At 44.0% G+C, this 144,179-nt stretch overlaps 1 protein-coding gene across 1 annotated transcript; it reads left to right on the top strand.

The window, feature by feature from the left end:
* Positions 1 to 38,983: 38,983 nt before the first annotated feature.
* HS3ST3A1 (heparan sulfate-glucosamine 3-sulfotransferase 3A1) lies at positions 38,984 to 122,861 on the top strand. Its single transcript, NM_001192548.1, has 2 exons — positions 38,984 to 39,579; positions 122,240 to 122,861. The coding sequence occupies exons 1-2, from the start codon at positions 38,984 to 38,986 to the stop codon at positions 122,859 to 122,861; spliced, it is 1,218 nt and encodes a 405-aa protein (NP_001179477.1).
* Positions 122,862 to 144,179: the final 21,318 nt, after the last annotated feature.

Below are 144,179 nucleotides of genomic sequence, written 5' to 3'. Positions count from 1 at the left end.
CTGCCAATGCAGGAGACACAGGTTCGATCCCAGAGCCGGGAAGATCCCCTGGAGGAGGGCATGGAAACTCAGTCCAGTATTCTTGCCTGAAAAATTCCATGGAGAGAAGCCTGGGTGGGCTACAGTCCATGGGGTCATAAAGAGCTGGACACAACTGAGCTACTGAACACAACGCACACATAAATACCAGGGAAGTTGCCACTTCCTTCAAGAAGTCTCCACTGACTTCTCCAATCTGGGTGACACACCTCTCTGCTGGATTCAGCAAATGGAGTGTTTACTCCCACTTTGCTGCTGCTGCTGCTAAGTCGCTTCAGTCGTGTCCGACTCTGTGCGACCCCATAGACGGCAGCCCACCAGGCTCCCCCGTCCCTGGGATTCTCCAGGCAAGAACACTGGAGTGGGTTGCCATTTCCTTCTCCAATGCATGAAAGTGGAAAGTGAAAGTGAAGTCGCTCAGTCATGCCCAACTCTTAGCGACCCCATGGACTGCAGCCCACCAGGCCCCTCCATCCATGGGATTTTCCAGGCAAGAGTACTGGAGTGGGGTGCCATTGCCTTCTCCCACTCTAGCCCTTGTCATTTTGATTGTAATTCAAAGTTTCCCCGTGGAGACTTTCTCTGTAAAAGGCCACATAGTAAATATCTTACTTTGTGGGCCACAGATGGCTTGGCATGCTCTTTTTCATTTTAACTCTTGTATTTTATTTTCCTTAGGTTTTTTTTTTTTTTTTTTCCAACCTTTTAAAATAGTAAAGCCCAGTTCTAGTTCACTCTGTGTGTGTGTGTGTGTGTGTGTGTGTGTGTGTGTGTTAAATGCTCAGTTATGTCCCACTCTTTGTGAACCCATGGACTGTAACCTGCAAGGCTCCTCTCTCCATGGAATTCTTCAGGCAAGAATACAGGAGTGTTGCCATTTCCTCCTCCAGGGGCTCTTCCCACCCAGGGACTGAACCCAGATCTCCTGCATTGAGGGAAGATCCTTCACCTTCTGAAGAGGCTGTTTGTTCCCGCTGGCCATAGTTTGCTGATGTTTGCTCTGGAGGTAAACTTCTTAAGGATAGGGGATCATATCTTCTTTTGCTTTGCATCTCCAGTGTAGGCACCACCCCTGCAGAGTGCTCAGAATGTAGACCTGAGTTCAGCTGCGAGCTGTATGTTAAGGCTGACTTTTCCTAAACTATTCTGCTTCCTTGAGTCTTTCTCATCTCCAACCACCCTACAACTTTTTGCCACTTTGTGTGTTTCAGTTTATTAAACTAAGTCCTTCAAGTTCAGCTGCTCCTCTGTCAACATGATGCCTTCAGTACAAGGCTCTGCCATGAAGTCTGTGAGGTTTTTTCGTTTTTTTTTTTTTTTTTTTTTCAAGAGAGATTATAGAAGCGTGTACATGGCTGCCTGTTTTCAACATGGAAAAGGTTATTTTGGCATGGCCAGTCCCTGAGAACTAATGAGTGCTGAGAAGGTTTTCTTTGTGGGAGCTCTCCCAACCCCAAGTTATAAAACCCAGTTTCAGCCAGGAATCTGGTTCTTAAACGGATTATGCATTTCACTTCCTTCTCTGTTTTAAAAGCATATTTCAGTAGATTTTTTTAAAATGGAGATATGCTGAGTTTGCCTCAGGAATACAATCCCTCTAGGACCCAAACAGGACTATGATCTGGGGAGTTAAAGGCAATCTCTCCTATTATCATTGCATCACCTGACATCTCTGGACATGTTCCCAACACCTGAGAAGTAGCCACCTGTCACCTTGACATGGTGAGAAGAGATAAACAGGAGCACAGTCACGGAACTGTGGTCTCATAAAATATATATATAGGACTCCTAATACAATATGGCCATACAATCCATAAAAATCCCTCATATCCATTTTTACAAACAGTCTACATCAGTGACTAAAACAAAGCAAGAAGCAACGACAAAATGTACACCTATAAAAGCAGGCTCCGGGTGATGAGAGATTCATCATAGGTAAACCCTCAGCACAAAACCCTCAGCCAAAAACACTTGCTGCCTTTCTCTGTAGCCGGTTGGAGACTCTTTCTTTCCGGCCCATCTGTACTGCTTTTACAGCAGCCTTGCATACTTACAGAGTGACAGCATGCCGCTTTGTTGCTACAAACAGCTCCCATAAATGTTGGAGCCAAGCGTGTCTAAACATTACAGCATATTAAACACCTTTAAGCATGATCCATAACCTTGTAATTGGTACCAAAATAACAAGACTTGTGTTTTCAATGGGAATTTGACTCTGTGATTGCTGCTGTCGATCTGTTCCCGGAGCACGCAGCTGGGAAAGTGGGTCACGGGAAAAGAATGGCTGTGATTGAGGCAAGGCACCTTGAACTCTTAGACTCTAAAAGTCATCTGGGCCGATGCCCATCTTTGATTGATGAGGAAACCGAGGCCAAGTGGGTTCTCTGACTGAGTCAAGGATTCCTGACTGTCTTTCAGCTTTCTTTCTCTTTCTTTTAATATTTATTTACTCATTTGGGGGGCTGTGCTGAGTCTTCACTGCTGCATGGGCTTTTCTCTAGTTTCAACGAGTGGGGGTTACTCTCCAGTTGTGGGGCACGGGCTTCTCATTGCAGTGGCTTCTCTTGTTGCAAACACAGACTCTAGGGTGTATGGGCTTCAGTAGTTGCAAGCATGGGCTCAGTTGCCCCAAGGCATATGGGATCTTCCTGGACCAGGGGTCAAACTGTGTCAGATGAATTGGCACCTGACAATCCATCCATTGGCAGATGATCCTGAACCACTGGACCACCAGGGAAGTCCCGTGCTCTTTTCATTTAACAAAATGCTTTTCTAGAAAAAGAAAAAAAACTTTTCTTGGTGTAAATAATAATTGCATCAGGTTGGAAATGACACAAGTTCAGTTTGAAATTCATCTCTGTTGGTCTAAGAATACGATGAATGGGATTTGGCTTTTGTTTTTGATCGGCAGTCTCCCAAAACATTTGTCTTTCTAAAAACATCTTTCTGAATCTGCTCCAGGTCCCCAAATCGTAATCTTTTCTTTAATTGTGATCTCCACAAGCCTTGACTAAGAGGAAATATGTTACTAAGAGGAATTGTGAGGTGTTACAAAGGATGCAGGTGGACATACAAATTTGAGCAAGCTCCTAAAGCCCACTTACCCACATTCATCCACACATTTATGTACAATCCACTTTGTACCAGTCTCCTCATCTGGAAATGAGAACGAACCCTAGCTATCAGGGTCATGAGAATCACATGAAATTACATTTAGAGATATCACCTGATTGTTTTCCACATAGCAGGCAGTTAATTCTTATGGTAAATATCAAGAGATGTAAAAACAGATGTGTTATAATGTATATAATTATTGTACATTTAATTTAAATGTGTTGCTGGTGGGAATGACAACCCTTTTTTTTTAGACTAAATTCAACAAACATATAAGTAGGCCTCAATGAACAGGTTTTGAGAGATCAAAAAATAAATTCAAAAATTACAATATAGTCCTAATTCATGACACTCTGGAGCATGGAGACTGGTACATAATTGGTTCTCAGCCAGTATTAGGGAAATTATAACACAAGATGTTACCACCACACTAACTGGAGTATATTCTTAATTAAAGATAGGTTGACAGCTCCCAGTGAATCTTTAAACATAGTTACTGAATATGCTTGTTAATTGACATCACATCCTATTAAAACCATTTTCACTGTATGTTGTAAGTTCTTTTGAGGACAGTGCTTCTGTTGAGTTGCTCAAAATAAGTGATCACTTTTCTGAAACTTATAAATCTTCCCCACATACTTTCTCCATCCTTCATCCCCTATTCCTGTATCACTTCGTTAAAAAATGTTAAAAAATTTTTTTGTTTTACACAGAAAATTGGCAGCCCAGTTTCTGAATTCACCACCAGGATAAAGCCCAAGATCCTTGGCTTGGATCTCCTTGTGATGGATGGAAGGCAGAATGCATGATGTCCTAACACTGATATTAATTTGGGGGAGTCAGGTTCTGATTTACCAGGGTCTTGTGAACGAGAATTGGTCATTGAAAGCCTTAATGTTTTTGTTTTATTTTGTCTTTTAATCTCCATCCAGGCTTGTGATTGAAAAATGCTTTCAGGACCCTTGCTTTTCTGGCCAGCAAAAAACTTACAAAAACGATTCTCATGTGGGGAACACTCAAGGAAAAAATGGATGTGTTTTCTTCAACACCTGTTTTCATTAAGTAAGGGGAAGGAAACGAAAGAACTTTTTAATGCTTATCAAGTAAGTGCCAGAAGCTTACATATGTTATCCCACTTTATCTTTCAACTCAGAGAGGTGTCGATACTGTGGTCCTTGTTTGGGACACCCTCTCTAAGATTTTAATGAAATAAGATTTATCTTTTAGAATTAAACTGTTAATGAATTTTACAGGACTCAAGTAGAAATTAAAAGTTACAAGAAAAAGAGAGAATAGTGTTTAGATCAGCACAACATGCAATCATGTTCATGTTAATTGATGTTCTGACTAAATAACAGTGTCCTGGGATAAAGGTACAGATCAGCCACAGAAGTTCAGACAAAAGAGGGACCCAGAGATAAACAAGAGCTGTCAGGGGAAAAGGAGAAACTCGACCAATGAATCGGGAGGAATCTTGGTTCGTTGCCAGGTTCTCCATTTTGTGGAAATGTACACCTGAGGCTATATTAACTCGATTCCATCAAACACCCAACCAGCTTCCCTTTTTCTGATTTCATGCTCAACAAACAAACCCCTGGTTGTAATTTGACTTCCACGTGGGTTTACCTACAGGAAAAGAAAGTTGCTGACCAAGCAGCTGCGAGGATTCTGGTCCAAGTCTTATTTATCTTGGGAGATTAATAAAATGGCTTTCTGATTTTATATGTTAGTCTTGTGATTGGTTACTATAAATAGATCCTCCTGGCATAATCAGGTTTCTGAATCTACCAAAGAGAGACCCACATCGTGGATGGGAGAGTATTTGTCAGGCAGTTCATGCCAAGTTGTAAGATCTCACTGGAATTAACCACTCTACCTGACACATATTACTTCAGCCAGGTGATAAGACTTGGTGTCAATATTGATACTATGTAGGCTTTTGACAGTGTGATGGAATTGCACTTTATCTCTGTGGTCTTCCTTCCAAATAGCTAAAATCTCTGCCTAATCATGAGGAAAAGATCAAACATTCTACAGAATACCTAACCCAAACTCACTGAACTCTCAGGGTTGTCAAAAACAATTAATATCCTGAGAAGCTATCACAGCCAAGAGGACCTAAGACAACACACAACTGAATGCAATGTGATATTTTGGGTGCCTACATGAGATTGTGGAACAGAAAAAGAATGTTAACTAAAAACCAAAGAAATCTGCATAAAATATGTGTTTTAACATCAAAGTATTGACATTGGTTCACTAACTGTAACAAATGTACCACATCTTTATGGTGGCCCAAGAAATCTGTTTAGATTATGCTGCATTTAGGAAAAAAGTACTTCTTATAGACCATATGTCCTATTAAAAAAATTGTGTTGGAAGTTGTGTGTAAATCTTCAGCCTTATTATAGTTAAGAAAACCATATGAAGAATGAAGAAGGCTTACCTAGACCTCACAAGAGAGGAGAGGCTTTGAACAGAAAAGAACTTGAAAGGTCAAAGCTCACCCTGAATTTGTCTGATATGTTTTGGAGACTTGTAACTGAATTGCTTGGATGAAACAATCTGTGATGTGATTCTCTGCTTAGTAACTCAGGCGTTTGGGAAAGACATCGCTGTGGGTTAGTGTGACATGCTGTTTGCCTGGAGGAGGAAGGTGATGAAATCTAAGCTAAGATCAATGCTTGTGGACTACAGATGTGGTTTTCTGAAAGGCAAGTAGAGACTATTTAAAATAAGAATAAAAGAATATACTTCTCTCAGAGAGAAGGAAAGGAGGCTCTCAAGATAGAGAACAAGATTGTGAACTGAAAGATACTTCCTAAAGGATACGGCAAAGACCTCCTCTTCATCACCCATCCACCCATCCATCCCTCTAACCCATACATCCATCCACTCATCCATCCACCCATCCACCCGCCCATCCATCCACCCATACACCCATCCATCCATCCACCCATTCAACTGTCTTCTCTTCATTCATTGTCTTATCTGGGGCTCTGGGCACAATCCTATTTCATATTCCACTCTAAGTTATTGTTTCCTCTGTTGGATAAGAATAGTTATTCCCAATGCTGTCATCATATCTGCTATAAGATTTGTATGGTTGGGCTGGAGGAATTAAGAAACACAAGAGGAAAGGGAAGTAGCACTCCACATTTTCCAATCCCCTGATGCCAGCATAGCAGCAGCAGAACCACCTGAAGGAGGGTGACAGTCTCAGAGTTTCTGGTACCAGCTGGAAGTGCAGTGAGAGTTGTCCAAGAGGCAGCAGAAAGCAGCGGAGAGGAATATGCAACCCAGAGAAGCAGCTGCCCGTTGGAGCAAGAAACCGTTTTAAGACAAATCCCCCTCTCCCAAAATATGGAGGAAGGTAAGCCCAGTACTTGGGTTACACATGGATTATGTCAGATAATATATATTCTGCACATAGTAAGCACTGGATATATGGTAGCTATTAAAATAATAATAATAAATCTAAACGAATTCCACCTGTGGGACTATTTATCTGCGGAGGAATCTGGAGAGAGGTATAGCAGATCTGGGGGCCTCTGGGAATGGAGTAACATTATTTAAAACATCAACAAATACTGGAAACATAGAAACATTGAATGCCAGAGCTGGGAAACCTGAAGAAGCATTTTAGGTCAACACTCTCATTTTACAAATGTATAGACTGAGTCCCTGAGAAGTCAAGTGACTGGCTTGAAACCATCCAACATCTGTAGCAACTGAGCTGGACACGCTGACTTCCAATTGACTGGGACTTTTTAAAAATTGTTTTCAAAAAAATCATCCAAATCTAAGGTCCATAAATAAATTCAAGAAAATTCTGGATAATGGCTTTCTTAGATTTAGCTTAATGGGAAGTTATTGGCAGATATCGTCCCAGAAAAGTGGAACCATTCAGTGGGAAAGAAAGTGTATTAGGGTTTCAGTGATAGACATGAATTCTTAAAGGAATGAAAATTCTTCCCCAGAAAATGCTGTAAAGATGCCCATTTTGTGGGTGTCTTGAAAACTTGATTTTCTGTTTTCCATCTTCATACAGTCAGGAAATCTTGCTGAGATGCTAACAAGGGTCTGTAGACCTTCTCCACCCTACAGACATGGGAGCATGCGCAAGGAAAATGGACAGAAGCCCAGTGTCATCAGGCTCGTGGTCCATGGGATAAGGAGGGAGCCCCAGGCCAGCAGGTCCTGAGATCAGCTCCAGGGAGAGAGGCTGGTCTTGTGTGTCCATCAAAATCCTCTATCTTCACTTGGAACCTTTCAACTAGGACCATCTTTTGTCAATAAACATTCATCCTGGGAAGCAACCTTACAAATAGAGTAACACCATCACTGTCAGGAAGTCCTTGACCTCAAGTTTCAGAACCAAGACTAGCACATAATTTTTTTATTTCTAGATCTTCTTGGAAGGTCATGATGTTATAGCATCATTGTCAATCCCAAATGAAGGGATTGTTGTTGTCAATCCCAATTGAAGGGACCAAATTGAAGATCAAGATATTACAGCATCACTGTCAATCCCAATCCCATCACACAAAGGTCATTGTTATGTCTGGTCCACTGGTGTATTTGCCCTTTAGGTCTGGCTCACGAAATCAACTCTCTCTGAAGTAGTGGAACTGAGTAGTTTAATATGTTCTCTCATTACTCTAAATCCTGGTCAACCTCTTAATGACCCAAACTAGCCTATCTCCTGAAGTTTATTATCCTAACCTACAGGTTCCCTTGGAAATCATGTAGGTCGGAGCTCATACAGCCTACCTGAGCTTCTAAGTATGCAAGCCTTGTCTTCCCTTGTCTCCTAATTTCCGCGCCCCCCCCTCCCCTCGCTTTGGTTGTACCACACGAGTGTTAGTTCCCTGACCAGGGATCAAACCTGGGCCCTTTGCATTGGAAGTGTGGAGTCTTAACCACTAGACTGCCAGTGAAGTCCTTAGGTTTTCTTTGTACTAAATGTCTTGCCAGGTCAGGGCCCCTCGACAGAGATCCTTACTTCAAGTGCTGCCTGGAAACTACTAATTGATACCAAAGGTTTTTATTATTGCCGTTGTTGGTTTTGTTTTGTTTTGTTTTGTTTTTAAGGAAAACTTCCCCCTACAACAGGTGTTGGACAGGTTATACAACCTTGGGAGGGATGTGTGTGGTATCCTCGGGCATTTTTACAACTATAACAGCTATTCATGACATCCCTTGATTGACATCTAAGTTTGGTATGAGATCTGGTGCTAGCCAGAAATTCCCAACTTGGCAGATTTTAATGCTGCTTTAAGTTGCCAAGGATTTTGAGGCTGCTGAGTGTGGAGGGGAGTCTAAGTGATGCATGTCTTCTCATCCCATCTCTGTTATTTATTCAAAAAATACATACCGAGCTTATAGCATGTGTACAAGGCCATGAAAATGCAACATGGGGTCAGATAGTCTGGAATCCCCCCACAATGACACTCATGAGAGTCTACAAGAGCATTTGAGGCAGGCCACAGAGCCTTAGAAAAAATAAAGTGATTCCTCATCAAAGAACATGTGGAATTTCAAATGCAACTCACTCAGCCATTAGGCATGCTGACATATTTACTGAGGGAGTCAAAATTTTAGCTGTAAATAACATGACTCTCGCCATCTTGGAAAGTCTTATGAAACCCATCAAATGAATGTTTGGTGAGTATCTGGATCAAAGGAAGCCATCTTAGGACATAAGAAGAACCTTATAGGGGACCCAGACAGGAAAGAGGCTATGCATGTGAAGGCCAGGTTCAGAGGGCTGCCCCGTGGGAACTGTTTAGGCTCAGGGAAGCTGTCCTGAAAGACTTATCTGGGATGGCCTTTGGAATCAAGTGAGATATGAGGTGGGAATGAGCTAGTGATGAGACAGTTCTGAGCAGAGACATCAATGAAGAGCAATGGAGACCAGTTTTGGTCATGGAGTGAAGAAACCCTGAGCATATTTGCTTTGTACAAAAGGAGACCATACAGTCTAAAGTTCTGCTTCGAACACCGTAATGGGCTTTTCTATATCTAATATCAGTTTTGGCTACAGTATTGCAAGCTAGTCCTCTCAGGTGGCACGGTGGTAAAGAATCTGCCTGCCAACGCAGGAGACGCAGCTTCGATCCTTGAGTTGGGAAGATCCCCTGGAGAAAGAAATGGCAACCGACTCTAGTATTCTTGCCTGGGAAATCCCATGGACAGAGTAGCTTATAGTCCATGGGGTTGCAAAGAGTTGGACACAACTGAATGTGCACTCTGTTTAAAAACAGTTCAGTTTTATTACATTTCTCTAGGGACTGGCAGAAGCATTGATTACATGAATGACTATCTTGTGCTTTGTTCTGAACAAAGTATAACTTACAAAATCTTTAAAGTTTATTTACCATCAATTTGGAACAACACCCTGAATAGCCATTCCCTTAATATGCAAAAACTTACACAGTTCAGTTCAGTTCAGTCACTCAATCGTGTTCGACTTTTTGAGACCCCATTGACTGCAGCACGCCAGGCTTCCCTATCCATCACCAACTCCTGGAGTTTACACAAACTCATATCCATTGAGTTGGTGATGCCATCCTACCATCTCGTCCTCTATCATCCCCTTCTCCTCCCACCTTCAATCTTTCCCAACATCAGGGTCTTTTCGAATGAGTCAGTTCTCCACATCCGGTGGCCAAAGTATTGGAGTTTCAGCTTCAGCATCAGTCCTTCCAATGAATATTCAGGACTGATTTCCTTTAGGACTGACTAGTTTGATCTTCTTGCAGTCCAAGGGACTCTCAAGAATCTTCTCCAACATCACAGTTGAAAGCATCAATTCTTCAGCACTCTGCTTTCTTTATAGTCCAACTGTCACACCCATACGTGACTACTGGAAAAACCATAGCTTTGACTAGATGGACCTTTGTTGGCAAAGTAATGTCTCTGCTTTTTAATATGCTGTCTAGGTTGGTCATAACTTATCTTCCAAGGAACAAGCTTCTTTTAATTTCATAGCTGCAGTCACCATCTGCAGTAATTTTGGAGGCCCCCCCCCAAAATGTCTCACTGTTTCCACTGTTTTCCCATCTATTTGCCATGAAATCATGTGTAAAGTTTACACATGAAAACACAATTTAAGTAACTTGAAATGTATTGCTTTCCATATATCTTAGTGTATTTTTTTGGTCATATTCGATTTGACTTGTGTTGTTGTTCAGTTGTTAAGTCCTGTCTGACTCTTTTCAACCCCATGGACTGCAGCATGGCAGGCTTCCCTGTCCTTCACTGTCTCCTAGAGATTTGGCTTTAGAATGACGTTTTTCATTTGATGAGAGTAGTGTGGGAATTGCTTTATTTATGCAATACATATTTAAGGGGAAAAAATATCTTTGTTTGTATTTTTTACTGCAGAATCATACAAACATCCATCATGGAAAAGAGGTTTCCATAGATAGCCTACAAATCAGTACTTTGCCAACAAAGATCCATCTAGTCAAAGCTATGGTTTTTTCCAGTAGTCATGTATAGATGTGAGAGTTGGACTATAAAGAAAGCTGACTGCTGAAGAATTGATGCTTTTGAATTGCTGGAGAAGACTTGAGAGTCCCTTGGAAAGCAAGGAGATCCAACCAGTCCATCCTAAAGGAAATCAGTCCTGAATCTCCATTGGAAGGACTGATGCTGGAGCTGAAACTCCAATACTTTAGCCACCTGACTCGAAGAACTGGCTCATTTGAAAAGACCCTGATGCTGGGAAAGACTGAGGGCATGAGGAGAAGGGGGATGACAGAGGATGAGATGGTTGGATGGCATCACCGACTTGACGGACATGAGTTTGAGTAAGCTCTGGGAGTTGGTGACGGACAGGGTGGTGGCATGCTTCAGTCCATGGAGTCCCAAAGAGTCAGACACGACTGAGTGACTGAACTGAACTGATACCCAGACCTTGTGTCATCAGAAGGTGCTATGGACTCAACTGTGTCCTCCCACCAAATTCATATGCTGCTGCTGCTAAGTCGCTTCAGTCATGTCCAACTCTGTGTGACCCCACAGACAGCAGCCCACCAGGCTCCCTTGTCCTTGAGATTCTCCGGGTAGAACACTGGGGTAGGGTGCCATTTCCTTCTCCAATGCATGAAAGTGAAAAGTGAAAGTGAAGTCGCTCAGTCATGTCTGACTCTTAGCGACCCCATGGACTGCAGCCCACCAGGCTCCTCCATCCATAGGATTTTCCAGGCAAGAGTACTGGAGTAGGGTGCCATTGCCTTCTCCACCAAATTCATATACTAAAGCCTTAACTCCCAAGGTGACCATATTTGGAGTCAGGGCCATTTTGAAATTAATTAAGGGTAAATAAGCCTCTTGAGAAACCTTTATGCAGGTCAGGAAGCAACAGTTAGAACTGGACATGGAACAACAGACTGGTTCCAAATAGGAAAAGGAGTACGTCAAGGCTGTATATTGTCACCCTGCTTATTTAACTTATATGCAGAGTACATCATGAGAAACGCTGGGCTGGAAGAAGCACAAGCTGGAATCAAGATTGCCAGGAGAAATATCAATAACCTTAGATATGCAGATGACACCACCCTTATGGCAGAAAGTGAAAGGAACTAGAAAGCCTCTTGATGAAAGTGAAAGAGGAGAGTGAAAAAGCTGACTTAAAGCTCAACATTCAGAAAACTAAGGTCATGGCACCTGGTCCCATCACTTCATAGCAAATAGATAGGCAAACAGTGGAAACAGTGTCAGACTTTATTTTTTGGGGCTCCAACATCACTGCAGATGGTGATTGCAGCCATGAAATTAAAAGACGCTTATTCCTTGGAAGGAAAGTTATGACCAACCTAGATAGCGTATTGAAAAGCAGAGATATTACTTTGCCAACAAAGGTCCATCTAGTCATGGCTATGGTTTTTCCAGTGGTCATGTATGGATGTGAGAGTTGGACTGTAAAGAAAGCTGAGTGCCAAAGAATTGATGCTTTTGAACTGTGGTGTTGGAGAAGACTCTTGAGAGTCCCTTGAACTACAAGGAGATCCAACCAGTCCATCCTAAAGGAGACCAGTCCTGGGTGTTCATTGGAAGGACTGATGCTGAGGCTGAAACTCCAATACTTTGGCCACCTCATGCAAAGAGTTGACTCATTGGAAAAGACCCTGATGTTGGGAGCGATTGGGGGCAGGAGGAGAAGGGGATGACAGAGGATGAGATGGCTGGATGGCATCTTCGACTCGATGGACGTGAGTTTGAGTGAACTCCAGGAGTTGGTGATGAACAGGGAGGCCTGGTGTGCTGCGATTCATGGGGTCGCAAATAGTCGGGCACGACTGAGAGACTGAACTGAATTGAAGGTCATAATTATAGGACACTGTCCTGATAGGGTTAATCTTTATAAGAAGAGGAAGCCAAGACTAGAGCTCTCTCACTCTCCACACACAGGTGAAGGAAGGACCATTTGAAGACACAGCATGAAGGTGGTTATCTTCAAGCCAAAAAGAGAAATTTCATCAGAAACTGAATTGTGACGGCACCTTGATCCCAGACTTCTCGCCTGCAGAACTCTAAACAATTAATTCTGTTACTTAAGCCACCCAGGAGAAGGTGTTTTGTTATGGCAGCCCAAGCTAAGACAGAAGGCATTTCAATAGATAAAAATTTCCAATTTAAGGACAGTCAATAACTGATAACAGTGATTCAGAAACCTGTGCCTGTTCATAAGGGCTATAAGTGCAAATATACCATGTGATGTTGCTAATATATTTATTTGTAACACATAGTAATATTAATGTATATTCCTATTTACATCTTTATAAACATAAAATAGGAAATAGCCTTTCACACATAGAATATATGGAATCTTTTTGTAAAAAGAAGGAATCATTTGTGTAACCGAATGATGAGGTTCCAGTGGTTGATCTTGGAAGCATGGTTCTTTGGGGAAAATTCTTTCATTTTGTGATTTCTGCATCACTTATCTAGACCAGATCTCTTGAGTGTCATCTTAAGAGCTCTCCATAACATAAATCATGCCAAATGGGTAGTAAAACGTGGTAGAAGGTAATAGGCTGATTTGAACCATTCTTCTTTCTGACAGTTCATGATGATACCTGCTCTGTGATGGTTGTAAGTCACAGAGCTCCGGTCTGCTCATCAAAGTCCTCTGCACACACTCCCATGTAAACCAAAGGGCTCATCAAGACTCATACAGAGCTGCAGAGCTGTAGCCAAAATTCAGCCTCTATACACGCGTACCCAGAGGAATCTTGGAGACAGAGTTTTGGGTGAAGTAGAAAAGAATAGTTTTATCCATAGTGGCTTAATGTCCTCAAAATTGCGAGTCCCAACCTGGAGAGGGTACTGAGGAGATTTACATCAATAGAAATGGCTCAAAGAGGAGCGCGTGATCAGCTCGTGGACATTCTTCTGATTGGTTGATGTGAGGTCAGCATCATCAACCTTCTTGTTCCAGCCAGTCTGATGTCTACGTGTTTGTGGGCTGCACACAGTTAACTTCTCCCTTCTGGAGAGGGTTTATCTGCAAAGGGGCTCTGTGCATATCTTGAGGTGGAACCAGGACCTGCCTCAAGGCTTCACTACTGTTTCTTGACCACTCCTCCCTTGTCTCCACTTCCCCTCCCTTCCCTGATTTGCTAAACAGTTGCTAGTGTTTGGACCTGCCCTTTGGAAATCAGGGGAGATATGGAGGCTGTGATCAAGTTGAGACTCACCTGGGTCACACATCTAGTTAGTGGCAGGGCCAGAATTGGACCCCAGGACTCCTTCTTGTTGTTGTTTGGTTGCTCAGTGGTGTCTGACTCTTTGCAACCCCATGGACTGCACCATGCCAGGCCTCCCATCCTTCATTATTTCCCAGAGTTTGCTCAAACTCATGTCCATTGAGTTGGTGATGCCATCCAATCATCTCGTCCTCTGTCATCCCCTTCTCCTGCCCTCAGTCTTTCCCAGCATCAGGGTCTTTTCCAATGAGTTGGCTCTTTGCATCAGGTAGCTGAAGGATTGGAGCTTCAGCTTCAGCATCAGTCATTCCAATGAAACTTGACTGGTTTGATCTCCTTGTTGTCCAAGGGACTCTCAGGACTCCTACCCTCCTGTTTACAGATGCTTCCCACATCTCACAGCCTCCTGGAAAATGCAGAGGAGGGTTTTAAAGAATCCACCTGAGTTTCAGCCATGAGACTCTTTTACTGTTGGACTCAATATGTAAGCAGAAAAGTTATGTGGTTCTTATTTTCCTCTGTTGAATTATTAATACCAAGAGCTGACCAGCATGACATTGAAACAACGCAAACTTAGTGTCAGAGTGGGTGGGGCAGGTGCAGAGAACAGAGAGGAAGAGAAAAATCACTGACTTTAGGCAACACTGCCTTGGCTTCAGGGCTTGCGGGCCTAGGACCAATTTTGGAAAGGGCTTTTGATTCCTTCCATGTTAGCTCTTGAGAGTCTTGGAGAAGATGCTGAAGCTGAAGCTCCAATACTTTGGCCACCTGATGCAAAGAGCCGACTCATTAGAAAAGACCCTGATGCTGGGCAAGACTGAAGGCAGGAGGAGAAGCGGATGACAGAGGATGAGATGGTTGCATGGCATCACTGACTCGATGGACGTGAGTTTGAACAAGCTCCAGGAGGTGGTGAAGGACAGGGAACCCTGGCATGTTGTAGTCCATGGGGTCGCAAAGAGTCAGACACGACTAAGTGACTGAAAACAACAACAACGTTAGCTCATCCGTGTGCCCACTGCTCCCTTTGCCTCCAGGCATAAGTAAGAAGACTCCATGAATATCAGCAAAACCCTTGCTTTATCACTTCTTCAAGCAGAAGCATTGTTTCAGATGAGAGGTCAAATTGTAAATGAGATGAGGGCTTCCCTGGTGGCTCAGAGGGTAAAGTGTCTGCCTGCAATACAGGAGATCTGGGTTCGATCCTCGGGTCGAGAAGATCCCCTGGAGAAGGAAATGGCCACCCACTCTAGTACTCTTGCCTGGAAAATGCCATGGATGGAGGAGCCTGGCAGGCTACAGTTAAGTGTATGTACTGGGATTGCAAAGAGTCGTACATGACTGAGCAACTTCACTTTGAGGCCTATAGATGGGATGGTAGGTATATGTGTTTAACAGTTTAACCAATTAAAGAAAAGAGGTTTCACATTGGAGAAAGAAAAGAGCATCCAGGTTTTTCTGAGAAATGAATACACACAGCGATATAGGCTTTGCATTGTGACTTGATGACAGCTGAATTAACTCAGTTTCTCTCCTCCATTGCTTCACGCACTCACATTACTTGTCTCCTCAGTGGACAATTGACCTGGTGGCCCTTGCTTTAAAAAATGACATGAATTACATAATATTATTTTCTGCTTACAAGTACAGCATGCTCTGAAATTTAAAAAAAAAAAAAAACACTTTAAAATTAGATTTCTTTTTTGCCAGTTGATGCTAGTATTTGCTCCACTGGACCTGGTCATAGTAGAACTCATATATATATACATACACACATACACACACCTGCACACATACACACACCCTCACACAGGCACTAGTGGTTAGATCTTTTAAGCCCTTCTTTTCTGCACTTGAGCATCACTGATTCTATAGTATTTCAGCTTTTAGTCCATTGCCAGTTGGAATATAGGTGTTAAATACCTCACTGACATCTTCCTGCTACTCATTCTGAACACTAAATACCTTCATGGGGATTTAAAATTCTGTGGGCATCACCCTTTCCCTAACAGAGCCAGTGGCTTCATGAGTGTAACTCTCAGCTTCTACTGGACCCAGCTTTCAGCTCTGACATCAACACCAATTTCCAAAAACGACTGAAAAGACTCTTGAAGCACAATGTTGACCTCAGTTGTCTCCAGTTCTCTCTCTCTGTTCAGTGAGGGTCACCAAGAATGAGATGCACCTTGGGTCAAAGCAAACTGCCACAGAAATACAGATCAGACTCTCTTCCTATGATCTGAAACTAAAACATTCCTCTACCGTAAAATCTGAAGGGTCCCGAAGTTTCATCATTTGAAAACAGACAAACATGTTTTTCTTTTAAGAGAAGGCAGCGGTGACCCAAGTGTTTTATATTCATTCTCACCCTGGGGAAAAATATATTCTTGGAAAGTTTTTACTTTTTTGAGCTCATTCCAAGGATGCGATGAACACGGCTCGATTCTGCGGCTGTATTTCATGAAGTGTCATTATCCTTCTGTCAGAGCAACTAATGGATGGCTGGGAGGAAAGACACAATTTGGAGGCAATTAATTCTGCTTCAAGTCCCAATTCACTGATGCTAAATAGCATTTGAAACGCAATTCAAGATTTAGAGGCCAGTGGAAGTCTGCCTGAGCTGCTGCTCTTCTGGGCTCGTTCTGCAAGGAGCCTGCCTTTTGTTTCACTTCCTCTTGGTCCTGTGCTTGGGGCAATTAGATGGGTGATGGGGCCCCGGGCTTGTTTCTGCCCTGGTTTGCAGTGGGGAGGGAGCCCCAGGTGAGCTGGTGCCAAAGATCACTCCACAGGACCCATCCACGTCAGGACACATGCTGCCATCTGCTTGCAACACTGCAACAAAAACACATTTTGTTTCCTTCAGTGAGGCTGCTGGGTCCACTCTGCCCTGGAGATGCACCCAGCAAGCCAGAGAGGCTTCACACCAGCTGGCCAGCATTATCTTGAACCCAGGCAGAGCCAGAGGCCAACCCGAAGATATCACTACTGGGAATACAAAGGCATCAACTTCCGTTCGTGATTTATGAACAAGCGGAAATAGTCATAAAGCAACCTCTGCTGAGAGAGCAGCCATTAGCCCACCTCTTTCCTTCTTCCTCTTCCAGGACAAAGTTGCTGCTAGCAGCCCTGGGGAGCAGGGAGTCTGCTAGGAAACCAGCTCAAGTCAAGTGGCCTCCCCTCCCATCCATGCCTTCCAGAAAAGCCACTGGGTAACCCCTCACTTGCCCTGCCTCTAGGGTCTCACGTCAGACTCGGCCACTCCTTGTCACCACGGACTCCTCACTCAGCATCCTGTGCCTCTGTTTCCTCGTCTTTCTGCCGTACCTGTTGTGGTTGTTGTGCCCAGAACGATGGACTGCATTAAACGGTGCACACACAGCAGAAGCAGGAGATGTTAGTTATCATCCCCAGGTGGGGTTCCACTCTGACCACAGTGAGCGAGCCAGATTGGAACAGGGGGGTCAAGCAAATCCAGGGCACAAAGTCCCAGGGATGGGTTAAAGCCAGTGCTTGTGTTCCAGCGCCTACTGAAATCAGTGCGAGGTGGACCCATGCCCTGACAAGGGGGCCCCGGCTAACACATGGTGGTCCTCAGTGCCTGGCTCGGCTCCATGTAACTCACATATATTAACTGCTTGCCAATTTCACCACAGCCCTGGGAGGTTGTAACTGTTTGTATCATTTTCCTCATTTCTCTAATGAGGAGGTTGATGTCTTGTGGACATTAAGGAAACTCCTCGGGTCATCTCGGATCCTATGGCTGCCCGACTGGCTTGTAGCACGTGATCTCAACCACACCACCCTCCACCTCTCAGAGTCATGGAGGTGGACAGTCCTGGGGCCAGACGGTCTGAGCTGGGCTCAACCTTCTACAGCCTAGTTGCATTGAACTCCTTCGTTTTGCAGAGGCAGGAACTGGGGGTGAAGAGTCGGTTTTGGACGATGCCATGTAGTAGGGCAGCCTGAATCAGAGAGGTTGCTGAGAGTTCTAATTGTGCTGCAAAACAGCCCCTGACTTCAGAGGGCTCACTAATCACTAAATCACCCCTGGGTTTAGATTCCCACACTTAGGGTCCTGCCTCCTGCCTGCCTCACAAGGTGCAGGGAAGACCCCCTGGGTGACGTGCTGGGCATGGTGAGTGCTACCTGGGCGGAGGTGGGGCAGCTGTTCTTACCCAGTTTCATGCAGTTGAAGCGGTGGAGTTCAGAAGTCTGACCTGAAGACTGACTCCAACTCCAGGAGGCCTTCCCCTGCTGTCTACTGTCTGGAGAACAGAAATGAAAAACAAAGCCAGAGGTCTAGTGAAGCCCCCTGCCTGGACTTCACCCAACATGGTTTCCAGACCCTCAGAGCCAGGGTGGGTCACAGCAATGGGGGCAACAAGAAAAGGGGCTGCCAGCGTAACTTGCGGCTGCCACTATGGTAAACAGCATGAAAGTTTCTAAAAATAGAACTATCATATGACCCAGCAATCCCACTTCTGTGTATGTATCCAGACGAAACTGTAATTCAAAAAGATCCATGAACCCCAATGTTCATAGCAATACTATTCACAATAGCCAAGGCCTGGAAGCAACCTAAATGTCTGTTGACAGAGGAATGGACAAAGATGTGGTACATGTATACAACTGAATACTATTCAGCCATAAAAAAGAACAAATTAATGCCATTTTCAGCAACATGGATGCAACTAAAGATTATAATGCTAAGTGAAGTAAGTCAGATAGAGAAAGAGAAATACCGTATAATATCACTTTTCTGTGGCTAGGTGGACCTGAGGAAATGGCAACCCCTTCCAGTATTCTTGCCTGGGAAATCTCACAGACAGAGGACCTAGGTAGTCCATGGGGTCACACAGAGTTGGACATGACTGAGACAACTTAGCGTATGTACGCATGGAACAGAAATGGACTCACAGACATAGAGATCAGGCTTGCGGTTGCCAAGGGGAAGGGGGTGGAGAAGGGTGGACAGGGAGTTTGGGATTAGCAGATGCTAGCTAGTATATATAGGATGGGTAAACAATAAGGTCATACTGTATAGCACAAGGAACATTGAAAACATTCAATGTCATGTGATAAATCAGAAAGAAAAGGAATATGGAATGAATACACACGCACACACACACATATACACATATATACGGATAAGTGAATCACTTTGAAATTATCACAGCATTATAAATCAACTATACTTCAATTCAAAAAAGAAACAAGAGGGCCTGCCTATAGGAGGAGCATTGACAGGGCGAGGAGCCCTGAGTCCAAGGCCCGCCCCTCACCCATTGGCCTGGCTCTGTGCCAGAGGAGCCAGTGACCCTCTAGGCATGGCCTGACCTCCCCTTCCCAGATCCAGGGCTCAGGTTAAATTGGTCCTCTTCCTAGTTACTAGACGTCCATTCTCTAAGGCTCAGTTCATTTCAGAGTTCATTGCCAGGTGCTCTGCCGGAGATACACAGAAAGAAGTACACGGGGAACTTAGAAATGGGAAACCTGGAAAGTACCTGGCTACCATGCATGGCTGGGGGTGCACACAACATGGGAATTCTAAGAAGGATGTGGTTAATGCGGTTTGGGAAAGTGAAATGTTGAGCGCTTTGTGTATGTAAATGTGTTTCATCCTGAAAACATTCTCAGAGATGAACTTAGTTAATTTTGCAGATGGAGCTTCAATGACAAAAATCATGTACTCAAAAGGTCAGAGTTAGATGTTGGGATCTAACTATTGAAGCAAAAATCCAAGTCCTTGCTACTATCTCATTATTTCTCAGTGTTTATGGACTATCTACTGTGTACCAAGTACTCTGCAAAACATGTTGCACATATTAGCTTATTTAATCCTCACAGAACCCTTGGGAGACAGATAATATTAGTCCCAATTTCTAGCAAAAGGAAGCTTTAGTAGCTTGCCCACGGTCACATCAGCAAGACAAAGAGCAAGATTTGAACAAGATTTGTGGAGCTCGAAAACTATGCTCCTTCAACTACACCCTCATTTTCCCCTTTCTCTCTCTCTCTCTCTTTTTCCTATAAGTTTTAAACAAAACATTCCCAAATTCCATCAGGAGTTTGACAATAGGCTGCCATTGCTGCAAGTGAGCATAATCCTCACCATCCCTACCAGACCTTCTCTCGTTATTTCAGGGACCAAATATTACTTCTCGAGCCCTACATACCTTCCAGGTCCAATCACTTCTTATGATGGAAGACTTCTAGGTCAAGCAGCAGATTGGTGTTGTGACCTTTTCGTACTTAACCCCTAAGCATGCTGCCCACTGCCCCCAATCCAAAGTGACCACCTGTAACCCTTCCTTCTACCTGTGTCCCGCATCCCATCAGTTGTCAGATCCCTGATGTTCAAAGCCAGGCTCCACATTTCCACAGACTTCCTCAAATTCAGGGAACCCCTCCAACTACATCTCTCTTTCAAATCTCTCCATTGACCTCGGGTGCCAGATACATAACTTCCTAAAGAGCAGCAGAGGAGATATCAGGACAAACTACAGCATCGTAACTGAAATAGATAGTATGTAGAATGGGGAATATAGAGAACCAACTGGTTTAATGATTTTCTCCAGAGATTATGGAAAGGTGACAAAAATATCCCTTCTCATTCTGAGTCCAGGAAGAAACTTCTGAGCCTTTCCTCTGTAAAGGCAGCAAAACCTTATTTGTCAAAGAAGACTTATTTTTTTTTTTTTTTGATACAAAATCCACAGCCTCTGCATCATTATTGTGTTCGTGTGTGTGTGTGTGTGTATAATTTTATTTATACATTTATTTTTGGCTATGCGGAATCTTCACTGCTGTGTGTAGGCTTTTCTCGAGTTGTGGCCCTCTGTTGTATTTGCATTATTAAAACTCTCTCCTTTGATGGTTCTCATTTTAGTATCTTTCTTATCCAACCCAAAAGGTGATGGAACAGCAGTGCAGCAGCAGGCAGGTGGAAAGGAAGGCAGGTCAGTCCAGGAATCGTCAGCCAGACTCTGCTCCTCAGGTGGGGAGACAAACTGTTCCAGTTTGCCTGGGGACTTTCTCAGCCTTAGAACTGAAAGTCCTACATAATGAGAAACCCCACAGACGATCTGATGGACAAATCAGGAGGGTCAGTCACTCTGTCTTTCTAAGGTGAGAATAGAGAGGGGTAAAGATGTAAAATTAGTGTGAAAAAGCTACACTTTTCCTAGAGTTTCTTTTCTTTGGAACTAAGGAGACTTTCTAGAGATGGCAATCCCCTGGAAGATGTGCTAAAAACACAGATTGATGCTTTCAAATTGTGGTGTTGGAGAAGACTCTTGAGAGTCCACTGGACTGCAAGGAGATCAAACCAGTCAATCCTAAGGGAAATCAACCCTGAATATTCTTTGGAAGGACTTACGCTAAAACCAAGGCTTTGGCCCCCTGATGCGAACAGCTAATTCACTGAATGCTGGGAAAGACTGAGGGCAGGAGGAGAAGGGGATGACAGAGGATAAGATGGTTGGATGGCATCACTGACTCCATGGACATGAGTTTGAGCAAGCTTGGAGAGATGTTGAAGGACAGGGAAGCCTGGCATGCTGCAGTCCATGGGGTTGCAAAGGGTGGGACAGGAGTTAGTGACTGAACAACAACCACGTCCACCCCAGTTTCTGCTGCGGATGTCAGGGTAGAGTAGAGAATCTGCATTCCTGGCAAGGTCCCATGTGATGCTCTGCTCCTGGTCCCGGGACCACACTTTGAGAACCACCGCTCTCCAGTTTACAGATCTCCCCTCCAGAAAGTACAGGGTTCCTCCGACTGTGATTACACCAGAACCATCTTGCCACTAGGTCTGACCTTGTACGTGCCCACTGAGCCATTTTATTCTTGCTAAAGTCTTTATTGTTCAGAGAGAGCGAGTGAGTGCCAGGCCAGTGACGTGGCCACCACTGATTAATGAGCCTCCTGCAGCCCTTGCATCTTCAGGAGACCCTGGCATGCGGCTTTTGCCCTCAGAGCCCTGCGTTCGAGGGGGAACGAAATGAGAGGTCTCTTTAGAAAGGCCAGAGGGTGAAGGCTGGAGGGGCCGGGCGAGGCTGCAGATCACTGGAGAAAGACCAACCTGACCCTCTCCAAACCCACAACAAAACCTTTTCTTGAGTGATTAGCCCCAGAGAAAGGTGATTTGTTAAAGCCCGGGGTTCACCGCCTTTGTGTCCCGGGCCTTGGACATCTGGCAGGAGCCAGCGAGTCCTCTGATAGCGGGCTTGAGCCCCCATTCTCAGCCAGTGGACTGTGCATCATTGAAACACTGGCTACTTATTCTCATGCTAATCCGTGAACTCAGAGCAGATGCGAGGCGTTTGGTTCTGTTCTTGCGCGCTTGTAAAGAACTAATGCAACTATTTGAAAAGGGAAGGGCAGGGTTGGGCTGAGAGAAGGGTGAAGGTGAAGGGGGAGAGGGAAAAGGAGGGGACCGGGGTGAATTCCAGAAAGAAGAGTTTACTTAAATGACTTTCTCTCTTGGTGGGCAAGGCACTGCGTGCAGTTCATGCAAACTCCAGCCAAAGAAGTATAAGACAGGAAATGTGAATTAATATTAAAGCTGTGGGACACCTCCAACTGGCAAAGTGGACAATATTCATAGAATGCAAAGGAAGAAAGGCATAGAAATTTCTCTCCCAATAAGCTTTCATGAGTCTTTTTCTCTCTGTCTCATGCAAAAACTTTATCTTCTGGGGCATAGAAACTTTATTCCAGCCACTAAAGATTACAGGTGGCGCAGTGGTAAAGAATCCACCAGCCAATGCCTGCCGCCAACACAGGAAAATCCCTTGGAGGAGGGCATGGCAACACTCCGGTATTCTTGCCTGGGAAATACCATGGACAGAGAAGCCCGGTGGGCTACAGTCCATAGGGTCACAAAAGAGTCAGACATGACTGAGCGCGTGCACACACACCACACACACACACACACACACACACACAGACACACACAGATTGCTTGACAGACTTATGGCACCCTTCGTTTTATAGTTAGAATGCCATTTGAAAATTGAGATAAGTTAAAGGGGAAGCTGGTAGTTGTTCAAAGGACTATGTCTCTATTTTTATATGCATTTCCTTTTTCTATCGATAAAAAGATATGTATAGATTTATAGAGAGAAGGACAGATAAATAACTTTCAAAGCTGTCAGGCATTTAATACTGTTATTCCTGTGTGGTTCATTTGACTAAAGTGCCTATATTATTGATTACATTGTAAATCTGTTAATGACAACATCGATTCTGTGGAATATCTAGATTTGTTTCCTACACTGTCATTAGGAAAATTCTTAAGGAGAAAGACTTATGATGCATTTGCTGATGGTGGACTGTCCCTCTTGCCCAGAATTTGTGACCTATTTAATGCACGCCATGGACACAGGCTGACGTCTGCAAAGCATGCCAACTCAAAATTGTTTACAACTCTCACCCAGATGTCCTCTCCAGGCCACCAGCTAGCATCACTCACTTTAACGGCTCTGCCATGTCAATAGCCTCTTCGTGCTCAGTGACCAGACCGCCACCTTCCACTCTTGAATCTTTCAAGAAGTCTCTGAAGTCAGAGTTGTCTAGACTTCCCTAGGGGTGAGAAGAACCTGGAATGCTTGTTACACAAAGACCTCTCTAGATGCCCCTCCACTACACACCCTTATTCAGTAGATGAGAGCAGGCAGGGGTCCTAGCACACCTGCCAAGAGTCCCAGGTGACTCTGATCAGCAGAAATCTCTGGATCACATTGTCCAAAAGAGCATGCTTGTGACAGTCGTGGGGTGAGCAGGGGTCTCGCATGTAACCTGAGCTGCATGCCCTCTGCCCCTTCTCTGCGAATGCTGTCCTCTTTTGTTGGGCAGGTGTTTGGGTGTATAGTATTTAGTTGTAATTTTTAAAATAACACACCTGTTTCTTTCGTGATCTAATTCTTCTTTAGTACACTTGTGTTTAGCCACCTGTGACTTCTGATACCTGGCACACCTGTTTTCACTGTACTGCCATTACCTGGAGCTTTTGTCTCCTGGTACCTGGTCCTCAGGTCTCTGTCTTGTAGAACGATGGGCACAGGGACATTTGGTGATGAAATATAGAGTACAGTAAGTGTATGGGCTTCCTTGGTGGCTTGGACAGTAAAGAATCTGCCCACAGTGCAGGAGACCCAGGTTCAATCCTTGGGTCAGGAAGATCCCCTGGAGAAGGGAAGGGCAACCCACTCCAGCATCCTTGCCTGGAAAATCCCATGGACAGAGAAGCCTGATGGATTACAGTCTGTGGGGTCACAAAGAGTCAGATACAACTGAGTGACTAACACACACACAGACAGTAAGCGTATAGTATTTAATTGTAATTTTTAAAATAGTGCCCCTGTTTCTCTCATGATCTGATTCTTCTTTAGTACACTTGTGTTTATCCTTCCTTTAGGCAGTGCAGTGGTAAAGAATCCGCTTGCCAAGGCAGGAGACACAGGTGACGCAGTTTTGACCCCCGGGTCGGGAAGATGCCCTGGAGAAGGAAATGGTAACCCACTCCAGTATTCTTGCCTGGAGAATCCCATGGACAGAGGAGCCTGGCGGGTACAGTCCATGGGATCGAAAAGAGCTGGATATGACTGTGAACGCAAGAGTATTTTCTTTGAGTCAGTCATTCTATAAAACCTTTTATATGTATTAACTCATTTACTGCTCATGTCAACTCAGTCATCATAGATATCATATTACTGTTATCCTCCTGACATAGATAAGGAAACTGAAGCCAGAAGCAATTAGGTAACTTGCCCAAGATCAGGCAGCTTACAGGAGGTGGACTCAGGGTTAAACCCAGGTAGTTCAACTCCAGAACTCAGCATAATATACACATCAGTTATCCTTTCATATAACCCCTCAGTTCCTCATCTGTAAAATGGGAGTGTTAGATTTGATCTGATGTAACCAAGTTTATTTCTGTAATGGGTATATGATCAGAAATTCATCTGTGTATAAATTCCAAGGATTTAAAAATAACTTTTACTGAATGAAGCATGTCTACATTTAGTGATTTTTAGATGTGACTCCACCATGATTCAACTGTACAGGGGGTATAATTTATACCTATTTTCTTTCTGTCAGCAATCCTTCATTATGTCAGTTTGGTGACGTCAATTTAATGAAGTGAAAGTTCAGCAGTTCAAGATTGTATGACTAACGACATTGCACTTCAGTTATAATTGGCACTCGATCCAAGGATGCTAGAGGTATACCTGGCAAGGTTAGTTCTGCAAAAGAACCAGTGAGACTGGTGGCAAATACTTGCTGCCCTGTGAGGTCAGGTGTGTTGGCTCAAGTGATAGAGAACGTTTGGTAACAAGCCTCTGGGACACACTGTTGGCCCCCAGGTCACACAAGAGCAGTGGGGTAGAGGAGTGCACAGCCAGGCTGATCAGCAGTGCATCCTTACTGATACCTGCTCAGCTTTCAAAGTGTGGTCCAGCATTGAAGATGCTGTAGGAGACCTGTAAGGTTTGGAGTGGATATAGATAAAGCATCTTGCTAGTATTTAGTGGGGGGTTGTTTGTTTTTTTAAATATCTATTTATTTACTAGGCTGCACTGGGTCTCAGCTGTGGCACGTGGGGTCTTTAGTTGTGGCATGTGAGCTCTTAGTTGCAGAATGTAGGATCTAGCTCCCTGACCAGGGATCTGTCCTGGGCCCCCCGCATTGGGAGGATGGAGTCTTAGCCACTGGACCACCAGGGAAGTCTCATATAGCTAGTATTTTAGACTTGCCAATTAGTAAAGAGTCTGCCTGCAATGCAGGAGACCCCGGTTCAATCCCTGGGTCAAGAAGATCTCCTGGAGAAGGAAATGGCAACCCACTCCAGTATTCCTGCCTGGAGAATCCCACGAACAGAGGAGCCTGGTGGGCTACAGACCATGGCGTCACAAAGAGTCAGACTCGACTGAGTCACTAACACAAACAGTACCAAAAAAGCAGCCTCTGTACTCATAAAAGCCAATTCCTTTAAATAAATGAATAAATAAAATATATGGAGAGAAAAATGGATGTAAAGATGCATATATGCATATGTGTATGGGGTTGTGACTTTTAAAAATGTATTTTTACTCTAGGCCAAGGTCAAAACCAGTTTTTAAAGTACTCCCTTAGGTCTTCTCATGACCAACAATTGCACCATCTCCAAAAGCCCTGTATCAGCACATGTTATTTTTCTAGTCACTCCCCTCAAAACCATTGGTTTTTACCATTTCTCACTGTTTGATGCCCACTCATACCTTCCCTTTTCTCCCACTCAGCTTAGATTCTACAGTTTTCCATGGAGTGGTTTTCCTACAATCCCTCCCTTAACTCCCTTTTCTTCTTTGACTTCAGACTATTTGACAACCTCCACTTCGGGGTCCCTAATCTTGATGCATTTCAGTTGCACCCAGGCAACTGACTGAACACAACTCAAGAAAACACAACTGTGCTGGTTTGTTGTTCATGACAAGTGCCACGTGGGCTTCTGTGCTTGCCGTATTTCCCGATAAACTCACTCTCCTGCTCTTAGACGACACAGTTTCACACCTTTGTGTTTGTTTTCAATCTCAGGCAAAATTCTATCCACAAGGAGGCTAAGGTGCCTGTCTTCATTTTGTTATATAGCTAAAGACTCCATGATAAACAGTGTATATTTTCTGACACTTAGTAAAGGTCTCATGAAAGACTTTAATTAACTGGGTTTGGGACCTTTGCCTGTTCATGAGCCAATTACTATGGCCAAGTTCTGGCTTTTGTGCCCACCCCTCTAAATCAGGTTGGATCCAGGCTTTCCAGGCCACGAGGACCAAGAATGAGGGGGTGCTCATTTCCCAAAGAGATATTTGGGGTGCCTACAATGTAAAATGAGACAGACTGTTCTTGCTTTGCACATGAGGTTCATAACACAATGCCCAGCAGGCAGCAAAGAAACATTAGCTCGATGCAAACAGCACATAGAAAAGCTTTGGGATGTAGACAAAGTTCTACCTAGATAAAAAGCTAAACCCTAAAAACTTGCATCACTGAACAATAAAAAAATGAAAATAAATAAAATATGATCTCTATTCTTGCTCAAGATTCTAGAACAGACAACAAAATACATCTAAGGAAAGAAGAAAAAAGGAAACAATAGAGTTACAAGCAAAAATCAATGAATCAGAAAATAGAAAACGGTAGTTTTACTCCTCAATTGTTTTCTCTTTTTGTTATATAAAATAAATAAATGTATATAACTCTGGCAAGCTTAGTTAAAAGTGATGTGTGTGTTGAGTCATGTCCAGCTCTTTGGGATCCCCTGGACTGTAGCTGCCAGACTCCTCTGTCCGTGGAACTTTCCAGGCAGGAATACTGGAGTGGGTTGGCGTTTGCTACTTCAGGGGATCTTCCTCACCCAGACATCAAACCCAGGGATCCAGCCCGCATCACCTGCACCTCCGGCACTGGTAGGAGATTCTTTACCAATGAGCCACCTGAAGGGAGGCTAAACACGAGTGTACCAAATAAGAATTAGAATCATGAAATAAACAGGTACAATGTTTTGAAAACTATTATTGAATACTATCCACCATTTGAATACTTTGATGAAGAGAATGATTTTAGCATGTTTTTAATGTTCATTGAGCAAATATTATACAAAGGAAACATAAACATATTGTCATAGAAAGAAATCAATTACGTACAGCAAAAACCAAGAATGCTCCCTTTTCCGTCTTTCTAGCACTCTTCTTAAAAATAAATACCGTCAAGAGTCGAGAGTTCATTTTTTCTTCCACTGATGCATTTACATATGTGTGCATTTATGTCTTCGGTGTCATATGGGAAAATCTACCTGTGAGATAATATTATCCACACTGCTCTTGGACTTACTTTTTCACTTAGGCAAATGAGTCGATGATAAATCTAGTGTTGACATGTAGATCTATCTCATCTGATTTTACAGCTTCAGCATGTTCCTTAGGAAGGTAGCCTTTTGTGTGACTTAAACCAGTTCTCTGTTGGACATTTAGGGTGTTAGCAACATTCCTCTTATAAACATGAAAAATGAGCGTCTCTGCATCTTTGGGCTCAAGAGCAAGTATTTCTTTGGAATAAATTCCTGGAAGATTTTTATTTTGATGGAGGGTGGCAACTTGTCTTCCTAAAGGTCAACAACTAACTCTTTTTGATTTTTCATTTTGTTTATTCTTGAAAATATTCTCTGTCATCAACGTTTTTACTCTGCCAATGGGATGAGGATACCCAGTAATTTATCTCAGGCTTTCACTGCTCCCCAGCGGTAATTTCTATTACATATTGATCAGAAGACTTAAAAGATAAAGCTGCTTCCTAAGTTTTCATCTCTCCAGACTTGGGAATATTAGTACAATTTCTCAGGCTTATGTCCATTCACCAGAATGGTCTCTAAGGATTGAAACGAACATAGGCACAGAATCAAACATTACTGCCCAGCTCTATTCCAATTAGTTTTCCTCTTTTTCTTTCCTTTCTTTCCTTCTGGTAAATTTTGTAATGGGAGAAAACTAGCTTGTTTCTCAATTTTTACTCATTTCTTTAGGTAATTAGTAAAAGAAATTACTGTGAAGATTTTCTGGGAAAGAGATTTTCTGTGAAGAATTTTCCATCTCAAGGGAGAGATGGAGTTGAATCTTTTGTATGAATACAATATTCTCTTGATCCTCACTGATGGTAATAATTTTGTTACTGAAAAGTGTTTTTATTGTTTCTGTTTTTTTCTTTTCTACAATTTACCTACAGATATTGTTTCTTCTTTTAAGGCAATTGAGTATCGATCTTTCCTGGTGGTTCAAAGGTTAACCAAATGTCATCACTGATGTTTGGCTATTTTGTAACCTATGAAACCAGTGAATTCATATCTTTCAAGTCTTGTGAGATCCACTGTTTCTCTGCCTATGCTTTTCTGTGTAGTTTGGGCACTGATAGGGTTACCAGGTGAGGTGGGCTGGCCCCTTGAGACCCAGAGCCTCTGAGAGCTTCCCCTTGCTAGACCAGACTGCACGCAGTGTGGGTGGGAGGGGCAGAGGAAGAAGGTTGAGCATCTCTTCCTGTCTCGTCACCCTGAGGAATTACCCCTCCGCTTTAAACCCACCTGTGACTGTGGCCTTGGGACCACACCGCAGCACACTCATCTTACAGCATGTTGGGTAGCACTTGGACCCCTGTATCTACTCCATTCTCCTGGCTTGCTTTCACACACTCAGCAACATTTCTGGTCTACTCATTACACTTTTTCCTTTCCCCTCAAAGGTAATGAGTGCTCAGATTACCACATTGATCTAAATTTTCATGAATAATTTTAAGGAATAATTACTGATTCAAGAAATGGTGGAAAATCTAAATATAGCAACCATGATTTTTTTAAATTGTCAATGCATACCCTTCCCCATTAGAGCTCCAGATCCAAATTGCTTTATGAATAATTTTTATATTACTCTCATATAACTTTTTCTACTCTTGCAGAGTGTGGAGAAAAATATAGACTATATAGAAAAATATAGACTTTTTGGATCATTTTAGAAATCCAGATTAGTCATAATAAAAAAATGACAAAATTGAAAACAATAAAAGTTTAGCCTTTTGAAAGAATATTGATATAAGCATCCCAAATAAAATTTTAGCAAAATACATACAATAGAAAAATAAAATAATAATAATAACAGCACTACATTACCAAGAAGGTGAATGTGCACACACTTCAGCATTGACACACATTGATGTCACATGAAATATTACAGAAAAGAAATAAAAAAGAACAGGTATCTCAGTATCTGTAGAATATATTAAACAAAATCCCAGTTAATATGTACTTCTACATTTGAAATGAAGTTATCTGGTTCTTTAATAAGATTTTTAAAAATCCATAATGGAAAAAGAACAAACATTACATTTTTAACCATCAAAATACAGAAGTATTCCATAAATAACATAAACAGAAGGACATCTGATATTTTATTATTATTTTGCATTTTTTATAGTTCTAACCAATTCAATGTGGCAAGAAAAATGAATGAGGCAGACAATGTGGAAAGCAGATTTAAAATTTTTGTCTACTAGAGATTAACTAGAGGTTAACTGAAAAACAATGAAACTAGTAAGAGTGCCCACTATGGGTGTTGGTTACTGAACACATGTGGAAAAGGCAATAGCTTGCTTATATATCAGGGGGAAATCCTGAAAATATCTTGAAGAAAGATTTATTTACAAAATGATCACACATCTAACTCACATAGAAATAACCATAACAAAAGACGCAGGAATGTTACGAAGACAATGAAAAATTCATCCTGTGGCCATGCAATACAATTCAATAGAACAGAGTAATTGTGGTGCTCTAGAATACGGCATACAGTGTTCTTGGAAGGGATTACATTTATATGTATGTATATATATATTTATGTGTGTTTGTGTGTGTGAATTTCCTCTCAAGTTCAGTAAATTGAATTAAAGTCCAGTAAAAATGTAAAGAGCATATGGGGCGGGGGATGGTAATTGATATAACAAACTTCAAATTTCTAGGAAAATCAAGATGTGAGAATAGTCATCACATTTTGAAATGCTAGTTCAGGGTTTAGAGTCTCAAAGTGATAGTACACAAGTAATACTGCAATGATAGCATGTGATCCTCGTGGGAATAACAGTTGAGTGTGTGTGTGTGTGTGTGTGTGTATGTGACATAGTTGTGTCTGACTCTTTGCAACCCTTTGGACTGTAGCCCACCTGTAGCCCTGCCTGTAGCCCAGGCTCCTCTGTCCATGGGATTCTCTAGGCAAGAATGCTGAAGTAGGGTGCCATGACTTCCTCCAGGGGATCTTTCCAACCCAGGAATTGAACCAGCATCTCCTGTGCTGCCTGCATTGCAAATGGATTCTTTGCCCACTGAGCCATCATAGAACAAAGTAAAATGTTCCAGGACAGATATGAATATGGATCAAGTTAAATGTGGGCTTTCCAGGTGGCTCAGATGGTAAAGAATCTGCCTGCAATACAGGAGACCTGGGTTCGATCCCAGGGTTGGGAAGATCCCCTGAAGAAGGAAATGGCAATCCACTCCATTATTCTTGCCTGGAGAATTCCATGGACAGAGGAGCCTGGCGGGCTGTAGTCCATGGGGTCACAAAGAGTTGGACAGGACTGAGAGACTAATACTTTTCAAGTTGAATGTAGGAGAAACATGTCGTTTCAAGTCAGCAAGGAAAGAATAGTCATTAGGAAAACTAGTTCATCATTTAAGAAGTTTGAAGGTTAACTTGCAATAAGTAGAGAAATTGCTTAGGTAAGAAACATACGCAGAACACCCCTTTCCTGGTAATTTTCCCTGGTCTTGCTCATGATCTCTTAGGATATTTAGTACACTAGATTGAATTTCCCTGTTTATAAAGGGAAAAAAGAGATCTAATGATATACAAAGAAGAAACTACTTTTTAAAATCACTATAGAGCCATTCTAGAAATGTTATTTTTTTTTCTGGGCAAATGGGTCTATAAGAACCACATTCTTATACAGTCCGGGATTTGAATTATCCCACATTCTTTAAAAGGGTGAGAGCTGTGTCAGAGGCTAAGCTGTAAAAAGCTCAGACATGAGTTTGGGCTTTTAGTGTTTAATTAGTAAAGATAAGCTTTATCTGTGCAGCCCCAGCTAATATTATGCCAGAAGTTGAAAGGCAGAATGCTAGAGAGATGGGGTGTGATCAGATGGATAAAATGACCAAGTCCATGTGCAGAAACTATCAGCAGGAATGAATCTTGCACTCAGTTGCTTAATAATATGTCTGGAAAAGGTACACTATTGTGTAGAAACAATAATTGGAACTAAGAATTAAAATAAAAGCCATTTGTTGAAAGTACTTTGCCTCTGTATGTCAAGGCATGTTCTAATGAGCTAACTAAGCCTAGTGGTCCATACCTACTTCAGAGAGTGTGTTGTTTAGTCGCTCAGTCGTGTCCAACTCTTTGCGACCCCATGGACCATAGCCCACCAGGCTCCTCTGTCCATGGGATTTCCCAGGCAAGAATACTGGAGTGGTTTGCCATTTTCTCTTCCAAGGGCTCTTTCAGACCCAGGGATTGAAGCTGAAACTCCTGCGTTGGCGGGTGGATTCTTTACCAATGCGCCACCGGGGAAGCCCTCAGTGTTCAGTTCAGTTCAGTCACTCAGTTTTGTCCGACTCTTTGTGACCCCATGGACTGCAACATGCCAGGCTTCCATCTCCATCACCAACTCCCGGAGCTTGCTCAAACTCATGTCCATCACTGAGTCGGTGATGCCACCCAGCCATCTCATCCTCTGTCGTCCCCTTCCCCTCCTGCCTTCAATCTTTCCCAGCATCAGAGTCTTTTCTAATTAGTCAGTTCTTTGCATCAGGTGGCCAAAGTATTGGAGCATTGGCTTCAGCATCAGTCCTTCCAATGAATATTCAGGGCTGATTTCCTTTAGGATTGACTGGTTTGTAGTAGTTAAGAGAATGTAGTGGGCACAAAAAAATCTCAAGTTGGAAATCAAGTATTCACAAAGTAAATTTTTTATACTTTTGAAAGCTGAACTGAATTTCCATTTTTAGTGCCTATTTTAACAAGTGGCAAAAATGTAATCATAGTCCATTCTGGGTACCCTTGGACTATGATTACATTTTTTTGCCATTTGTTAAAATATGCACTAAAAATGGAAATTCAGTTCAGCTTTCAAAAGTATTAAAAAAAATTGGCTCAGATTGTAAAGCCTGAGGTAGCCTGTAAAGTCTGCCTACAATGCGGGAGACCCGGGTTCAATCCCTGGGTCGGGAAGATCCCATGGAGAAGGAAATGGCAACCCACTCCAGTATTTTTGCCTGGAAAATCCCATGGACAGAGGAGCCTGGTTGGCTACTGTCCATGGGGTTTCAAAGAGTCAGACACAACTGAGCAACTTCACTTTAACAAGTGGCAAAAATATAATCATAGTCCATTCTGGGTACCCTTGGGGTCTCCTTCTGTCTCCCCTGCTCCCATCCCCTTATCAATCCCTCTGCTCCCACTCTGTTATCTCTTGTTTGGTCTTAGAGATGCTAAGACATCACAGACAGTCTGAGCTTGGGCCATTGTTACCGTCCATTGGGCGTCTGCCGAGCTGTACTTTGTCCTCCCAGTCCTTGGTCACAGCACATGACTATCACAGTTGCATCATGCCTTGTTCCTGACCTCCAGGCTTCTCCAGACCCTGCATCCTTATCTGGACCCCACTGCCTCCTGGTTGTTGCTTCTTCCGTGGCTCTGGCGTTTGGAGGGGGGAGTTGTTGCTGGTGCTTCCTGCTAAGGAATCCCACAGCCCTTCTCCTTTGCTCTGAGGTGGGGGATATCGTTGAGACTTGCCCTTTCTCTGGCTTTCCCTGGAGGCCGTTGCACAAGTCTTCTTGGCTCTCAGATTCCCTCGGCTCATCTAGAGAGTCTAGCTTCTGCCAGACATAATCTCTGGAAGAGGGCGGACAGGAAGCATCAGCCTGTTCCTCTCCTACTTTTTTTCTGACTCATATCTCCTTCTCCTGCAACACAGGAAAGGTTAAAAGTCTTTGGCACCCCACTCTAGTACTCTTTCCTAGAGAATCCCATGGATGGAGGAGCCTGGTGGGCTGCAGTCCATGGGGTCGCGAAGAGTCGGACACGACTGTGTGACTTCACTTTCATGCATTGGAGAAGGAAATGGCACCCCACTCCAGTGTTCTTGCCTGGAAAATCCCAAGGATGGGGGAGCCTGGTGGGCTGCCGTCTATGGGGTCACACAGAGTCGGACACGACTGAAACGACTTAGCAGCAGCAGCAGAAGTGGAGAACTAAGGAAACTCACTCAGAATCACCTTATCATTCACATCTATTGTTTATGCCTCACGTCCTTCTAAAGTTCACCTAAAAGATTAACTCGGTTTGGATCTTCTACCATAAAACTATGTTTTTTGTTTTTTTTTTTAGGTGGACCAATTTTAAAATCTTTATTGAGATTGTTACAGAATTGCTTTGGTTGTTTTATGTTTTGTTTTTTTTTGGCTGAGAGGGACCTAAGCTCCCCCATCAGGGATCGAACACACACTCCCTGCAGTGGAAATAAAAGTTTTAACCACTGGACCACCAGGGAAGTCCCTATGATATCTTTTAAATAAAAGAAACACCAATATTAGAGTGAAACAGAAAAAATTATGGACCGAGCCTAAAGGAGATCAGTCCTGGGTGTTCATTGGAAGGACTGATGTTGAAGCTGAAACTCCAAAACTTTGGCCACCTCATGCGAAGAGCTGACTCATTGGAAAAGACCCTGATGCTGGGAAAGATTGAGGGCAGGAGGAGAAGGGGACGACAGAGGATAAGATGGTTGGATGGCATCACTGATTCAATGGACATGGATTTGGGTGGACTATGGGAGTTGGTGATGGACAGGGAGGCCTGGTGTGCTGCGGTTCATGGGGTTGCAAAGAGTCGGACACGACTGAGCAACTGAACTGAACTGAGCATCCTCTACTTTCAGAAAAGAAACAGAGAAGAAATTAAAAAAAAAACTCACATAACCCACCTTAAATCAACTTTTAGCTCCCTGTAATTTATGTAAGTAGGCACCATTTTTAAATTAACTGTTCTTAATTGTTCTGATGCTTAGCTTTTATTGTACCCAGGCGATTTTGAGAACTTCAGTGATCAGCCTACTGAAAATGTCCCTTGATCCTTTTGCATGTTAATTCACCTCTTGATAAGGTGTATTTCCAAACCTGCACCCATTTCTTTCATATGTCACAGAATCGGAAAGAATTGACTCAGGACAGAAGCAAGATATGTGAGTAATTATCAACGTTTCCAATTATTTTTTTTTGCCAAATCAATAATTCATGAAAGTGACCATTTGTCAAGACCTTAAAGTCCTATCCCTCAGGGGAGGTGGGTCCCTGGAGAAATAGAACAAAGAAAATTCCAGATACATGGGTGGAATGTCCCCCACCTGGTCTCAATGTAAAGCCAGCCCTCACTATCTGCAGCTGAGGCTGCTGTCTGTTCAGAAAACATTTGTCCTCTGAAGTTCCTGACAACAGCGAGCCTTTATAAAGTTTAGGATTACATTTCTTGAAGTGTGTTCTGAGAACAATGAATGTTATGGGATAGGACGTGGGTAAGAGGAGTCCATGGTCCAAGAGGCTTGGAAAACATTGGACGAAGCAAATTTAACTGGTATCTTTACTAAAACGTCATCTCAGAGACTGTAACATGCTAATGTCTATTGGGAATGCTCAAGAGGGTACAGTCTTTCGAATTTATTCTATTGCAGAATACTTTGCTATGGAACACCCGCCAGGATTCGGGATGTAGCTGGGGAAACTCTGGCCTCTTTCAACACTGGAAATGGCAAGAAAAGGCTTGAGCATCCACTCAGAGGAAGACCTGCTAGGAGCAAGCCCCAGCTCCTACCTGGCCTTTAGTAAATATCATTAGTCTCTCTCCCTCATCATCCTTTCTTTTCCAAACTTCAGAGACTAATACTGGCCACTATCAGCAGTAAGACAGCTTCCCTGGTGGCTCAGCAGTGAAGAATTCGCCTGCCAATGCAGGAGACACAGGTTCAGTTCATGGGTCAGGAAGATCCCCTGGAGAAGGAAACAGCAATCCACTCCAGTATTCTTGTTTGGGAAATCCCATGGATAGAAAAGCAGGGTAGTCTACAGACCACAGGGTCGAGAACAAGTCAGGCAGGACTTAGTGACTAAGCAACAACAAAAACAGTGGAAAAAACACTTCTAAATATGGTTTTATAATAATTTTGCTTGTTTCTCAGTCTGGAAATACCACTATGCTCATCTCCACCTGCAACAATCTTACTCGATCTTCAACAAGGTCCTTCTTCAATTCCACTTACTTTGGGAAATCTTGGCCATCTTTCAGGGCATATCCAGGAGCTGGATATGAATCTGGTGAGTGGGTAGCACTGTCAGTCACTCACTGGAATACAGTGCACTGTTGCATTCTAAAGAGTGTGTGCATGTTTTGTCTCATTGAGATTACACGCCCCTAAGGCCTGTGTTTCCCCACATGCAGGACATTGGCTGCTTGCTCATCCAGATCCATGTCACCCCCTGCTTCTGCTCCAGGAGGCTCACCTGGAGAGCTGACATCAACAGGCTCCCAAGCTCTGTGGCTTCCATGATGGTTTGGCCACTGCAGTGCCAAACACACGCTGGATTTTGAAGACTTTGTATGAAAAGAAAGAACATAAATAACCTCAGTCATTTTTATATTGACATGTTAAAATCGTGTTTCTAGGTATGTAGGATATATTACTAAAATCAACTTCACCTGTTTCTTTTTACCGTGTTTAGGTGGCTACTAGACATTTAAAATGACCTATGGGGCTTGTATTCACGGCTTATGTTTTATTTCTAAGGTACAGGGCTGCCCTAGGGCTAGATATGGTGTGAGTGGTTCTGAGAACCCCAGTCTCCTACACAGTGTGGGTGTTTAATACCCACGTAAAGGAAATACCTGTACTTGGAATGTGAAAGCCATGTTGGAGCTGAAGCTAGAAGGGAACTTGGCCACCACCATTTCCAGATGGGAAAATCCAACCATGTTTGTAAACATTTATGGGATTGCACATGTTTTCAGAATAACTTTAAAATTATCTTCTTCTTCTTCTTTTTTTTTTCTTTCTGGTCTTACTTCTGCAAGTCAGACTGAAACACCTAGAGATAAACTAAATATATTAAAGCTCAACTAGATTGTTGACATCCAGTATTAGGACACAATGAGGCATTAAAGCTTGGCAGGACTTATTGCTCATCCTTGTAAAAGCTCATTGCTTTATAGCAGCAGAACCTAACAAACTCTTCACCAGTGGACAGAAAAGGCTGGGATTGGCACTTCATAAACAGAAAACCACGTCCAGCCCTCAGTATTTATCCAGCTGGCATACATACAGCAATTCCACCCAGGCACCCAGAGTCAGAAACCGCCAGATCGCCCTGGAAAGGTTATAAAGACTTCACTTCCACGTGAGATGGAGCGCGGGAAGGCAGGCGGGCCAAGTTCCCACACTGGGCAGCAGGAGCCCCCCGCACCCCGGCCCCGCGGCCGCGGCCAGCCCTGGGCAGCACACACCGGGCGCCGCGAAAGCCGCCCGCATGGCCTGCAAGGGTGAGGGTGAGGCGGCCAGGCTACCGCCCACATTGCGGGGCATCCTGCTGAGACCAGGAAACCAAGAAATCAGGAACAAATCGGATTGGAATTAAAAACCACCTCATGCAGGTTCCACGGGCCACCTCCCTCCATTAAACAGCAAGGCGATTTGTAGGCCTTTCTGACACGCTCTCTGAGGAGCGCGCGGAGAGGATGTAGGGTCAGGGGGGGCAAGCGAACCAGGAAACCGCTGCTCAGGAGAAAACATTTAACTCCGCATTGGGGCGCGCGCACGCTCGCGCACGAAAGCACACACACACACACACACACACACACACACACACACACACGTACAAACAACACTAAAAGAATTCCTTCATCAAAAACTGCGCCTATGGATTTGGAATCGGAGTTGATTTCTTTAAAAAAAAAATTCTGAATTTCTCCATTTGATTCAGTTTTTGGCTCGTTTCCTAAGAGATTGGTCCCTTCCAGGTCCAGGGAAACTTTGATCATCCTAAACTAGCATTCGGGAAACAATGAAATGAAAAAAACAACAAAGCACCAAAAGCTGCTGCGGGCAGAAGGCTTCGCCCGGGAATCCGCAGTGGACAGCAGGGTAGGTGGGAGGCGAAGCCGCAGCGAAGGAATCCAGTTCGCCCCGGACAGCCAGGGGCGCGGCGCGCGGCGCGGTCCCGGGAACCGCCACCAGCGAAACTTCGAAGGTTCGCGGAGGTGGGGACTTGGCGGCTCCGGGGTCAGAACGGAGAGACCCTGGAGGGAGGGACCCCGAGCACAGGCATCGGAGGGGTCGGGGCTGCGCTGGGCTGAGTGGCGTCGGAGTGGTTTGGGAGCCCCTGATGGAGCGCATGCCTCGCGGGGTGGGAGTCAGGTCCCGGGGATCCGGCCCCCGCGCCTGCCGGTCAGAAGTCCCAGGAGCCGCCGCAGACCCGGCCCGGCTCCGAGGGGGCGAGGCAGCCGGCTGGGGTGGAGGGGGCGGGGTGGGCGGAGTAGGGAAGGGGCGTCGCCTCGGTCGCCCCCGCCCTCCCCGCGGTCATTGGGCGGCCGCCGCGGGGTCCGCGCCACCTTCTCCCCGGCGCACCAGTCCGCCCCCCCTGCGCTCCTCCGGGGGCTGGTCCGGCCCCGGCCGCTGACGTCACCGACAAGTTTGCTGCCCTCGGAGCTCCACGTGTGGCGGCGGCGACTGCCCGGGAGGCGGCGGGGAGGCGGGGAGCGCAGTGGCCGCGGCTGCAGACGGGTCCCGCGCAGCCCGGTTCAGCCGCGCCGCTCCCAGGTGGGACCAAGAGCCGCCGGAGCGGCCGGGCGCGCACGGAGAGGGGCGGACGACTGGGCGCGGCCCCTTTGGCTCCTGCTCCGGCAGAGGGACTCGGGGGACCTCGCCCCAGGGCCGGGAGCGCGCACCCAGGCGGGCCGGGGACCGAGCAAGCGGCGGCTTGGAGGCGCTGTCCCCGCCGCGGTCTGGAGCGCGCGGAGCCCAGCGGCCCGGGAGCCGCGCGTACGCTCTCCGGGACCGAGCGAGGGATGCACGATCACTGAGCTGGGACGCGCGCTGAGAGGCTGCTCCTGCCGGGGGCTGAGACGCACTCCTTCGCCACTCGCCGCCGAGATCCCCGTTCCGGCAACTCTCGGGGACCTGGGGCGCCGAGCGCGGCCCCGGGCTGAGGACTTGGGCGAATCTAAGACGATGGTTTCTTAAGCACGGCATCACGTCCCCCTTCCCGCCCCCTCGACCGACCGGAGGCTGGGATCCCGCGCGCGGCTCTGGGGCCTCCATCTCCCGGAGGAGTCCCGGCTGCTGCCGCCTGGGCAGCTCGCACGGCCGCGGGGGCGCAGGGCGATGTGGCCTCGGTCCAGCGCGCAGGAGCCCCCGGAGGATGTCCCGGCACTTGGCGGAGTCCCGGCCTAGCATGGCCCGCGCGCTGCCCGACGTTGCCTCCGGCTAGGATGGCCCCTCCAGGCCCGGCCGGCGCCCACCCCACCTCGGCCGAGCCGCTGTCCCGCAGCGTCTTCCGCAAGTTCTTGCTGATGCTCTGCTCTCTGCTCACGTCCCTCTACGTCTTCTACTGCCTGGCCGAGCGCTGCCAGACCCTATCTGGCCCCGTCGTGGGGCGGTCGGGCGGCGGCGAGGAGGCGGGGACCCCGGGCCGCGGCGTCCCGGCCGGAGGCCCGGGGGAGCTGGCCGCGTGGCCCGTGGCCGCGCGAAGGAAGCGCCTCCTGCAAGTGCGGCCGCGGCCGAGGCGCCGGCCGCCCGCCCCGCGAGCCGACCGCGAGGAGGCCGGGGAAGAGGAGCCCCCAGGGCTGGCGGGGAGTCTCGGCGGCTCCGGGGCCGGGAGCAGCGTGGCCGAGACTCCGCCGGGGACCTTGGCCCTGCTGCTGGACGAGGGGAGCAAGCAGCTGCCGCAGGCCATCATCATCGGTGTGAAGAAGGGCGGCACGCGGGCGCTGCTGGAGTTCCTGCGCGTGCACCCCGACGTGCGCGCCGTGGGCGCAGAGCCCCACTTCTTCGACCGCAGCTACGACAAGGGCCTCGCTTGGTACCGGTGAGCGGACGTGGGGCAGGGAGTGGGCGGCCGGAGCTCGCGGTGGGGGCTCAGGAGCCCTTGGCGACCCTCACCCAATGCATCTCCCTCCCCGATTTCATCAGAGGGCAGAGGGTCACCAGTAGCTGTCCTTAAGACGAGGGATCTTTCCCCCACCCTGCCTCTGTCTAAATATGGCGAAATATTTAGTACTAAACCCCTGTATTTTCGATTTGCCATATAGACATTATTTCCACAATAAAGTGGATGAGGGCGGGGGGTGGATATTTTGGCCTTGGAGATATTTTTCTTTAGTTTTTCGGATTCCTTTCCCCCCAGATAGCCCATCTCTTCATTTTCTCCTACTCTGTGGAAGCAGAGAGAGAGAAAATGTCCCTGCCAAGTTAGAAACCTGCTCACCAATTACTAGATAAGTAACCTAGTGGATCCTTTCCCCAAGGAAACCTGTTTCTATTTCTCGTTTATCTTCTGGGCAGTTCCCTGGGGTTAATGCAGTTTTTGCCATCGCCTATTTATTTACTTATCTTAACTCTTTGCCAGAGAATTGTCCTGGGTGGTAAGTAATATAGATAATTGTTCTGAGTGGTAAGTAATACAGACACTTAAAGTGTCTAGAACTAGACTCTGGGTTTGGCGGTATGTATGTGAGTGTGTTTTAAAAAAGGCTTTGTTGGCAATAACTTTTGTTTAGGGCAAGGAAATTGCACAAAATGCCTTCTGTATTTGTGGGAAAGAGTACCTTTTGTCTCTGGACTGGCAGAAACTTTTCTAAAGATCTTCAAACAATTCCCTTTATAAATGAGGTAGCCGAAATTTTTGTTAAAGGAAGAAAAGCGGGGGGGGGGGGGGGGGGGGGGGGGAGTAGGAATCTTGGTAACACTGTGAAAAAACCTTCCTAATGCAGTGTAGGAAACAAGGCTGATTTAGATCTTAATCTTAAATTTGCCAGTCTTCTCAAATTCGGACCACCTTTAATAACAGAATAAGCCAAACTCTAATAAATCTTAGTGTCACCTGGGTTTTGTTTGCCATAAAATAGTGGTGCTTTTTTCTCTCCTCGGAGCATAAGGAAAAATACGCTGAAATTTTCCATTTTCTAAAGTTTTATCTTATTCATTAAATGTTCCTTCTCCTTATTATTTTAACTGAAATGATATTAGAAAAGTTACAGCACCATTTAAGTATATTTCAAAAGCCCACTCAATTAGCCATTCATCCCCCAAAGAGAAATGGACATGATTTGACAAGTTTATTTACTTGAGAGTCAAGCACAGGAAGCAAATTTACAGTAACCCAACTCAGGAGAAAACGGTTTCGTCCTAAAAGTCAAACTTGAACATTAAACATGTTTCAAACAGTAACTTTCCATTTGTTGGAAAGAAAAACAAACAGCCTTCCCGTGCTATGGGATATATATCATTTAAAATCATCAGCCACTTAAAAAAATCCCCCTGTGTTTCTGTCATTTCTGTTGTATCCTCTGGGAAGTTCTTATAAAAATGACCTGTTGAATCTGGAAACAACAGGTCCTTCTTCTTAGCACAAAGGCAGCTCTGTTTTTTCCATCAAGGACACAAGAAAGACGTGATTAAAGACCCCCTAAAACTCTTATCTAAAGCAGTTTGCATTGAATGCGGCCCGGTACATGGCTGTAAGTGAACACATTTCAAGCCGACTGCCCCAAAACATCTAAGACAATGTTGGACTCTGAGGTGCTGTTATGTATGGTGAAATATTTAGTACTAACCCCCTGTATTTTCGTTTCGCCACATAGACTTTATTTCCACAAAGTAGGATTGTTTCTTCCCGTTTCAGAGATGAGTAGCTGAGGGTACAGTATATTCAGAGAGCTGGATCTTATTTTCCGTGGACCTTTCTGAGCTTGTGTAAGAGAAGGAAGGTTTCAAGGTAACTAGAAACACAAGTTGTTGTTGTTTTTTTTTTAGAAGGGAGAGGCAATTTAGAAAAAGAAGAAAAAGTCATAAACTTTTAGGCTGCTCTCTTGCTTGGAAACTGGATGCATGCTGTAAAGTAAATATCTCCTTGGATTGTTTACTTGGGTAGAGGAGTTTTATAAAGCAATTTATGGTGGTTACAAAAATAACTGCACAGTAGACTTCATGGTTTGGTGGATTTAATTTTCTGAGTGTTGGAGCAATGTCTTTGTTTTACCATTTGCAATGGGCTTTTATTGGATGCATAAATTTAAGTTTAACTCAATTACATGGAAAACTCTTATTAAAAAAGTCCAACCTATGGAGGCTGGATTATGCGATTATTTAATGAAATTTTGCCACAGTTCTCTTTGATCTTGGTTCTGAACTTGGAGTTAGATGTTTGTGGAAAAGACTGAAGACTTAAACATGAAAAAGAAAATCACGCACAACACCGTCTATTAGGCACGTTTTAGCTCTTGTGTTTAGGCAGTATTTTAGGTAAAGGGATTCCTTTTAGAGCTTCCTGATTCCGTCCCAGAATTGTAATATAGGATTTCTAACACACACTTATGAAATGCCACCCCTCCCCCCTCCACACACACACAGGAACAGAAAGAAAACCCTAGTCTTTGAGCCCTGAAGTGAGTTATTCCAAGCAAAAAAAAAAAAAAAAAATCTGTACAATATTTTTTAGATGCTCTTTGACATGGGAGAATCATGCAAAATCTAGCCTTGTTTTTTCACCCCGTGAAGTTTCTCTCCATTTGCCAGAATAGTTTGTTGTGGCAGCGCCCCCTACCGTCCTGATGATGGCACAAATCTGTTGCTGATGGGAAGTTGGGAGAAAAATCTCTTGGAAATTGAGTTTGATCGTTTAAAACGCTTGATGCTAGGACGTGTCAATACATTTCTCTCTCTGGGGAAGAAAATTAATGGTACTTTTTAAACTACATCCCAGCAATAGTGTAATCAATAGTTTCTTCGTTTGGACAAGTGTGTAGCAAAGCTTAAGAAAACGAGTTTATTCAAAATCTCTAAAAAGGAAATTATTCATATTGATTTAAACTGTCCGAATAGTACTGTCAAATCAGTTAAACATAGGGACATTTTACTATGCCAGGGAATTTGTTAATGATAATTTAGGGAGCTCCAGTGGAGTTTTCTGGATATGAAACTCCGCCCTGATGGGGTTTAGAAAACATTCCACATGACTTAATTTAGCCGACATGCTATCAAGGACGACGACAAATGTCTGGCTCACGCATCGCTGGAAAGCAGTCCTTCGCCATGCTCTGTCTCCGTGTCCATTGGATGTGTGGCGGGTTCCTCGAGCAAAGTGGGGAATTGTTGCGTTAATTTCAAAACTTTAAGATTTCTTCTGAAAGTTAAGACCAGAGACCTCTGCTGTAGTTCAAGACCCGGTGAACTTGGAATTCAATAAGAACCCCCCTCCTCCACTCTGCTTGTATATTTGCACCAATTATAATGTATGGTTATTTTTCTCCTAAAAAGATACCTTAGCTTTTATCTTACCTCCTAAGATAAAAAATGCCTGTTTATAAAGTATTTAAAGATACGTGTGTGCGCTTATGCATACTATGTATTTATATATGTATGTATATGTTTGCATTCTGTAACACTTCAGTCTTTTATTTTGGGACAAGATAGTTAAGTGTTCCTTGTCTAATCTCTTATGCTAGCATGTCTCATTCCTATATTTTGATTTAGTTTTTTTAGTGAGACTGGATGATTTCCACAGAGAAAAATGTTGCCAATATTATTTTACTCCGTGGCAGTGGTCCCCAGCCTTTTAGGCACCAGGAACAGTTTGGTAGAAGACAATTTTTCCACAGACTTGGGGTGGGGGATGGTTTCAGAATTATCCAAGTGTATTCCATTTATCGTGCACTTTATTTCTGTTATGGTTACATGAGCTCCACCTCTGATCATCAGGCTTTAGGTCCCGGAGTTTGGGGATCCCCGTGTAGTATCCAGGAAGATCAGAGGTGACTCAGCTTGGAGTTCAGAAGATGCTTCTTTCCATGGCTTCAGAATGTGAAGCTCTCTGGCCCTTCCCGATCACGGCCTTGTTTATCATCCTGGGGAGAGGCAGGCTGAGCAGAGGCCCTTTCGGTTCGTATCGGGGGTGATGGGCGTCTCAGAGCAGCTGGGAGCAGCTGCAGAGCACCCCGTGTTCGCTTTCCCACCCTTGTGAGCCACCAGCCCTTCTGCAGGAAGGGTGGGGGATGAAATTTGAGCCATAGGAGTCTGGCCACCCATGCAAGGTCCTGGGGACTGCCATCCAAAGAGGCCCTGTGTCCTCAGAAGGGAGTGAAGGACCTTGGAAGGGCTGAAAGGTCGAGGGGGGAAGTGGGGAGAAGCAGCTTTGGGCCCCGAGTCCTGTGTCTTTGGAGGGGGAAAGGGCATCATTTGCTCCCAGGAGTCCTCAGTGACTGGACGCGTTCCATTGAGTGGGAGGTTGCAGACGGTGCCTTCGAGACGCCTCATGCTGCCATTTTGTTTGGCCTGGGTTCATCCCCTGGTAGACCTCCCCGGCAAGACAAGTTCAACAGTCTCGTCTCTGTGTGTGTGTGTGTGCGCGTGCACTCAGGTTTGTGCATGAACCCACATTCAAGAGCAGGCAGCCAGTAGGTGGACAGATGATAGAACTGATAACAGGAATGTTACTTAGTGGTTCGGGAACTTCTGAGCAGTATCAGACTCAAGTGAAACAGGGTCTAGGATATTGAGTCCAGCCATTAAAACAACAACAACAGCAAAGCCATGCTTGGTACAGTCCGGAGCGGGAATGCCTGGTGTGAGTGATTATTCGCTTAGAGTGATGAGCTTCATCACTTGCTGATAGAGCGTATGTGAAGCGCACGGCCATCTAGGAGTGAAAATCCTTTTGTCATCTCCTGCCTTCCCTTAAAAAAAAAACAACCTAAGAACGGTCTGGCCCAAATATTTGTCTCATGGAAATGTCTGTGGATGGGCCCAGAAAGAGGACATGCCAAATCTGTGTTCTGGAGGGGCCATTAGAACAAAATAAGCTTTTGCAGTTAATGACAAGAGGGAGTGACCTTACATAGGCCAGAAGCTCCCGTCTTAGGAGGAGAGTGTCACAGAGCAAACACACCCATTGATATAAACAACTAAGGCTTGCCTGTCTCTACGGGATGCGTTTGAACAACTGCACATCATACTTACCATCACTCAGGTTGCTGGGTCGGAAACTTCATAGATGTAGCGCTTTTCCTTAGGGAAAAGCTTTCCCTTTCTCCACCAAGGAACAGGAACTTAGCTGATAAAGAGCATCATTTTTCCATGTGCTTCCTAGTGATACTGGACTTGAAGCTTTGAGAAAGTTTGTTTCTCCTTAAGTGATGAATCCTTATTGAGGAAATGAGGTTTCTTATTAAGGCATATGCCTTTAATATTATAACCAGAGGAAATTGCACTTCAGTAATATTTTGGCTGCCTAGTCTTTGCGTTTGTAAGAATGTCTTTAAAATGTTTGCCAGCACTTTAAAATCTTTGCTAATTTGATACAGTTAAAAAGTCTCTACGGGCATAGGGATATTGATACAGTTAATAAATTAGCCTATATGAAATAAACTTATGTGAAACCAGAACCTAGAAATTGAGGAAATGCCGAGTTTAGAGATCTGAAGCATATTCCCAGCTGCTTGCCTCCAGTGATACAACTTCTGATTTTTTAATATCACTCATGTGGTCATGACTGTTACATTTAATCTGTGGTCCTTTAAAAGCTGTATTCCAGAAGTTCAGATTTGCTGTCAGATGGCTATAAATGTGGGCTTCCCAGGTGGCTCAGTGGTAAAGAATCCACATGCCAATGCAGGAGACTCAGGTTCCATCCCTGGATTGGGAAGATCCCCTGGAGAGGGAATGGGAACCCACTCCAGTACTGTTGCCTGAAAAATCCCATGGACAGAGGAGCCTGGCTGTTTACAGTCAATGAAGTCCTAAAGAGTGGGACGTGGCTTAGTGACCAAACACGCACATAGGCAGTAAATGTTTAAAAAAAGAAAAGAGGAAATATTTAGTAGGAAGGAAACTTAGTACTTGATGTTAGGCTTGTGATATTCTTGCAAACTTTTAAAAAAGAAAAAAAATCCTGTTCAGGGACTCTTGAGAGCAGCCCACTTTGAATGTGACATTTAGCGCCACCTAGTGGGAGGGAGAGTCAGCAAGGAACCCAAAGGGCTGAACTTGGAAAACTTCATCATGATCAGAGTATATTTGGTCTCCCCATTTTTTTAAAACAAAAAACAAGGAGGGAAAATCATGTTGGGTAGCACTTACAGCCTCTCTGCCTGAGCCCGCTCTTTCAGGCAGGGAGGTTATCCTTTCGAGAGAAATAAAAAAGACCTGCCTTAACAGTAAACCTGAAAAGCAAGGTAGAAGTGATTAGGAGATTTGTATTAGAAATGTGCATGCCTGAAAGAAATACCATATGCCCCAGATTAGTTTTGTTAGTGTGTTTTGCCTCTGTTTCTTAAAACCAGCTTCACATGAAAATACTTCCAGATGATTTTTATTTCAACATCAGTCATGCAGTCTTATTTCTTCCACCCTGTGGGACAGGCTCTTGAGGAGGGTCCCAGGATTCTTAGGGGGTGGCACCCGGAAGCCTGTTTAACCCTTGACATGCCTGAGATACACTTTGGAAGATCTGTCTGTGTGGGACAGTCTTATAGGAAGGTCCTTTCAGAGTTTCCAGCAGGAGACGGCTTCCTGTGAAGCCGTCCAGGGCCTGGGGAGCGGAGTGGGCAGGTACACAATACTATATATAAAATAGATAACCAGCAGTGGACCTACTGTATAGCACAGAGAACTCTACTCAGTATTTTGTAATAACCTATATGGGAAAAATATCTGAAAAAAACAGATAAGTGAGTGTATCTGAATCACTTTGTTCTAGAGGTGAAATTAATGCAACATTGTAAGTCAACTCAACTCCAGTTTTTTTTTTTTTTTTTAAGTAAGCATGGGTGGTAAGGGGCTTATAGGAATGTTACAGTGGAGGAACCTGGCAGACCCTGCCCAATCCAGGTGATGTGGGTGACATCCCCTTGTTTTCCTATGGAGATCCTGTGTGTGTGTGTGTGTGTGTGTGTGTGTGTGTTTGAGTCAGTCAGTCATGTCCAACTCTTTGCGACCCCATAGACTGTAGCCCACCAGGCTCCTCTGTCCATGGGATTCTCCAGGCAAAAATACTGGAGTGGGTTGCCATTTTCTTCCCCAGGGAATCTTCCCAACCCAGGGATTGAACCTGAGTCTCCCACATTGCAGGCAGATTCTTTACCATCTGAACCACCAAGGAAGCCCCTGAGATCTTGTATCCCCTGGTGTAGTACAGGAAGGAAGGCTTCATGTGCGGGAGTTTCTGGCCCCACCAAATGCTCAACCACCGTCTGGTCGTGAGAAAACATGAAGGGAGGGGGCAGCCACAAAATGCCTGAGCAGCATTCTTCACAAATGTCAAGATCGAAACTAGCAAAGTAAGGCTAAAACACTTGTCACCACTGGGAGCAGATGAAAGAGACTAATTACTAACGAGTACATAGAATCTGGTACCGTCCACTGGGTCCCGGGAATAGAAAAAGGGTGTTGATGAAAAACTGAGGGTATGTGACTGGAGTGTGTGGTTGAGTTCATGGTGTCATAGCAAGGTTAGTTTCCTGGTTTGATCCTTTACCAGGGAAGATGATAACCTCGGGGGAAGCTGTCTGGGTGAAGGGGTTTCTGAGAATTTTCTGTACTGTTTTGTTTACAATTTTCTTGTCTAGAATGATCCCAAAACCAAGAGGAAAAGAGCATCATTAACAAAGAAGGCAGAGGGGTGGGATGAGGGTTCAAGAAGGGCTCGAGAGGGAGGGCTTATATATGTACTTACAGCTGATTCATGGTACTCTACAGCAGAAACTAACCCAACATTGTAAAGCAGTTATACTCCAATTAAAAAAAAAAAGAACAGAAAAACAAAAACAAAGAAGGCAGCGGGCAGGAGGGCTCATTCTGAAACCCTCTACCAAGCGAGCCCCTTTGCTCCTCTCCTTCCAGCTGCCCCCACCCCCCATCACGCCCCCCAGCATGGGCTAGCGAGCTCCCCTCCATGCCAGCACCTGTTGCTCTAGACATGCTGATCTTTCCCTCAGCTTATTTCATGATAAAGTTGGCTCAGGGCTCCCCTTCCTGCTCTCTTGTCTCTGAAACATGGGCAGAGACAGTTTTGTGTTCCTTTTCTGTTCTTTGTGGCTGGCAAGTGTCACATCACGAGGGTATAAAGTCACCAGCCCTGACTGAAGCCCTCTCAGGCTGGAGAGCAAAAGCTTTGATGTCGGTGATGGGTTTTTGAGGACACAAAGCGCTGAAGTGGGAGTCAGAGGAAAATCTGACGTGGGCATCTGGCTTTGTATGTTGTTGCTTGCAATCGAGGAGGAGTTGTCAGGGCTGGGGAAGCTGCCGATGTAGGTTAGAGGGATGGGTGGACCCATGCCTGTGGGTGCGCCTTAAGCTGGGATGACAACACAGTCTAGATTTTAGGGGTGAGCTTAAATATTCTTTTTTTAAAAAATATTTATTTATTTGGCTGCACCAGGTCTTGGGGCAAATGGGCTCTTTAATTGCAGCATGTGGGATCTAGTTCCCTGACCAGGGATCAACCCCGGCCCCCTGCATGGCGTCTTAGCCACTGGACCGCCAGGGAAGTCCCCTCAGTTTAAATAGTCTATCTCCTCACTTGACCTTGTGCTTCAACCTTTGGTTTAGACCCTGGCTTGTGAGACCCGCTGCAGCAGCGATGCAGATCTGGACCAGTTGCAGGTGTGCAAGAGAGGGAGGAGAGGAGAAAGTCCAGCTTCCATAGTGCTGGAGGGCTGGACCAGGGTGATCTGGGTGGCTCTTGCTGCTGGAACGGCTAAGCCTGGGATGCCAGCGTTATCAGACTCCAAGTTCCCGTCTGGGCGGCATACTGGCGTTTTCTGCTTCTGATTTTAAACACACAGTGGTGCATCGGAGGCTCTGACTTAATAGAATTATGAAAATCTGCCTCAGAACATCTCCTTTGATATTTTTAACAACTGTCAAAATAAAAATTACATTTTTACTAGAGCAAAACAAGAAAACAACTCTGGCTACATCTTGAGACTCAAAGAAGATAACAGTATTTCCTCTTAATCCTTGACTCACTTACCTTGACTGAATCTGTTTTATGAACCTGTGTCGTGCCAAGGACAAGCTATTAAATGCTTGTGTAGATAAAAATAATTTCTGTGATTTAATGCTATTCTGGGCTTGTTTGGCATTTTTCCACCTTAGGTGGCATACACTTTTCTTCATGCAGTTTGGAACTTTATAAATATACCAAAATATTTGAACCTGCAACGTACGTTTGATGAAATGTCATTTTCGTTTCTATTTCATTTATTTTCACTCTGATTTGTGTTATTTTCTTCCTTCTAATAACTGTGGGCTCAGGTGGTTCTTCTTTTTCTGATTCCTTGGGGGGTAAAGTTAGGTTGTTCATTTGACTTTCTTGAATGCAGGCATTTATCACTATGAACCTCCCTCTTAGAACTGCTTTTACTGCATCCCCTAAGGTTTTGGAGTGTTTCCTTTCCATTTTTATTTGTCTCAAGTTATTTTTAAGATTTACTTTTTGATGTGTTCTCTGACTCATTGGTTGCTCTCTGACTCATCGTGTTGTTCAGACTCTACATATTTGTGAATTTTCTATTTTTCTTCTTCTCACTGATTTCTAGCTTCATACCATTGTGGTCCGAAAAGACACATACCATGATCTCAAGGTTCTTAAATGTGTTAAGACTAGATCTGTGGTCCAGCCTATGACCCACCCGGGAGAATGTTCTGTGATGTTCAGAGTTCATCTGTAGGCATATCAGAAATCCTGAGCCATCCAAGTGATTTATCACTCATCCATTAAAAAACAACAATCAGCATGGGGGGAAAATCCTCTTTATTTAGTGGTCCTGATGAGCAAGTCTAAATGGCTGCATGGGGATGCCAAAATATTGTCAGGAATATAATGAGAAGGTGGCTGGCTGCTCCTGGAAGTGGGGGGCAGGGTGAGTTGGTGGTTGTACTCATTCCTTAGGATCTCCAACCCTGTGCTCTCTTTTGACTGTGGGAAACCCCCAACCAGACCACCCTGAACATGGCTGAGTCATCGCCAAAGTCCATCTTTCTTACTCTTTTCTGAAGTATTTCAGATCGACACTTTTTTCTTTAGAAGTGTTAATACTCCCAGTCAGGCAATAGCCTAGTTTTTACCCCCCAGCACTCTTCTGTTGATCTTCATTATTATTGTTATTAATAACTTTTATCTAATTATTCTGCCAATTAGTCATTAGTAGTGCCAGGCTCTATACTATAGTGGTTAGGTCATTGCCAAATAAGACATGACTGTCGATTTGCATTTCTTTGGTTCTAACAATCAGAAACTGTAAAGAAAATTGGAATTAGAAGGTATCTTAGAGATTGTCTTCTGCCTATGAAAAAACAGGGCGCCTTGCCTAAGATTAAACCAAAGACAAGCACTCAGAACTTCTATTTTTCATGGTAAAATTCTGGAGACTACAACTGGGAAACCATTGCTTGCTCTGAATTACGTAAATTTTATTTTGGAGGATTTATATCAATGGCAAAAATATTCCAGAGAATGGAACAATTGATAGCATTATTTTCTCTCCTTCCAAGACTGGTGATTAAAACAGTGAATCAAGTTGAGTCAGTGATCAGTTCATCTTTGCATTTCTGGCTTTCATCTCAGATGTTTTCACCAATATTTTGATGCTTATAGATTTTGGAACCCAGCTAGCACCATTGGCCTATGGATCCTCGTAAGTAATTTGTTTTATGGTTGTTACCTGTTTGTAAAAGATTAGTGGGAGAAATCCAAGTACAGACAGGATAACGTTTTCTTTTTCTCTCTTGAGCATTTGGAATAGGAAGTAATCAATCAAATTATAGGAATAAAATTCCTTTCCCTTTTTCAGAGTTCTCATTTGGATTAGAGCTCTCCTTTCAATAGGAACTATCAAAGTTGCCAGGCTGGTTTGAGTGACAAAGTCAAAAATGGTATGTTTGTTACGGTCATAAATCTTTGCAGATACTCATTACGCTCAGGTATTTTAAAGAGGGAACTGGATTAAGCTGCAGTGAAAGTTACATTCCCAGGGCTAACTGCTCCCCCCTCGTCACCTTTCTTAACTGAAGCCATGTTTGCTGCCAGTGGATGCTTTGAAAATTTCTGGCCCTACAAACAGGCTTCAGTGATGACGCGATTTCGTTTTACAAACAAAGCTGTCGAGTAAACAAATCTGGCATCTGGTCCTTTTTCTTAATTTTCTGCTGGACTTTAATTATTCTTGTAGTTCTCTTTCATCAAATGTTGTGGGATTTTTTTCTTTTTTAAGAAATAAAGGCTGCTTGTTTTTCTTTCCAATGAGGTCTTTCTCTTTCTTCTTGCTATAGGAGGACTTGAGATTACAACAGTATCTGTTAAAAAGGCTTTCCCCAAAGCCAGAGGGTCTGCTAAAATGACCTGCTAAGGTTTAATGATGGAAAGAAAATACATTTAGTCTGTTTCATATTTATACGGGGGGAGGTCATGGGGAGCTAATGCTTGTGATGAAAATTCTTGGGGTTTTCAGGTGCACTTGCTTTGTGGCAAAGGGTGGCAAGTTGGAAGCAAATATTGGAGAAACCACTTCTCGGCTCCAGTTGACAGTTAACAGGAAGGTAGACTTCTAATTCGGAGAAGGCAATGGCACCCCACTCCAGTACTCTTGCCTGGAAAATCCCATGGACGGAGGAGCCTGGTAGGCTGCAGTCCATGGGGTCGCTAAGAGTTGGGTACGACTGAGCGACTTCACTTTCACTTTTCCCTTTCATGCATTGGAGAAGGAAATGGCAACCCACTCCAGTGTTCTTGCCTGGAGAATCCCAGGGACTGGCGAGCCTGGTGGGAGGCTGTCTACGGGGTCACACAGAGTCGGACATGACTGAAGCGACCTAGCAGCAGCAGCAGCAGCAGCAGACTTCTAATTGCCATACCCTATGATTTCTCTAAAGAATCTTGGGATATTGATTTTTTAGAAACCATAGTGAGAAATAATTAACATATTCAAAACAAAAACTCAGAAAACCCAAAATTCTGCAAAGAATGGAGTAAATCAACCTCATCTGACCCAAAGTGGCTGCTAGTTTTTAGCCTTTGGCTTGCAGTGAAGATCCGCGTCAGCAACAAAAATCTGGTGCATACTAAGAGTTTTTCAAACTCTGAATTGCAAGACATTGGTGTATAATAAAGCCAATTACTATTTTTTAATGGAAGGGGTTATAATAGCATAAAATAGGAGAGTGAATCCCAGGTAGTAACCCAGAGAAATATTACCTTGACAAAGTTGCTTCAGGTATGAACATAGATAAGTAGATCAGGTGTGTGCAGGAAGGTTGGAGATAAAATGTACTTGTCAGTAGTGGATCTCATTAGAAAAAACTTTGAAAAACACTGGCCACTGTGAGCAGAGGTCCTGTGTGAAAAGACTGCAATGAACATGCCAGGGGTGTCCCTCCAGGAACTCACCTCAGTCTTTGTCCACCTTCTGTCTCCGGGCCCTGGAACTTTACCTCTCACAGGAGAGATTCACTGTTTGTTTAGTGAAACAAAAATGATGCCTTAGGTCATGGGTCAGCAGTTTTTTTCTGGAAAGGGCCAATAGTAAATGTTTTAGATTTTGTTAGTCAGAAGGTCTCCATCACAAGTATTCAACTGTTTCTTAGCAGGAGAGCAGCCTTGTTGTTTTTCAGTCACTCAGTCTGTCTGACTCTCTGCAACCCCATGGACTGCAGCACGCCAGGCTTCCCTGTCCTCCACTGTCTCCTGGACTTTGCTCAGATTCATGTCCATTGAGTTGGTGATGCTAGCCATCTTATCCTCTGTCGCCCTCCTTTTGCCTTCAGGCTTTCTCAGCATCACGGTCTTTTCCAATGAGTGGACTCTTTGCATCAGGTGCCCAAACTATTGGAGCTTCCTTATATAAATGATGGATGTGGCTACCTCCCAATATGTAAATGGATGGGCTTGGCTATCTCCCAGTAAAACTTTATTGACCAACACAAGCCTTTGGCTCACTGGACATGCTTTTCAGACTTCTAGGACAGGCTAAAAGCTTCATGTATGTCCCTGGACCTTCCCTTACTTTACTGATCATGTAACTCTCAGGTGAGTATCCATCATGGGAGATGTTGAGGATGCATGATGTAGCTGATGGACTCCCCACAAGGTATCACTCAGAAACTACAGCTCCTCTTGGCCAGATGAGGCTAGAAGAGTCCATTCTGGGAGTGGCCTGTGGGAACTTTTTGAAATATGCAGACTTGTGCAGGACGATGGCATTTCATGTAAAAGTGATTCATGTGCTCAATGACAAACATTTTACTTTAGAAAAGCCATCATATAAACAGATCCAAGAGGTCTTTGGTCTTTTTTTAATATATATAAAAACAGTTTAATAATGCAGTTTGCTGTTTCCTTGACTTCGTGTTTGAGTATGTGCTTAATTTACATACATCTTCCTCCGCATCTCCATTTTTCCTTCAGTCTTTTGGATGCCTGGGCATCCTGCGATGGGGTCACTTGACCTCTGTCCTGAAATGCAGTCCCACCATGTGGTTCCAGCCAACAGTTTGAGTTTGCAGGTGAGGAGTGAGACATCAAACTGGGATCAAAGTGTCAGGAAGGATTTTTGAGGCTATTTCATGGCATGTGTAGGGAGACTAATAATATTTTGATAGAAGCCAATATGCCTGAAATATTACAATTTCAATGCATAATCAACAGTAAACCATTATCAATGAGATATTTTGCATTTTTCATACAAAATCTTCCAACTCTCAGGTGCCTTTTATTTTTTAACACTTTATTTTTTAACTTTAAGTTTAAAATTTTTTAGTTGTGCCACATGGCACGTGGATTTTAGTTCTCTGACCACAGATTGAACCCGTGCCCCCTGCATTGGAAGGCAAATTTCTAACCACTGCACCGCCAGGGAAATCCCTTTTTTTCTTTTAATTGCAGATTGGGCTCTTTGGATGGATACTTATGGCTTCCTGCATTAGTTTTTACACACAAGTAGCATCTGATTGATATTCCTATTTAATTTTCCTGAACATTCTGGGAAAAGTGCAGTGGCTAATTTCCAAGGCAGTGCTGGATGAGCCTATTCTAAACTCCATCACAAGGGTAGAAAGCAAAATAAACTTGCTTTAAGAATCCCTATCTTTTTGAAAACTCACTCAAAAATTCCCTGAAAGAATGAAGATATGTGAATACTTTGTGTTTTCTCTTACCAACACTGAAATTCAAAGTTTCAACCATGGATATTCTTTCATTGGTGACATCTTATTTCTTCTCGATGAATGCCTAATAGCCGACATTGTAATGCCTCTGATATTTTCCTTTTCACTGGGAATTTTGGTGATGATGAGAAAGCATTAAAAAATGGGAGGGGGAGAAAAAACTGAGAAAAGCAAACCAATGTATTCTTACTGTTTGACTCACAAATTTATTGCTTGTGGGAAAAAACTGCTTCTATAGTGTTCAGTGTAAGTTGATGGCAGTCATTTCTGTCTGGTTCACAGATTCTCATGGAGAAAGGACTTGGAGGACATTGCAAGTTGAAAATGGCTTAAAATAAGGATACTCGAGTATCTAAAGTTCAGAAGCTATTTTCATGGCATCTCTCTAGGTTTAGTCTTGGAATGTTGTAACTAATTAATCTATTTCACTGTGGTGGTCCTTTCTAGGTCACTCAGAAACTGAGGTGGGGGGCCTTTAAACAGCATGATGATGGATCAAGGGGATCAATTTGGAGAAGAGGAGGGAAGAGGAGTGTGTGAGACTTGCAGAGAACTGTGGCAACCTCCTGCAGTGTTCTCACATGGGAAATCCTATGGACAGAGAAGGCTGGCGGGCTATAGTGCCTGGGGTCCCAAAGAGTCAGACACAAGTTAGCAATTAAAAAACAACAAGAACAAACAAGTTCAGTTCCTAGAGAGTTGAGATTTAGTACAAAGTCTGTGAAACTCAAACAGGAACTGAATATCACAAAACTAAATCCAGTCACACCATTCTGAGCCCACGGTGCCCTTGAGGGCTTCAGTTCAGTTCAGTTCAGTTGCTCAGTCGTGTCCGACTCTTTGCGACCCCATGAATCGCAGCACACCAGGCCTCCCTGTCCATCACCAACTCCCGGAGTTCACTCACACTCAACGTCCATCGAGTCAGTGATGCCATCCAGCCATCTCACCCTCTGTCGTCCCCTTCTCCTCCTGCCCCCAATCCCTCCCAGCATCAGAGTCTTTTCCAATGAGTCAGCTCTTCGCATGAGGTGGCCAAAGTACTGGAGTTTTAGCTTTAGCATCATTCCTGCCAAAGAAATCCCAGGGCTGATCTCCTTCAGAATGGACTGGTTGGATCTCCTTGCAGTCCAAGGGACTCTCAAGAGTCTTCTCCAACACCACAGTTCAAAAGCATCAATTCTTCGGCACTCAGCCTTCTTCACAGTCCAACTCTCACATCCATACATGACCACAGGAAAAACCATAGCCTTGACTAGATGGACCTTTGTTGGCAAAGTAATGTCCCTGCTTTTGAATATGCTATCTAGGTTGGTCATAACTTTCCTTCCAAGGAGTAAGTGTCTTTTAATTTCATGGTTGCAGTCACCATCTGCAGTGATTTTGGAGCCCCAAAAAATAAAGTCTGACACTGTTTCCACTGTTTCCCCATCTATTTCCCATGAAGTGATGGGACCAGATGCCATGATCTTCGTTTTCTGAATGTTGAGCTTTAAGCCAATTTTTCACTCTCCACTTTCACTTTCATCAAGAGGCTTTTGAGTTCCTCTTCACTTTCTGCCATAAGGGTGTTGTCATCTGCATATCTGAGGTTATTGATATTTCTCCCGGCAGTCTTGATTCCAGCTTGTGCTTCTTCCAGCCCAGCGTTTCTCATGATGTACTCTGCATATAAGTTAAATAAGCAGGGTGACAGTATACAGCCTTGACGTACTCCTTTCCCTATTTGGAACCAGTCTGTTGTTCCATGTCCAGTTCTAACTGTTGCTTCCTGACCTGCATACAGATTTCTCAAGAGGCAGGTCAGGTGGTCTGGTATTCCCATCTCTTTCAGAATTTTCCACAGTCTATTGTTATCTACTCAGTCAAAGGCTTTGGCATAGTCAATAAAGCAGAAATAGATGTTTTTCTGGAACTCTCTTGCTTTTCCCATGATCCAGTGGATGTTGGCAATTTGATCTCTGGTTCCTCTGCCTTTTCTAAAACCAGCTTAAACATCAGGAAATTCACGGTTCACGTATTACTGAAGCCTGGCTGGAGAATTTTGAGCATTACTTTACTGGCATGTGAGATCAGTGCAATTGTGCAGTAGTTTGAGCATTCTTTGGCATTGCCTTTCTTTGGGATTGGAATGAAAACTGACCTTTTCCAGTCCTGTGGCCACTGCTGAGTTTTCCAAATTTGCTGGCATATTGAGTGCAGCACTTTTACAGCATCATCTTTCAGGATTTGAAATAGCTCAACTGGAATTCCATCACCTCCACTAGCTTTGTTTGTAGTGATGCTTTCTAAGGCCCACTTGACTTCACATTCCAGGATGTCTGGCTCTAGGTCAGTGATCACACCATCGTGATTATCTGGGGTATACGAATAACTGCATGGAATCTTCGCTCAGCTAATATCGTGATTAAAATGAAACCAGTCACCCCATAGCCATCTGCCCTTGTGCGACAGAACTGGAGAGCGTTTCATTGTATGGCCAGATTACTACATAATTGCAGCAGTGGAGAAAGTAGAACACTTGAAGGGGAAGAGAAAGAGAAACACTTTGGAACAAATGCCTCAGAGGCCACCGATAAAGGGGCCTAGAGACCCATGTCGGGGGTGTGAGGTGGGAAAGGTGGTTCAGGTCTGGCTGGTGGGCGCCCTTGTTCTCCATAGATTCCTCTGGGGATTTTTGTGTATCATGGCATGATTCATGTCCAACAGATTTGTAAGTGAAGTGAAAGTCACACTCTGTCAGCGTGCCTGCTGGGATGACTGTCCAAGACAGCATAGCTAAAAAAGAGGGTTTGGGGAAAATATGACAAAATGTCAAATGTAATTTCTTATAACAGATTATTTGATTTCTTGGGGAGAGAGAACAGGAAAATCATGAGTGGCATGATATGATGTGTGAACAGAGATATACATATGTAATAGGTGATTATTATGAAGTCCTTACAAATCCTGGTAGCTCAGTTGGTAAAGAATCCACCATCAATGCAGGAGACCCCGGTTTGATTGCTGGGTCAGGAAGATCCACTGGAGAAGGGATAAGCTACCCACTCCAGTATTCTTGGGCTTCCCTTGTGGCTCAGCTGGTAAAGAATCCACCTGCAATGTGGGAGACCTGGGTTCCATCCCCAGGTTGGGAAGATCCCCTGGAGAAGGGAAAGGCTACCCACTCCAGTATTCTGGCCTAGAGAATTCCATGGACTGTATAGTCCATGGGGTCACAAAGAGTTGGACACAACTGAGTGACTTTGACTTCACTTACAAATCTGTTGGACATGAATCATGCCATGACCAATCCCCTGATTGTTATCAAACTACATCAATGGAGAGATCTATATATGTGCATATGTATATATATATTTGTGCATCCTGAAATTTCCAGATGTAGAGATGTTTGTACCAGCCCCTATAATATATATATATATATATATATATATATATATATATAGGGCTTTCCAGTTGGCACTAGTGGTGAAGAATCTGCCTGCTAGTGCAGGAGACATAAGAGATGTGGGTTTGATCTCTGGGTTGGAAAGATCCCCTGGAGGAGGCCATGGCAACCCACTCTAGTATTCTTGCCTGGAGAATCCCATGGACAGAGGAGCCTGGGATTCGATAGTCCAGAGGGTCCCAAAGAGTCAGACACAACTGAAGCAAGTTAGTATGCTTCAGGGCTAAGATATGTAGGTGTATATGTGTATATCTAAAAGTCTGTATTGATATATAGTTGATTCACAATGTTGTACTAATTTCTGCTATCCAGCAGAGTGACTCAGTTATACATACATGTATTCTTTTTATTCTTTTCCATTATGGTTTATCATGGGGCACTGAATACAGTCCCTCTGCTGTACAGCAGGACCTTGCTGTCCATCCATTTGGAGAGATTGTATTTTGACTCTCTTCTTGGAGGCATGTTTCCCCTTCGTTTATACCAAAAAATAAAAAATAAAAAAAAGCAAATAAATAATAGTTCATTTAAACAGCTCTGTTAGTATATAGACTTGAACATGGGACTTCCATGCAACTAGTCTTATAGGCTTAGCACAGTTTTAAAGGTTCCAGTGAAAAGGTTCAAAACAGGAAGTTCTTAAAAATTGCATTCTCACTAGATATGTAAACAATTTCAACACAGTGATGTGGGCGTCTGACTTCTGACTGCCTCTTATCAGAACTCAGTAGAATATGCTAGCGCAGTTTTTGAAAGCGTGGGCAAAATCATTTTCCGTAAAGAAAGTACTTTTCATTCCTCCCCAAGGCCTTACAGATCTGAACTGTTGAACTCAGACTTGAGTAATGATGTCCTATACTTTGCCAAACAAGTCGTTTCCCCGTTTATCACATCCATCAGAAGGGGAAGTGTCCCGCAGGACAGACTGTTTCCCAGGAAAGGCCTTTTCGTGTGTATGTGTCTGTTTTCTGAAGTCAAGGTAAGTTGAAAATCAGAGGAAAATTTCAAGTTGGTTTCCATATCGTTCGCAGGCGATGTTCACAAATCTGAGTCTGGGGGTTGTATTCTATTGGCACCGAAATGCTGAGACGTTAATTAAAGAGGAATCTATTATCACAGAAAAATAATGCAGACTGTTTAACAGCACCAGATCATGTAAAAAGGATGGAAATAAGACACAGTTGCAGCTTTATTAGACACAGCTGCAACTAAATAAAAAATATGTTGTAAATATTTTTTTTGAAAACTTAAAAAATTTAGGCTCAGAACAGTGTAACTGAATTTACTTTTATTGTATTTAATTCCTGTTTGAATTTCACAGAGTTTGTACTAAAGCTCTCCCTAGAAACTGAACTTGTTTGTACTTATCCCAAAATCAATTATTAAGAAAAAAGTACATGATCGTAAAATCTCATATTAGCATTGGAAATGACCTCCCGAGTCATTTGGCCCAATACTTATCTGATAGACCAAAGTTTATTAATATTAAAACGGCTCCATAGCTACTCTGGTCAACAAATCATCTCCTGATATATCTTAAAAAACTGATAACGTTTGTGTGTGCTCAGTCTCTCAGTCGTGTCCGACTCTGCGACCCCATGAACTGTAGCCCACGGGCTCCTCTGTCCATGGAGTTTTCTAGGCAAGAATACTGGAGTGGGTTGCCAGTTGCAACTCCAGTGCATCGTCCTGACTTAGGGATCGAACCTGTGTCTCTTGCATTGGTAGGCAACTTCTTTACCACCGAGCCACATGGGTTGCCCTTTCCTTCTCCAGGGGATCTTCCCAGACCAGGGATCAAACCCCCATCTCCTGCATTGTGGGCGGGTTCTTTTCCACTGAGCCACCGTGGAAGCCTGAAAGAAACACTAGAGGAATGCAGAAAACTGCACTCAGCTGAACTGAGTCGTGTGTCTACTCGAGTCTACACACACGTGCAGATACGTGCCTCACCTGTCCACCAGCCACCTCAGCTCAGCTCCAGTTCTGATTCACATTCATCCGTGTCTGGTCAACAACTTTCTGTCGCATTTTTGACAACCTTCCTTCAACACTTTACAATAACTCCCAAGCTGCAATCTTCCCAATGCCTACTTTCATGGAAAACATCAGGGCTTTTTCAAGGTCAAGTGTCATATTTATTGTTGTATCTATGAATTTCTTAACCAGTTCAGGTGTGTAAACTGTGCTACCCTTATTGTTAGGTGCCTACCTTTCAAAAAAGTGTGCCCCTGATAAAGTTCGAGAGTGTTGTACCCTTATTCCATTTTCCACATAAGCTCTGTGGTTTTTATGTTACGATTTTCTATAGTGGGGGATTTGGGAATGTGTACCGTGAGTTACAGCACAGCTGATTATATACCATCACAGAAAATGTAGCAGATGTGGCACAGACAAGCTTTGTACCAATCTGATGTATTTTTTTCTCAGGCATCTTACTGTGTATCACATATTTTTAAAATTTTGTTGGTCTAATTAGACTCAGGGCATATGTACAATTTGTTAGGAGTTTTATCATTTAGAAATTTAATATAAACATTTTCTAGCTACATTGTTAGACCTTTGATAAATGTTGTAATGACTTCTAAGTCCTCTTTTAAGAATATGTCATAATTTACTTATCATTTAATCACTTAGCCTTTAATCACTTTTTGCTTCTGTTCTGCTGCTCTGTCGTATCCAACTTTTTTGCAACCCGCTGGACTGTAGCCTGCCAGGCTCTTCTGTCCATGGGATTTCCCAGGCAAGAATACTGCAGTGAGTTGCCATTTCCTCTTCCAGGGAATCTTCCCAACCCAGGGGTCAAACTCATGTCTCCTGTGTTGCAAGTGGGTTCTTTACCCACTGAGTCATTGGGAAAGCCCAGTTAATCACTTTTTAATTTGGGGGCTATTTTACACAGTACTTTGATGGATGTCTTTGTAGAGCTTTTTGTTATATTGAGTCCAACTTGTTTGGCATGAACTCTGAGAAGTAGAATCATAAGGTCAAAGGCTATAAATATTTGATACATATTGCTAAATTGATTTCCAAAATGATGGTGTGAATTTATACTCCTGGCAGTGTTGTACAGGTAGAAATGTGATCAAGTTTCTCTGTTTCCAGGATTCTCAAACACAGAGGAAAATTCCATCTGAACACGGAGACATGAGCCCTGCATCTGCAGGATCAGATGCTCAAAACTGCTCTCTCGTTGCTTTTTCGGGCTCCTACCTTGTTCTTAGCACCCTGGCTTCTTTTAAATCTCCTTCTAAAGTGTCCAGGAGTGTTGTCTGGTCCTTTCAAGTCACACCCTCGAGACAGAGGTCCAGCTGTCCATCCCCTGGGAGACCTGCTCCTGAACCCTTCAGGTGATGACCTGGGACAAGTCCATTCTCCTTGTTAGGACCTCAGTTTTGTTTTCTTAAAAACTGGGTTCGACTCAGTGTTTTCTGAACATATTTGGAGACATCTTTAGAGACATGTTCTCAAGGAATTCATAGAGGTAAGAAAGAAATGGTAAAGGTTGAGGAGAAGGGAGATGAAGGCAGATGAAAAACACCTATCCCTCTATGACTTAGGAGAAGACTGATTTTCAGAATAGCATTTTGTTATGAAACATTTCAGTATAAAGTTAAAAGGATTTTATAGTAAGTGTACATCTACTCACTACCTGCTAAGTCACTTCAGTCGTGTCTGACCCTGTGCGACCAATAGACGGCAGCCCACCAGGCTCCCCCGTCCCTGGGATTCTCCAGGCAAGAACACTGGAGTGGGTTGCCATTTCCTCCTCCAATGCATGAAAGTGAAAAGTGAAAGTGAAGTCGCTCAGTTGTGCCGGACTCTTAGCGACCCCATGGACTGCAGCCTACCAGGCTCCTCCGTCCATGGGATTTTCCAGGCAAGAGTACTGGAGTGGGGTGCCATTGCCTTCTCCACTCACTACCTTGAGTCTATTTTTAACATTTTTTTATATTTCTAGTAATTAAAAAAATTTTTTTGACCACACCATGTGGCATGCTGGATCTTAGTTCCCCAACCAAGGATCAAACATGTACCCCCTGCATTAGAAGGTGAAGTCTTAACCACTGGACTGCCAGGAAATTCCCACTGCTTGTTTTGTTACATATTTTTCTGACAACTGTGGATTCTCTTTTGTTTTCACAATCCCTCAGGACACAGTGACTCCCTTCAGACTCCACGGGGCTCTGGGAAGGTTGGGGTAGTTTTGGCAGTTAGTCACTGAAACCATTGGAGTTGGCATATTGGTACCCAGCACCATCTTGGATGGTACCCAGTGCCATCTTAGATGCCCTCTGAGGGAGATTTTCTCCCTGCAGTTTCATAGAGAAGTGCTTATACTAAAATAATGCATCAGTTGCAGAGTGTAAAATATAAAACTAAGGAGACTGGATTAGAAACGACACAGGATCTGTAGATCCACATGAGCCAAGGTCATCGAAGCCATCTCACTATAGACATTCCAAGGTTGCCACCACACAGAGTGTGCGGGCGGGACTTTTTTCTTTTGGAATTCCCCTGAGGACCGTACAACTCACCAGAACACTGGCTTTATTGCTCTGGGAGGCACACGCTAGTTAGACTAGTGACCCTGGTCCTCCAAGCCACCCCCAGCCCCCGCCTTCTCCCGTTAACTCCAGCTGTGGCTCTTGTGCTCAAGACCCATGAGCTTGTGTGGGCTGAAGTCAGGAACCCTGAGCTCCCTGGGTTTGCAGACATCTGAGGAGAGAGTTTGGATGACAGTGAGCTTCTCTTGCCTCTTTGTGCTGCTGAGCAACTCACCATCAAATGCCTGTGTCATCCTTTCCTTCTCTGTAAAACATGGCCAAGAATTTTTACCTGGCTCGAGTTAGAGGGTTGTTGTGATTTTTTAAAAAAATGAGATACTTGGGAATCCCAAACTCCTGTAAATACATGAAAAGTACATGGGGTAAAATGATTTTAAATAACAGTTTGCGATACTGACGGAGGAGGGCTTGGCAACCCACTCCAGTATTCTTGGCCTGGAGAATCCCATGGGCAAAGAAACCTGGAGGACTCTGGCCCACCAGATCACAAAGAGTCAGACGTGCCTGAAGCAACTTAGCACAGCACACATGACACTGAAATAAAAGTAAGGCAAAAAAAAAAAAGATTGAAAGAAGATGCATTAAATGCTGCTGCTGCTGCTGCTGCTAAGTCGCTTCAGTCGTGTCCGACTCTGTGCGACCCCATGGACTGCAGCCTACCAGGCTTCTCTGTCCATGGGACTCTCCAGGCAAGAACACTGGAGTGGGTTGCCATTTCCTTCTCCAATGCATGAAAGTGGAAAGAGAAAGTGAAGTCACTCAGTCGTGTCTGACTCTTAGCGACCCCATGGACTGCAGCCTACCAGGCTCCTCCATCCATGGGATTTTCCGGGCAACAGTACTGGAGAGGGGTGCCATTGCCTTCTCCAAATGCTAGCATGCTGAAATTAGGTACCAGTGATGATTTCTCTTCCTGTTTCCAAAATTGTTTAGACAGTAAGTCCCCTGCAGGGGAACCTTCGAGTTGTGGGCTTTTAAAGGTGGGGAGGTGCGTCTCCATGTCCAGTTGTATCAGTTTGCTGATGTGTCTGGAGCATGTTGTCACATGAATGCACCCTCTACAAGTGGTGTGCTTGTGTGTCCTCTGCTGTACATCGCTGTGTAGAGTACAGCAGTGCAGGATCTTCATTTCAAGCCCAGGCTGTCCCAAACTTCCCAACAGAAGCGAACTTCCCAAAAAATCTCCCCAAACAGAAGCAAGCATAAAAGCAGTGGTGATGTAGCTGCTGCTGCTGTCCTTTTCCAAGTACGGTAAAAATGTTTTAGTTTTTGTTCATTTTTAATGTATTATTTGTGTGAGAAGTATTATAAACCAGAGCTTCCCTGGTGACTCAGACAGTAAAGAATGTGCCTGCAATGCAGGAGTCTTGGGTTCAATACCTGGGTCAGGAAAATCCCCTGAAGGAGGAAATGGCAACCCACACCAGTGTTCTTGCCTGGAGAATTCCATGGACAGAGGAGCCTCGTGGGCTATAGTCCATGGAGCCACAAAGAGTTGGACACAGCTGGGTGATTAACACATACACATGTTGTAAACCTAATAGAGTACAGTATTATATAGCCGATTGTGTTAGTTTGGTACCTAGGCTGACTTGTTTGGACTTACAAACAAATTGGACTTCAAAACATACCCTCGGAATGGAACTCATTCATACATGTAGGGGACTTCCTACCTTTATCACGAAAAAGTGTATTAGGACTACGCATCTGTTGTTCTCATCATCTTAGGACAAAATGCAAGAAGTGACTTTTGTAGTAGCCAGTGGAAGAGGGAAGCCATCAGTCTTCTTGGGGAGAGACTGGAACATCCCAGAAATGAACCTCCTTTGCCTGCTAGTAGCCCCGACTGCTGATTTATACCTTCTGCAGCCTACGAGCAGTTGTTTACTTTGCATCCCTGGGTAACAGCTGGAGTCTCGAAAATGTGTTGAGAATATTTGACTGTCAATAATTCTGGAAGGTTTTTATCACGTTGGAGCTGTTGAGAGACTTTGAGAGGTTAGATTAACCATTAGGTTAACCCACTAGCTCCTGTCTTCTGTGCTGTGCCACTTTCAAGGGGGGATTAGCAGTGCCCGGAATAGAATTCTCAGGTCCCAGCTTCTGTGAGCAGGAAGGTGGGAGGAGTGGGAGATGGCCAAGACCCGATTTAGGATTTTAGAGCAGAGAATGTGGATACCAGCCAGGTGGCAAGGGCAGGCATCCTTGAGAGTCTTGAGTATGCTCTTTGGAAGTTCTGTTTTGCCTTTTTTACCCCAGGGGATTGGATGTACATCAGAATTTTACTTCCAGTCTAGTTTCCCGCATTAAAATTTCAGAAGTTGCTAGTTGTGTGAAATGAACATCTTAAAAATCTTGACTGGTCAAGTAGTCAGATGGAGAAGGAGAAATATTGCACGACATCCCTTATATGTGCAATCTAAAAAGGAATGATACAAATAAACTTACTTATAAAGCAGAAATAAGCTCACAGACTTAGAGAAGGAACTTATGGTTGCTGGGGGAAGGGATAGTTAGGGAGTTTGTGATGCACATGTTCACACTGCTGTATTTGAAATGGGTAAGCAGCAAGGACCTGCTGGATTGCACAGGGAACCCTGCTCAGTGTTAGGTGGCAGCCTGGATGGGAGGGTAGTTTGGGAGAGAATGGGTACATGTATATCTAATGGCTGAGTTCCTTTGCTGTCTACTTGCAACTATTGCAACATTGTTAATCAGTTATACTCCCATATAAAATGAAAAGTTTAAAAAATTTGAGCTGGAATATAAAGTATAAATCATGGCTGGTTGTACAGAAAGAAGGGAATGGGATGAGCTGGCAGGAACAGGAGTGGTGACTCATCAGATTCAGTTTAGAGTCCAAGCGAGCATCAGGCTTTGTGCACACGATGGCATTTCAAGGAGTCTGCTTTGGGGGACTTCTGTGCTGTGTGCGTCTGCCGTGTGTTCCCACAACATACGCTTGACTTCAGTCATGAGATGTGGGACCAATACAGTCTCATAAATACAGCCTGTAATTATTTCAGAAACACTTGCAGGGGACGAGCCAAGATGGGAAAAGACATGCTTTCCTTTTGGCCTACCCTCCGCCCTTTAACAATAAACACACAGGGATGTTGCCGAAAATATAACAACCACCACAATGGCTCAGACAGTAAAGAATCTGCCTACAGTGTGGGAGACCTGGGTTCGATCCCTGGGTTGGGAAGATCCCCTGGAGGAGAGCATGGCAACCCACTCCAGAATTCTTGCCTGGAGAATCCCCGTGGATCGAGGACCCTGGCAGGCTGCAGTCCACGGGGTCGAAAAGCATCAGACACGACTGAGCGACTAAGCACACAACAAAAACACGTGCACCCAGCCAGAGTCCAGAGACTGGGAATTCCCGCCTGCCGGGGCAGTGCAGACTGAGGCTGTGGTGCCCATGGCGATTGCCCGGGACGGGGACCTGCAGCCAGAAGGTGAGGGTTCTGGGATGCGGCCTGTGTTTGCCAGGAGAGACAATGCAGTGACCCCTACTTCTGCCCAATGCCTTGACAAACCCCCTGCTCTTTGACCTCATGGCTCACCTCCCAGGCTCAGAAAAATGCGGTAGAGAACCTTGCCTTCTCAACAGGGCTTTGGGGAAAAGAAAAAAAAATCACCCACAAAAAATTCAAACCGCAGGTCTGTATGTTGGCAAGCGGTCTGAGCTTATACTTCCTGTGAATGTGAGAAGTACACACTGAGAGGCCAATATGAGAGCTGGTCTCAGGACTGTTGAGACCCCTGGTGTCTTGAGCAGGGGGAAAAAAACTGCTCTGGATTTTCTACAGCTTGGTTCCCAAGAGGCATGAACAACCACAGGAGAGGGTGTGGGCACCATTAGCAATTTCAGCCACTTGAGAAAAGAAGTCAACCATAAATGAAAGACAGGAAATCTGGCAAACCCCAGGCAGACCTCATGGATATAACACTCTGAAAGGTGCTTACAGCTTGTTTTAAATTATTAAAGAAGTTTTAAAATATGTAAAAATTACAATGAAAAAGTGTGACAGCAGAAAAAGATTTGGGAAAGGACCAAAGAGAATGTGGGAGGAACACTGGAGTTGAAAAAGAGTCGGTGGCTAGGCTAAGCTGCAGATTAAAACAGAAAAAACAAACAGTAATAACCAAGAGATCAATCTGATAGGTTTACCAAACACAAGAGCCAAACAGCCAGAACATATAGATAACTTAGAGATTTGATGAAATTACCAAAGAGATAACAGGATGGGGGACTGGAAGAGGATGGTTTATAGCCACAGAGAATAGACTTGCTAGGTCCAAGGTGCATTTAATAAGATGTCCAGAGAACAGAACATGAAGAACTTTCAGATAGAGTTAACTACACACAGATTTTTGCTGAAACAACTATTAAATGACATATTTTATCAAGAAAGACTGAATCCTTAAGGAAAGCATGATGTATTAAAAAGAAAAAAAGCCCTGTGGAGCCAAGAATTGGGTAAACATGCTAATGCATTGAAATGAAACTTAATAAAAGTGATAAATGGGTTGGATTATTAATGAGACTAAGAGGTGAGGTGGGGGCAGTGTTGACAGTAATGTTCACTTTTGATTTTCTTAAATTACTCATCAGGCAAACCATTTACATGTAACCACTGAAAGAATAACTTCAAACTGGAGGACAGTAAAATAAAATACGTAATAAACTCAGTCAACCCAAAGGAAGTAAAAAAAAAAATGAGCCAACCCCGCCCCGCCCCAAAGAATAGGAACAGTAAAACATACAAATAGACATAGAATCTAGAAAGCAGCAGATAAGACGGGATAAAACAAGTCCGAATGTATAATTTATCAAGCTAAATGGAAATGGATTAAACTCAGACATTAAAAGATTCTCAGATTGGATAAGTTTCTCAGAAAGGGAAGCCTCCATCACAAAGAACCTGGATCTTTGGAGAAAATTTCTACTCCTTTCAAACGTCCTCCATACTTCTGTTTTCTACACCAAGGCATTAAAAATACATGTTGCTGTGCACAGACTGAATAAAGATCAGAGTGTAGAAAAATTATCATTAACACATGTCCTGAGGTGCTGCTGATGGAAGAATGGCTTTTCTTGGATTAACATGAAAAGTTTCCTAAAATCAATCCTGAACTTTTTAGTTTCCTACAGAGCAGTGGTGATGCTGATTTTGGTCAGGGGGACCAGTCCAAATGTTTCATTGTATAAGAGTATCTTGGGCCATTCATTAATAATTAATTAACAAAAACTGTGCCCAGCATCAGTGCTAATAATTACGATTTTGTGACTTTTTAAAATGGGTTTACTGTTTTATTAACATTTAATCTTCACTAAGAAGGAGCTCAAGTATCTGCCTGCCACACGTTCACATTTTTAAAAGGAAGATAAAATGGACAGCTTTAAGGGTGCAATGTATTTGTCATTGCACAATATATTCAGCAGTTAGACAATCTAGGGGATGGTATAATTGGACAGCAAGAAGATCAAACCAGTACATCCTAAAGGAAATCACCCCTGAATATTCATTGCAAGGACTGATGCTGAAGCTGAAGCTCCAATACTTTGGCCACCTGATGCGAAGAGCCGACTCATTGGAAAAGACCCTGATGCTGGGAAAGATTGAAGGCAGGAGGAGAAGGGGACGACAGGTTGAGATGGTTGGATGGCATCACTGACTCAATGGACGTGAGTTTGAGCAAGCTCTGAGAGGTGGTGAAGGACAGGGAAGCCTGGCGTGCTGCAGTCTATGGGGTCACAGAGAGTCAGACACGACCTAGTGACTAAACAACAGCAAGTAACTATACAGCACAAGTACAGCGAAAAGCTCTGAAATTGGAGGGAAAAAACCCACCATTTAGGACTGCACAGAGGTCCTTGGCTGCCGACACAGTCTCCCCTTGACTTCAGACTTGAGACAAACTGAGGGAGTCTGTCAGTACACAGCAACTCTGAATTCAGAACAAACAGTAACAGGATATATTGGCCAGAGCCAGTTCAGATTGTGGGGCCCGGCCCAAAGCCAGCAGGGTTAGCTGGAGGCTGAAATGTTGCAGCCGAGGCCCAAGAGAGCAGACGTCTTCTAAACATTGCTTGTTTCCCGAGAAGTCCCTCAGAATCATTTTCCCAAACAGGGAGTTTTGTGACTTTTAAATTGCCCTCTCATAGTTGATGAAAAGCATCTAAAGAGCTCAGAAACATATAGTCAAGACACGAAGGCACTCCAGCCATGCTCTTTGAGGTCACATTTCCACAGCCAGAAAGAGAGAGAACTGAGCCCTCACTTGAACGTGGGGGACCCGTGTCTCAAGAAAAGGTCGTTTCATGGTGCTTTGCCGGGCTAAATGTCTTTGTATCAGTCATTCCTAGAGGCAAAGCTGGAAAGAACCTTCTGAATTTCGAACCTATCCAGCTACTGTAGACCTAAAGGACGCCCAATGCCCCCAGCATCCCTCCCCCTGCCAGCCTGTACTGGAGCAGCAGAATGGCTGGACATTTGTGACCTTTACTTAGTTTGTCCAGATTCCGACTCCTAGATTACCCACACAGATCCTCCTCCAGTTGCCCTGATTCCGGCTGACGTAACATCCTTGTGCATCTCAATCTGAACAGGATGTGGGTACCGGCCAGCACACAGACCCTTCAGGTGCCTCCAAGAGCGGAGAATTCGCCGTCTTCTTCTGTAGCATACGGCCCTTCTAAGCCCTCCACTTCCCTGGGCTCCAACTTTTGTTTCTTTCAAAACGGTTGTCCCCCTGAACAGATGACCTGTGATCTAACCGTCCTCAAGGTTCGGGTGGCCTGTCTGAAGGGCTCATCATTTTCCTTTCCAAGTGGGGTCCATCCATCCCCAGATAAGACTCTGATGCTGGGAAAGATTGAGGGCAGGAGGAGAAGGGAGTGACAGAGGATGTGATGGTTGGATGGCATCACCAACTCAATGGACATGAGTTTAAGCAAACTCCAGGAGATGGTGAAGGACAGGGAAGCCTGGCGTGCTGCAGTCCATGGGGTTGCAAAGAGTCAGACTCGGCTTATGACTGAACAACAATGACAGCAATATCCCCAGAGGGAGGCGTGTTGGAACTAGTTTGGGGACAATGGGTTCCTCCCCACTGCCTTCCGTCTGCAGTGTGCATCACAGGCATAGGTATTTTTCCCACTTTCAGTGCAGCCCTGAGAACCTGAGGAACCTGGTTGAGAGCCCCTGTTGGGTTGACTCGATTCCGTTATCCCAGCAAAGTGAGCAAACAACAGCTGGCCGATTGAGCTCCTCAGGCTCTGTATCCACTCCTGATACACAATCCCCTTGTAAAAGAAGCTCGGGCCTTCCAGGCACCCGAAGTTAGAGAAAACTCATCTTTTTTATGAACTCGAATACAGTCCTGTCATAGTAAATATAAGATGGTTTACGGTCACAGGGCACGTCGGCTGGCTTCATAAACCCTGCCTCCTGGAGCTCAGCTGGGTGCCTTGATATTTGACTCTACCGATGGAGCTGGGCCCTGGTGGAAATGTTTGCCAGCGATTTCCATCAACGTAGAAAAACAGGACTTACAGCCCATAAATTCTCTGCCCGGCCGGGGGTGGGGGCTGGGGTTAGGTACGGAGGGGCCTGGGGGGAGGGTGTTAAAGGACCTCCATCCGGATAGTGTTTCTCCAGTTTTTGAATCTGTCTTTCACGCTGGACATTTTTATAGGGCCATTCAATCCCAGGATGTAAGGAGATCAGAGTGGGTGGGAGGAGGCGGCAATGTCAGGAATAGGATAGGGTTACTGGCCTCGCCCGCTGTTTGTCCGTGAGTGCCCGGCCGCTGCGCTGGTGACAGGATGTAACAGTGCTCACAGAAGGGGCTGGGGCCTGTCCATCTGTCTGTCGGAGGCAGATGGATCTGTCGGAGCGAGTCACCCTGGCTGGACTCCTCTGGGCCAAATCTGTGTCTGACTCATCTTCTGGCACATGTGGCAGGCTGCAGGCTGCAGCTCCCCCTCCCCTGGACACAGAGCCAAAGACACTGCTGGTCCGGTCCACACAGGACAGCACAGGAAGGCCCTGGTGGAGGAGACGGGGCGTGGGCCAGTCCCATCACTGGTCCCCGTTCCTAGGGTGTTTGACAGGCTGGGCTTTGCTGGAGGAGTTAGCTGTCCGTAGGGTTGAATTTGCAGCAGGCTTTGGCAGCTGTGGGTGTGTTTCTCCTGCCGGCTCCTGGTGCAGTGTGAACCCTGTCAACGCAAAGAGCTGATCCTCCAAAGAAGCTGCTGGCGGCTGAGAGCAGCACCAGAGCCTCTCCTGGTCAGTCCTGATCGGGACCTCTGTGCTGGCAAAATACACAACATTGTGGGTGCTTCAGTGCACAAAAGGGCTGCTGTTTGCGGTTGGGCCCATCTCCCGCTAGAATTCCCCAGTGCCTCCAGCCCTGGGGGGTCTTGGCCAGTGCCTTTAGGGATGCTCCTGGTCTGGCAACTCCTTGTGAAGAAGGCTTGGGAGAACATCAGCAGCAGGGAGAGAGACGTGCAGACCAGCATCACCTCCTGAGACAAGAAACTCCCTGACTCTCGGCAGTAGACCAGAATACTCAGCTGCAGCCTGAGTCTGGGCTGCCTTCCACCCAGGGCACTGGGTCCCCATGCTGGCTGCTTTCTGGAGCCACCTGGGGAGCTGGTAATACTGATGCTCTGGGTCTCCTGCAGAGACTCCTGTCTGAGTGGTCCCAGGTGGAGGCCAAAGCTTCTGGGACCATGCGCATGCAGGGTGGGGGCCGGCCCTGCTTAGATGTGTTAGGACCAGAAATGAGGGTGATGGAGACATTTGTTTCTGGTATTTTGTGCCTCTTCTACACCCACATCCCCTTGGGCTATAAGCATTTAAGGTTTTGTGCTCTCTTGCATGATCTGCTGGAATTTGTTCGAATTTCACCAACCTGTTCTCAGCCCACGAACGTGAGGCATGCCACTTTAATTCCCCTAACTTTGGTGTCTCTTTCAGTTAAAAGGAGAAAACATTGGAAAGAGTTTTCCTGCAGGAGTTTTATTGTTGTTTAGTCACTCAGTCGTGTCCTACCCCTTTGTGATCCAATGGACTGTAGCCCGCCAGGCCCATCTGTTCATGGAATTCTCTAAGCAAGAATACTGGAATGGGTTACCATTTCTTCCTCCAGGGGATCTTCCCGGACCAGGGACTGAACCCCCATCTCCTGTGTCTCCTGCATTGCAGGTGGATTCTTTACCTGCTGAGGCATTGGGGAAGCCCTAATTACTTTTCAGTAACCTTGTCATTTTTTTCAAGTGCTATTTTTGATCTTGGCATTGTGTAAATATTTTTGTGACAGTTACTAGACTTCAGTATTTAGCTTGTCTGATGATGAAGACTTTTATTCTCTGGTGTCTCCTTTATCCAGCTATTTTTAAAAGATACAATACATCAAGCATAAAAATAATACAGATAATTTATCATGTACCAGAACTGACATTTTGCCATATTTGCGGCAGACATAGGTACAGAAGGATATAGTTGTTTTCAAAGACATAAGCTGGTTGTATAAGTTAATGCAAGTCTCCCTGAGTCCCTGTTGGATTCCAGCCTCTCCCGCCCTCCCTTGAGGCAACCACCATCCTGATTTGTTTTTTTAAATCATTCACTTGCATATTTTATTTTTATTACCTCTTTATACTATAAATAACTGCCCAGTTTTTTTTTAATTTCTATAAGATATTTGAACATGTTATTCCCATTCATCCCTATAATCATTGTAGTCCTTTAATATTTTCAGCATTTTGAGTCTTTCTAATTTTTTAAAAACCTTCTCTTAAATGAGAAGATTTGTCTTTGACCTACTTCACTTAGTATGATAATCTCTAGGTAGATCCATGTTGCTGCAAATGGCATTATTTCATTCTTTTTATGGCTTAGTAATATTCCATTATTCATTTACTCCTTGGAAGAAAAGCTATGACAAACCTAGACAGCATATTAAAAAGCAGAGACATTACTTGGCTGACAAAGGTCCTTCTAGTCAAAGCTATGGTTTTTCCAATAGTCATGTTTGGATATGAGATTTGGACTAGAAAGAAAGCTGAGCGCCAAAGAATTGATGCTTTTGAACTGTGGTGTTGGAGCAGACTCTTGAGAGTCCCTTGGACTGCAAGAAGATCAAACTAGTCAGTCCTAAAGGAAATCAGTCCTGAATATTCATTGGACAGACTTGCTGAAGCTGAAACTGCAATACTTTGGCCACCTGATGTGAAGAACTGACTCATTGGAAAAGACCCTGATGCTGGGAAAGATTGAAGGCAGGAGGAGAAGGGGATGACAGAGGATGAGATGGTTGGATGGCATCACTGACTCGATGGACATGAGTTTGAGCAAGCTCCAGGAGTTGGTGATGGACAGGGAAGCCTGGTGTGCTGCAGTCCATGGGGTCACAAAGAGTCGGACACAACTGAGCAACTGAACTGAGCTGAATATTCCATTGTATATATGTATCACATCTTCTTTATCCACCCGTCAGTGGGCACTTAGGTTTCTTCCATGTCTTGGCTATTGTGAATAGTGGTGCTGTGAACACTGGGGTGTGTGTATCTTATTGAATTAGGGTTTAGTCTGGATATATATGCCCAGGAATGGGATTGTTGAATCATATGGCAACTCTTTTATCAACTTGCTTTTTCTTAGCCTGTCTTTATCCTTAGTATTTCACAATTTATCCATTTCTGTAAAGTCTACATTTAAGTTTGGTGAGCATAGGGGGCAGATATCACTTAAAACTTTCTTCAAGTTTTGTTTGTTTACTGTAAATCTTTTTTTTTCCTCTTCAAAATGTACCTCTGCTGTTCCTTTCTATTTAAGGCTTTGTTCCTTTAATTTTGTGGCTTCTCTTTCTAGAACTGATGTCTGTTGTTATCTGTTGACTCATACTTGAACATTCAAGGTTTTAGTCAGGCCTTTAATTTGCTCGAAAAATAGGGTGTGTGATTCACTCCAAATAAACAGGAGGTCCAGTTAATGAAAAATCCAGTCTAATTAAGTGATTCCGCAGCTGGGAGGTGGAGGGAAGAGGTGGCATCTCAGAGGACCCACCAGAAAAACATTCCCAGCCTGTCTTCTGACCCCTGTTTGTTTCTATGAACCTGCTGGTCTCCATGGCTGCTTTCTGCATGGGCTTTAGCTTCTTGGGAGTTTGCTGATTTTGTCTGTTTTCATTCAGTTTGGCTTAGTCGTCTCTAAAGTAGGTGATGTGACTGTGTCTGACCTACTTCCTCTGCCTCTATGTGCTCTTTCAGGGAAATTTCCGCTGTCCTGAGGGTTCTGCGGAGTGCAAGCCCTGTTGCCATTGAGTTTCTGAGCAAGTCTGCTTATTCTGTGATTTTTCCTTGCTGTCTCACCCTTTCTCCTTCTAGGGAGAGTTGAGGATTTCCTCCAAGGAAGCCACTACTCACTGCTCATACCTGCACTTCACTTAGGAAAGGTGCCCAAGTGTCACAGCCTTCAGTACCCGCCCTTCACATGATTCCACTTGCACCCTGGCTGCAGAAGTACCCTGGAGCTGAAGGCCGAGGCCACCCTTCACTGTTTTTCAGTGCTGAGCAAGGTTTCCAGATCTTTATCCTCCTTTTGTCATTTTGTCTAAGCCTGGATGAAGGATGTGAGAGGGAGCAATTTTAACAACGTCAGAGCTATCTTTTACCTTCATGATGGGCTCCTTTGCTTTTATACTTAGAAAATCCTGCTCCAGGAGTTACTGCAGGTGCAGCTCTGTTTCCAGGTTTTTATAGAAAATAGAGTATCTTCCTGTGCACACTTAGGTCTTTTCCCATCTGGAATTTCCTTTCGTGTGTGGTTTAAGGTACAGAAGGTGCTTTATTTCAAATAGTTAAGATTGTCCTGGCACCTTCTGCTGAGTATAATCTTTCTAATTTTCATGATTTCACTCAAAAGGGCCACCTTTATATCATAGGTGGATTGTGTCTTGTTTGAATGTGAGATCCATTTTTTACAAATGTATTCATTTATTTATTTGACTGCATTGAGTATTGTGACACACTGGCTCGGTAGTTGTGGTGCTTGGGCTTAGTTGCCCCAAAGCATATGGGATCTTCTGGGACCAGGGAGCAAAACTGTGTCCCCTGCATTGCAAGGCAGATTCTCAACCCCTGGACTACCAGGAAGCCCCCTGAATATGAGGTCTTAAATTTCACATGTAAGGCAAGTTCTTAGAGACTCAAACACTCCCCTGGGAGACCTTTTGATTGGGTCTGGATTGCTGCAGGGTGACGAGCTTCCACCCCGAGGGTCCCCCAGGGGAGGGGGACCCCTGAGGAGACTGCAGAGGTACAGCATCCCTCCTTACTTTCTCAGGAAGCCCCCCTCCAGAGTATCAGGACAAATTCCCTGTAGTATTTCAGGGCATCCTCTCTCTCTGTTGCCAACCTGAATCTGTGTATGTGAAATGGGTATTTAATGTTTAACATGACAGCCCTCTGAACAAGGGTGGATCGTGCATCTCCATTGGCAATTCTTAGTCTAACACTGTAGGAACCCTGGGGTCGGTTTACAAGAGCAGGGATTTGGGGAAGGCCCCTGGAGCAGAGTGGCTGGGGAGGGGGAGAACTGCATGCAGACAGCGGGCTCCACAGAGAGAAGTGGAGCCCTCAGGGTGCCAGGTGTTTCGGATCAGCAGGAATGTGGGTGGCAAGCTGGGGAGGAGTGGGTGACGGCCCAGGAGAGGTAGGGGGACAGCTGTCACTTCTGGGCTGAAGGGTTGGTTTATTGTTTGCTAAGAAGCCAGGTACCTGGAATGGTCTTAAGGGGAATTCAGGAAGAACGATTCATCAAGGTGAGGGTGCAGGATAGGTTAGAATGATGGCAGTTTGCCTACAAGGAGTTCACTTACGAACAGATCATGTAGTTTAATCCAAATAAGAAGGCAGAGAGGAGCTGAGGGTGGACAGATGCTGGCAGGAGGTGACATCTGTGCCAGGGATAGTGTCTTTCCCACAACCTACCCCGGCAGATGAGAGAAACCTCGATGAACTTCTTATCTTCCTGCTTAAGAAACGAAACCTTTGCCTTCTCTCTCTTTTGGAGGAAGGCTAAGCATGCTTCTAACGAATTTGCTTCTAATGAGGGCTTGGACATGACAATTTCTGAGTCACCAGCACTGGGTGAAGAAGGCCATGCACTGGTCAGGGCCGTGCAGTGACCCGAGTGCCCGGCGGGTGACCGCAACCCAGGACGCACACGTGAACCTTGAGTGCTCAGACGGCCGCTCTGGTCATGGCTGAGTCTGGGAAAACTTGGCGGGTTTGCCGTTCCCCTTGGAGCACTTTTATTTCTCATTTTTATTTTTTAATAAGCCTGATACATTATACATTGCTCATTTACTACTAAAATTGGAACCAGTAGAGCAATAACTGGCAATTACCTCTTTGAGTACTGTGAATTTCCCTGCTACTTGCCTGCAGTCAGCGAAGGCTCCAAGCTGCTCAGACTGCTGGACTCAGGCTGTGGCCTTTGCAGCTGGACCCGTGAAACTGCAAGCCTCTGTCCTGCCTGGTGCACAGGCTGGCCACTCAATAGACGACACGTGGACCTCTTGTTCACAGGGCTGGCCTTTGGGCCACAGTGATGCTTGCTCATGAGTCCACTCTGCCCCTTGGGAAGGGAAAAAAAAAGGATTTTAAATTTACTTGATCATGAAAAACCAGGAAGCAGAAGTCCCAGAGGAACCAAAAGTCCACTTCTCAAGGCAATCAAGAAGTACTCCTTGCTTCAGAAAAGAAGATTTTTCTTACCTGAGGTGCCTCTGGTCAGCTGATACTGATACTCTGGTCAGAGTATCTTTTGTCTTTTCTGAATGCTCTAGAGTTTTTTTCCCAGGCACAATATGAAATAGTGTTGATTTCTCAAAAAAAATCTCTCTTTTTACGTTCATCATTCCTAACCTCATTCCCTTACCCTTTCAAGTTGTTATTGTTGCTCAGTTGCTAAGTCGTGTGTGATTCTCTGCTGCCCCAAGGACTGCAGCACGCCAGGCTTCCCTGTCCTTCACCATCTCCAGGAGTTTGCTCAAACTCCTGTCCATTGAGTTGGTGATGACATCCAACTATCTCATCCTCTGTCTTCCCTCTTCTCCCTTTGCCTTCAGTATTTCCCAGATCGGGGTCTTTTCTAATGAGTCAGCTTTTTGCATCAGGTAGCCAAAGTATTGGAGCTTCAGCTCCAGCATCAGTCCTTCCAATGAATATTCAGGATTGATTTCCTTTAGGATTGACTGGTTTGATCTCTTTGCCATTCAAGGGACTCTCAAGAGTCTTTTCCAGCACCACAGTTCAAAAGCATCAATTCTTCAACGCTCAGCCTTCTTTATGGTCCAACTCTCACGTCCATACATGACTACTGGAAAAACCACAGCTTTGGCTAGATGGACCTTTGTCACCAAAGTGGTGTCTCTGCTTTTTAATATGCACCCTTTCAGGTACTTCCTTTTAAAGTTGTCACCGTCTTGGCCTAACCACCCACACTGTTATCAGATTTTCCTTAAAATGATACCCAGGAGGAATCTTATTCCTTTGGAAACCCTTACAGATAGGAACTTCAGAGCAAGGGATGATTTAATAATTTCCCTATAAAAATTCCAGACAGAATTCCACAGGAAAGTTAGACACAAGACAAGGGTACAGAAATATGGGAGCTGGAGACCCCAAGGAAAATCAGAGATTCGAAGGAAAAAGAACCTTCTCCATAAAGTAACGAGAGTTGGGGTCTTTCTGTCTCATAGATGAGACATCTCATCCAGTTGACAGATCATAGGCTTATTCTTTGGGGTTTTCTTGTTGTTTATTTTGCTTTGCTTTGTTTCTAAGACTTTCTGTTGAGTCGCGAATCTGCTCCAGGCAGGACCGAGGCTCAGGCCTTCACATGTTACTCAAGTTTCTGATTTTTAGCTTATTTCAGAAAGATTAGGTGCAGAAGCTGTTTAGCCCAATCAGCAGCATTTCCCCTTCTCAAGTTCAAGGGCTCAGACATGGCTGGAAGAGAGAAGGTTTTAGCCATACCTTTCTTCATCTGATGGCTCAAATGGTAAAGAATCAGCCTTCACTGCAGGAAAGGCGAGTTCAATCACTGGATCAGGAAGATTCCCTGGAGAAGGCAATGGCTGCCCACTGTTGCCTAGGGAATCCCACGGACAGACAAGCCTTACGGGTTACAGTTAATGTGGTTGCAAAGAGTTGGGTAGGACTGAGCAACTAACACTTTCACTTTTTTCTTTGCTTTAATTTGCATTTGAGAAGTTCCCCCCACCCAGCCCCCACCCCACCCGCCCCCAGACCGCCATGAAAAGTTAGTAATGAATGCAATACTGAATGGTCCTGATCCTGGAGTTGGTTCGATCACTCTCTCCCCAGCCAGTAGGCAGAGTTTTGGAGACAAATACATTTCAGTACAGATGGGGACTCTTTTTTTATAAATAAATTTACAAGTGAGCTGACAGAGCTAAAGCTAGCCACCTAAGAAGAGGTAGAAAGAACACCCCTTCCGCCCTCCCCACGTCTACTTTTCCCATGCCTTGAGGATTCATACCTTCACAGGGAGGTTGTATTGATCAGTGTCACAATCATATTTGCCCTGACATACCTTGGCACTTAGATGATAAGTACCATGGTCAGCCAAGGGAAAATTAAAGTGTTTGAAACTAAAATCAGCAATTGCCAGCCAGGTAGCCATCAGCTCAGGTCTAAATCAAGCCAGTAAGTGCCTGTCAGCTGGACAAAAAGAGGATGAGATGGAAGATCCCCTGGAGAAGGGAATGGCTTCCCACTCCAGTATTCTTGCTAGAGAATTCCATGGACAGAGGAGCCTGAGGGGGCTACAGTCTACAGGGTCACACAGCTGAAGAGACTGAACGCACAGGCATGTGGTCCTTAGAACAGTGCAGAGGTGAGATCCAAGCTGGGCTTTAGGACCATTCAGTGGAGAAGGAAACGGCAACCCACTCCCGTGTTCTTGCCTGGAGAATCCCAGGGACTGGGGAGCCTGTGGGCTGCCGTCTATGGGGTTGCACAGAGTCGGACACGACTGAAGCGACTTAGCAGCAGCAGCAGCAGCAGTGCTGTATGCTCGGTAGAAGGTGGAAGCCTATCAGGGGAACCTGAGCACGCTGCCGGAGCAAATAAATGGTGACCTTGCCTTAATTTAAAAGATTGCTCCTTTGTTTGTGATCGATATTTTTGCATCAATTCTTATTTCTGAAAATACTGCATAAACATCTTATTTATTCTGATGACTGAATTTTTGGTGCCCTTGAAATTTTACACCGGAGGAAAGTATCTCAGTCATCTTTCCCGGGTCCTGAATAAATCCCTCAGTTTGAATTTCTCCCTAAACCGAAACCAACCTTTCACTTAGGATTGACTCTCTTAACAGCTTTCATGTATAATATTTGTTGTTTGTTGTTTTAGTTGCTAAGTCACGTCTGACTCTTTTGCAACCCTATGGACTGTAGCCTGCCAGGCTCCTCTGTCCATGAGATTCTCCAGGCAAGAATACTGGAGTGGGTTGCCGTGCCCTTCTCCAGGGGATCTTCCCAACCCAGGGATCGAACCCGAGTCTACCACACTGCAGGCAGATTCTTTACGGTCTGGGCCACTAGGGAAGCCCCTGAGATCTTGTATCCCCTGGTGTAATGCAGGGAGGGGGGCTTCATGGGCGAGCTTTTCTTCTCCCAAATCCTTGACCCCTGTCTAGTCATGAGAAAACATGAACGGATGGGGAAGCCACGAAATACCTGAACAGCATTCTTCACGAATATCGAGATCGAGAATAGCGAAATAAGACTGATGCACTGTCACAGCTGGGAGGAGACAAAAGAGTGAGAAGTGGGAAGGGGGCCATCTGCAAACCAGGAAGAGCACTCTCAGCAGACACCGTATCTGCTACCGCCTTGATTTTAGACCTCACGGCCTCCAGACTGTGAGAAAAGAACGTTTGTTGTTCAAGCCACTCAATCTATGTTATTGAGTTACAGGAGCCTGAACCGATTGTGACAGTATTTAAGAGCAATACAGGGACAGAGTCATTGAAGACAGTGAGACTTGGACTTATTAGTATCATTAAATAGCGAGATGTTAAAAGGTGAGGCATAGGGTCAGATGCTGAGCAAAGGGCTTGAGATGAAGGCTTCTTCTCTTCCCCTGACATGGATGGGAGTGGAGGGCAGGTTTCTGTGTAAAAGACAAGGTCATATGATTTACTAGATCAGAGAAGAACAGTGTTTGGTCATCTCAGAGTCTGGTGTATGTTCCGTGAGGTTCCTAAGCAACCTGGAAAACATGAGTTCCACAGCGGGGTGTTCACTAAAAGTTGCATACCATGGGGTCTTGGAGCTTCATAGTACTTTTTAGAACATCACAGGGTCCAAAAGTCCTTAACATTAAACACATGTATCTCAACTGTCTCTGAACTTATCTGTCTATGAAATCCATGTTTTCATGCGCGTATATTTTAATATATTCAACATTTATTTATTGCACATCCTTACATGGCCCTGTGCTGGAAAGGTTAATTGTTCAGAGAATGCAGTTTGAAAAATGACGATCTCATCCAAACTCTTTATTTTTCGGATGAGGAACGTAAGCCCATGAATGGTCAGTAAAGGGAGGAGTTAAAGAGAGGGACTGAAGAGGAGGTCCAGTTTCCATAGGGAAGTCAGTGGGAACATTGTCTGCTGAATGATGAAAGCTGAGAAGAGCGACATGGAGCTGGCAGGAAGAAAGTAGGGAGGCAGATCCATTTTTTTCCCCCCCGGTGATGATAAAGGAATGAGACAAGATGGAAAAACCTATATCCCAGCTTCAAGGAGAGAGTCTGTATAGCTGTTGTTCAGTTGCAAAGTTGTGTCCAACTCTTTGCAAACCCATGGACTGCAGCACACCAGGCTTCTCTGTCCTCCACCATCTCCCAGAGTTTGCTCAGATTCGTGCCCATTGAGTTAGTGATGCCATCTAATCATCTAATTTTATGACACAAGAGTGAGTGGAAGGACTGGTGGAAACGAAGCAGAGAAGTACACACAGGGGATCCCATACAAAAGCACCCCCTAAAATCGATAAGAAGCTGGAAATAATAATCCATCTGATACTTTTTAAGTTACTGGGCTGGATGCCCTGGGTGATGCAGACCGAGCAGGAGGCAGTCCCTTCCAGTATGGAGGTCTCTTCCATGACCTCACGGACAAGGTGATGCCACCCCAGATCCAGGATCCACATTCTTCTGTCTCCTGAGCACAGGTTGGCATATTTCAGAGGCCACTCAGCCACGGAAATGGGGCCAGTGGAGTGGGACAGAAAGAATGAAAGCCTTTTCTGTTAAGAGAGATGCTTAGCCCTCAAGTGTAGAGAAGGAAGAAAAGCTTTCTCAGGTCATGACGGCAAACCAAGGGGAGAGAAAAATCCAGAAATGAAAGCTCCGCCGTGATGATAAGCAAACCATGGGGTGGGTTACTGGGGAAAGTGCTCCCTGGAGCCAGCACAGGGTCCATGTCTCCATTCATTCATTGTCCCCTGGTCTCATTACCTGGACACTCTCTGGTGTCATTAAGATATCAGCGTGATGTAGGCATATCTGCATGGGCAGTTTAATGATGTCTGGGGAAGGCACGGTGTTTATTCATGGGTGATCTTGGGCAGTTGTCAGACTCCAGCCTGGAGATAAAGACGCCGGGTCTCAGGGATGTTAATCCTCCCGCTGGCACTTGACAAACACGGGAGCCGGCTATTACCAAACTGATTATTTCCATCATTAACAACCCATCCATCAGTCTCCTTTGCCCGACATGGCCACATGCATTCATCTCATCATAAACAATTATCTGACGAGTGCCGAGAATTGGTGCTCAGGGTGGAATTGCCCAACCTGGTCTGCCACAAGATGTAGCAAGCTGACCCCCTTGCTAGCATCCTCATTTCATTAATCAGATTAAGACAACAACCCACAGAGGGAGCGTCTTGTTAAACAACAATATCCAATCAGGGTTCCTTTGTGTTGCCCGCCTCTGCGGCTGCGTTTCCTTTCAGAAGATGAGGCTTTGCAGGTCCCCTTGGAAAACCCGCATCTTTGCTCTCCGATCACCCACCCATTTATAATAATTACTCGTGTTCTGAGGAGCAGGGTGTGCTGAAGGGCTGGAGTGATGGAGGCACCATCTGCTCCTTATCGCTCACCTGAGTCAGAGTCTCCTGACATCTCTTCTCCACGGCAACATGAGCCAAGCGGAGCCAGTGAAGAGGCTGGGGCTGTGCCAGAGAAATGATGGATGGAAGCAGGGGAGACAGCAGCTCTGCTTCCGGGCAGACAGCCCTTTCCTCCAAAGGGTGACTCATGGCAAAGGCAGTTTTGCCCCAGTTACAAAGGTCGTCCCAGACCTAATCACGAAGGGCTGATGTTTGTTTCTGTGCGCCTACAGCTTAGACAGATCCCGTTACACCTAGGGGAAATAGAACCCTCTGTCCTACTTCCCCTCTGCTTTTTCTTCTCGTGTCATGCAAGGTTTCAGGGTTTGGTTTGTCAAGGAGTTTAGATGACCGCCTTTTCAATAAACACTTGTTTATGTTTTTAAAGCAAACCTAGAACAAGGAATAAAAACATTCATCCATTGGTATCCACGGGGGATTGATTCCAGGACCCTCCGTGGGTACCAAATCTGAAGACGCTAAAGTCCCATCTCAGCCTTCCGTATCCTCATCTCCATATCCATGGATTCAACCAGCTGAGTATTGCATAATATTAATTGAAAAAAACTCCCTTTGAATCCACACAATTGAAGCCCATGTTGTTCAGGGTCAGCTGTATAAACATGCAGGCAGGACATGAAGATTCATCTGATACTCTTTAGGATTTATCTTTAAGAGATGAATATCTTCTTAAAGAGATACTCATCTTTAAGAGATGAGTATCATCTTAAAGATACTCTTTAAGATTCATCTCATACTTTTTGTGCTGGATGTTCTGGGTGATGCTGACATGAGCATACTTCAGAGATACTACAGGTTTGGTTCCAGATCACCAAGATAAAGAATATTGCAATAAAACAAGTCATGTGGGTTTTTTGGTATATAAAAATTATGCTTACACTGTGGCCTATTAAATGCCCAATAACATTATGTCTAAAAATCAGTGTACATGCTTTAATTAAAAAATACTTTGTTGCTAAAAGCGCTCATCATTCTCTGAGCCTTCAGCAAATGATCATCTTTTTGTAATTCTAACATCAAAGATCACTGATCACAGCTCACCCTAAAAATATAATAATAATCAAAAAGTTGGAAATAGCATGGAGATTACCAAAATGTAACACAGAAACATGAAGTGAGCAAATGCTGTTGGAAAAAGGATGCCAATAAGTTTGCTCAAGGAAGAGTGCCCACAAACCTTCAATTTGTAAAAAAATTCAAGGGCGATGAAGCCTCCCAGGTGTAATAAAATGCATGCATATTCAGTCATGTCCAACTCTATGATCCCATGGACTGTATAGCCCACCAGGCTCTTCTCTCCATGGAATTTCCCAGGCAACAATACTAGAGTGAGTTGCTATTTCCTACTCCAGGGGATTTTCCTGACCCAGGGGTGGAATCCATGTTTCTTGTATCCCCTATAATCAGGTATGCCTGTTTACATATGGGTTAGAGTTAGGGTTAGGGTTTAGGGTTTAGGGTTAGGATGGCATTTCATTTGAAGACACAACATGTTGAAGGTGATGATTAGTTTTCATTCATATAATGCTTCAATAATAGTCTTGATTTTCACAACAATTGTACTTGCTTTAAAAAAAGATTTGGGGGGACTTCCCTGGTTTTCCAGTGACTAAGACGCCGTGGTGCCGATGCAGGAGGCCTGTGTTCAATCCCTGGTCAGGGAACTAGATCCACATGCCACAACTAAGACCTATTGCAGCCAAATAAATAAACATTGTTTAAAAAGAAAGACTACATTTAAATTTTTTGGGAAGCTGAGATTAAGAGATGCCATGCAACTTGCCAAGATCGTGATCTGGTTAACAGTCATCTTTGATGAGAGGTCTCCTGAGTCCTATTCTTATCACTTATAGTCATCTTAGACTCATAGCAGTCCAACATTCTACATGATGTTTCAAAATCCTGACAAATGGTTATTTTTGTGAAGGGATCTCATTTCCCTTTGTGTAGAGCTCTTTCTTCTTTTGAATAACTTTAACCATTAAAACATCTTTTTAGTAATCAAGCCCAAATCTTTATCTTTATAATTCTAGCAGATTCTAGATTTCCTCCTAGGAACACAGAGAAAAAAAATTAGATTTTCCATGTCCTAGCCCCTCAGATCAAGACCTAATGTCTCCTGGAAATAATCTTCTTTCTGATGATTCCAGAGCTTAAGGTTTTATGGTTCTGTATTAGTTTGCTAGGGCTTCTCAGGTGGCTCTGTGTGTGCTAACTTGCTTCAGTCATGTCTGACTCTACGACGCCATGGACTGTAGCCTGCCAGGCTCCTCTGTCCATGGAGATATTCCAGGCAAGAATACTGGAGTGTGTTGCTGTGACCTCCTCCAGGGGATCTTCCCAACCCAGAGATTGAACCCATGCCTCTGGGAACCACCCCGCCTTGCCGCCCCCCAGCCAGATGGCTCAGCAGTAAAGAATCCACATGCCTATGTAGGAGACATGGGTTCAATCCCTGGGTCAGGAAGATCCCCTGGAGGAGGAAATGGCAACCCACTCCAGTATTCTTGCTTGGGAAATCCCATGGACAGAGGAACCTAGTGTGCTACAGTCCATGGGGTTGCAAAGAGTCGGGCATGACTTATCAACTAAATGACAACAACAAACAGTTTGTTTGCTAGGGCTTCTGTAGTAGAAGACCACAGACTGGGTGGCTTAAACAGCAAGAAGGAGTTTATTTTCTCACAGTTCTGAAGGCTGCAAGTCCAACATCAAGATAGTAGCAGGACCTTGCTGCCTGGCTTACAGACGGCCACCGTCCCACTGTGTCCTCACGTGACCTCTCCTCTGTGCAGGAGCATCTCAGGTATCTCGGTCTTGTCTTATAAGGACATGAGTCCTATTAGAATAAGGCTCACTCTTGTGACTTCATTTAACCTTCTCTGAATACAGACACTTTGGGGTTTAAAGCTTCAACACATGGATTTTAAAGAGACATTGATCCCATAACAGGTACCGTTAGATCAAGGCTTTCATTTCTTCAGCCATGCTTTATTATACATGCAAAAAACTAGAGAAAACCAGCACTTTGCACAGATGCAAAAAGACCTGACATACATCTTCCTTATTGGAATAACCTTCAGAACTTGTGTCCACCCAATGAGAACTATGTCAACAGCCAACAGAGGGCCACCCCGCCATGATGCTTGAAGACTCGAACTAAATCAACGGTGAAACTAATCAAGCTTATGATTCCACTAAAGGAGGAAAGTTCTCAAGGAGCATGAGTCTCTTGGAACTGGTGCTGTTCTGTAGCACAGGATGTAAAATCGAAAGAGTTGGCCCCTCCAGTCTCGAAGAAACTGGATTCAGGCCTGAATTTCTTACAATATGTTTGGGAAGGTGGAGAGGGTAATTATACAAACTAGCTCTTCCATTCCCAATGTGTATACCAAGAGTGAGTTGAGACAGTGATGAATTACCGAGGATGAGGTTAGAATAATTTAGTAAGAAGAGGTGGAAATCTGGTCTTTAATTCCTAACCTTTTGAGCTGCGGCTAAAATCCATTAATAGAACATGGATTAAGAAGTCTAAAGTACGATTACTCAGCAGCTCTCACCAGTGAATCACTCTGGCACTTGGGCCAGAATTAACATCTGAGGATTCTTTCAAACTTCATGGCTGGGTCTTTTTTTCTTTTTTCCCCTGGCTTGACTTCTTTTGTAGTCTTGGGCTCTTTAGCACAGAGATAGGAAATGTCTGGCATCCATTCAACACTCATTCAAACCACAGGGTAGAAGTATAAAGGAGGCCTTCGGGGATATTCAGGGTCAGTCTGAATAGTTCATATCATAGATTTCAGTAAAAAAAAAAAAAAAAACAACAACAAAAAAAACGGTTACACCATCAGTAAGGAGAATTGTATCACAATATACAAGTAGATTTAGCAAGATTTACAAATCCACATGTGTTTCTTTAAGCAGTAGATTTCAAATATTTGGTGACCTTAGAACTCTCGGTTCAACTGAGATTTTACACTGAGGTGAAATGGAACAAAGTTGGTGAAAGGAAAGTTGCTGTGCTTAAAGAAGGATGTGAGTCTCAGAGACCCACCCCCTTTCCATTTCCCTCTTCTGGGCAGCCCCCAATGGAAATAAACGCCAAGATCTTCTAAGAAGATAAATTGAATGCATTTTCTCTAGGAGGTTCTTATTCTACAGTGATTTTCTCCTGATGAACCACAGAGCATGTGTGAGTGGAAGCTGATCATTAACTAGTAAATCACACCTCTCCTTAAGTTTTGAAAAATATTTTGAAAATGATATGTGGTCGTCCAACACAAATGTGGAGATGAAAGGAATCAGATTTTCCCTGCTGCAGGAGCTTTTAAAACTCTTTGGCTGTTTAAAGCAAACTGCTGAAACAAGGTATATTTTATCAATTGACCGTGCGTTTTTTAATCCATCACATCTACAGTGTCGAAGATGGAAAGGACCCTAGAAATTGAAATCAAATGAGATTGTTGCTTAAAAGTGCTTTGTAACCTGTAAGGCCTTTTATAAGAATAAGCGTTGATGGCAATGATGTTTACTTCTTTTCTTTAACTGAACGTAAAACATTCCTTTGATGAGCACTGCGGAATCCGTTAATTGGAGCTCAGAGAATGGAAAAACATCTTGCCCAGTGTCAAGAAGCTAGTGACACCAGAGACTCTAGCACAGTATAGATTGTTGCTTGAGAATATTTTGATCAATTAGAAAAGCTTTGTAATCAGAGTCCATCAGAAATTAAAAAGAGAACATTTACTTTCTTTGTATAAAACTGCATGTCATCTATACTAGAGATGTATCTCAAGGAACTGATTTTTGCTGGAACTCAAAAAGTCTATCAACCTGGACTTGCAAGTCTAAAATGTTTCCATGGAGGGAATTAGGGCTTACTCATCTAAGCCTGGGTGGCAGGGCAGGTACCCTTTCTTTGTAGTTCTGTGGTGACTTTGTTTTGAAACATATAAGATGGAATCTCATCTTCCATGGTTCATGGTGAGCTTTTAATATCACTGAACTACAGCCCAAATGATCTCTAAGAATCTTTTAGACCCATGGAAGCCCATATATTATTTTTGTTCCTGGAAATTTTGCCAAGAGATTCTTTTTTTTTTTTTTTTTAATTTTAACTTTTTTAACACCAAAAATATTTAGTATTGGGGCATGGTAAAACAAAACAAAACAAAAAAGAGATTCCTTTTCTGTGTTGTTGGAAGCCAAGGTTTCTTTTGAACCAAACAGGGCAGCATAAAAACATATGTTTCATTCTCTTTGAGCGTGATTATTGAGTAGTTGAGAATTGCCCATGATCTGATTCCACTGTACAAATTTCCTGCTTTATCCACAACTTGACTTCTGGTGATAGGACTGATCTGTAACTCAAATAAATTTGAAATGACTCAGTAATAGCAAATTTGCAGTGTTGTTTAAGGAAAAAGATGCTCTTCAGCAACAGGTCTAACCTGTGAAGTAAAATGATTGAGAATGACTGACCACAAATCTTCCCACTGATCTTTAGTACCTTCCTCTGAGCTAGGACCTCAGTTTAGAGGAACACTGGGTGATAATCTGGGATTGTGTCCAACAATGGCCACCAACAGTTCCTCCCATCCATATATGTGCATCCCTTTCTCCCACTGAAAGATGGAATCTGATAATCCAATAAGTTCTTCTCCCTTGGATCTGAGCTGGCTGTGTGACTTGCAGGTCACACAAGGCAGAGGTGCCAGTTCCAGACCTAGTTATCCATGTGGAGACCTGACAGCTTCTGCTTTTGCTCCATTGGCACTCTGACCCACAGTGCAAGAAGGCCCACCCTCTGGAGAAGGAGGTCAGCCAGTCCAGCTCTTTAGCCCCCTCAGCTGAGGACCCGTACTTATGATGTTGTATGGGAAGCTATGTTGTTACTCTAGCCCCAGCTGAGATCCAAGATGAATAAAGCTAAGTGCTAAGTCACTTCAGTCATGTCCGACTCTGTGCCATCCCATAGACGGCAGCCCACCAGGCTCCCCTGTCCCTGGGATTCTCCAGGCAAGAACACTGGAGTGGGTCGCCATTTCCTTCTCCAATGCATGAAAGTGAAAAGTGAAAGTGAAGTCAGTCGCTCAATTGTGTCTGACTCCCAGCGACCCCATGGACTGCAGCCTACCATGCTCCTCCGTCCATGGGATTTTCCAGGCAAGAGTACTGGAGTGGGGTGCCATTGCCTTCTCTGGAATAAAGCTACATGAGTCCAATTGACATCACATGGAGCAGAAGAACCGCTTAGCCAAGCTCTTCCTAAGATACAAAATGCTTTGTATTGCTTTCAGCATTACGTTGTGAGCACTTCATTAAATAGCAGTAGATAACTGAGACAATAGGCCAAGAGGTTTTTGATGGTTTGGTTTGGTAGAATTTTCCCTGGCACTTCTCCTTCCTCCTGAGAGGCTCTTCTGCTTTTGTATCTTTGGATGCTGCCCAGACTCTTGGTGAAGAAAAGTGAAACAAAAACAAAACATCAGGGACCTCTCAGTGGTGGACCCTGCAGGACTTCCCTTCCCCCAGAATGGGGCTGGACTGGGGGCTGGAGGACCTGGGCTACTCAGTGGGTAATCTGAATGACTGGGAGTAAACCGCTGAGCCATTTCAGGGAATGGTAAAACATTTTTGGAAAAAATGGTGGGCTTGCCCTTGTAAGCACAAGGGTGACTGAGTTGTGCAGTACCACAGTGAGCTGCTGGATGTCTGACAATTAAGGGATAAGACATGTCATTTCTGTTGGGTAGAAAAATACTGTAAAATTGATGTGTCACTTAAAATACACAAATATGGCACTTAAAAAATAGATATTTCTTGATAGAAAACACTTTTTAAAAGAGTGGTAGGGCAAAGCAATCTGCTAAAGAATGTTTATTGCGTTCATTGAAAACTCAGTTAAATTCAGTGAGACTGTCGCCTAAGAAAACACTGACGTCCAGATTTTCATGTTATTGAAATATTGATGGCGTAAAGTGGAGGCTGATGAAATAAAAGATCCTTACTATTTTCACTACCTTGGAATAACCTTCTACCTGTGAACCCCAGGGTGTGCTTTCCCAGTCTCTTCTCCCCACTCCCCTCATCCCTGTCCTGTAAAAGAGGCATCTCTACCCTCAGTTGACAAGTATCTGGTGGAAATTTTATAAGGTTTTTTCAGCGAGGCATCAGTTGTCTTTAATACTTGAAAGGAAATTGAAGGGAAGGATTCAATTACTCGTGTGAAAAATGAACCTTCTCCCCAAGGTTTGGCCACTGCTGGTGTGCTTGTTTTAAAGCTGAATTATAGGTGCAATACATTTGCCAGAGACATGGGCATTAATTTTCTCAAAGCATTCAAGACGGGGAGGACACAACTGGGGGGAGTAGAGAGAAAATAAGATAGTAAGAGTTTTACGTTGATTTATTCACCTTTGTGCAAAGTAGCAGGGACAGGCGGGGGACTGCTTCAGGAGCTGTGGAGGGAAGGACTACAGGGCAGCCAGCCAAACAGAAAGTCAGATTGTTGTTCTTAGATGATATAGGGTCACTCTATTTCTCTAGCTACTTTATAAAAATACATATGCATAAAATATGCCTCTGATGCAGCCGTATGGGCCAAGGCCATGCTGTTTATCCAGGAAATGATTGTGTCCCTAACCTGCCTGTCTGTTAGCTCATTCCTGTCATAAAGTTAAACCAGATCTGTGCAGAGCAGAGCCTGTGATTCCAGTGTGTTCAAGTCGAGCAGTGCAGAGAGATCGACTCACAGCCCACACACCCTCTGTGGATGGATGTGTGGATGGGTAGATAAATGGGTGGATGGGTGAGAAGAGAGGCAGATGCATGGATGGGTGGATGGATAGTTGGGTGGATAGGCAGATGAATGATTAGATGCATGGATGGATGGGTGGGTGGATGGATGGATGGATGGTAGATGGGTGGATGAGTGGATGATGGATGGGAGGATGGATGGGTGGATGCATGGATGGAAGGGTAGATGCATGGATGGAAGGGTGGATAAATGGATGGAGGGGTGGATGGATGGATGGGTGGATGAGTGGATGGATGGGTGGGTGGATGGATGGATAGGTGGGTGGATGGATGGATGGGCGGGTGGATGGTTGTATGGATAGGTGAATGGATGGGTGGATGGGTAGGTGGGTGGATGGATGGATGGGTGGGTGGGTGGATGGTTGTATGGATAGGTGAATGGATGGGTGGATGGGTAGATGGATGGGTGGGTGAATGGGTGGGTGGATGGATGGATGGGTGGGTGGGTGGGAGGGTGGGTGGATGGATGGATGGGTGGGTGGGTGGGTGGGTGGGTGGATGGATGGATATGTGGGTGGATGGTTGTATGGATAGGTGAATGGATGGATGGGTGGGTGGATGGATGGATGTGTGGGTGGATGGTTGTATGGATAGGTGAATGGATGGGTGGATGGGTAGATGTGTGGGTGGATGGTTGTATGGATAGGTGAATGGATGGGTGGATGGATAGATGGATGGGTGGGTGGGTGGGTGGGTTCTTAGGGCACAAAGTTGATGTGCCACAGGTCTGCGTAAGTGAGCTGTCCCTCAGAGGTGGGGGCACTACATGCAGATGTGAGAAGCACTGGACCAGGGATCTGGGGTGGGTCCTCCCTCAGTCATTAATTATCTCCATGCAGGACCAGGTGTGTCCTTTGTGGGGCATGACACAGAGTGAAAATGGAGGAGTCCTTGTTAACAAATTATTATGAAATTTTGGTTGTAACAGCAGAGCACTGAAAGGAGGGTGGAGCCCTTCTGAACATGGACCCTGAGAGACTGCGGAACTGATGTCCACAAAGCCCATCCTGACTCTGTGACTTTTAGGCAAGAAGCTTCTTCTCATATGGAGGGTTCTGTTTTCATGCCTTAAACCAACTGATTGGTTTAATGATATGGTTTAACCAACTGATATGTTTGGCAGCTTTAGCCATAGCTGGGGAGGGGGCAGTGGGGAAGTGTTCCTGAGCATGGGAAGGCTGTGATATGCTCTATGGAGAAAATCAGTGTGTTAGATAAGCTTTGTTCAGGCCCAAGTTAGTGTGTGATTAGCTGCAAGTTCAGTGTTAATGAATCAACAGATTATATTAAATGAGATGTATTTAAACAGAAACACACATAAGACAAGATGATATACTGATTAAATGAAGGGGATTTTGCGATCAGAGACTCATGGGAACCCAGTATAACAGCATGGTTCAGTATTCACTTATTCAGTGGTCGAAGGAGACTGTAAAGTGCCTGGAGTAACAAAAATAGACTGCGTGGTTGAGAGTCCACCTGTTCAGGTGAAGGGTTGGAAGGGCAATGGAATGCATCCCATCTTTAAGGAGTGTCTAATGACACAACTGATCATTCATGACTCCTGCTCATTCCAAGTATCATAAATACATCATCTTTGAATTCTGAAAATCAGGCGTTTACAGGAACGAAGACACGGGTTGACATAGCTATGCAGTGGCCCTTGCAGATGTCATGAAAATAGCGGGTTATGTTTTCTCCCTTTTCATCCTGAGTCAAAACCAGTATGTCACTGTATTGTTTACTCATTGCAAATATTTCTTAGAAATAGTCGAAGCCGCAAAGATTGTAAAACCACCAGAACCTGATTCCAGCATGCCGCTTTTCGATGTTCTTATCATCTTCTGCCTAAACGTCCCAAATCCCACCCTTTCGTCTGAGGACAATGGAGGATGGTGGCCTTTCCCCATCTTAAGTGTCCTGTGAGCAGAGAGAATTCCTGAATTCTCTCCTAAACTCTGCGTCTCCAGGTTCCTGTTCGTCTTCCATTCTGAGCCCTCGGATTCTGGATCCTCCTGGAAGCCTCCCTCCCACCAGGATTTCTGCTTGCTCCTGAAGTGTAGCCTTCTTGTCCTGATTTTGAGAACAGTGGCTTCTTCTGGAACTTGCTTCCAGCCCCCAACAGCCTCAGGACCACACATTTGCCAACTTGAAGTCCGAACTTCCATGTGGTCCCTCTCAGTCTTCATCTTGCTCCTCTGGGAGCTAGGAGAGTCCATCTGGGTCCCTGCCCCCTGTTACAGAACAGCCAGGTCTTTTGCAAATGCGATTGTAAGTGAACAGGTGTACAGAGAATACTTGTGCGTGCCCTCCGCGTGCAGAAGCCCACCTTCAGCTGCCCCACTCCGGTCTTGAGAGCAATGGCCAGAGAAGTCGCTAACTGGTGGACTGGGATACTCTGGCACAGAGTGGCCATCTCAACTCATCTGGCCAATTGTGTTTGCAAAGAAGCTTGAGTTTCAACTCTAATTACAGCCACTAATTCAGGCCTGGCCTTCTGATCATTCATCTTTTAAGTGTTCAGCTTCTGAATCCCATTTGGTTCCTTGTCTTTCCCCCACCCCCTCCCCTTGATGTGGCCAGAATGGTTAACTCAGACAATTAGTAAATGCTGAATCATTGAGTCAGTGAATGAAGCGAGTGTCTGTGTGAGGTATACAACTTCCTGAGTGGGTTTAATGGAAGCCTAAAGAGATTTTTCACAGATTCATGGGTTTTCAAAGGAGAAATTTGCATATTAATAAGAAGCTGTTCAGACTGATTCGCTTAATGTGTTTGAAGTAAGTATAATTAAATGTCAAGGGAGATATATCATGAAGTAATGGAGCTGAAGCCAATTTATCAAAAATAAGGTCTAGGGAGAGACATTTCAAATAATAAACAGTTCTCCAACCTTCCTTTTTAAGGTGATTTGCTTAGTCTGGGCCAAGATTTACACGTTTTTTGAGACTCATTCAGACAAAGATGCTGGGAACAGAGGGGGAGGGGGGTGGGACAGAAGAAATGAACATTTTTTTTTCTATTCAAGTTTATAACATTCAAGGCAGTCTTTCCTGCCTGAAACATTTTAAGGGAATCAAACCTTTTTAATTTTTTCTGTCTCAGATATTGGGATGTGGTAAGATCAGCACCTCTGAGCCACCCCCCCATGTACACAGCTGCCATTTGCAAATTCCTTGTTCTGATGAGAGGTTATATCACGTTTAGGAGCAGCTGGTCACCCAGGAATTGCAACAATGACAAAAATTGGTTGAACATTGAAAAGGGTTCTAGATGTTGAAGGCGATCATTTACTAATAAGCATGTCTAAGGAATTGACTGTTCTTTGAACAAACTCTATCCATGGGTCTTCACCTTGAATGTACTCTGGAGAGAAGCCAGGGTAAAAAGTACACAGATACCTTTTTATGCTTTTCTCTCTAAGTGTTTGAATGGACCAAGACATCCAGGGAAGTAGATGGAGTCTCTTGAATTCTGGATATCACTAAGGTGACCTTGGGAATAGATGCTTGAGCAGATCAAATGGAAATGGGTCTTGATTATGTTTATCAAACTATGAAGTCAGTGAGGTCATTCCTGGGCAGACTAGAGTGAGCACGCACTCACCGCCCTTCTTCAAAGAGGTTTGGGGTGGGAGAGAAGGACTTGACTCAATGCTGTAAAATCACCGGATGGAAAAGAGGTCATGCCCACCTCATCCTTGCATGTGACGCCAACAAAATGAAAAGTCACATTTACAAAATTTTAAACATGTTTCCACATGCAGTGACTATGCATGATGCTGACTGTAGCCATTGGGAAGATTATGTAGAGAAAGCCATTCGAGAATATAAGCTTTTTGAAGCACCGTTTAAATTTTGGTTGGTAGCAGTTTCCTCCAAGTTTTGCAAAGCAAACTCACCTTGAGTTTCATTGGGATTGATCTGCTTTGTCCTGTATCTGAACATGTGTTACCTAGGGTTTTTGTTTTTTTTTTTTCTGTTTTTTCAATTTATTTTCAATTGGAGGATAATTGCTAGATGTCCGTCAATAGATGAGTGGATAAAGAAGTTGTGGTACATATACACAATGGAATATTACTCAGCCACAAAAAGGAGTGAATTTGAGTCAGTTCTAGTGAGGTGGATGAACCTGGGGCCTTTTATACAAAGTGAAGTAAGTCAGAAAGAGAAAAAAAAATATCAAATATTAACACACATACATGGAATCTAGAAAAATTGTATTGATGAACCTGTTTGTGGGGCAAAATAGAGATGCAGATGTAGAGAACAGGCTTGTGGACCCTGAGAGTGAAGAAGAGGGTGGGACGGATTGAGAGAGTAGCATTGAAACGTGTACATTACCATATGTAACATAGATTGCTAATGGGGAGTTGCTGTACTTAGGGTTTTTAGAATTACTTAGTATGACTTTGTAATAGCAATTCCCTTCTTGGCTTTAAGTCCCAACACTCCCTCTTACCCTTTGGGTAACTTGGGACAAGTTGTTGAGTCTGTCTGCACTTCAGTTTTACCACCCAGAAAGGTGGAAGCCTTAGAGATAGTGTATGTGAATTATTTTATTATTATTGTGATTTTTGGCATTTGACCCGTGACCTCGTGAAGCCATGGTTTTTGGACCACTCATTGGTAAACATCCTTTACATTTAAAATGACCAGAGACATCGGACCTAACCAGGAGAATCCCCTGGGAACTTCATGTGGCATCTATTTAGAGCAATGAGAAGGAGGACATTTCTTCCCCTGGTCATGTCCCTTTTCCTAATGACAGATAGATTACAGCTCTGTTTTCAAATGTTTGTACAAAACTATGGCAGCTCTTACTCTGTGATCAAACCTGTGCTGACTGAATGAGGGGGGGTGGATGTCCAGAACCCACCTGCTTAACCTACTCTCTCACTTAGCTGCTGTTGTTCAGTTGCTCAGTCTTTGCGACCCCATGGACTGCAGCATGCCAGGCTCCCCTGTCCTTCACCATCTCCTGGAGTTTGCTCAGATTCATGTCAGTGATGCTATCTAACCATCTCATCCTCTTTTATCCCCTTCTCCTCCTGCTTTCAATCTTTCCCAACATCAGTCTTTTCCAAGGAGTCAGCTCTTTGAATCAGGTGACCAAAGTGTTGAAGCTTCAGCTTCAGTGTCAGTCTTCCCAGTGAATATTCAGTGTTTATTGCCTTTAGGATTAACTGGTTTGACCTCCTTGCAGTCCAGGGGACTCTCAAGAGGCTTCTCCAACACCACAATTTGAAAGCATCAAATTAGTAAGCATATCACTTAGTAGGGCATCCCTAACACATTTCCAAAGAGCTTTTAGAGCTGTATTCAGCCAAATTTGAATGCATGACTCACTGGCTTACATTTTCTCTAGCTGTGTGGGATGGATTTGCATCATTTTTTTTAAGTAATGTGCCATTTTGATCACATCCCTAAAACTTCAGATGGACACAGGAATACTGCCATGGGGTCACGGACCCCAAGACAGCTCTATACAAACATTCCTTAGTTTTGCAAAATAGAAAGTTCATTCAATAGATGACTGCTTGGCAACTCAACAAACCATAGGCCTGAAATTTATTATACCTTCAATGTGTGCTTCCAGCTTGGAGCTTTTCTTTCGCCCCTAGAAATACTAAATATAATATTTCCTGGTTCGACCATTCCCTGGACTTTCCACACCATGACCAGTTGGAAGGACCCTCCACATACCTAGCTGAGAATGAAGCCTATTTAACTTTATCCTTGAGTCCAAAGGCACCAAATTCAAAAATAAAAGATGGAATTTTGTGAAAGCAATGGTTTTGTTTGCTACTATCACATTCCAACAGGAAAGGCTTTTGAAATCCTTGAAGTCTGCCAGCAAAATATATTCCCTGTAATGGTACTTCTCTAGTGTTTGTGGGTGTTATGAGGGCAGGAGGATCTTATGGTCAAATATGAGTGGGAAATGGATTCAACCAACTTAAATGGACTTTAGTGGTGGACTTTTAAGGGTTATGTTTCTAGGATTTGCTGTGAAAAGTAAGTGAAATTTGTCATGCACAGTGTTTCCCCTGCGACAATGAAAACCCAAAGGACTATGTGTTTCTTGGGTTTTCGCAAATGAAGTTTGGGAAATGCTGTTTCGTGGTTTGTTTGGTTTTTTTTTTAATTATTTATTTTTGGTTGAACTGGGACTTCATTGCTGCATGGGCTTTGTCTAGTTGCGGCGAGTGGGGGCTACTCTTTGTTGCAGAGCTTGGCCTTCTCGTCGTTGTGGCTTCTCTTGTTGCAGAGCACAGGCTCAGGGCATGTGGGCTTCAGTAGCTGCAGCTCACAGGGGCTCAGTAGTTGTAGCTCATGGGCTTTAGTTGCCCATGGCATGTGGGATCTTCCTGTGTCCCCTGCATTGGCAGGTGGGTTCTTATCCACTGTGCCACCAGGGACGTCTGCTGTTCTGTTTTTTATTGAAACAAATTGTAATTTATAAAATGAAAACTTTGTCAGGATGGATGAACTTCATTGTTAGAATTTGATAGCAGTCTTAAGGAAGTTATTTTGGATCTCATTGGGCAGATCTTTTTTTTTTTTCTTCTGAATAAGTAAATGGGGATGGGAGTATTAACTGCCAGTTTCTTTCCTGAAAACACGAGCCTGGAGGCTGAATTTTACATGATAGATTGGTGTTACGATATGATTGATTTTGCGGTAACGTGGGACAAGTAATTCATTTTCTCCCTGACAAATAGCAGGTGGTATTCGTCCAAGGAAACCACCTACATAGAAGTAAAATGTCTTTTTTTTAGGGCTGTCAGGAGTACTGTGCTATGGAACTTTCTATATTTTATTGCTTTGGGTAGCTTATTCTCCCAGAGTTACCATTTCCACAGTCTACAAACCAACAGTGTTACTGAAAGTAGGGGCCAGCTGCTCACCGCTGAAAACAAATAAAGAGGCCAGGCTGATGGAAAGGAGTGTGTATGTGCATGCTGAGTTGTGTCCGAGTCTTTGTGACCCCATGGATTGTAGCCCCTCAAGCTCCTCTGTCAATGGGATTTCCCAGGCAAGAATACTGGAGTGGGTTGCCATTCCCTTCTCCAGGGGATCTTCCTGACCCAGGGATCAAACCCACATCTCTTGTGTCTCCTGAATTGGCAGGTGAATTCTTTATCACTAGTGCCACCTGGGAAGCCCCTGGTGGAAGGGAAAGTTTGCTTTATTTTGGATGCTGGCAACCTATGGGGAAGGGCATACACCGGTCCAAAGGCCAGTTCCCCACCCCACCCCCAACTGGTGCGCAAGAGCTTTTGTAGGCTGAGGGAGGGGGCTACATGCAGAAACAGCACAGTCAGCTCTGACAGTCATCTTGAAATTGGTCATCAGTGGTCTGACCAGTGTCATCTTGACTGTTTTAAATACAGTTAGTCTTCAGTCGCAGGATCAGTTTGTTTCCATTTCTTTGAGGTCAGTTCTTGGAATTGTGGCAGCTTAAGGCAATGGCACCCCACTCTAGTACTCTTGCCTGGAGAATCCCATGGATGGAGGAGCCGGGAGGGCTGCAGTCCATGGGGTCGCTGGGGGTCGGACACCACTGAGCGACTTCACTTTCACTTTTCACTTTCCTGCATTGGAGAAGGAAATGGCAACCCACTCCAGTGTTCTTGCCTGGAGAATCCCAGGGACGGGGGAGCGTGATGGGCTGCCGTCTATGGGATCACACAGAGTCGAACACGACTGAAGTGACTTAGCCTAGCCTATGTCGTGGCTACAGTCTGGTCATCATGTAGATGACTTCTCCCACCTGGTGGAGGCTTCAGTATCTATCAGACAGCTCACAGGATATGGCTCAGAACACTGTCTACAACCCTTGAGGGGGAACTAAATGTCCCTGGCTTTGTTTAATGACAAACTATTATTATTTGGTCTCCTTTGACTGTTTTCCTTTGTTTCTGTATGTTCTCACCACTGATTAAACTTATTCTTTGGCTAAAGTATTTTCACAGACTAAAGGCAGGCTGAGGCACTGGGGGCAAGGATCATAGAGTCCTGCTTCATTTTAACAGGACTGTGCCTACAGGGTTTCTGTGACTGTGGTATATCTGGGATCCTGTATTTTCCAGCTTTATGTTTCCAGTGCCCCGTCCTACCTCTACCGCTGCAGTTGTAAAATTCTCCATTCCCACACACCGCCCTTGGTCCCACATCTGCATCTTTATATCACTTGCCTTTTCACCCATTTCTCTGCTGGAAATGCTGAGTTTCTTCTTTTTCTACCCACTAACCCCCCCACTCATTCTTCAGATGTGCTAAGTCACTTTGGTCATGTCCGACTCTTTACGACCCTATGGACTGTAGCCCGCCAGGCTCCTCTGCCTATGGGATTTTCCTGGCAAGAATACAGAAGTGGGTTGTCATACCCTCCTCCAGGGGATCTTCCCAACCCAGGGACTGAACCCTCGTCTCTTAAGTCTCTTGCATTGGCAGGCGGGAAGGGCCTGGGAAGACGCTTCTAGCACCACCTGGAAAGCCCATTCTTCAGAGGAAACCTCAGATGCCACTTCCTTCATGACCATGTTTCCCCACATGGTTGGATTCACCACATCCTTTCCTGAGTTTTATGCCATATTGTTACATCTCATCCCCCATCATTCTTTGGGTTTTCCCGTAGGTGGATCCTGAAGAGGAGTTAGATGTATAAAAGATGACTTGGAAAGAGGCTGCCTGTGGAAGAAAAGGGAAAGAACCTGGATTGGGCAGACCCAGTGTAGACCAGACAGTCTCTGCCAGCCCCAGTGGTCGACCCATAGCCAAGATCGCTCATCAGAGGCTTACCAATTTGGGCTAAGCTTCTGTGTCACCACTTTGTCCAGTCACTGATCAAGAGCTGCCCGGAGCAAAGTCTGTGCTTCCTACTGGGATGAACCCTGTGGGCTCCAACAGCTGGGACCTTTCTGCTGGTCACACAGCCAGGCTGCAGGTCCTTTCATGAAGGGGGATCAGTGTTAACTCATCTCTGAGCCTTCCATGCTTTTTGCTGCTGATCAGAGTTTTTTAAATATAATTTTATTTCTTTGTTTATGGCTGTGCTGGGTCTTCACTGCTGCGTGGTCTTTTCTCTAGTTGCAGTGAGTGAGGGCTATGCTCTAGGTGCGGTACACAGGCTCCTCACTGCAGTGGCTTCTCTTGTTGGGCAGTATCAGGCTCTAGGGTGCCTGGGCTTCAGTAGTTGCGGCTCCCTGGCTCTAGGGCACAGGCGCAGTAATCGTAGCACACAGATGTACTTGCTTCACAGCATGTGGGATCTTCCTGGATCAGCGATCAAATCTGGCAGGCGGATTCTTCACCACTGATCCCCAGGGCAGCCCTAGTCAGTTTTTTTATTCTTTGACCTGAATACCCAGCATGTTAAAACTAGAAGGAATTTGAGCCTCTACATTTTACAGACAAGGAGGCAGAGAAACTATCTTATGATTTCCTTCATTCTAGGATCCATTCTGAATTGACTCTCAAATCAGAATCTGCTGGATCAATCCAACCATTCCCATTCTTGTTCCATTTCAATAACATTCAAGTATCCATTTTTCCAGCCATCTCACCACCCCTCCCACCCCGCCAGGAGGCACTACCTTTCCCCAGGAGCCAAGAGAATGAATGCTGATGGATGTCAGGGAAGAAAATGAGGGAATTATTTGTGATATCAGCACTTGGCCCAGTGGTTCAATGACACCTTTACAGAAAAATGCATTGACACTTTAAATATTAGGCTTTTGTGACTTGAAGTCCCCAAACAATTGCAGACAATAAGGGGAGATGAACCCACAAAGGCAGATGAGCTGTGGCAAGAGTTGGGAGTCTGAGCGAAAATTTTTGTTTCTTAAAGAAGGAAGATCGGTGGCAGAATGAGAGTTCATTGCGGGAATGTCTGCTAGCCGTCCTGGGTATCACTTACTCTTCCTGGGAGCTCCTGGGCTCTGGGGTCTTAGACGCACTTGCGGAGAGCTCTACACGCTGGCCGTGGGCACCAGCCCTTCCTCCCCTCGTGCGAGGTCCGCTGTGCTCTGGGGTGACGGTCTTGCCCTGACTGCCAACCCCATAGCAGGTGATATCTGTCTCCTTGGTCCTGAGGGCCCTTGATGACTCAATTCTCTCAAAGCAAACACTTTCCACATCAATAATTAAACAGATCAATTAGGGGGAATTTACCAAGTATAATCAGGCAAAATCAACTCTGTGCCCCTCGAGCATTCTATTTTTCATGCCCCGTTCCCTCCCTCCCCTTCCCCTGAAGTATTGTTTTGTGGACACAGAAAGTCTCTGTTTTGTGTTTTTATAAACCCCGGGCAGAAAAGGGGGGGGAAAAAAGCAGTTGGAAAGGATGGACGTGAGCAGTGGTAGGTGAGTGGAGACCCAGGCTGTCCAGTCTCCGCTCTCTCCTTACAGCTCCTGGGGCTTGAGGAGTGGACCTGGGGCAGGTTGTTTTGGGGACATGGGGAGGGAAATCCATGGGGAGGGGAGGGGGCCCCGGTCCCCAGAACGGTGAAGCTTTCAGCCAGAAGCAGAGTGTGTTAGCTGTTAGAAGGCTGCATATCCCACAAACAGAAAATAGGCTGTCTTTTCAAAAGGCTACGAAACATTGATAAATGTTTATCTGCTTGGCGACAAGAAGGATAATAAGTTTCCTGAAATGTTTAATGTTAAACTCACAGTTTGACCACAAGGGGAAAGTAATAATAAAAGGACAAATAAAATGAATGAAGCCACTACAAGATTCAAAACCATTTTCCTGAATCCCTGAATAAAAGAGGAAGTCAAATCAGCAGGAAAAGGCCATTTAGAAAAGGGACAAACAGTAAACTTAATACCTGTCGTACTTGTTCAGTCAGTGATGCACAAAGGGTGAATCCAAGTCCTCACATGTTTTCATATCAGTTAGCAAAGAATGAAATCAATATTCAGATTCAAAAATCAGAAAATGTGCACAATGCAAATAAAACAGTGAGAATAAATACGGTAAAATATATCAGCGAAATAAGAAAACATACAAAGAAAGTGGAAATCAGGACGGTTGTCTGGCTCCAGGATGGCTGTAAGTGTATGGATTGTTCACCCTTGTGATTGTGGGGCTGTCAGGCAACTGTTTTCACCTTGCCCAGCATCACAAGAGGTGGGGGAAGGTGTCCAGACCTTTCCTGAAAAGCACAGTCCTTTGTAATCATTATCCAAGGCACTGAAAGAGCCCGCCTCACCTTGGGAAATTGGTGGGGGAGGGGGGGCATTCTCTACTTGGGCAGCAAGGGCCCACCATGTTGTCAGAACCACCAGCCTTCACCATCCTCACTCACATCTTTGCTGCATTTGATTTTTGACATTGTTGGTCAGGACCACTTTTTAAAAGGTAGTTTTTTCCATCCCCTGTTTTGTCGTTCATCAACACCAGCCTTCTCCTTCCCGGCTTTGTTCCATCAATTGTTAGCATCCTAGACTCAACCACCTGATCCTGTTTCCTTCTCAAGAAACTAACCAGGTTCTTTGTCTTTTCTTTATTCCACCCATTTTCTGCACAACTACACGGCCAGATCTTAACATCACTTTTTTCCTAGAAAGGAACAAGTATTGGAGGAAAATGGATAAAACTTCTCTTGATCTTTTGCCTTATTCTATAGTCTTCAGTGCTGAATCCTTGAGACCTAGTTCCTCCTTTCTCCCTATGAACCTCCTCACTTGTGTAACAGCTCACTTTTGACTTTACCTCTTGACTCCAGTTCCTATCTTGACCTACTTCTCATCCATTTTCAAACACTCAGCATTTCTAGCTCATTTCAGATGTCTATTTCAGTTTGGGCTTTCCTGGTGGCTCAGTGGTAAAGAATCTGTCTGCCAATGCAGGAGACACGGGTTTGATCCCTGGGTCAGGAAGATCCCCTGGAGAAGGAAATGGCAACCCACTCCAGTAGTCTTGCCTGGAGAATTCCATGGACAGAGGAGCCTGGAGGGCTACAGTCCATGGGGTCGCTAAGAGCTGCACATGACTTAGCATCTGAGCACACATGCACACAGGGAGCTAAGACTACCTGTGCCGTGCAGCATGGCCAAAAAATAAATAAATAAAAAGTAAAATAAGTGCTTTTCAAAAAAAAAAAAAAAAGAGTGCTTTCTCTTATGTGAAGCTGTCTAATAGATTCTTATCTTGTATTTTATCGTAGTCTATTCTTTTAGGTGTAGGTGGCAGTCTTCTAAAGCGGTGCTTCCCAACCAGGGATGCGTTTGCTTCCCAGAGGACACTTGTCTGGAGACATGTTTGGTTGTTGTCATGCCCCAGGGGCCTGGTGAGAACCATCTCATCTAGTGGGTAGAGGCTTATTGGCTGCAATTGTTTGGGGACTTCAAGTCACCTGCTCACATCCTACAAAACACAGGGTCGCCCAGTACAAAGGATAATCTGTCCTGAAATGCCCATAGTGCCAAGGTTGAGGAACCCCTCTCTGAAGGGTTGTGTCCACAGATCTAAAAACACTTCTCTGCCAGGGTTACCAAGAAGGGGGAACACTGCCACTAATAACACACCAAGTTTCTTCCAAGAGGAATAATAAGGACAAGTTTTGTCTTTCTGGCTAGTCTCATTTTTCCTTCCTTTAGTGCGTGGCATCCTCTTTCTTCAAGTGTGTGTCAACTAGTAAGACTTAGGTCCCCAAGGCCAGTTGGAGGTTACAGCTCTAATGAACACTCCTCCCGGTGTCCACAGAGCCTGATTCAGCACGCGGGGCGATTAGCAGGGTCAGGTTGGAACTAATGAGCTCCGAGTGCCAGTTGTGGCCATTGGAGCTTAGTGGGGCTTTGAGACCCAAAAGCCCTCGACTTCATTCTGACTGGCTTGGACTTCTATTACTTGAAAACCCAGGAGGGAGAAAACTGCTGAAATGGTAGTTTCCTCCCCATCAGGCTAATTACTTCTTTTCCCAAGATCAAGACTGTATTTGGAAGGGCTGAGACATCTGAAAGCAGAGAATGTCCTGCCTACTGGGGCAAGGAAGCAAGGGCTGTTGTGTGCCCCTCAAAAGAGACGAGCGATTAGCAAAGACTCTGAAAGCAGAACACGAAGTGGAGAGACTTGGAATAGAGTCTGCAGACCCACTCGGCCAAGAAGGAGGTGGTTGTGACTGGAAATGCCAAAGCCCAGGCCTGGGAGGTGTGCCCTCTGCTCCTGAGTAGGAAGAAAAGATGCCAGTGGGACTGGAAGAGTTGAGCAGAATGCATGAAAGGGATGGAGAATTTGGAAGGGAGCATATGATGTTGCTTTTGGGTGGCAAGTGTGAGATGGCCTCACCAAGCTGTCAGCAAACTCAGCCTAGAGGAATGTGGTTCTAGTTTTCCTATGAATAAGTGATGCATTTTATTTATCTAAATGGAAATGTGTTGCCTATTCTTGAGCATTCTTGTTTGTTTATTTTGGCTGCTCCAGGCCTCAGTGGTGGCACTTGGGATTTTAGATCTTCATTGTGGCATGTGGGATCTAGTTCCCTGACCCAGGGATCAAACCCGGGCCCCCTGCCTTGGGAGCTTGGAGTCTTAGCCACTGAACTACCAGGGAAGTCCCCAGTATGGTTAGCTGTAATCACTATGGGTTGGTTCTACAGACGTGCACTGGTTAGGAAGTATTTTAGAGGTTGCTCTGGCTCAGAGCGTAGGGTCCTGGATTTTTTTATCCTATTTAATTAGTAGTGCTCAGTCACTTCAGTTGTGTCAGACTTTTTGCGACTGTATGGACATAGCCCTCCAGTCTCCTCCATCCATCGGGATTCTCTAGGCAAGAGTACAGGAGTGGGTTGCCATGCCCTCCTCTGGAGGATCTTCCCAACCCAGGAGTCGAACCTGCATCTCTTATGTCTCCTGCGTTGGCAAGCATGTTCTTCACCACTAGCGCCACCAGTGTTGGGCAAATTATTGTATGTCTTCCAAGCCAGGCTTTTGTAATATTTAAATGCACGGTTGGACTGGTGTCTTATGTAAAGCTTTGTTTCTCCTTGAACTTACTATGGATTGAAGAGAACTGGTTGATAACAGAACTGTCCTGTTAGAATAATTTCTTTACGTCTTCACCCAAGCTGAATTAGAAATTAAAAGCATACCAGGGAAAGGGGACTTAATAACAAGTCAGAACTTTTGATAATATCATATAAGAAATGAATCGCCAGTCCAGGTTTGATGCCGGATACAGGATGCTTGGGGCGAGTGCACTGGGATGACCCAGAGGGATGGTGTGGGGAGGGAGGTGGAAGAGGGGTCAGGATTGGGAACATGTAGCGGATTCTTGTTGATGTATGGCAAAACCAATAAAATATTGTAAAGTAATTAGCCTCTAATTACAATAAATAAATTTAAAAAAAAAGAAAAGAAAAAGAATTATGGAGAGTGCCAACAACAATGGTATGTCAGGCAGTTCTTCATAGATCCTTTGCAGGCTTCTTAGCATTTTGAAGGCAAAAGTAGGGAGATGACAGTAAGTGACTGAATTTGATTTTTATAATGGGGTTATTTCATTATTTCCATTAAATGAAAGAGGAAGCTGAGACACCAAGAAATTAAGACACTTATGGGTCACATAATTATTAGGAAATGGAACCAGATGCTTCTAGTCCCAAACTTGACCCGTTTTCACAGTATTTTTCCATCCAACCACTTCTAAGTTCTGTGCTTCATACCAGGGGATGGTCTTCTGATACTTTGAATTTTATGGTTATTTTAAATGCCTTGAGGGCAGTTGACAGTATTTGTTGAAGCTTAATAGGAAGAACAGTCCAGCCCAATCAATGAGTTTCTAGTGCCTTGTTCTTTTTCTAGACTTGATGAAGGTTAAACAATAACAATATCTTCTCCCAGATAGTCAGCATGAAGGGAATGAAATAACTATATACATCAGTATCTAGGTGTTTACAAAAGATCTCTCTTATTTTCATCATCTGAGAGTCCAAACTAAATCAAGCTCAAGGGGTTTGAGATATATTATTGTTGTTCAATCGCTAAGTCATGTCTGATTCTTTGTGACCCCATGGATTGCAGCACGCCAGGCTCCTCTGTCCTTCACTATATCCTGGAGTTTGCTCAAATTCCTGTCCATTGAGTTGATGATGCTATCTAACCATCTCATCCTCTGTTGTCCCCTTCTCCTTTTGCTTCAATCTTTCCCAGCATCAGGGTCTTTTTCCAATGAGTTGGGTCTTCACATCTGGTGGCAAAAGTATTGGAGCTTCAGCTTTAGCATCAATCCTTCCAATGAATATTCAGGATTGATTTCCTTTAGGATTGACTGAGAGATCATATAGCAGTTGGCCATTTCTGTGGCTAAAAATAAACTCATTGCATCACCATCACATCATCAGCTTCACCATACCGAGCGCCTTCAGCTTCTTTGCTCATGTGTGCAGCATCTTGGGTAGCTCTAACAGTTTCTCATCATGGCTTTTCTCATTCCTAGGAGACACAAGCATTCTCTTGATGGCCTTACCCACCCCCAACAGGAGCCACACACATCTTTACCAAAAAATAGGCTAAAAAAAGGTTAAATGGCTCCTTCACTCATGTCCAGACCATCAGTGTGGCAGACAGGCACCAATGCTGGCCATTCAAAACATTTTGCAAACCAAACCAGTGCTGTAACCATGTAGACTTCATTTTAAGACATCTGGGATTAGGGTCTATTTTCTTATTTACTCTGCTTTTGGCATTTTAGGACTGAGTTAGGGCTTCTCTGTGGCTTGGTGATAAAGAATCCATCTGCTAATGCGGGAGACATGGGTTCTATCCTTGGGCTGGAAAGATCCCACATGCCGCGGAGCAACCATGCCCATGCATCACAGCTACTGAGTCTGCGCTCTAGAGCCCGGGAGCCACAGCTACTGAAGCCCGCACACCTTAGAGCTCGTGCTTCACAACAAGAGAAGTCACCACAATGAGAAGCCCTTGCCCTGGAACTAGAGTGGAGCCCCTAGTCTGGAGAAAAGCCCTTGCAGCAATGAAGACACAGCACAGCCGTAAATAAATAAAAGTGTTTTAAGAATGAATAAGTTAAGGAAGATGAGTCAAAACAGAAGGAGCAATTCTATTTCTTGGAGGGTACAGCAATACTTTTGGTGTTGGGACATGTAAGTTGATCAATAATTCCACTCACTAACCTGTTAATAGTTTGGTGAGCATCTGTCCAGATTTTTGGTAAGCCCATATTATATACCAGTACATCATGTCAGTTATTATGGCTAAAATCATGTTTCATAACATTACCACAAGACCTCAGAGACATATGGACGCTTACTTGACAAGGCTGCAGGGTTCTTCTGATCTGGGCTGGCCTGAGATTGCAGCTGGCCTTGCTCACATGTCCACGTGTCTGTGGTCAGCTGTGAGTTGACCAGATGGCTGTCTTGATCTTGCCAGGGTCTACCCACATGACTGGGGAATCAGCTGACTGAAGGCTGGTCTTGGGTAGGCTTAGCTGGGATAATTGGGTGACTGAACTTTGTTCCGTTTATTGTCCACCCTCCAGAAGGCTCGTCCAGACATGACCTCACAGTGGTGGCCAGACAAATGAGTGGAATGTGCAGGAGGTTTTTCAAACCTCTTCTTGAAATAACTATACAACATTATACGTTGTATAATGTTATAACTATACAATGTTGATGCTCATTGACCAAAGCAAGCCACATGGCTGAACTCAGTATCCAGTCATGGGAAAATAGATTCCATGTTCATAATGAAAAAGCTGTAAAAGTCATGGCAATTGGCGAGGAGAGTGACAGGGACCAAGAATTGGGGCCATCAACACACTCAGACCAATAATGACTGAAACATCCTTTAACACATGAGTGTTTTTTTATCATCTGTTTTTACACATTTTATGGCTTATACGACACTGAAGATCTTTCTTCATTTGAAACAGATACAGTTACATCTTTTTAACCTTGCACAGTGTTTTTTGGATAGCATATACAGAGTTTTTACCCAGTCCCCTAATGATGGGCATATAAATTGTTTCCTATTTTGGGAATTTGGGGATGGTGCTGCCGTAGACACACATTTGCATAAAGTTTTCTGTACTGACACTGATGTTTCAGTACATTGAACCTATGGAATCCCTCCTGTTTTATCCTCCAGCAAGACTGAGCCACTTGTAATTCCCTGAATGTGTCACCACCTTCTGCGCCTCCATGCTTCAAACCCTGTTTCTTCTAAAATCCTGCTTCTTGGTCCCCTTGACCGATAAGCTCTAGTGAAACCCATGAAAAAGTGAATCTGCATGTAACATCACTGGTGATTGCCTTCACCCCCACCCTTCAGGGTCTCAAGTTCATAGTGTGTGCAACTGTACTGTTATTCCAGTCTTCACGGAGGCATCACTGTATTTGTGAAGCCTTCTCTAAATCCCTTAGGCAGATCCGGTCCTTCGCTGAAAATCTAAGCACTCCTATTACAGTCATTGTCCCAAACCCCTTTGCTATTCTGTCTTTCTGTCAAGAGGGTAAGTTCTTTGAGAGCAGGGCTGCTGTCTTTCTGATTCTCATTGTTCTGTTTTCTGGTGGGGTGCTTGACCCAAGTGGACACTTGACAAAGGTTTGCAAAATAAAAATCTTACACTTGGGGTCAAAACTAAAGGTATAATAATAATTCAAAAGATCCTTACTTGTTCATTCACTTAACAAATAGTTATTGAACATGTGCAGTGAATTGGTGTTTGAAATGGGAAGATGGCAAGAATGTCAGTGTGATTTCCTGACATTAGATGGTGTTTTGAAAGACTCCTTATGTCAATATAAAGGAAATAAAATCTAAGAAAAAGGCATCTCAGTAGAAAATAATAGGCCAAAATACATAACCAGGAAATGTCTTTAGAAATAGCATTCCTAATAAATGTCTGGGAAAATGTTCACTGGCTTAAAACATAAGTATTAAACATTTAAAAATTATTTCCATATATTTATTGGCATTAATTATGCAATATTCATAATACACAGTATAAATGAATGAATTAGAAGACATACTTTAATATATTGAAGTAGAACTGAGATATCTGAAATATTTTTAATATATTAAAATTCAGAGATAAAGTTTAAATATTTTCATAGAAGACCAGTTTGCCGTATGATTCAAAAACCTTTAAAATATACACACCTTCCCTTCTACTTAAAGGAAATAATCAAACATGAATGAAATGTTTAACTTTGGAAACAACCTAAGTAGCCAACAGTAAGGACTTGGCTGAACGCTTCGTGGCGGTTCATATCATAGCATACTACACGGTCATTTAAATTAAGTCAGTGTGTATTTAAGGTCAGGAATTTCCTATTTCTAAGTGCACAAAAGCAGTTCAGAATGGTTTACATACATAATGATCTCATTTCACAAGTGTTACAAAGAATTGCATAGAATAGCCTTGGATGGATAGACTTCAAGATACTACATCTGAATGTAGAAGAATTTGGGGCTTCTCTAAACCAAGTTTTCTACAATGAACCTTTTCAATGTGTACATTAAATTTTTTTTTTAATTTAGTTTTTAAAAAAGGCCTTGGGGACTTCCCTGGCAGTCCAGTGGCTGAGACTCTGTGGTCCCACCGCAGGAGGTCCAGATTTGATCCCTGGTCAGGGAAGTAGCTCCCACATCCCCAAACTAAAGAACCTGAAGGCTGCAACTAAGACCCAGTGCAGTTCAAAAAAAAAAAGTCTTTTGAAAAGCTGCTGTTTTTCTCTGGGATCGCACCCTGCAACCTGCGGTGGTTTGTTTCCCTGAACTGATAGGAGAGAGATTCCTTCCTGCTCCATCACACAAAGGTGGTGAGAACACGCCTGCAGCATCTCTGCCATGGAGCGCCTCCCTGTGAGTCGCTTCATTTCGAAAGTCCAGTTCCTGGGGACCCTCAGGCTTGTTTGGAGTCAAAGCTTTGTCTGTCTGCCTTTTTTCTCTGTGCTGACCTCTCTGAGGCCTGGTGCATCCTCTTGGTGTGCTTAACAGGTCCCTGGACAGAACTATTCACGCATCTAAATATCCCATGCGTCTAAACATTTCCAAAGTGATAAACCAAGCTAATAAACGGTTAAACAAAATATATTCTGTTCTTCTATTTTGATAGAAGAAATATTTGAATTTGAAATACTGCTTAATAACAACAACACAAAAAACAATGATGCTTAAATCTATTGTTTTTATGTGTCTGAAAGTTTAGGCAAAATACCAGAGGTAACTCGATTTAATTGTTATTGCTCAGTTGGATCTATGGATGGACCAGCGATGTGTGGGTGAGTAATGAATGGAAACACACACACATCATGAGCAATTACATCTTCTGCAGTACAATTCATTTCTCATGCTTCATTTCAGCAAAATACTAATTACATTACCGTCAAGATTTTTATGATAATTTTGTTCTGGTGGCAATAATGACCTAAAGCAGGGGTCGGCAGACATTTTCTGAAAAGGTCAAGATCATAAATAGTTTAGACTCTGCAGGCCATCTGGTCTCTGTCACAAGTACTCGACCTGCCGTCCAAGTTCAGAATCAGCCACAGACTCTCCGTAAGCAAAGGACCTGGCTCTGTGTTCGCTATTCGCTACTGAGACAAATAGCTGGATTTGACCCACAGGCTGCCTGGTCCTGTTGCAGCCATGATTTTCTCCTCCAGGGCCGCACAGGTGGCAACCTTGTCAATGGAGTGGATCTGTGGACCCTCACTGATCGCTCTCCCGAACTTAGTTTTGTCCATTTGCCTCACTTCACAATGATACCATGATTTTGGAGATCGGTCTCATCTCACCAGAGTGAGATTATTTTGGAAGTTCTCTCAGTGAGACAGAACATAGGTCATTTTTTGTAGCTCAAACCCAGGGAAGCTGATGGCAGGTCCTGATGGCACATTTTAGAAAGAACATCCAGGGAGGCCAGGGCCCCAGACCCTGAAAAATCACAGCTTCACGTTGATTTTTCCTGCTTTGAACTTTAAAGGCAGAGCTTTCTATGGTGTGGCTCAGTGGTAAAGAATCTGCCTGCCAATGGAGGAAACACAGGTTTGATCACTGGTCTAGAAAGATCCCACATGCCAAGGAGTAACTAAGCCCATGTGCCATGACTACTGAACCTGTGCTCGAGAGCCCACATGCCACAATTACTGAGCCCATGTGCTGCAACTACTGAAGTCCGAGCGCCCTAGTGCTCCGCAACAAGAGACATCGTTGCAGTGAGAAGCTCACTGCAACTAGAGAAAGCCCACGCACAGCAGTGAAGACCCAGAGCAGCCCAAAATACATACAAATAAATAAATAAACTTTGCAGGCATATTGCTGAGCACCCACTCTGTGTCCAGAACCTAACAAACAGAAATCAAGGAAACCAAAACCAACAGCAACAAAAAATGCATCCTTATCCAAATGTAACAAAGAGGCTTTCTAAAATGTCAAGGTTTTTCTTATCCTGCCCCCACGTGTCTCGGCTGCTCTACTGTCCTTAGATCGTCAATTTCAAGCCACGAAAGCACATTTCTTGCGTTATCTGTAGCGGCACGTATGCGAAGGGCTGATAATTCCAGGCTGATGAGAGGATCCGTCTGCAGCCGCACAGAAGCTGACAGCCCTCAGACCAGTCATTTATAAAAGCCTGTCTGGAGCCAAAATGAGCTGAACTGGGGGTGTGCATGGCTCTGGCCATGGCTGCAGCCCTGGCTGTGGCCGCAGAGCTAGGAGAGCTGCCCCACCCTCAGCCCCCGCCCTGCCCGCCCCATGAGGAATTCCATGTCTCCTCTGGATGGTTGATCTTGGAACATGGTTGAAAGTATCAGATAGGATGAAGAACAGCCCTTCCTTTCATTGAGGCTCCTGTTTAATGCATCATTCCTGCCTCAAAAGAACCACAAGGGAATTTCCTCTGCAGGGATGAACTTTATTGTTTAGGGAATTGAAACCTCAGCATGGTCAAACCCAGAGCTCACTGTCTTTCTAGAATTTGAGAAGAATTTTGAATCATGGAGACAACAGTGAACCAGGGCTCAGGTGAGCAGGGTCTAAGCCAAGCCTTGGGTCCACCTAGCTTTGGGTTTTTTCAAAGTTTCCTGCCTCTGTGAAATCATGAGGCTGGGTCGGGGGGTTGCTTTGAGACTCCCTCCAGTTATCCCTCAGTGATGCTGCCCCCACAAGAGCGCAGTCTACCTACTTCCTTTTCTCCAGCTCATTTTTTTGTTGTTATTTTTTGTTTTTACTGTATATTGGAATATGGTTGGGGGCTTCCCTGGTGATACAAGAGGTAAAGAATCCGCCTACAGTGCTGGAGACGCAGGAGACCAGGGTTCAATCCCTGGATGAGGAAGATCCCCTGGAGGAGGGCATGGCAGCCCACTCCAGTATTCTTGCCTGGAGAATCCAGTGGACAGAGGAGCCTGGTGGGGTACAGTCCAGAGGGTCCCAAAGAGTTGGACACAACTGAAGCAAGTTAGTATGCCTCAGGGCTAAGATATACAGATGGATATGTATATATCTAAAAGTCTGTATTGATATATAGTTGATTCACAATGTTGTACTAGTTTCTGCTATCCAGCAGAGTGACTCAGTTATACATACATGTATTCTTTTCCATTATGGTTTATCATGGGGCACTGAATACAGTCCCTGTGCTATACAGCAGGACCTTGCTGTCCATCCATTTGGAGAGATTGTATTTTGACTCTCTTCTTGCAGGCATGTTTCCCCTGGGTTACAGTCCAAAGGGTTGCAAAGAGTTGAACATGACTGACGCAACTGAGCACACACTCAGAGTATAGCTGATTTACAATATTGTGTTTGTTTCAGATATACAGCAAAATGACTCATACACATATATCTATTCATTTTCAAATTCTTTTCCCATGTAGGTTATTACAGAATATTGAGTATAGTTCCCTGTGCTCTACAGTAGGTCCTTGCTGATTATCTATTTTATATATAGTAGGCGTTGTATGTTACTCCCAAACACCTAATTTATCCCTCTTCCCCCAACCTTTCCCCTTTGGCAGGCATAAGTTTGTTTTCTATGTCTGTGAGTATGCTTCTGTTTATAAATAAGTTCATCATTTTCTTTAGAGTCCACATATAAGTGATATCAAATTGTATTTGTCTTTATCTGACTTTCTTCAGCTTATTCTTGATCTCTCTGTCTTTCTGTAATCTTTCTCTCTCACACACAAACTTCTAAGAGTTTATAAATATTACTTAGGCTCTAGATCCTAATTTAATTTCAGTTTATCTCTGTTTTCTATCAGCTCAGTTCAGTTCAGTTGCTCAGTCGTGTCCAACTCTGCGACCCCATGGACTGCAGCACACCAGGCTTCCCTGTCCATCACCAACTCCCAGAGCTGCTCAAACTCATGTCCTTCGAGTCAGTGATGCCATCCAACCATCTCATCCTCTGTCACCCCTTCTCCTCCCGCCTTCAATCTTTCCCAGCACCAGGGTCTTTTCCAGTGAGTCAGTTCTTTTCAATAACTCCAACTCCAATACTGTTTTCTATTGTCATTTTTTATAACTGGATTTAGAAACATTAAGACATTTCTGTTGTTCAGTCACTAAATCGTGTCCAACTCCTTGTGACCCCATGGACTACAGCATGCCAGGCTTCCCTTCCTTCACTGTCTCCCTTAGTGTTGAAACCTGTGACCTGGACAGAATAATGATCATCCCTCCCTAGCTTGATGCATAAAGAACAGCAGATGTCCAGAGATAGATCCACTGTGGACAGGTGGAAAGTCCCTATCTTTTCCCAGGTCCTCTCTTAGACTCTGGTTGTCTTTATAGATTCTGCCCCTATTATTAGGTGGTCTGTTCAGTCTAGCTTTTAATGGGGTTAGGGCTTTCTTTCTGGGTATTCTTTTATATTTTGAGAGGACCTTGGGAGAGGTACCTCAGTTCCCAAGAGCCAGACACCGTTTTAGAACAGAGTTTGGGGGACTTCCCTGGTGTCTAGTGGTTAAGATTTCATCTTCCAATGCAGGAGTGTGAGTTCGATCTCTGGTCTGCTAGCTGAGGTCCCACATGCCTCGCGGCCAAAAAACCAAAACCAAAACAGGAGCAATGTTGTAACATTCAATAAAGACATTAAAAATGGATCACATAAAAAAAAACCTTTAAAAAGAAATAAAAATAAAACAGAGTTTGGGATGCTGTAAACGAGGTTAGAAAGGATATTTTCAATCTTATGAACACATGAGTTTCCCAATGAAGTAAACTTAGAAGGAGAAAATAAGAGGGTGGAGCAATGAGCCTTGTAAGATACTGGTCTATTTTTGTATTTCCTAAGAGTCCATAGATGAGAAAAATTATAGAATTGCTTGGGAAACTCTGAGATCCCACACAGACATCAAGGACTATGGACTGAATTTATGATCCCAGATAACCCTTGCCTCTTCCCCTTCAGGACTGCCCTTCTCCATGACCTGGATCCAGATGTATTTTCTGCCCTTTCATGAGGCTCCCTCACATCATCAACCAAGAATCCTTGACTTCATTCTCCTCCCCTGCAGTGCCAAGGAACATTGTGTTGCTTTCTTGAAATAAGCTAGTTTCCTTTGTCCATAAGCCCGCGGAGAATGAGAACCATCTCTTTCTGTCTCTTTACTTGATTGTTCAGATGTTTAGAAGGAACACTGGCTTTCAGGGCACTGGGAAATGTATCCGCCTTTAAGTCTGATGCTTGGATATCTTGACGACAGTTTGCTTATCAGATTTGCCCATTGAGATTCGGTCAGTGTGGGAGCCGGTTCCAAAACCATATATCTTCCTTTCCTACAGAAGCCAACTCAAAAAAATCAGCAAAAGGGAGTTTTCTTTCCAGCCTCAGAAGGCATGTTTGGAGTGGAGGTCCACATAACGCCAGCAGGAAAAGAAATATTGCCATAACTGCCCTTGGCCCAGGGGACGCAGGCCCGGCGGCACGGGGGTTACCCTGCTTCCTCTGCTCCCAGCTCACGCCATCGGGGGCCCCCCTGGGAACCACCTTCATTCCATGGCCATGAAAAGAGCATGTTTTCCCTAGAATTTCCTGCTGCCGGAGGTTTCCAGAAACAGACACACAGTTCTGTTTGGCTGCAGAGACTAAAAGAGAAAAAAAAAAATGTATGTGTACATGGGCCAGATTTATTTATTTCTCAAGGTAAATTACCTTTGCCTTACAACTCAGGTCCTTCCCCTACAGAAGAAAGCCTTTGAAAAACAGGCAGTGTCTGCGACCTGTTTGCAAGATTCCAGACAGAATGATTCACGCTCTTGAGGTGGACAGGGAAGTAGTGCCTGTAATATTCCCTCATTGTGACAGAAGGTCAGCGATGGATCTGCCATCTGCCAACAGACCCCTGCCCAGGTTGCCTGCCCAGGTCCAGGAAGGTGGAAGGAGTGTGTGCTTTGGGGCAGAATGGACCTGGATTTTCATTCTGTCCCTTTCACTCATTACTGTCTGTCTTTGGACAACTCGTATTACCTCTCTGAGCCCATTTCCTCCTCTGAGAAATTATGCCAGTAATTCTAGCTTTTCACTGTTGTGAGATGCAGGAAAGAATATATCAGATCTCGGTCTATGGTAAATGCTAAGTACGGGTTCCTTTGCTTCTGTCTTCATCATGTTCTTCCTAAGACACTTGGAATTGAATTCTTGACTGTCCTGTGCCTGTTATTGGTCTGTTATTGGTAATTCCTGACTGTCCTTTTCTGTGGATTTCACTTTCTAGCACTGACATCTTGTTTTGATGTTTTGACCACAGAGGATAAGTGGTGAAGAGATGTGTCTCCTTTGGGACTTCCCTGGTTCCCAGGGTTTGGTCCCTGGTCAGGGAACTAAGATTCCACATGCTGCATCGTACAGCCAAAAAAAAAAAAGCAGATACAGAGATGGGTCTCCTTTGACCCTGCCTTCCTGAAGGCAGCAAGATTACTCAGCTGGTGGATGGGCTAGTTGGTCTTTCTGCTGCCTCCAGGCACCAGGGATATGCCAAGACAGCCTTCATCTGAACCAGCCTCAGCACTTTGCCTTGGTGTCTGTTACTGGAGCTGCATTCTTTTCAACCTCATTGATTCTTAAATCAATTCTGTTGATGCCAAGTTGTCCTGCTTAATAATCTGCAAAAATCTTTTTATTTGATTGGTAGTCACACATCAGAAGAGATCAGCAAGTGTGAGGCTGGGTGGAACTTTCAACCTAACAGGTTACTAATGAGTTAAAGCCCTGAACATACATGGAACCTTAGAGCTGGGATGGCCTCTGAGACATGGGGGACGGTGGTCGTATTTTGCTGATGAAGAAACCAAGGCCCAGAGAACTTAAGTGATCCACTTAAGGTCACATAGCTTTTAACATCAGAATCCAAGCTGAATCCACACTTCTATTCCCAGTTTTGAGTTTCCTATGAAACTCCATTTTCTTCATGGAGATGTATGATCCATCTGAGCCATGTTTTAGGATAAAAGCAATCATATGTTGTCTTTTGCCTCCATTAGAATTTTTAGGCAGATATCTTTTTTTTTTCCCTCATGTGAAAGATTCTTTAGTATCTTCTATTTATGCATCATATAAATTAAGTGATGTATTTCTTCCAATAGTTATTTTTTAAATAAAAATAAGGACTGTAGCAATGGTCTTATTTTTTTTTAACTTTTTTTTGTATAGCCAATTAACAAACAATATTGTGACAGTTTCAGGTGACCCTCAAAGGGACTCAGCCATCCATACACATGCATTCTCCCGCAAACCCTCCCATCCAGGAGGCCACATAACATTGAGCAGAGTTTCTTTTGCTATGCAGTACAACTGCATTTTTGTTTTGCGATCTGTTTGGGGGGCTTTTTTAAAGTAAAATTTCTATCATTTTCCACCTGTAAAGCTTTGGGATCTTCTTTGAAAATGTCTCCTCTGTTCGCTCCATAAATCAGTTGTGTGGCCCCCTGTGTCTGCCTCCCATCAGTATTCCTCCCTTTCTCACCGCCTTTTTCTTCCTCACTATCAGCCCCTAACCCAGGTCTTCAGCTCTTCAAGCTGGGATCACACTGGAAGAGCCTCCCCAGATATATCTAACTACCTGCAGGGCTTTCCTGATCCATCCTGACTTGTACGCTGACTCAGATTTAATCTCTCACTGATGTTAATCACACCCTCCCCTTTTCAGTCTAATTTCACGCAGCTCCCCTGTTTCAAACAGACAAATTCCTTCATCTGTGTTCAATTTGGGCCTTTCAGCCTCTTCACAGCCACCCTATGGGGTAACTTTCTCACGTTATCAGGGTCTGCATCCATCGAACTGGCTCCATCCAAGTCACCTTCTGCATGTCCTTTTCCTATCGCTCTTGTCTGCTGACTTTTCTCTCATCCTGTGAGACAGGGATAACCTGGCCACAGGCACGGGGAGGACCATCCATCACCTCCCATAGACAACCATGGTAGCTTGGACCTGCTGCTTTTCCTGACTAAATCTCAGCTTCTTCCTCCGAAAAACTGGGAGCATAATGTCTAGTTTATCTTACAGGAGAAAACCATTGATAAATGTTTTGCAAGCATACCACATTCTTCAACTATCTCTGTGCTTGTGTCCATACAGTAGAGACACATCCTCCATGACACTGAACTCCAAGGCGCTTATAAGTGCTGGGAGAATCTCATTTGGGACAGAGGTCAGGCAGCTCCTGTTCTGATAACTTACCCGGGGTGAGGGGCAAGGGGTCCCTGGGAGGACCACTGGTTCCTAGAGATGGGAGCTCAAACCTTGTCCCTTTATTTACTAAACTTCCACAAATTGGAGATGTAGTTGGTTTAGCAAATGCCCTTTTTTATAAGTTATTTACTTATTTTTGGCTGTGCTGGGTCTTCACTGCTGCACAGGCTTTTCTCTAGTTGCAGCGAGCAGGGGCTACTCTCTAGTTGCCATGCGTGGACTTCTCATTGCACTGGCTTCTCTTACTGTGGAGCACCGGCTCCAGGGTACAGGCCGCAGTGGTTGTGGTGCAACGAGCTTAGCTTCTCTGTGGCATGAGGGATCTTCCCAGACCAGAGATTGAACCCTTGTCGTCTGCAGTGACAGGCAGATTCTTTACCACTGAGCCACCCAGGAAGTCTCGCAAATGCCCTTCTTGAAATCCATGTGTTCCTTGGAGAACTGTAGAAAATTGGTCCATTTATTTTTATATGTGCTATAAGTTTTTATTGAAGTATAACACCATTCAGCAAAGGCCTCAGATCCTAGGATCCGACTCAGTGATGTTTCACAGGGTGGATACACTCATGTCAGCAGCACCCAGATCCTGCACTGGGTATTCCTTACGTTCCAGAAGCCCCTGTGGCCTCTTTCAGTCACTAATCCTCCCCCCACCAAAGGCAACAGCTGAGCTGACATCTAACACTACAGGTGGGTTTTGCCTGTTTTTGGGCTTTTTATAGGAGAAATCATCTAGTGTATACGTTTTTGTAACTGGCTGTCTAATTCATTTCTATCGATACAATTTGATGTCTTTGTCTTCTGGGTGAGTTCTTTTTTTAAAGAAATCAGGATAAAATAGACATAACATTTGCCATCTTAGCCATTTTTAACTGCCCATTTTAACTGACCATTTCCCAGGTCAGTAGCAGTAAGTACATTTACATTGCTAAGTGATCACTCTCCTGAACTCTTTTCATCTTGCAAGACTAAAATCCCCATCAAAGACAAACTCCCCCTCCCCCTGCTCCCAGCCCTGGCAATCACTGTTCTACTTTGTGAATTCAGCTCCTCTAGGGACCTCATACAAGTGGGATCATAGTCTGTATCCTTCTGAGCCTGGCTTATTTCACTCAGCATAAAGGCCTCAAAGCCCATCCATGTTGCAGCAGGTGTCAGAATTCTGTTCCCTTTTAAAGGCTGCGTAATACTCCACAGTATGGCTAGATCATGTTTTGTCTGCCCACTCAGCCTTCTGTGGACACTTGTGTTGCTTCTACTCTTTGGCTATGGTGAATTCTTTTTTTCTTTGGGGACAAAGAAAAAAGTATGCCACGCACCTGGTAATAATCCTTCATTTGCTTGTGAAACTCCTTATTCTTGTGAAACTCCTTCTTCTCCTTGACATCTTCAGGAGAAAACAAATAAGCATCTCTAATTTTTCTTTATAATTCTAGTTTCTACCCTTTTATCCTACCCATTTCTACTATAAAATGTCTCCAAATTATTTTCACTCCTGCAAAGTGAATGGAACAGCCAATCCTATTTGCCTGGAAACTAAGGCGTCCTAGGACCCACCCTGTCTGTTGCTCACTGGAATTTCTCACCCTGAACCCCAGCTTGTCTGGTCTTTAGACAAACCCACATGTCTTCTCATTGCACTCACCTCTATGCTCCCCTCACTTGCCCAGTGTTTCCGAGAAGCTCTCATCGTGCTCAGGTGGCCCTTCCAATGTGTGTCCCAGGCTGAGCCCTTATACAGAACAGTCATAGTACATGCTTCACTCGGGTAAGGAAGGAAAATGTCCAAACTCACCTAACCTCTTTGAAATACTATATTCCAACATATATGTGCAGTTTGTTTTGTGTGATAAAGGAGCTCTTTTCTGAGCATTAAAATTCAAGTTGCAATAAGGAAACGAATCTAAGAATTTAAAAGGGAGATGGCTATTTAAAGAATTCTGAGATGAGTCGTGACTGCAGCCATGAAATTAAAAGACGCTTACTCCTTGGAAGGAAAGTTATGACCAACCTAGATAGCATATTCAAAAGCAGAGACATTACTTTGCCAACAAAGGTCCATCTAGTCAAGACTATGGTTTTTCCAGTGGGCATGTATGGATGTGAGAGTTGGACTGTGAGGAAAGCTGAGTGCCTAAGAATTGATGCTTTTGAACTGTGGTATTGGAGAAGACTCTTGAGAGTCCCTTGGACTGCAAGGAGATCCAACCAGTCCATTCTGAAGGAGATCAGCCCTGGGATTTCTTTGGAAGGAATGATGCTAAAGCTAAAACTCCAGTACTTTGGCCACCTCATGCGAAGAGTTAACTCATTGGAAAAGACTCTGATGCTGGGAGGGATTGGGGGCAGGAGGAGAAGGGGATGACAGAGGATGAGATGGCTGGATGGCATCACTGACTCGATGGACGTGAGTTTGAGTGAACTCTGGGAGATGGTGATGGACTGAGAGGCCTGGCGTGCTGCGATTCATGGGGTCACAAAGAGTCGGACACGACTGAGTGACTGAACTGAACTGAGATGAGTCCTTTTACAAAGCAACAATTCTCAGCAATATAAGCCTCATCAAGGATTTACTTGCACTTGCATTTCTTCCTTTATGAACAAAGAAGGTAGCAGGCAGCCCCTAGTTCACTCGGACTCCCCATCCCATCCACTTCCCTCATCCTGAAGATGACAGTAATTAATGTGTTTTTCCTCTGAAATCCTATTTTAGCTGTTTCCTCTTCAAACTCCTCCTACTTTGGATAGCTCTTTTCCTACCCTATCAAGATAATTTAAAATAGCATTTCTTTTTTTCAGGGATATGGGTAATATTTCCTCTGGGCTGGCACAATCTATGACTTTAATCTCTGCTGACAGGCCGCTGGGGAGTCTACTTCTCCCCAGGGCCGGAGGGCAGGAAGACTGAGATTGCCCACCAGCAGCTCCCATCTGAAGGGTGTTATCTCTATTCTACTGGCAAAATACGAGGTCGAGTGGTTAAAGGTCAGAGATGATAGGAAAGGAGGCAAGAATGCTGACTCTTTTAAAAAAATCTTGGAATACTCCTCATCATTTCAGTGGTGTCTGATGTGTGCTTTTTTACAGTCCAGAACTTTTTCACACATTTGATCCAATTTTCTTCCCTGAGATAGTCCAACAGTTTCTGTATAGATCTCCTGGCTCATCTTATAAAAGTGTAACTTAGCTTCCAAAGTAGTTTGGTCTAGCCGACTTCTCAGTTCCATGAAGGGGATATATATGTGTGTGTGTGTGTGTGTGTGTGTGCTGTTTTTGTTGTTGTTTAGTTGTTAAGTCCTGTCCAACTCTTTTGTGACCCTATGGACTGTACCCCTCCATTCTCTTCTGTCCATGGGCTTTCCCAGGCGAGAATACTGGAGTGGGTTGCCCTTCCCTTCTCCAGGGTATCTTCCTGACCCAGGGGTTGAACCCAAGTCTCCTGCATTACAGGCAGATTCTTTACTGCTGACCCTTGAGGGAAGCCCATACATGTGTGTATGTGTGTAACGAATACACAGATTTTGTCACTGTGAATATGTATGCATACACACGTATGCAGTGACAAAATCTGGATTTTGTGTGGCCCCAGCATTACACAGGCAGTCAACCGTCTGTGTCTCCCTTGTGTCAACACAGACCTCCCTGGTCTTTGCTTTTTCTTACCCAGACCTTCAGCTATGTCTAAGAAATGGGGGATGGGGGCACAGTTAAAAGTTCTGAAAAAGGAATTGCAGATATCTTAAATCAACAAGGAAAAAAGCAAGAGGAATCAGATATCTAATTATCATTTCTCCTCCAAAAGAAAAGTAAAGATAAGCTGACTAAAATATCAAAGAAAGTAAATTGTGAGGAGATCTGTATAATTAAACTAAGCCAGCATCAGTGGCTTATTGCCACGAATGTTGAAGAATTTGTGCCAGGTATAAATGCACATGGCAACAGATTGTTTGTGAAGCAATTGACATGATGTCTGAGATAAACGTCAAAGTAATTCATTTAGGGTGATGGGGGAGTTGACATAGAGGGTTAGGGAGGAAATGAAATTGGCAGTCAGTTGCTTTTTGAAGCTGGATGTAAGTTACGTGAGATGTATGTTATAGTACTGTCTACTTTGGGGTATATTTGAAATTTTTCATAATATACAATTAGCAAATACACAGGAGGAATAAAATTATAGGAAATCAAACAAAAGCAGACACATGTAACACACAGTGCATTTTTTACTACAAAGGTGAAATAGAAATTAATAATTATGAATGAAACCAGCAAGTCAACCATCAGAATTTAATAAAAGTAAAATCAATCCTAATGCCTGGACCAAAAAGAAAAAGTATCAAGTGCAATTACTAAATATTTGTGAAGTTATGCAAATGACCAACAGTGCATGTTGAAGTTTGGGGAATTTGACCAAGTCTGTACTTGAAAACAGTAACTTCAAACAGTAACTTCAAAATGTTTTTATTACTTGAGAGAAATTATAATAAATGAATGTTTACATTCAGTTAATTAAATTGGAAGAGCAAAGCATGAATAGAAAAAGAATAAATGTCATTAAAAAAGTAAAATGCAAATAAGTAAATTTGAAAAGTCATCTACCAAACTAGAAAGAAAGGCAGGAAAAAAACTCCACAAAATTATAGTTGAGATAGGGCATAAAACTTCAACTACTCAACTGGGTGATTTTTAGAAAAATATTAATTGACAAAATGCACTGAAGATGAAGCAGATCATTACAAAAAAAACAATAACCACAGGAGAAACTGTAAATGTATTTGAAGATTCTAGTCCCTTTCTTATCCTCAACCCTTAAAAGCACCAGTATTAGATGACTTTGGGCTTCCCAGGTGGCGCTAGTGGTAAAGAACCTGCCTGCCAGCGCATGAGACACAAGACTTGGGTTCGATCCCTGGGTTAGGAAGATCCCAGGGATCCAGGATTCTTGCCTGGAAAATCCCCTGGACAGAGGAGCCTGGTGGGCTACAGTCCATGGGGTCACAAAAGAGCTGGACATGACTTAGCCACTAAACAACAACATACAGATACCTATTTCAAATCTATGATAAATAGTGGATTTAATGGCAGTACACTTTTGGAAAAATACATAGGTTTTATTTCACCTGCTTGTACTTTTGGACTGGCTCTGAAACCCATCCTTTCTCATGCTTGAACTAGGTAGCAATCTCTCCAACAGGACTCCAACAGGAATTTTTTTTTCCCCCCACATGACAAGTGATTCTAACATTTGTCAGGAAGAATAAACAGACAAGAATCATCAAGAATATTTTGAACAACAGAGTCAGAATTTACTTTGATGTACATGAAAATATATTACCATAACACGATAGTAACTTAACATGACAGTTGGGCCAACAGAGAGAGGGACCACGATATTTAAACTATTATAACGGTGGCATTTCAAATTATTAGATGATAAAAGATGAATTATTTGATGTTTGTTATGGGGAAGTTCAGGAATTATAAAGAGAAATATTTTGTGTGCTACACAATGATATTATGTTGATTATAATTTATTTGTTTACAAGAAAACCACAAAAAGGGCTCAGGGTGTTTTAACACCATCTCACTGCTGTATAATTGTGTTTATTACAATATTCTAATTCACCTAAAAGAATTTGATCAAGGTTATTTTCTTACCGCCTTGTGGGTTGATGATTATAAAAAAATTACATTGCACTTATTTTGTGCCAGGCACTTTTGTAAGCTATCGAGGTATATTAATACCTTTAATATTATACAACATCAAAACAACCATAGGAGGTTAAAATAGTATTATTATTTCCCATAAAGTACATCCGCGAGCAACTAGGGATGCAGAGTGTCTGTGCAGCTTCTCCGAGGTCACAGTCACATACCTAGTAAGGGCAGCGATTGGTACTTCAACTCAGGCCGCCTGGCTCTGGGTGCATAAGACTTCTGCTCTCCTAGAAAGAAGCTCACGGAGTCTATTAGAGGAAGGCACTCAGGCTCCTGGCTCTAATGTGCCTTTCTGCTCCACTCAGGGACGTGAGGTTCTCATGGCAGATGTTCAGAGCCCTCTAGAAGCTGGATAGGGCAGAAAATAAGGGAGAGGTGACACCAGAAGAGGATCTCAGAGAATGCTGAATCCTATTCCTTCTCCTATAAACTAAGGTGCCTTCACATCTTAGGTGGATAGAGGATATCTGATCTCCAAGCTTCAGAGGGACGTTCCTGTACCTCTCAGCTCTAAAATTCGGCTTGCATTTTTTCATGTTTCTACAACTGTAATTAGATGGTGCCAGGATTAAAAGTGTCGACATTGCAGCCTGATGCTCTATGATGACCTAGAGGGGTGGGATAGGGGGACGGGTGCGATGAAGGGGCGGGTGGGAGGGAGAGGGTATGTGTATACCTATAGCTGATTCACGCTGTTGTACACTAGGAATTTACACAACATTGTATAGCAATTAACCTCCCATTAACAATCAATATTTTTAAAGTGTTGACTTGGAGACGTGTGGCCAAAGAGCTGTGACCTCTGACCCGCCCTGGTCTGTTTGCTCCGCGCAGGGACCTGATGCCGAGGACCCTGGATGGCCAGATCACCATGGAGAAGACGCCCAGCTACTTCGTGACGCGCGAGGCGCCCGCGCGCATCTCGGCCATGTCCAAGGACACCAAGCTCCTGGTGGTGGTGCGGGACCCGGTGACCCGGGCCGTGTCGGACTACACGCAGACGCTCTCCAAGCGGCCCGACATCCCCAGCTTCGAGAGCCTGGCCTTCCGGAACCGCTCGGCGGGCCTGGTGGACCGCTCGTGGAGCGCCATCCAGATCGGCCTGTACGCGGAGCATCTGGAGCGCTGGCTGCGCCACTTCCCCGCCCGCCAGATGCTCTTCGTGAGCGGTGAGCGCCTGGTGCGCGACCCGGCCGGCGAGCTGGGCCGCGTGCAGGACTTCCTGGGCCTCAAGCGCATCATCTCGGACAAGCACTTCTACTTCAACCAGACCAAGGGCTTCCCCTGCCTCAAGAAGGCGGAGGGCAGCGGCCGCCCCCACTGCCTGGGCAAGACCAAGGGCAGACCCCACCCCGAGATCGACGCGCAGGTGCTGCGGCAGCTGCGGGATTTCTACCGGCCCTTCAACCGCAAGTTCTACCAGATGACGGGCCACGACTTCGGCTGGGACGGATGAACTTATAATTTAAAAAGAAAAAAGAAAATATCAGAAGATAATATATTTTTTTACCAATCGGTAGAGAAGAAGCAGTTTAATATTTGCGCTGCCGATATTTGTTTCAGTATTTTTTTTTATGAATGTTAAAGAGATTGTTCTCCTCTCCACCCTCACTGGCATGAACAACCAACCGCAGAGGTTTCGAAAAAAAGGAAATCTGCACGAATCTCCATTTTCCATCTTTATTTTATGTTTTACGTTCACCGTTATGAAGTATGAGTGTCAGTTACCATTAAAACTTTCAAGAAATCCCTGAGAGTATAGCTCACTCTCTTTTTTAACACAGCCCAGATAAAATTGCTATCTCTCCTGATGTTTTTCTCCCTTTACTTTTGTTCCTGTGCCACTTTTTCTTAAACCTTTTCCCGATTAATAATTCTGTACGGTTACCCATCACTTCTCGGATATCACAGTGTTTTCAACTACATCTTTCTTGATCCTTATACTCAGCTGTGATTTAACAACAGAACAGGAAGGCTATTATCCCCATTTTACAGATAAAGAAACTGAGTATCAGGGAGGTTAAGTAATGTATCTTACCGCCAGATGGTAGACCCTTGACAAAACTCCATCTTCCACTTATTCCCTGCTTTGTGCCACTCTTTCCAGGGAGAATGGGAAAGGCACAGACATCCTTTAGAAATGCTTGGCTAGTTTGGGGACGGTTTCCTGTTGCTTTTGAGTTCTAGGCAAGCCTTATGGTGCTCAAACATCTTACACAGTTGTGCTCAAGGAAACTACTCTGTCCTGGACACAATGTCTTTTAAGAGGCAGTCTTGGCTTGCTAAAGCACCCCAAGAGGTGGAAATCCCAACTGAATTGAAGTGAGGGGAATTACTGGATTGTTGCATGGAGAACAAGGTGGCTGCTCACACTAGGAGCAGGACAAGCTGTGGTAGGGGCAGAATTTACCTATTCTTGTTTTGATTATTTTTTTTCTTAAAAACCCATTCAGTAAGAGTTTGCAAATATCAACCTCAGTTTTTAACCTCTTTTTTTTTTTAACAAAGTCTGCCTCTGTTATAACATCTTATTTCTAACCTCGGAGCTAGTACTAAAAAAAAAAACAAATCATCTTATTTACAAGGCCCTCAGTTTTTTATGGGTGGAGGGAGGGCTGTCACTTTGTCACTTTATTTTTTTCCCATTTCCTCTTTATACCAATTATAATATAATATTCATTAATATTTGGAAAATACTCTAAGAACTGCAGATATGGGTAAAACAGTGATTTTTTTTTCTATTCTCCCATCTGTTTCTGCCTGTTCCCCATTTAAATAGCTCAAATAAATCAATAGTTTATTAAGAGTGTTCCTTTCCTCTCTGAGTGGGCATTAACCAGATTAGCATTAATGGGAATTAAATTGGTTTAGAGAAGAGCACATATGCACAAACTATATAAAACATTTATAATTAGTCTGTCAGCAACATTTTATTACAGGTTTAAACCCAAGAGGAAAATGTCTCCAATCTCATGGAAGTTTTCCATGTCTGCTAAAACATAAAGGACCAGACACTCCAGTATTCTAAAGCAGTATTCTTTTTTCTTCTCAGTTTTGTCAATCAAAAGAACGTAACATTGTTTTAAAATATGAGGTTTTATTGTGCATTTGACAGAGATGCTATTATTGAGTGAATTATGTATTTCTTGAGAAGTCTAACACGGGATTAAAATGAAGGAAAAAAAACAAGTTTCTAGGTATCCTATTCTTGCTTTAAATCTCTGGATTTATTTATTAATTCTCTTTTATGGGGGTTAAGTAGACCCCAAATCCAGGTCCCCTTTCCCAACTGATCTCCTTCCCTTCTGCACCCTCAACTTCCTGACGCTACAGCCTGTTTTTTTTTTCCTACTTGAATCATGACTACCAGCAATAAGAAATGCATTTTACACTCTTTTCATCTTTTCTCTTATGTCTGTGCTTCTGATTCTCTCATAAGCATTTGCTTGGCCTCACCCAAAGGTGGCTCGCACAAGGAAACAAGCACATCTAACAACTGTATTCAGCAGCCTTCATCTTTTTGTGTTAAGAAATAATAAAAGAACAGAATTGAGTGCAAAGAACTTCCTCTTGCATGTAGATGTTTTGTTTTCTCATGTGACTTTTTAAATGGATGACTACAGAACATTCCAGGAAAACCTTCTAAGATTTCATAAGAATGGTAGACGTTCTTTATCCTAACCAAGTGTATGAATATCTCAGGTCAGTGTACCCCAGAATAGGAATTTTCCATTTTTGCCTTTATGTGATATTTCCCCTTGCTGTGTGTGGACTTGGACTCAGATTTCTTTTGTCCATTTGGCTACATCACATAAGAAATAGGCTGTGCTCTTGATTTGAGCCTCTTAGTCACCCTTCCTCCAAGCTGTCTGCTGCACAATCATGTCCACTGACCTCCTGCTCTCCTCTCAGATATAGAGAACAACCAGAGGTCTGCAGCTTCATTCTGAATCATTTGCTTTTGAGGCCATGCCTACAGTGTATAAATTCTTCTGATTAGTAAGAAATTCTAAGAGAAATAAATTTTAGTCTATTGACTAGAGATCAATAAGCTTCTAGAGAATGGATATTTATTATTCTGGAGTATTAATCCCACTCCAATTATCTTATTTTCAAAGATCCTCAAAGTTAGAGTAAACCGTGACAGTGATCAGGATTAAGTCCCCACTTGGCACTTGAATCCTTTCTTCTGCTGGTTGTGCAGGGGTTTAAAACACTGATGTGTCTATCAATTAACTTGATTTTTGCAGTTGTAAAGAGGATAAGTGAAAGTGAAGTTGCTCAGTCGTGTCCGACTCTTAGCGACCTCATGGATTACAGCCTACCAGGCTCCTCCGTCCATGGAATTTTCCAGGCAAGAGTACTGGAGTGGGTTGCCATTTCCTTCTCCAGGGGATCTTCCCAACCCAGGGATTGAACCCAGGTCTCCCGCGTTGCAGGCAGATACTTTATCATCTGAGCCACCAGGAAAGCTGGCTGGTAAGGAGGATACGTTTCTTCCAAACACTTCCATCCTGTCAGCTGAGACCTGCCAAATCTGATACCTATGCAGATAAGCAGCATTTAATATGTGAATACATAAAATCTGCCTGTACAGCAATAATATAATAGTTTATATGAATGTAGCAGATGACCCTTAAAGGCATCTTTTCTCCTTAAATCAACACCTATTTCCACTCACATTCAGTCATTGTACAGATGAGAAAACTAAGTTTGAAGACAGTGGTTCTCAAAAAAAAGCAATTTTTCATCCCAAGTGATGTCTGGAGATATTTCAGGGTTCTAAATAAGCATGGTAGGGTATAGGGTACTCCTAGTGAATCAGTGCCAGGGATGCTGCCGAATATCTAATAATGTACATGAGAGCCTTCATCACAAAGAATCATCACACCCAAAATATCCAATGGTGCTGTGGTTCCCAGCTGAAGAAGTAAACCAGTTACAGCTGGTGTGTGTCAGGTCTAAAAAGACAGATTCTAATTAATGCTTGACTGGTAATTCTTTCACTCAGCACTCTAGGTTTTCTCTTGAAAACATTTCTTTCTCTCACTCTATAAATGACTCCATTATAGTAAGCAGATCAGAGTTTAAGGGTGTGCTTTGTCAAGAGAATTACTAAAGAGAAACTTTGCTGAGCTGGGTTTTTACAACTGAGGCACAGAAACAGATTGTAACAAATGGATGGCTGCATTTCTGAGAAGTGGAAACAGCTTCACATGAAAAAGTATCATTAAACATTTCTAGAGTATTTCTCAAGTTCAAGTCTTACAGCTTCAGTCCTCCTCCTTGAGAGTGCCTTGACAGTATTTCTTGTCACCTGATGCGACCAAGTGTCAGGAGATAGAGGTAAATGCCTGGGTTTATGTTAATCAGCTAAATTCAGATGGACCTGCGGTGGTTTATAATTGACCCCTAGTGGATGAGTAATAGCAAAGGAAGATGAGTTCTTACTGTTACATTTTCTACCAGGTCTTTGATGTGATCACCGTAGAATCAAAGAGAAGGTATGGCTCCCCAAATTAGGAAAATATGGAGTTTTTCAGTCCACTGAAAGTCTTAGTGTAGGAACTCCCCTGGCAGTCCATTGGTTAAGAATTCACCTTCTGGGACTTTCATGGTGGTCCAGTAGTTAAGAATCCACCTTCCAATGCAGGGGACATGATTCAATACTTGGTGGGGAGAAGTAAGATTGCGCATGCCACAGGGCAACTAAGCCTGAGCACCACAGCTAGCAAACAATGCAGCCAAATAAGTAAAAAATAAAATAATTTTTTAAAAAAGAATTCATCTTCCAGTGTAGGGGATTCAGGTTCAATCCCTAATCGGGGAGCTAAGTTCCCACATGCCTCGTGGCCAAAAAGCCAAAACATAAAACAAGCAATATTGTAGCAAATTCAATAAAGACTTTAAAGAATGGTCCACATCAGAAAAAAATCTTAAAAAATATATATATATGTCTTAGCATAGAAATAAAACCCCCATCTATGCTCATGTTGCAGCCGATAATCACTGAGGAATAATAGGACTTTCAAAACCCAAACATCAAGAAGCATCAGTGTTGCGTGGAGTTTGTGGTCCTTGAAATATCTTCATCAATGTGAAAACAGATTTGCATTCAGAGTCTCAGCTACACAGGTGAGAACCATGGATAGGAAAAGCACAAACCTGTTTGTCACATCATGAAATTTTGGAACCTTTAAAACGTAAAAAAAAGTGAATTTGGGAAAATTATAAAGCAGTGCAACCTCAAATACAGAGTAATAAAGTAATGGATTTTTATTATGTCAGGAGGAAATAAAGCTGAAAATAGAAATCGCTTCTAATATAGGAATCCATTGTGGGACATTTAAGATATTTAGTGAGTATGTTTCAGGCTATAACCCTAATTTTCCAGTTAAATTGCCAACTGTTGGCTGTGTTCTTTTAATAGCTATATGCTCAACATCTTAACTCTCCTCTAATTTCACTGTCAAAAGGTAGTAAGAAAGAAAGATCATGCGTTCTGCTCTGAGCCCTTTTCATTCCCATCATCCTGGGTCTGATCTCTTAGGTACGAAGGGTCAGACAGGATGAAACGGCGTCCTTTGCTAGCTCTGGCTGGCTGGTATGTAATGAAGCTAGATTTCTGGCTTTCTAATTCCTCAGAGGTGTCAAGGTTACTGTCTAGTCCACACATTGTTAAACTATGGTCCACATGTTTCTTATAATAAACATCAAGTATTTATCATCCTTGGGGGCTTCTTTTCATTGCAAAGAGAAGTGATGTAGATTTTCCCCACCTACCTCTAAGCTCCCTGCTCTCTTCCACTTTCCAAGTGCCTTCTCTCCGCCTTCACCTACCTGTGTCCACGGATCCCTGGTGTCCTCATGGGCTTCACCTACTGGCCTAAGTTCTCCCCGCTCTTCACAGGCATCGTGCTACATGCTGTCCACTCCACACTTCAGATACTTGCAGTCCACCTAAGGCAGCTGCTCTCAGCTTCAGCTCTAGGGAAAGTAGTCTGTTTATCTGATACAGACAGCAGGAGAGACGAAGGTCAGATGGGTTTCAATTTCCCCAATGGTATTTACATTAGGAAAAACAGGGCCCACAGGAAGATGGATGAAACGGAGGTGAAAGTTGGGGGCACGCCTTTGACTGGAGCTGGAGGTGTTCTCGGAAGGACACTTCCCAGGCCTCCAGGGCCCCGCCCTTCATCCTTGACCTGAAGGGCCAAGGTCAGCGACTTGCCATTCCACTCCTGAAAGGTCGTCTGCCTCTGGTCTGGGCAGAGGCATGTTTCTCCCACCTGTTTTCCCACAAATCCTTATCTAAGCTCGGATTTCTTTATTTCAAGCCTACAACAGCTGGTCAACCAGGGAACAGTAGGAAGTGAGAAAACTTGACAGTCATTTCACTGCAGTATTTCAGAGGGAACAGAGTTCTTGATGAGTTACCATCAACTGATACCTCTAGAGCCAAACCTAGTTCTTATTTCAGACCACTTGATCTTACCCTTTAAAGCTCAGATCAGTTGTTCTTTGTCACAAAGAGTCCCAGTAAATAGTCTAGAATAATAATAACTTACCTTTATATAGAGTGATTCAAAGCATGTTTATACTGTAGTTAGGCCTGAATAGTTTCTTTCACTTCTAAATTAAAAAAAAAAAAGCTTAGTCTGTTACAGCTTGCCGGGGTCCAGCCCCGGCTGATCCAGGGAGTTCAAAGCGGGGATGGCGTCGGCGAGGATCAGGATACAATAGCTTCAATTATATATTAATTAAAGATGTAAAGAGTAATAGAATGAGGATAGCTCAGTAGGAAAATTCAGTGGAGAAAAGAGGCTGAGTAGCTTGGTTTACGCGGGAGACCAATAAAACTTCAAGACAAGAAGCTTGCACCACTTACGTAGGCCGCAGGCGTCCTTCCGTTCTCCCGAAGGAGAGGAGACACTGAGGCCTCCCCAATCGGATCCTAGAAGCCCAGGCATAATTAGTAAGCATGACGGTTCCACGCTCCAGATGGAGACTCAGCCAGAGTGAGAGAGAGAGCGACATGGGGAGACCAGTCTTTCGAGGAACTGATCCCAATTCTTTATTTTCCATGGTCTACTTTTACACACTGAAATAGTATGCAAAAGTCACATGGGGTCAGCAGTCCTGACTTTTGTCAAAGTCAGGTGCTTCATACAAATGTATACAGAGGTCTTAGGGGTGTTACATCATCTTCTGGCCAGGGGGCCTGCTGACAATTTATGACCCTCTCCTTGTGACAGCGGTCAGTCAACCAGGACACTTATTTCTCCAGGGGTGATTATTCTTAAAACACATGCCACCCAAATAAAGTTACATTCCTATGGGGTGAGGGTGTAGTGGGTTTTAGTTAAGGAAAGAATTTACTTAGCCTAAGGTCTAACGTGATTAATATCAAAGGTTAATACTTATTTCTTCTATATATTCATTAACGTGTGTAAGGGCAGGGGATGTGGAGACTTAGCAACAAACATTGGCTCAACAAATGAAAAACCTTTCACCAATACAATTTCTAATCAGCCCATTATACTTATACTAACAGTTTTCTAACTTTTCTAAGGAACCTGTTTTTAGAAGGTTTAAAGCATCTCGTGCCTCTCACAGTTGGGAGGCTGTGAGCAATCACATGTGGCCGGACAAGCCTGTCAGGCAGGCTAGAGAACCTTCAGAGGAGTTTGTAGGTTAAAACACTCTTGTCACGCCCAGGAGTTTTTATTAACTGGAGCTCTTGGTTAACTCCTTCTCCGAAAGAGGTGGTGGGGGACAGCCCCCCGTAAAATCAGAGGTGTAGGTGGGAGCACAAAGTAGTAAAGCAGGCAGGCTCTGGTTATGGGGGTAGATGCTCGAGGATTTCCAGGGGGACTCCTGAGGCTCGATCCCGCCTTTGCGTATGTCGAGCCTCCTTCCTCATGACCTTTGCCACGGGTGGAGTGCCTCACTCTGGCCCCCAACAATAGCTCTTCAGCATTTTCAACAAACTCCACATGTCCCATCAACTGAATAACTTACAAATATCTTTGCACCCTTTCCCCCTCCCCGCCCCTCTTGCTTCCATATCATTTCTCTTCTAGGTGACCTCTTACCCCTCAACATTTTATTGTATCTAAATCCTATACCAAAAGTCATCTTGCATCCTTATTTTTTTTTTAGATTCATTCCTTTCTTTTCACTGAGACTCTTAGCTGTTACTTTTCACTTTTGGTAACCACCTGGCCCCAAAATCATACGTTACTTTTTATTTCTAAACTTGGCCTTGATTCTGTCTTCTTTGATCTTCTTCACCTTTTATTAGGATGTGTCTTTTCATTTTGGGCTTCCATGGTGGCTCAGACAGTAAAGAATCTGCTTGCAATGCAGGAGACATGGGTTCGATACCTGGGTCGGGACGATCTCCTGGAGGTGGGCATGGCAACCCACTCCAGTATTCTTGCCTGGAGAATCCCATGGACTGAGGAGCCTGGCAGGGTGGCAAAGAGTCAGACACAACTGAGTAACTAACACTTTTCATTTTAGGAAAAGTTCTTTTTAGAGAAAAACACACTTCCCTCCAGTATCCAAGCATCTGGCATTGAAACCTTTCTTGAGGATGCAGCTTTCTTATCCCTTCTTATCCACAGAGATGCAAAAGCACCAAGCAGCCTCAGCTTTCAACTGTAAAATGATTCTGTACTCAACACATCCAGCTCTTCTTCCACCCAGCCATAAATAATGAGCTCCTCTTCAGACTGTTTGGCCCCTGCTATTTGATGAGGCCATTAATAAAAAAGTTCTGTATCAACAGAATGGTAAACTCGACTAGCCTGAGCCATATATATTGAATACACAGAAAAATTGGAAGCAGATCTCTTTTGACCAGCCTCATCCTGTCTCCTAACTCAAGTTGCAAATCTCCCACATGATCATAATGTCCAGAGTCCATCTCCCTCATCAGTCCTTCAGCATGTGTCCTTAGCTCTCTCAGCAGTCTCTTCCCTGCTTTTTCAGGCCAGTTTGTTCCAATGACAGCTTCATTATTTAATTGACTCTAGCTTTAGTTTCTCCAGCTTTATCATCATCATTTTTATTGTCCCCTGGGCTTCCCTGGTGGGTCCGTAACAAATCTGCCTGCAATGCAGGAGACTCGGGGTTCAATTCTTAGGTCAGGAAGATCCCCTGGAGAAGGAGATAGCTACCCACTTCAGTATTCCTGCCTGGAAAATTCCATGGCAAGAGGAGCCTGGTGGGCTACAGCCCATGGGGTCGCAAAGAGTCAGACATGATCGCATGACTAAACCGCTACCACCACCTTTTTTTTCCAGTATTGTCACCATGATGTCTGCTATGTGTCCAAAACTGTGCTGCCCACCTTTGTCTGACTGTCACCTTTCTAACCAGTCCTTCTCATTTCCTACATTATTTAAAATTTTCCCCATTCATTGCTTCAGGTCAGGGATATAGCCATGCTGATAAATAATAGGATTATACATTCATTAGATTTACCTAACACTTCATTAAATTCATTAGATTTACTTGACCCACCAGGCTCCTCTGTCCACGGGGTTTCCCAGGCAAGAATACTGGAGCGGGTTGCCATTTCCTTCTCTAGGGAACACTTCCTTCTTAAATAGACCATGAAAGGAATCCATGGTTTGTCCAATCCATCCATTTTCTTAACCCTATCTTCTTTCTCTCTCTCTTCTTTTTAAAATGATGTTCCAATTCGTCAGCTCTTTCTGTGCCTTCATGATGAAACCCCAGGTCTTGTGGATAATTTTGTGAATAGTCTTGATTTGACCAGAAAGGATGAAACCTTGCATGAATCATTCAGTACCACTAAACCTCAATTTTTCTCATTTTCTTTTTAAATGCACAGGATAAACTGTACTGTCAAGTTCATTCCAGCTGAAATGTCTGGAAGCATTTTATGGCTGGGGCTGTCACAACGATTTTTCTTCTGTCTCTTAAAATGATTATCATTTCCATCACTTTATCTATTTGCCATAGTCCACTGAAAACTGTCACCAATTGGACTTCTTGGAAGTCCAGGGGTTAAAACTCTGGGCTACCACTGCAAGGGGCATGGGTTCAATCCCTGGCTAGGGAATTTAGATCCCACATGCTGCACAGCACTGTCAAAAAATAATAAAAATAAAATACAGTTTCTATATCTGTTCAATCATTTGTCCAACTCACCAAAGATTTTTTAAAATTGTGAATGAAATTTGCTTTTATTAATAAGCATCAGTGCTAGCTGGGGCCAGACATTCCCTTCCTCTCTTTCTTGGCCACATATGTCAATGTCAGAGGAGCCACGACTACCCTTGAACTGTGAGTTGCTTCCTATTTTTTCTGCTGCCCCGGTGTTCTCAATCCTTGACTCTACAGCCATATCTTTTCTAGATTCTGGAAAAAAAATCTGTTAAAAAAAAGTCCTTAATAACAGTTTCTAAACTGAGACTCTCTTAATCCATCCATTTTTGGCCCTTTAATTTACAGACTACCTCCCACCTTGAACAGTAAAATATAGCTATGAAGAAACTTATTCATTCTGGCGTTAATCATTGCCTCCATCATCACTTTGATCTGGTCCAGACAGACCATGATTTTCCACTGACATATGCTATTTTCTGTGGATTTTTTTACTCTGACTTTTTCTACCAACTGCACCATCCATTGCCTGCTCGAGAAAGAAAGAAACAGAACCTCACTCTGTGAATCCTTTACAACTGAGAGAATCACCATTGATAACCTTTTAGAAATGAGGACACTGCTTCTTGCCTCTTGTGTAGCCATACAAATGCCTTCTGAGTCCAGTGCTTGCCCAAAGATCGCCATTGAATGACCTGAAAAGACAATGTCTATTATATTATGTCCTGACATCTAAGGTTTTAATCGTTAAATACAATTGGCTTGAATTTGTGGGAATTTACCTAGTTTCCAAGGGATCTTTGGAACTCTCTTTTTAAAAAAGGATCTTTAAAAAAATTCTTTGAAACAATACACTTAAAATCTACCGTCTTAAACCATGAAGTGTATAATCCGGTGTCATTAAACATATTCATAATGCTGTTGGGTAGCCATCACCACCATCCATCTGCAGAAATTCATCCTCCCAGACAGAAACTCTAAACCTAAAACTCTAAACAATAACTCCCCACCTCCACTCCCTCACCCCAGGTAGCCTCTGTTCTACTCTCTGTCTCTGTAAGTTTGGCTCCTCCTGGCACCTCATAGTGTGTGTGTGCCCAGTCACTCAGTCGTGTCCGACTCTTTGCGACCCCATGGACTGTAGCCCGCCAGGCTCTTTCGCCCATGGACTTCTTCAGGCAAGAATGCTGGAGTGGGTTGCCATTCCCTTCTCCAGGGGGTCTTCCTAAACCAGGGATTGAACTCAGGTCTCCCGCATTGCGTGTGGATTCTTTACTATCTGAGCCACCAGGGAAGCCCAGTGCCTGGCACATAGCAAATACGATGTAAGTTTCAGCGTTTCTAGTAGCTATTGTTTAGAAGCCTTACAGACTCCCTCTCTATCTTTTAGGACATGACCGTTTGTATGAATACTTTTACACAGGTATATCCCTATCTTCCTATGCATTTCCTGGCCTCTCCGCACAGATTATGCAACTTGGGATAACTGCTGTCCATTTTAAGATTGTTTCACCCTGAAATTAGAAGACTGCTCAAACACACACTGGAAACTTCTGAATCCTAAAGTTCTCGAAGCAGAGATGGAAGGAGAGAGGAGTAGCATAAACCCACTGACGGAGTTTGTGTTTGAGAGTCCATAGTCACAACCCCCTATTTTGCAGAAACAAATCATGGGCAGTGAGGAGTCCACCTAGGCTTGCTGACTCTAAATTATCCAACAGGAAGCAAACCCTCAGAGTTACGTGGTGGAGGGAACCGTGGGTCTCACCAGAGAAGGGCTGTCAGAAGCCACAAGGAGCAGCCCCCATGCCCTCATGGCCCCATTCTCTCTTGTGACTTTCCATAAATCCTTAAAGTTCTTAGAGGCTCACCTGGCTCCTCAAAGAGTAGGTGCTGCTGCTGCTAAGCCGCTTCAGTCGTGTCCGACTCTGTGCGACCCCATAGACGGCAGCCCACCAGGCTCCTCTGTCCCTGGGATTCTCCAGGCAAGAATACTGGAGTGGGTTGCCATTTCCTTCTCCAATGCATGAAAGTGAAAAGTGAAAGTGAAGTCACTCAGTCGTGACCGACTCTTAGCGACCCCATGGACTGCAGCCTACCAGGCTCCTCCATCCATGGGATTTTCCAAGCAAGAGTACTGGAGTGGGGTGCCATTGCCTTCTCCCCAGAGCATAGGTGAGATGGTCTTAAATGTTCCCATAAGCTCTCAATAAGGATAAACAGTTGTTTTTGTCAAACTTGAAAATAGGATGGCTCGGTGAACTATTTTATTTTAATTGTGTCCACGTTAAAGTTTGCTCAAGCCTTTTGATGCCAAATATTAACTTTTTTTTTTCATCAGGACCCCCGAAGGTGGATCTTTCCATGTTCATCACAGACTATTCCTCAGAGCCCCTGAGTTCAAAGGCACATCCTCTCTAAGACCCTTGCAACCACACGGCAGAGTATTAGCTTTATTTTAAGAATTCTTGTCCCTGGCACAGGGATGGAGCAGACTTAATGTTAATACCAGTGTACATCACACCCTACTTCTGTAATCATCAGGTATTGAGACAATATAAGTTCACATTTCTTGTTTTTATTAGAAGAGGAAGGGACTTACCTGAGGGTCCAGTGGTTAAGACTTTGAGCTTTTAATGCAGGGGTCTCTGGTTTGGTCAGGGAGCTAAGATCCTACTTACTGCACAGTGTGGTCAAAAGGGGGGAAAAAAAAGAAGGAGAGGAGGAAAGACGATGGTTTGCAAGTTTAAAATATATTGAGTTTTCAAGTGATAACTTTAGGGGAAAAAAAGCCTGATGAAAGAAGATAACTCATATACTGGTAAGGGTATTGTTCAACCTCTCCAAATATAAACTAGGTTAATCAAATTGAGAAGTTGTATTTATCAGACTGTTTTGAGGTCATGGAATTAATTCATGATTACAATTGCAAAACCTCAACATGACGTAAATGCTCTTTAGTAGCACTTCTATAAAATGAAGATATTTACCATGAAATAGGACTTATGTGCTATGAAATAAAACTTTACAAGGCTCCCAGCTTTACAGACTAGAACTATTAGCATTTTATATATCTATCAAATTGGTTAAAGAGTTTTAGCTTCTCTGCCTTTTCTGAAATAAAAAGTTGTAATTTTTCGAGGGTATGTCTAGGCTTCCTAGGGCTTTTTGCAAATATATGAAGGTTCATAAAAAACAAGCAAATTCATCGTTTGCCTTGATGGTTGGGTTTCATTAAAGCCGATGGCATGTGTTTATTTACTTTCTTCCCCCTGGATTGCAAGGGCAACTGAAAGGAGACCATTGGTGGTAGTGGGTGTTGATTCAATGTAATTTATTTTCTCATATTTGTTGAAGTAGAAATTATATTTACATATATGCTATATTAAGAGGGCACTCTATTTGAAGTTCCAAGTTGTTTGGTTGTATTTGATGACCATTAACAAAGAAAAAAAGCCTTTCAAAGATCCTTAAAAATATTTTTATATGACTATATCATCAAAAAGGTAGCTTTTATGTGCTTTGAATTTTCTTTTCAGTATTTCAAATTTTGCCTGAGACAGTTGACCTTTTCTTTTCCTCTGAGCAAATATAGTTTTTCTTCTGTTTTCAGTCCATAATTTTTGATTAGTTCTTACAAAGCTGCTGAGGTCTTTTATTCAAAATGTTTCTCTGAGAATTTTCTTAATTCTTAAATTTTCTAGTAATTTAAACTAGACACTAATGTTGAATGTCTTAATTACATTTAATGCATTAAGTGTAAATTTGCTGTGATAAAGTTACAAAAAAGAATATTATAGGCAATAATAATAAATTGAAAATTTAAGCTTAAGGGTCTTCCTTGACGGTTCAGTGGTTGGGAATCCACCCTTCCACTACAGGGGGCATGAGTTTGATCCCTGGCCAGGGAACTAAGATCCTGAATGCTGCTGGGAATGGCAACAACAACAAAAAAAATTAAGCTTAAAATGGGAAAATCCCATTTTAAATATATTTATTAAGTTGCATCACTTTCTGTCTCTTTCTAGTAACAGGAAATGTATATGTCTTCTGTGATAAAGATTTAAAGAGTTTAAAACACCTGTTTTTATGTTCTTTGTTGGCCACTTTCTGTTCCATGTTATTCCTGTTTAAAAATAAATTAGATTTTGTTCGTGTTTTATATTGTATGTAACAAACGGCATCCATTTCATACAGTACAGGGTCTATCGCTGGCATTCACTGGCGCTTACTTATGGGACAGTCTGTCTTATTTTACATGGACATTCGAGTAAATTAATTCTGACCGAGGGCCAGTATTTGGCGAAACTCTTCTCCGAGTCTCCAGCCTCATCACTGTGGACCATCTCTCAGGGCAGCAGTGTCTGACCCGCGCCTCCCAGGATGGATGGGATTATTGCTGGCGATGTGAGGGTGTGAGACAGCACAGTGCCGCCACAGAGCAGCGTCTCAGAGCACAGGCATTAATGAGCCCGTTTATGGTTTCAGGTCCCTATTGAGGGGTCAGTGGAGGTCAATGGCACCACTGTGGGGGATGGATGTCACCTGGCTCCCCTGTGTTGTCCACTGCCTCCCACACTCACAGAAGATGCCATTCTCCGTTCATAGTGCAATGACGTATCGAACCCCGAATCCCTGGAAAATCCTCCCCAGGCACATGCTTAGAGAACCTACTACCAAGCGGCCAAAGCTGCTGCACATGATGACTCTATCTGCATCCCTGCTGTAGACCTCAGGGCACGAACTCAAGGGATCAAATGGGAAACTGAGGCTGAGAAAGAAAGATGGACAAGATCCCTGGGGTCTCAAATAGTATGAGACCTCTTTGATAGTATGTTCAGCTTCATCACATTTCAGCTCCCCAGACCTACATCTGGAATATAAGAGCCCAGAGATATGTGGGTTTCCAAAGAGTACAGAGTCAGATGATGGTGCTTTTAATTTGCTTCTCTTTCCTGTGTTAATGGAAACATCAATGACATCAGATCCTTAGAATTGTTGTAAAGATTCTGTAAAGTTGTGTGCATCAGGTTCTGAGAGCAGGCCTTGGCGAGTGATGGGTACTTGATAAATGTCAGCTGCCACTGGTATTCACATCACTCAAGACGAAACAGTTCCCCTCCTAGTGAGGTCTGGGGGGCCTCTCTTGTGTGGGCTCGGGGGAACCTCACCCCTGCTATAGGGACAAGGCATGTGAAAGAAGTGAAAAACTCCTCTAAGTTTACCACGTCATGTCAGAATAGCTACATCAGTGGGGTCTATAGTCTTGAGTGAATTTGAATATATTTCCCCCAGGCAACCTGATCCTGGCCCTTCACTGTGCTTTCTGTTAACTTTTACTTCTCCTCCAAGAGACTTTCACAGGAAATGTGGTTTTAAAAGTGTTGGAGGAACTTGTGAGCCAGGACCTCCTTCATTACAGAACCCAGGTGAGTAACCAGGGCAGGAAGACATCTGTTCCTTGGCACTCGACTGCCCCACTGGGCACACAGCACCCCCACTTCAGGGGAACAGTTCATAGCCAAGTCCCTTCTCACCGCCATATGCCCCCATAAATCCTGCACGTACTGTTCATTAATACCTGTGTATCCTGGGATGCAGCGCTTGATTCATTAGCCACCGGTGAAGCCAGGAATCCAAAGGCCTGCCTTTTCTCCTCTGCTTCATTATGTTCAAGAGCAACTAAGAAAAGCCATGTTTTCATCACAGGCTTGGCCATAAATGCCCTTTCAGTGGGCGAAGCTGTAGCCTTGAGGCAAAAAAAAAAAAAGGGTCAGGGGTTTCTATCACATTTTCTTGATGAAGATAACGAAGGCCATTGTCAGAGCCTTTTGGTCTGTGTCTCTCAGAGGAGCCTAGTAGGCTACAGTCAAGCTTCCCTGGTGGCTCAGTGGTAAAGAACCCAGCTGCCAATGCAGGAGATGAGGGTTCTATCCCTGGTCTGGGAAGATCCCCTGGAGGAGGAAATAAATGGCAACTCACTCCAGTATTCTTGCCTGGAGAATTCCATGGACAGAGGAGCCTGGCAGGCCACAGTCCATGGGGTCATAAAGAGTAGAACATGACTGAGCATGCATGCTTTGAGATGGACCATTTTTAAAGAACTTTTTTTAAAAAAATGTTTTTAATGTAGACCATTTTAAAAGCCTTCATTGAATTTGTTACAACACTGCTTCTGTTTTATGTTTTGGTTTTTTGGCCAAGAGGCATGTAGCTCCCTGACCAGGGATCGAACCTACACTTCCTGCATTAGAAGTCTTAACCATTGGACCACCTGGGAAGTCCCCTAGAGACCACACTTTTGTAAAGAAAACCACCAAGAAGGTTTCATGAGTGAATCCTATTGTCTCCTCTTCCTCTGGTTGTTCATCCCTCATTCACATAGCTGTGGGGACCATCTTTCTCCGTGGCAAGTATCAGGGTGCTGGCAGGCTGTCTGGGCCAAGTCAACTGACCTCCAGAGCTAGCTTTGTACAACTCCTGTATCCTTTTCATCCATGCCAGATGTTATATCCACTGTCATCTTTTAATGCACACAGCATCCTGGTCAGAAGTTTCAATGTCAGATTGTTTCTGGAGAGTTGTTCAGTTGCTCACTCATGTTCGACTCTTTGTGACCCCATGGACTGTAGCACTCCAGGCTTCCCTGTCCTTTACTATCTCCTAGAGTTTGCTCAAGCTTATGTCCATTGAGTCAATGGTGCCATCCAACCATCTCATCCTCTGTCGCCCTCTTCTCCTTCAGTCTTTCCCAGCATAAGGTCTTTTATAATGTGTTGGCTGTTGGCATCAGGTGGCCAAAGTATTGGAGCTTCAGCTTCAGCATCAGTCCTTCCAGTGAATATTTAGGGTTTATTTCTTTTAGGATTGACTGGTTTGATGTCCAAGGACAGATCAATTAAAAGGATCCTGTTTCTTTATGTCCCTGACTTCACCCTACCACTACAGTAATGTTCTAGAAACTTCTTGTTCAAAAACTTTTATTAATCCACTATTTGTCTTCCCATAATTGGTCTGGATTTTTTTTTTCAGATGCTATTTGTTGTGATACCTTTCTTCCTTTCCTGCTACCCATCTGACAATCCATGTGTCTGGCTCATGCCTTTTGGAATATTCTACTCTTGTTCTCCTTCCTCCTAATTTCTCTGCAGGTCATCACACTCTGACCCTTTCATGGCCCTGTTGAAATGCTTTTTTTCATAATCTTTCCTTCAATCACTCCATGACTTTAGCTACTACCCTTCTCTGAGCCCTTCAGTGAGCCTCTTCTGATTGACACCTGACAATCTCTCTCTCTTTTTTAATATATTCTTTTGATGTTGATCTTGCCCTCTGATTGTTAGGGATGGGGGAGATGATCTTTGCACAGGAGTCCACCCTCCCCCCCCGCACCCCCTCCTGTTGCCAGCACCCAAAATAAAGCAAACTCTCCTTTCCATCCACCTGGGCTTTTTTATTGGCTTTTGAGAGGCAAGCAGTCAGACCCCACTTTTGGTTACAATGTTGGTACCTTGAACTCAACCATGATGAGAGTATTTACACTGTGGAAATTAGCAAACACTACATATATGGCCTTTCTTTTCTTTTTTTCCTGAGAGAGCTAGTTTACCAAGTTCCACTGAAGCAAGTCCATCTCTACTTCTAAAGACAAATATAAAACAGGATACCTGCCCACAGGTATTATCTCATTTCTCCTAAAACAGAAACTGTATCCTATCTCTGCGAGGCCAAGTCCATATGAGGAAGCTGAGGCTTGCAGCTGACTTCTCCAAGGGAAAGAACACTGAATGGAGCCCCAAAATCATCTTGATCAGCATCTTAGTTCCACCCAGGTCTGACGTTATGGTACCACATTTTTTCTGCCCCAGAGTCAGATGAAGCTAAGCAAGACGAGGGGGAAAAGTCAAATGGACTGTTTAACTTTTTAAATGATTTTGTTGTTTTTCTGTTTCTAAGTCCTGTCTGACTTTTTGTGACCCCATGGATTGCAGCACATCAGGCTCCTCCGTCCTCTACTGTCTCATGTCCATTGAGTTGGTGATGCTCTCTAACCATCTTATACTCTGCTGCCCCCTTCTTTTGCCTTCAATCTTTTCCCAGCATTGGGGTCTTTTCCAGTGAGTAGGCTCTTCACATCAGGTGGCCAGTGTTTTAGAGCTTCAGCTTCAGCCTCAGTATTCAGCTTCTAATGAATATTCAGGGTTGATTTCCTTTAGGATTGACTGGTTTGATCTCCTTGCAGTCCAAGGGACTCTCAAGAGTCTTCTCCAGCACCACAGTTCAAATGAAGTCAATGAATGCTTAGGATAGAAGGAGCTGCTTCCACCCCAGCCTCTTGTACATTTCCACGTCATGCCGGCCCTAATGGGGAGTGACAGCTGATGAAAGCTGCTATTCATGGTCATCTGAAACAGCTTTTCCTCCCAGATGAAATTCGGTGTGGCATGAGTCTAAACATGCAGACCAAAGGCCGGGCGAGTGTATTCCCCAGGTCTCTAAGGGCTGGCAGAGGCAACTCAGTTTGTGAAGGGGGCTTCCTGAGAGGGCATCACACAGCCCCAGTGTAAACAATAGGAGTCTTTGTGCCCCACCCCCCCGGCCCTGAGCTTAGTCCCGAGAGGGTGGTCCTGGCCCTGGACTCTGCCCATCTCAGGCTCTCCTCTTTGTTTATAATCAGCAGCAGGCACTAGGGTGACTTTCGAGTTCGGTGACTCATACTTCCCATCACCCTGTGGAACAAAGCTGGGATTTTTCCTCACTGCCTCCTAGGTGAACCACATCTCTGCAGGGAGTCATGTTGGGTGGGCGACATGATGCTTCAAATCCGAGATGGCTATTCTGACTCCTTGTCTGGAAGAACCAAGAGCGAATGCATGTCCAGCCAAAGGGCTTTTTGTGTGGAGTTTGGGGACACTGGGTTATTCCAGCAAACTGTAGATGGACCTTTACCAGCCTAAGGCAAGCAGCCACCCCTTGGAACAAGAAGCCAGAGCTTCTACTCTGAGTCTTGCCATCTGACACTGACGTGAAGTTACAAACATATGGTTTCCATCAAAACAGAGTTGGCTCTATTCCATCAGCCTCTGGGATCCAGGGACTTAGAAACTAGGGGCAGTGTGGTTTCTCATAGTGAGAGGTTGGGCACTTAGAAGGTGTCTGGACATCGGGGCCAGGAGTTGAGTCCATTTGGAAGAACCAATGCACAAGCTCCAAGAGAGTAAGCATGGACCGAAGTGGCAAGATCAAGAGAATATAAAAGAATGAAATCCTGCCATTTGTAGCAACACTGACAGACCTAGAGATTGTCATAACTAGCTAAAGTAAGTCAGACACAGGAAGACAAAATACGATGTCACTTATATGTGGAATCTAAAAAAAAATGGTACAAATGAACAGATTTACAAAACAGAGAGTCACAGATGTAGAAAACAAATTTATTGTTACCAAGGGTAAGGTAGGAGGAAGGATAAATTGGGAGATTTGGATTGACATATACATACTACTACATATAAGATGTATGTGTGTTAGTTGCTCAGTTGTGTCTGACTCTTTGCGACCCCATGGTCTGTAGCCCACCAGGCTCCCCTGTCCATGGAATGCTCCAAGCAAGAATACTGGAGTGGGTTGTCATTTCCTTCTCAAGGGGATCTTCCTGACCCAGGGATTGAACCTGCGTATCCTGTATCTCCTGCATTGCAGGTAGATTCTTTACTGAGCCTCCAGGGAAGCCCCATATATAAAATAGGTAACCAGTAAGGACCTACTGTATAGCAGAAGACACTGCACTCAATGCTCTGTAATGGCCTCTATGGAAAAAGAAGCTGAAAAAAGAGGATATATGTATATAGATAACTGATTCACTTTGCTATAAACCTGAAACTAGTACAATGTTGCAAATCAACTATACTCCAATGATTTATTTTAATCCCCCAAAAGAAGAGTCTAGGGCTGAGAGAAAGCTGATTTAGTCCCGGCTTCTGCTTCCATCCTGACTCACCTATCAAGACGCTTCTTCTTCCTTGCTGTGAGGTTCAGTTCAGTTCAGTAGCTCAGTCGTGTCCAACTTTGCGACTCCATGGACTGCAGCATTCCAGGCCTCCCTGTCCATCACCAACTCCCGGAGCTTGCTCAAACTCACGACCATCAAGCTGGTGATGCTATCCATCCTCTGCTCTGTTTAAACTACCAGAAATTTGGTTGTGGGTGCCCAGCCAGGAGAGGTGAAGCATACTGTACATCACACTGGCAAAGGCAGGCCATTGGGCTAAGAAACCACAGCAAAACATCAAGGTTTCTCTCTTTGTGTTTCCCGACTCCTGCCCTACCCTTGAGATCCCTGAGGAATGATTACTCATCTCAGGCCAAACTCACCTTCTCAGACATCTTGTTTTCTCCAGCTAATCTTTTCTCTTTTAAGATCCTATGCCACTGTTTTATTTTTTCTATCCCCAGGAACTTAAAACTATGTACAGATACTCAAGAAGTAAGTTCTTGAGTGTGTAAATTTTAGGATCTTTCAATTCCCATAGTGCTGTGTTTCAGTGTCTTGCCAAGTGCCCAGGCAGGGCGTGTGTTTGTGTGTGTGTGTGTGTGTGTGTGTGTGTGTGTTGGGGGATGGAGTGTCTGGTCCTCAGTAGAGCCAGCATTCACTGGGTTTTCCTTCCTTGTCCCGTCATTTTCTACAGTTACTTGACCATCCAGTCTGTTGTTTCATCCTTCCTGCCACAGACAAAGGTCTCTTCATACACACCTGTTTGGCTCCCAGTTAGCCTTTTCTGTGTTTCTCTGGTCAGGGGGTGGTGTGCAAGGCAAATACTCACCCACCCTCTGGTGCCCTTCTTGAGCCTGAGGACTCTGAGTCCTCGAGACACCATCACGGCCATTTCTCCCCTAGAGCATCAGAGAAAGGGGTTTTAATCTCCCCAAGCTCCACAGGGAAGACAGACACAGATGTCACGGCTGCACTTCTCCAGCCCCCCCGGAGCTGTCATCCTGCTGACCGGCCTAAGGACCAGGTGGGGAGAGCGGAGCTGCGCCACTCCTAACCTGGCTTGAACCTCCTTTCTCTCCTCTAATGGGAGAAGGAAATGGCACCCCTTCCAGGATTCTTGCCTGGAGAATCCCCATGGACAGAGGAGCCTGGCGGGCTACAGTCCATGGGGTCGCAGAGCCAGACACAGCCAAACATGAGCGTGAGATGGTTGTCTGAACTCATTTCTCTGAAAATACCTTGAATGTAAAGTAGACATTATAAACCAGGTAATCTGGGTGAGAAAACTGAAGCCAAGGAAAAGGGAATTACTCATCCAAAATGTTCTGCTAGGGAAAAACAGCAGACTGACTTCTGTGGAGATCCAGTTTCCCCTTTGATGAGTTTAATCAGATTTCTGGTAGCTGGAATAATGGGTGCCAATAGAATAAGCATTTTAATATGGCTTTTACATGAGAATCAGGAATGAATTTGAGTGGTGAGAATTCTAATTTGTTAAGGCTGTAGAAAATACCAGAAGGAAGCTTGAAGTCCCTGGCTACTAGGAGGTGCTAGAGCATGAGTGGGGAAATAGCAGAGATAAATTCTGTGGGGTTTTTATTCAAGTTATTACAACTATGTTACCACTGCTCTAGGCATAGGTGA

The sequence above is a fragment of the Bos taurus genome, chromosome 19 (genome assembly GCF_002263795.3).
Source record: "Bos taurus isolate L1 Dominette 01449 registration number 42190680 breed Hereford chromosome 19, ARS-UCD2.0, whole genome shotgun sequence".
Taxonomy (NCBI): Eukaryota; Metazoa; Chordata; class Mammalia; order Artiodactyla; family Bovidae; genus Bos; species Bos taurus.
Note: the sequence above shows the minus strand (reverse complement) of the source record. Positions and strands in the feature narration are given on the sequence as shown.

Coding starts and splice junctions, on each gene's coding strand:
- HS3ST3A1 (NM_001192548.1), top strand. CDS start 38,984: ATGGCCCCTCCAGGCCCGGCCGGCGCCCACCCCACCTCGGCCGAGCCG. Junction 39,580..122,239: donor AAGGGCCTCGCTTGGTACCG/GTGAGCGGACGT, acceptor TGCTCCGCGCAG/GGACCTGATGCCGAGGACCC.